Source organism: Rhopalosiphum padi, chromosome 3 (genome assembly GCF_020882245.1).
Source record: "Rhopalosiphum padi isolate XX-2018 chromosome 3, ASM2088224v1, whole genome shotgun sequence".
Lineage (NCBI taxonomy): Eukaryota > Metazoa > Arthropoda > Insecta > Hemiptera > Aphididae > Rhopalosiphum > Rhopalosiphum padi.
The window spans coordinates 11,710,275-11,845,680 of NC_083599.1; the positions used below are offsets into that span (position 1 = coordinate 11,710,275).

General features: G+C 26.1%; 6 protein-coding genes across 15 annotated transcripts in view; 2 read left to right on the top strand and 4 right to left on the bottom strand.

Moving 5' to 3' along the window:
• The window catches only part of LOC132924369 (tau-tubulin kinase homolog Asator), a 15,050-nt gene extending 2,709 nt beyond the window's left edge, over positions 1-12,341 (bottom strand). Inside the window, exons 1-18 of one of the 3 annotated variants that reach the window (XM_060988643.1) lie at positions 11,522-12,341; positions 8,040-8,170; positions 6,758-6,905; positions 5,479-5,693; positions 5,232-5,402; positions 4,324-4,509; positions 3,684-3,971; positions 3,466-3,619; positions 3,190-3,405; positions 2,907-3,125; positions 2,584-2,705; positions 2,337-2,506; positions 2,122-2,260; positions 1,870-2,041; positions 1,195-1,341; positions 788-932; positions 405-512; positions 62-319 (exon numbers count right to left, since the gene is read on the bottom strand). In XM_060988643.1, the coding sequence (XP_060844626.1) occupies positions 62-319; positions 405-512; positions 788-932; positions 1,195-1,341; positions 1,870-2,041; positions 2,122-2,260; positions 2,337-2,506; positions 2,584-2,705; positions 2,907-3,125; positions 3,190-3,405; positions 3,466-3,619; positions 3,684-3,971; positions 4,324-4,509; positions 5,232-5,402; positions 5,479-5,693; positions 6,758-6,905; positions 8,040-8,096 (2,915 nt within the window). In that variant the 5' untranslated portion in view covers positions 8,097-8,170; positions 11,522-12,341. The remainder of the gene's footprint in view (positions 1-61; positions 320-404; positions 513-787; positions 933-1,194; positions 1,342-1,869; positions 2,042-2,121; positions 2,261-2,336; positions 2,507-2,583; positions 2,706-2,906; positions 3,126-3,189; positions 3,406-3,465; positions 3,620-3,683; positions 3,972-4,323; positions 4,510-5,231; positions 5,403-5,478; positions 5,694-6,757; positions 6,906-8,039; positions 8,171-11,521) is intronic. The other 2 variants (XM_060988642.1, XM_060988644.1) reach the window with 2 other exon arrangements.
• Positions 12,342-30,059: 17,718 nt separating this feature from the next.
• Positions 30,060-34,767, top strand: LOC132927602 (cell division control protein 45 homolog). The gene is made up of 13 exons (XM_060992162.1): positions 30,060-30,377; positions 31,545-31,697; positions 31,789-31,926; positions 31,993-32,064; positions 32,138-32,329; positions 32,402-32,463; positions 32,593-32,790; positions 32,862-32,993; positions 33,138-33,342; positions 33,413-33,468; positions 33,546-33,684; positions 33,780-33,979; positions 34,397-34,767. The coding sequence occupies exons 1-13, from the start codon at positions 30,327-30,329 to the stop codon at positions 34,536-34,538; spliced, it is 1,740 nt and encodes a 579-aa protein (XP_060848145.1). The 5' UTR covers positions 30,060-30,326; the 3' UTR covers positions 34,539-34,767.
• A 5,938-nt stretch (positions 34,768-40,705) lies between these two features.
• On the bottom strand, positions 40,706-48,145 carry LOC132924074 (membrane-associated progesterone receptor component 2-like). The gene is made up of 3 exons (XM_060988156.1): positions 47,343-48,145; positions 47,115-47,261; positions 40,706-41,174 (listed from the first exon to the last, which is right to left on the bottom strand). The coding sequence occupies exons 1-3, from the start codon at positions 47,662-47,664 to the stop codon at positions 40,858-40,860; spliced, it is 786 nt and encodes a 261-aa protein (XP_060844139.1). The 5' UTR covers positions 47,665-48,145; the 3' UTR covers positions 40,706-40,857.
• An 830-nt stretch (positions 48,146-48,975) lies between these two features.
• Positions 48,976-60,376, top strand: LOC132924073 (probable inactive serine/threonine-protein kinase bub1). Its single transcript, XM_060988155.1, is given in 21 exon segments — positions 48,976-49,226; positions 51,277-51,431; positions 52,520-52,724; positions 52,828-53,024; positions 53,086-53,299; positions 53,359-53,518; positions 54,514-54,671; positions 55,012-55,090; positions 55,171-55,280; positions 55,491-55,602; positions 55,660-56,555; positions 57,352-57,482; positions 57,573-57,733; positions 58,021-58,161; positions 58,352-58,386; positions 58,388-58,531; positions 58,621-58,743; positions 58,897-59,024; positions 59,104-59,260; positions 59,345-59,451; positions 60,039-60,376. Coding segments are annotated over 21 exon segments (3,630 nt in total). The 5' UTR covers positions 48,976-49,190; the 3' UTR covers positions 60,220-60,376.
• Positions 60,377-67,074: 6,698 nt separating this feature from the next.
• Positions 67,075-121,123, bottom strand: LOC132926870 (uncharacterized). Of its 7 annotated transcripts, none has more exons than XM_060991284.1 (5): positions 120,505-121,120; positions 114,331-114,443; positions 113,984-114,088; positions 74,086-75,109; positions 67,075-67,492 (listed from the first exon to the last, which is right to left on the bottom strand). In XM_060991284.1, the coding sequence occupies exons 2-5, from the start codon at positions 114,360-114,362 to the stop codon at positions 67,343-67,345; spliced, it is 1,311 nt and encodes a 436-aa protein (XP_060847267.1). In that variant the 5' UTR covers positions 114,363-114,443; positions 120,505-121,120; the 3' UTR covers positions 67,075-67,342. The 7 variants fall into 7 exon arrangements, with proteins under 7 accessions (XP_060847267.1, XP_060847268.1, XP_060847269.1 ...); XM_060991285.1 differs by lacking the exon at positions 120,505-121,120 and adding an exon at positions 116,539-116,557; XM_060991286.1 differs by lacking the exon at positions 114,331-114,443.
• A 13,066-nt stretch (positions 121,124-134,189) lies between these two features.
• LOC132927004 (uncharacterized) overlaps positions 134,190-135,406 on the bottom strand; it is a 9,823-nt gene continuing 8,606 nt past the window's right edge. For both annotated transcript variants that reach the window (XM_060991447.1, XM_060991446.1), the window contains exon 8: positions 134,190-134,961. In XM_060991447.1, the coding sequence (XP_060847430.1) occupies positions 134,793-134,961 (169 nt within the window). In that variant the 3' untranslated portion in view covers positions 134,190-134,792. The remainder of the gene's footprint in view (positions 134,962-135,406) is intronic.

Sequence of the window (135,406 nt, forward strand, 5' to 3'; positions counted from 1 at the left end):
TTAAAAAATAATTTTTTACACAGTGAATATTTAAAATTATGTAAAATAAAGACATATTTACCTAGATCTATAATATGATTCTCTTGACTTTCGCATTTGAGGTCTTTGAAATCGTAAATTTAATTGAGATGGGTCAGTTACATATTTATCTTGAAGTTGTCGCCGTCTTCGAAGACCTGGAGTGTACTGATCATCAATTTCTTCAGAAGTCGGTGGCTTACTACGCACTTCTGTGGATAAATTTTGACCACGACATTTTAAAAGTGCTTCTGGTAGTTGTTTTCCACTATTACTAGTCGCACTTGATTTTGATTCATCACTAGAAAAAAAAGAAACAATTTTTCAATAAAAAAATTAATTATGTGTACTCAACATTAATTAAAAAAAATATATTTATTATATACCTGAACATTGCCAAATTTATTTCATTTGATTCTGATAATTTTTGGTTGACGGGTAGTGGAATTTTACTGTTTTTGTTAAGAATTATGGGTTGAGGTGGTTTTTTACTTCTAGAATGATACATTTTTGGATGAGTTTTATAATTATTTCATAAATAAAGAAAGATAAATGAAAGGTGTTTACATTTTTAATTGATTATTTAAATAATTATAGTAAGAATACAAAATAAAATGATTTATAAAAAAATAAGTATTAATTGATAAATGGAAAATAAATCAAATATAAAAAATTGTTAACACTAATATTAATACAATTAAAACATAACTACTCAAAGTCAACTCCATATTTGATATTTTTTTTTTAGTTAATTTGGATAGACATATACCTGCTATGATCTGAGATTTTGTTATTTTGATCGGAAGAGGAATAAGATTTTACACTAATGTTAGATAATTCGTTTTCATCAAAATGTTTCCCATTTATGTTCATAATATCACTACTATTTCTGTTTCTAGCCCATTTTCGGTGAGCTGTAAACAAACAAAAAAGTTTTATTTTTTTAGTTTGGTATAGTTGTTGCATAAGTTAAACTAAATTAAAACTAAAAACTGTTAATTATGGCATAAAAACAATTTTAATGGTCAAACATATTATGGTGTTAAATTTGTTAGAAAAAAATAATTTCATAACAATATTAATAAAACATTAGACTAAGATAAACTGCTGCATATTAAAATAAAATATAAAATGCTGTTAAGTATTTGTTAATGATTTTCAATTGTTAGAACGGACCTTCATCATCTTTCTCGATACAATCAATCGGTTTTGAACTTGTCGTGTCACAGTAATTATCATTATCATTCAGATGTCGATCAACGACTCTTATTTCCAATTTTCCAGATACCGTTTCCATTGGGCAATTTTCAGATACATCATTCCCTATTTATGCCGTAATTTATACACATGATTTTAAATTGACCGAAGGATGTATTATATAAATAAAATTATATTTTTATGCCAAGAGAATAATGTTTTTTACATAACAACATTTGTATTCCAAATATCATGTAGGAATTCTATAAATTAGAAATACTAAAATAGTTTGGATATTTCAGAAAGTAAAAGAAATCAAAAGAAATTGTAAAAATTATACTAAAAAATGATTTGGTAAATAATAAACTTTTATTTAACAAACAAAAACATTTAATTTTAGTTAATTTATGTCATTATTCTTATTTAAATTAGTTTAAGAGAATTTTAAAAAAATAGATAAAAATGTATTTTCATTTTAATTCAATTTTAATAATTTTTCTTTTCTTTTTAATTCAATTATTAAGCCTAATATTAAATTAAAAGTAAAATATTATAATATATAATATTTAAAATGTATTTATTTTTTATTAAAAAGTAAATTTTTTAAAACTGAACATTTCCTAAAATAGGGAAGAACATTTATGTAACACTCACCATTTTTTAGTGATTCATCGGCAAATAATTTTCCCGATAATTCATCACCATCATTGGAAGATCTGGTTGTGTTAGTGGTAACTTGTAGAGAAGGAACTTTTAATTTCATTTTTGTTTGTTGTATGAATTGAGTTTGAAATTCTTTTTTAGGAATAATGCTCAAACTAATGTTCTATAAACCACAAACAAATACAAACTTTATTTTTTGCCACTATAACATCAAGCTTGGCACATGCTACTGAGTAAACTTACATCTAGACTAACAGATCTTTGTAATTTCTTTGTAATACTTTTTTCAGAGTTCCTTACAGCTATATTTCTACTTGTATCAAGTTCATACACAATATCATCAAAGACGGCTTCTTGTAACCAGGGTGGTTCAAGGTTTGTTCTAGTTAGACATATGCATTTTAATAAAAAATATATTCAAAGTTAAGACAGTTTAAAAATTGTTTATGTTAATTTACCTTATTTTTGTAGCAATTTGTATTTCACTCCAAGCTCGTGATAAGACTGAATTATTTATCAGATTATCAGTGCATTTTGAAAAACATTGTGCTAACTGATCTTTACCAGATATCTTATCTGGTGTCTTACAATTGTTAGGGTATTGAGAACAAATGTTATCTTTTCCACTCTGTGTATAAAAACAATTTAAAATTTTTTAATTAATATAAAAACAGTGCCTACCAAAGAACACAAAAAAACACATACCAAAGAGACACCATGTAAACTTAATCTATGTTCAGGGCTTTGAAGATTTTCTGCTTTCCATTCATTATCAGTTTCTTCAGAGTCGTCAAATTGTGATTTCCATTGTGACATAAGAGTTAACCCTATATAAAAGTATTACAAGTATAATATGTCATGTTGCATAACAATCATTTAACATGAAATAAATATTGAGTTTAAGATTTTTTAAACATGATTTAGTGGCCCATAACCATTCAATCACATTTCATAGAGCTATTAAATAGTTTTATTTTTGATGTAACTTGACATAAATAATTTAAACAATATAGTAAAGTTAAATGTACCTCCTCCACCACGTGTCACTTGTTGCATTGCAGATAAGTTATCATCATCAATTACTGCAAATTGAGTATATGTGATGTCTCTGGCAGTAGTGGCAGAAGATTTTAAGATTTGCCTATTAGGAGTAGCTTGTCGCCTAGCAAAATGTAAGCTGCGTTGTTCTTTTTTAATTTGATTTACAATACTATCTGCTTCAACCAGAGGAGAGCTAGCTGTTGTAACTAAAATAAAATTAAAATATAAAATGTTGTTATAGTAGTTCTTTTTTCCAAATTTAAATTATACCTTTATTAGCTTCTTGTGTTGCTGTAACTGAAGTGTTTAAATTACCCAGATCTGAATTAGGAACACCTTCAGTATTTAATGGTGTTGGTGGGAAACCAGAATCAACTGTACAGTTAGTTTGGGAAGAATTACGCTTAGAAGCTTCCAACATTTCTGTTTCTCTTTCCAAACCAGGCATAGAAACAGCTCTTCGTTGAACTACTTTCTTAGGAGAACCTATAATAAATAAAAATTATAGTTACATAAATTTATTATTTATAATAAAAAAAATATTACTTTTTGGGATAGGTAAATGATCTAGTGGTGTGCTGGATGTAGCATTACAATTTTTATCAGTAGAAATAATTTTATTAGAACCTGAATTATTTGCATCAGATTCAAGTTTTTGGGCACGTCGGTATATTATATTATTATCACATTGTATTTGCTCCTGTAAACAGAAAAAGTTCAAAACAGTTAAAATTTATATTACTAATTTAATAATAAATATTTACCTCTGGAGCAATTTTTTTATTGTCTGGTTCTTCCTCTTGCCCGTTATCTACAGTAGATGTGACTAGTTGATTGTTAATGTCTGCACCGTAGGATGTGCAAGTGATTGGCCTGGAGATAACTGGTGTGGTATTATTTGTAATAACACTAACTGTAACTGCTGGTTGAACAGTTTCAGTAGTTTTCTCCCAGTCAAATTGGTCACATTCTTTAACACCACGCCTTTTCATACATCGTTCAAAAAGACCCGTTAACATATTATAATCTGGTTTGTCTGCATATTCAAGAGACTAATAAAGAAAAAAAATAAGTTAAAATGTTTTCAACTTTGAATAGTTTGTGACGGGACTTTTCTTTATTAAATACATATGTTCCAAGGATTTGTTTAACTATCAAGTGTACATTTGTTCAAAGAATTAAGTTTAAATTTTATAAATGTGAAAATGATTTCAAATTTATAATACCTTCTACTTTAAAATAATTCTACAAATATTTTATCAATGAAATTTCAGTAAAGCTTAAAAATTAATTAGCAAACAGAATTCATACTTAAAAATTAAACAGCATTAAATCAATTATCTCTATTTAAAATTTTTTTTATTACTAAATTAAAATAATTAAGACAATGATCAAAGTTTTTACCTGAATATGCTCAAGAAACTGACGCAGATCTGATGGAAGATGTTTAAGAAGTGAGCGATGATCATAATTTTCTTTCATAACACCGACTTGCTCTTTATCTTTAATCTTCCGCCAAGGTAACTGACCATTTACAAACTCCGCCAGCATATAAAATAATGACCATAAGTCATCATGTCTTCCCATTTCCTAAACAAAACCAGTGCTAGGAGTTTAAAATTATAATTTTTTATGTAAAATATCCTATAATAAACATAATTATTTGTAATATATGTAAATAATGTACAAAAAATAAAATAATTGTTTTAATTATGAGATTATAATAAATTAACAGTCAAATACATATATTATAATTTGTAATAAATGTTAATAAAGATTACACTATGGCTGGAATTATTGATATATCAACTATCTACATCAATATATCGTTATTACGATAAATACTATTTTTTTTAATATTTTCGACACTTCTATATTCTGTCTAAACAAAAGTAATCTCAGGCAGTAATTGGTTTTTGTCTAGTTTTATCACAACCATCAATTAAATATTTGTTATCGTCATCAGCTTTTGTTTCCAATGATTGGCTGTGGCCAAAAATTGTACTTATACTCTGTCCAGTAAGAGAATGCACAACAAAAATCGGTTTTTTAGTGCATCACTACCATCAAGACTAGTCTGATTATGGTGGGATGTTGCATAGGGATGCATAGAATTTTCACATTTTCTCGCTAGACAGATTATGCCTATTTTTTGGTATACCAAAATGCCAGTATCCAAAAACCTGACATATTGAAACACTAGTCTTCAATTATAGTAAATAATAGTGTATACAGCATACATTTTTTTTGACAAATATTTTATTTTATGCATGCGATTTTGAAATTTATTTAAACAGATAAAAACAACTTACTTTATTTTTGTGGGCATTCAATGAGGCATATCTTACAGTACCACGGAAACCAGCTGCAGTTCTAGGAGTTCGTACATCCCCATTAGCTGTTGTGAATTGTCTAGCTAGACCATAATCCAACATAAAAACACAACGGGAATTTTGATAGAGTCTTCCAATAGCAAAATTTGACTATATAAATGAATAAACATCAACAATACATTAAATAAAAAAAAATATCTTTTAATAGTTTCTAAAGTAATTTTACAGGTTTTATATCTCTGTGTAAAAATCCAACTTCATGAATACTTTCTATGGCTTTTAAAATCTGTACACCTAATCTTAAAGTGGTAGATAATGAAAAAGCCCCTCTTGGCTGTGCTCTTCTTAGCTCAGCTAAATTTTTTCCTTGTAACTGCATTACAACATAATTAAATCGTTCATTTCTTCCACAGCCAATAAAACGACAAACGTGTTCTTTACCTAAAACATAAAAAATATATTAATAAAAACGTAATAGATAACCTTGCTCACATAAAATCATATTTTTTTTCGCTTAATATTATAACAAAATTAGAAAAACAGGGATTGCTACTATCTGACTCAAATCAAATAATTGAGGTTGTTGTAAAAATATTTTTTCTTAAAGATACATTTAGAATACGATCAAACTTAAAAACAATTTTGGTAAAAAAATTAGTAATTAGTCATTGTTTCTGAAGGAAATCTATAATATCTTATCTAATAATGGAGACAGTGAAAATTTTAAAGGCTATACAGAAAAGCTATCTAGTAAAGATATCATTAATTAAGTACACTTTCATCACATTTGTTAACATAGACTGTTCATTTACTAAACATTAATAGTAATAATAAAAGATCATTCAAATATTTAAAAATATTTTCAAACTTATAATTTATATAGTGCAATTATGGAGATATAAATAATTAACTCATTAAATTACAAATATGATATAATTCATAAAATTAATTTGATTATATTTTTCAGTGACAAAATCTACTACTTACAAAAATTCTTAAAAATTTCTAAATTTCACATTTTTACTATAATTTTTCATATTAAAATCTTTTAGAAAAAAAGATTTTTTTTTAACTTTTATTGCATATGATAGTACATATTTAGTTTTTTATGCTGTTATAATTTGAAAGACCCCCCACAAATTATTGTTATTAGCTACTACTATAGATAACTATAAAAACATCATTATAACAAAAATAACATAAAAATTTATCACCATTATTATTATAATGTTAGTTGTTTATTAATTTAAAATATATAATATAAATTTTATATATATAAAATGTATAATATATATATTTATATCATATACATAGCAAAATTGATAGTTACAAATAATTGTTGGTCAATACTTGCGGATACAGTAGATGATAAAATGATTTTTTTTCATTTATAAAATGTATAAAATTGATATGTGCAATATTCACTAATACTTATCCAACTTATTTGCTCACAAATATATGATAATTTTTTTATTTTATGTATATGTAAATAAGTTATTATTTACCTTGTAATTTTTTTAACACAGCTACTTCCATTTTTAAGACTTGTTTAGGTTGACGAGCCGATTCTACTTTCAAAGCTATAAGTTCTTTTGTGATAAGATCTTGACCTTCATATATTTCTCCAAATCCACCACCGCCAATTTTTCTGGCCTAAAAATGTATAGTTTATTGGTATTTTATTCAACAAGCAGTTACATTTCAACAAGAAATATTTTATTAAAAGTTCTTAAAAAAGTGTAAACTAAAAAATTGTAAGTTATTTACCTAATTTAAATAAGATGTAATAAATTATACTATAAATTGTCAAATTTCTTATGGATATTTTATATAACATTGAAATAAATGATTATTAATTAGGATACTTAATTATTGCAATGATTATTATTTATTTAACAAGATAAACATTTTAAAAATAAACATTAAAATGATATATAGAATATAGATTATTATAAAATAAGTGTTGTTGACATAAACAGACTATTATACTATCTTCGTATAAATGTTTTCTATAATGAAGGAGAAGCTGTAGAAATAATTTGGACTTTGTCCAAAATTGAAATACATCAGTATTGGTTAAATGTTTAAATGATAATCATTTTATCAACAATTCTATACAATTCTAAGTAAAAACTATATGCATTTTTTATATTTGTAATTTATTACTTTAATTAACTTTTTAAGTATATTCAATCTATATAATGTATTTTAAATAACATTTAAATATAGTTTAGTTTAATACTTTTATTTTTTTTAGATTTTACTGCAGTAGTTATTATTTTGATATAATTATAAATGCATTATATAAACCGTAATAAATGTTAACAATTTAGTTAACCATAAATTTAAAATTAAATTTATTTATTCAAACAACAAAGAAATTAGAAAATTAATCAAGTTATTAAAATAGTAGTTATTTTGTACATAATAACTGTTTTTTGTTTTTAATTACTTATGAAAAAATAGAAAAAATATGCATCTCTAAAATTCTAAATTATTTGGCTGTTGTATATTTTAGTATAACAAAAAAATTCAATACACATTCTGTACATTCCTAAACATTTATTATGATAAAATTAACCATTGTACAATAGTTTCTTAGAGGCAATTTATATTTTAAGCTTGTTTTATATAACTATGTTAAAATACATTTTTAGTTTGAATTATAAAAAAAAATAATACCAACAATATTTAGAATAAAAAAATCATAGAGTAGTGTTGACAAGATGGACAATGAAAATTATAAATAGAGACAGAAAATAAGTGGGAGACAAAATGTTTACTTACAACTTTCCACCTTTCTTTTACTATATGTCCTGGTTGTAACAGATCTTCAGAAGACATCTTTACTTATATATGCTCAAGTTACACTATGATTTGTTATTCACTGTTTTTTTACCAATGATATTTGGTCATTACTGAAAGAGATAAAAATATAATAATTACACAAGGTTAAAAAATGGTATCAAGTTACATTTGTTTAAAAATACAAATAATTTGTGTATGATTCCACAAATAATGTACAAAATATACCATACCATTAATTACAATTATAATTGACTTTAAGAATAGTATATAAGATTTTAAATATTCAAACATAATTTTTATTTTTATTTAAAATAGTATGCAACATTAAATGTTGATCTTAAAATTAATTTATTAAATAACATTAGTAATACATTTTTAAATATCCTAAAGCTTTAGAAAATATTACTTGTAATTTATATGAATACAATAACTCTAAAATATATTCTTCTTCCTTCTCATAAAATATATTTATGATTTTTTTATTCTTAACAATTTAATTTAAGTAATTTAAAATTATTATAAATGCATTACTAATACACAATTAATTCTGTACACGACACTGTCCACAACTAAAAAAAAAGTACTAAACATTTATATGTAGGGATGAAAAAGTTTGTAGCACCATTTTTATTTGCCTAAAATATAATAGAATGTATTGTTTGTATTGTTTTAAACTTCAAGTTAAATTATTTAAGAAAATAAAAATAATCAATCAAATAAACTTGAAACCCAATAGAAGGAAGAAAGATAATTGTTTATTAAGATCATTTAATACCCCATTAATATTAACTTTTTACTATGACGCTATAACCTTGTTAGAATAAAAGTAAATTTTTTAGGTAATTAATGAGAAATGAAATAGTAAAATTTTTTATTATTAATATATATATATATATAGGTATAACAAATAACTGCAGTAAGAAAAAATATAAATGTCTAAGGTAATTTACACCATTATATTATACTTAAATGTTAATATTTAATATACTTACAAGTATCCCATAAAAGTAACCTCTTCAAAAATAGAACATCCAAAAATAAGAATGGAGAAAATAATTAGATATACAAAACATGTTCATATTGCAGAGATATTTTTAAGTTAATATAGTAGTTAATTTATAATTGATATTTAATGTGTTATTGTAATTTGTAACACATTGCATTTGTAAGTTAATCACATTATTAGATTATAACTCAATAAGAGTAAAAATATTATAATGTACATTTGATTATTTATTACATAATAGTAAGTAATTTAAGAATACTGGTATAACTGATATTAATGTACATTAATACGGGATTCATCTCACAAATATTTTTAATCCTGTGAAATATAAGATGTCTATAATAATATGATAAATAAAAATGATATTTGATAACTATAAAAAGATAAATATTGCAAAAAGTTCTTATTTCTTAAGATTGGTTTCATAAAATTTCTAGGATTTCTATGATATTGAGCTTAAATAAATAGGATAATTTATTGTTATACTATTTGAAGTATAACTAAAGAACTTAACTAAACTTCTTAACTAAAGAATGTCATAAAAAAAAGAATAAGTACCTACAGGAGTCGATTGGCGACATTGTGGGGTCAATAGGGCAAATGTATTGAATTTTAGTTCAACCAAAAATAAAACTAAATCATTTAAAAATATACACAACACATTTAAAATAGATTAAAATAGTTGAACAAATTCATAAAGTACTAAATACTTATTTTCGACACAAATTTTATGTTTAAATTAATAATTTGTTTGTAAATACTCAATACATAGATACCTAAAATATAATATTTATCTTAACTCTCAAAAATAATTTTTTGCAAACTAAAATGTATTGTCATTGATTACCCAAGTAAGTAATTTAATAAAGATGCAAATTTATTCAGCATAAACTAAAAATTATTTTTCGGAAGTAATACATATGTTTTGATAAAAATAAAAATTTAACAGTTGGAATTAAAATAAATTAAATATTAGAAAATGTATTAATCTGTCATCAAATTTAAACCCAATGAATTATTTAAATTATTTATACATAGATACATGTATGTGTTTTATTTCCACATAAATGATAAATATTATACATTTAACAGTAACACAGAATATGTAAGAAAATGGTTTAGTATTGAAGAAATTAATTTCATGATTATTTTAAATTATTACTTAGAATAACAATATTTTTTAAATTGTATCTTATAACAATATAATAATGTAATATGTATTTACTGTAAAATGTATACATATCAAATATACATTATATAGGCACCGAAATAAATTAAATGTTTTCTTAGAAAAAATCACATTAGTTAAAATTGTTCTCTATATTAATAATATACGTATATAACTTAAATTAAGTATTATTAGTACTGACAAAGTTTACCTGCCTATTTTTTAGAGCCTTCATCCTAACACTTATTATTTATGTAGATTCTTAAGATTTGTGGTTTCATTTATCTGGATCAAAACCTGCTACTATTGGACTTTGAATGTTTATGTTATTTAATATATATACCATATAATTACTAGATTAGAGTTACCAGTCAATGTCCTAAAAAATCTCATTGTGCACAACAAGTATTATGATTCAGCCTTATTCTAGATTAAAATATATAGTACTACTATATGTGTTGGTATGGAAATTTAGAAAAAAAAAACAATAATTACGTAGGTACAAGTATTAAACAAATTAGTTAGCTCAAAACTGATATTAATGTTAATTAATTGTTATCTTTCAATCTGGCCTAATACAACTAAACATAACAAAATATATATATACATATTAAATGGGTATATATGGGTAGACTAAATAGACAGATAATCATTAATTATGTCATGCAATTATTTAAAAAAGCTAAACAAATAAAATGTTTGAACTTTTAAAAGTGATTAAAAAGTTGCATTTATAAATTCTTAAGTGCCAACAAATTGTTGACATAATAACTAAATACATATTAAATAAAATACAAAAGTACATGACTATTTAAAAACGTCCCTAGAAATACCTATCTTATATCATAAATCTACATGACTGTCAAAACAAGCATAACGGCCTTTTGTTTACCGACTACGACGGTAACAACAACAATCCTCTGGAACCCATACCTGTAGAACAGGGTATTGCTCGGCGATCGTGGATGGGTGGAACGGGGCATAACTACTCGCGAGAAGCTTTCCAAGGGTTCCACTACCAGACTACTAATAATTAATCTAACTACTCGGCACATAACTTCGATAGCGGTGTGCACACGACCAGTCGAACTATTCTGAAATCCAAATCGTGTGATATTATAGATCGGACTGTGGTCGTCGGAGTGCAACACTGACGGCGAAACGATCGTTGTCGGGCATATATAAGTCATAAATCGAAGGGCTCCCGACTGCAGGTAGGGCGGGTGACACGAAGGCAGAACGGGGCGGGCTCGGTAAAAATGTTTACCTTATTGTATTGATACTTACAGCCGAGCCGCGGGCAGCTGGTCGGTCTGTGGGTCCGACCGGCACACGGAGACACGTTCAGCGAGACGGCCGTTGGGCAGTCACGACCGACGTATGACCGACGTCGTTGGTAATGATGACAACAATGACGGTATCGAGACGGCAGCTGCGTAACGTCGTCGCAGACGTACAGCAGTCATGATAAGACGCGGAAGAGATACGGCGGTGGGCCGGCGGAACACCCTCGGCGGCGGCGGCGGAACGAATATAATATTATCGATAATATTATTACTATTACTATTATTATTATTATTATTATTACTATTATTACTATTATTATTATTATTATTACTATTACTATTATTATATATTATATAGTCGCGAGCGGCGTTGGGGAGTTGCTATGAGAGGGCGGAGCAGGTCAGCGGACACGGCGATACGCTACGCGACGAAAAACAACGGACGACTACGAAGACCGCGGTTATTGTGGTGTACGAGACGCGACGCTATAGGCGCCCGGTGTTATTGATCGGCCCGTCCGTCCGTATCGTCGCGTCGTTAGTTACTGGCGTTACTGCGTGATCGGAGCGCGCGACGTGACGACGTGCGTCTACTACGGTCGCGTACTCGGTAAGGCGGCGGCGGTGGCTTTGGCTGGCGGACACGCGCGCGCGGGTGTCGGATTGCACTCGCCGGGTGGATTATGATATTATTATTAAAATCGTTTCGCACGCCGACTGATTACCACCGCACCTGACCGGCAGCACTACGTTGGCACGGTGTGAATGCAAAAAAAACAGAAAGCGAGCGTATAGCGCGACGGCCGGTCTGGAAGACGGCAGATGTGACGATCATTGATTGCGATTTTTTTTCCACTCTTTTCCCTATTTCCTCCCAGCCGGGGACGGGTTATCAGGCACGGACACGCAGGCGCGATCCCTAACCCTTGAGCGCTTGCGCGCCGAATCCACGCGAATAAAATCCGATCAGCTGTTGCCCTAATTTCGCTATAGGTACACCTCATCGACACTAGTTGTATTAAACGGGTGTAGTGTTATATACATATATATATATATATATAATTAATTAAACAGCATAACACGAGTGTGGGTGCGTGTGTGTGGGCCAGCAGTCGCGGGCGGTAAATCGATTGTCCGAAAATCCGTTCAACTATAAAACTTTTTCCATTCCTTTCCGGTTCGCAAATTATAGCCTATATATGTATATGAACTTGATGAATCTGTAGGCTTAATTATATAATAATATACCGCTTTATGTCAATATTGTAGCAAGTACCAACACTTTTTCCTTTTGTTTTCAATATTCTCTTTTATATTTATTTTTACCAAATTTTGCAATCAATTTATTCGCCTTGTCTAGTATTGTCTATATCATTCTTATTTTATTTTTGATGCGAAATTGTTTATTGGACGTGTTATATTTCTGGTATTTGTATAGAAGTGTTGATGCACGCCTGTTTCATACACGAATAAATAAAACAACCCAGATCGTAATAATCGTCTCGATCGTCCCGGCGGACGACATCACATGCAGTGGCCCATCTGAAGTACAGCCAATGGTGGAGACCGGAGGGGATGATTTATAGTTTTTAATACAACTCCTACACATCATTACGTAAGAGGAGCGCTCCACGCCCAACATAAATCAACTTTTTTGAAATTTTTTTTATTCAACTTTTATATTAATTTTTATTTTATTTTTAATGCGGATCTGACAATTTTATACTGTTATAGATAGAATAAATATACAATGATAAAATATTAGTATAGGTATACTAATAAGAAAATAGTAAAGAATAGTATAGAAAATAGATAAGAAAATCAAAGCTCGTTTTCAAATGGCGAGAGGAAAAGGGTGATCCATTCATCTTCGCCGATAAGTACGCCACTGCCCACTGAATGCACGTCTGCACATACTGTATGATGTATACATGGGTTTGGCGTTGCATTGGCTTCGTTATTTTATAATTATAACTTATAAAAGATTTTATAATATCACTGATATCGAATTTTTAAATAGCGTAACTTAAAAATGTATACCATTATTTAATACTTATAACTTTATAAGTTACAACTATAGTCATTATTAGTCAATCGTGTTTTAAGAATTAAAACATTTCTACGTAATTTTAACAGGTAGGTAGATAAGTGACTAGTACTGACTTTATAAAATGAATATTTTGAAATGTTAAAAATTCACTTCTTGTGGAACTACGGGAGAACTAATATAACGACAGGAATCCAGTCAAATATCCCGGCAATACAACATCACGGAATTCTACGAAAATGTATTTTCTAAATATTATATATTATATTATTGAAATTAGCGTTCACCGTTACACGATGGAAGAAAAAAAAACAGTGCTTCAATCAAATGCTGCTCGTTTTTGACGGCACTCTGAGGCATTTTCTAAAGATAGGATGGTCATCATTAAGTTTGATAATAGGTAAATTGACTCTAATATTAAAGCTAATAGCATTTAATTGAATCAGCTGAACGCAAGTTTGCTATGTCTTATGTTCGTAAGACAGAGACAACACATATGGGTATGACGTCCTCTTAATAAGATTATCTGATTATGTATATGATTTTTTAATGCATACGATAAGCATTTTAATTTTAATAATAAGCCGAATAGTTACATTTTAATAAATGTAGGTAAATCGTACCGTTATTACATTAATTTGTTTGCCTATAGGTACCATCGTTGATTATAAATACTAGTATGTACCATGTACGGTGTGGTTAAAATTGTCGTATACCCGCATCATGATGTATATTGCATGTCTAAACTAACTTAAAAACAAAATAATATATTTTACATCATTGTTTTTATTTTTAATATTAGAGTAATTTGACCTATTATAAATTAGTTAAAAATATTATTTAGAGGGACCCGTGTATAGTATTTTTAATATTTTAATCTTAAGATAATATTATGAATTGTATGAGGATTTTAAAATTGTAAAGTACTTAAACAATGCTTCGAAATATTAAAATACGTAGAGTAATAGGTCAATTTTATTATTTTGACTGATATATTAAAAAAAAAGCAAGAGAAAAATGGATAATTCTAAACATAATGCATTAGTCATAATGCAAGTTACCTAACTAAGTATATGCGTGTTAGGTGTAATAAGACGGATACAATAGATACAATAGATACATATATTATATTTTATAATAAGCACTATTTAATATTGCACTTATATGCTGCAAATACCGAGTTTGGGCTTTTAATTGTTGTTTCCCCCTCCCTATAAATGGGTGTAAGGATGCTCCCCTCCCCCTGGCACAGTCACGATATCGTTGGCGCGCCGTCACCATAGTGCCTTCAGAGTTCAGACTGACTATACGGTCCCGCAGGCCATTTGGCATCGTCGTCCGCGGTGAAGGGATGACCGTTGTCCGTTAGCCATGCAGTCCCGTATGTGTGTGTCATTGGCACACGGCACACAAGCGGCATACAGAGGGAGCGAGAGGTCTATACGTCGTTGGTCGGTTGGCGCGCGTGCCGGCGGTATATTATTTCGAGAGAGTGTATAAAAATAATAATATACAAATACGAAACACCGTTTTCGCTCGGACGACCAATGCGTATAATAATAATACGCGTGTAAGGAGAATTTTTTTTCGTCGCTAGCAGCGTTATATATTACAGCGCGGTCATACGCGCACTTATAAATAACCCTACCGGCGGTACCGTTTGTGTACAGTTTATTGCCGTCTCTTTAATATAATATTAAATTATATAAAAAAAAAACCGCATTGCTACCTCTTTGTCGTTATTATATTATCGTTGTAACATTATAGTAGGTATCTATTATGAAGTCAATTACGAATTTGACCGTTTTAAATTGTTGCGTTCACTGCGATTTATATAGGTACCTACGTAATATATTAAACATAATATATTAAATTCGCTGCAAAAATAATCAAAAGCATTTGCATTTGCCTATTATAATATTATTCTATAGCATTATTGTTATAGCGAGTAGCGACAACAATAATAACGACTGCGTCTCGACACATCGATATACAGACCGCGACATCGCGTATATTAGGTATATAGGCACGATGATATGCATAGCGATGAGATTAAGTCTCTTTTCCGCTCGACCTGAATATTATTATGAGTTACAACCAGAGCGTATGTAACAGCAGGAGATGAAGAGATATATCTACCACCGTGAACATTTTTTTTTTGTTATGGGCTTCTGCCTTGTTTCTCATGTACATTCTTGGTAAGGTGATTTACTATTTAGTGACTAAAATAAATTGTGATGTAGCCGGTCCTCCTAAAAATGATATACGATATACATATGCCATACAAAAATGTTTTCATATTTCTTGTTGTATGATGTATTCATGTACATAATATATTTAAATAGACTATATAATATAGCTTACTATCACTAAATCAACATAAATTTATTTATATAATTATATGCGTATTCAATCATATTATATATAATGTATAAAAATAAATAATCCAAAATTCAAGAAATGCTTGAAAATATTTTTTTTATATATCTCACATGAAACAATTCGGAATACTTATGCCACTAGCCACATAGGCTTATAACTTTTTGTTGTAAATTGTAAATCAATACACGTTTACGTGATAACACAAAATTATAATAAATTACTCTCCAATGCCTAGTCTCAATATTATTATGAAAGTACCTATTTGAGTCCTTGCTCATTATAGGGATTAAATAATAAATACTAAATAGTATATATACTACATATAGTTACTACTTAATACTTTACAAGTATACCTATTGTAATTAATTAACTTATACTCACAGAGATTACTCATCTAAGATCCTATATTTTAGCATAGTAATTGAAATTTTCCCTTTAAAACTGAAAAATATAAATATTGGATAAATTATTATATTAGGTAAATATTATTGTTTTTGTAATAACAAAATTTGAGGTTACGTCGGAGGCATAATTATATTCGTTTATAACACTATATTAAACATTTATACTATATTACTATAATGTACTAAATGTCTATATTATATTATGCGTTTATACTATATCTTTCTCTATATATATGTTACGGTCTAAATCGAAAATTGGACATTGTAAACACTGACCGGGCAATGTATACAATGCACGTAATATTTGGGAAATGTAAATTATAAATATTTATTTCCCATATAGACTAGTCATTGTATAAAATGCTAAAACTGGTGTGGTCATTGTGTATAACACGTAGATGCTAAAAAGTAAAAGTATAAGTTTATTTCAGTAACTTATCATAAGAAACAATTTTTATCGATTTGAACTGAGAGAAGTATAATTTAATCATCAGGTTAAATCTTAAATATTTGTGAACTTACGCGCCCTTTAACTCATAAACATGCTGAGGAAGTAGCTTATATGTTATTGGATATTTTTACCACTTTTGGTTTGGTTTGTTTGGTTTGCAGTGTAGAAACCGGATACTACAAATTAGGTACAACCAAAAGTAAACTACAACATTATTACAGTAGAAAATAGAAATCAGTTAACAATTTGCAAGAAACAGTTGTTTAGTATTGATGATGAACTCAACATTCAATTGTCACTTAAGGAACTAGTCAGGCTGTTTTTCAACATAGGAGGTCGAGGCTATAACCACTACATTTATGGTAAAAATAAATACAAAACAAGGAGATGCAAGTGTAAAGCTACTAGAATTTTATGCATCTCCAAATGCAATAATGACAATACAATACGTGTGTGTCAAAATAAATAAGTTAAAATGAATATTAATAAATAAATAAAAAAATGTTCCAATGTTAATCAATAATAAGTGTAAAATAAAATAAGTATTACATTTAAACTTAATATTTTTTATTATTATTAAATTAGGCTCATTATTAATTTTTTCCACTTGGCATAATCAGTCTGCAGGCTATTGTATACAATGTTTGGTCTGTGTATAGAATTATCCACATGGCTTGAAAAACTCGGGTATTGTGTATAATTCCTGGTCTGCAGTGTTTACAGTGACCATTTATCCACCAGGATCGTAACATATACATTAATACTAATATAAAATTAAAAATTAAATCGTAGTCAAATAATTTACATTATTGTTCAAAACCTTGCAACTTTGTCTTGATACTTGATTGTTAGTGAAATTAAATTATTATGTCTATAAGTATAGTTTTGTGTGTGTGTACTTATACGCAATAAGTATAAGTATTAAGTTAACAAAAAAATGATTCAATTTTCAATTTTGAGAGAAGTTTCTGAAAGAAAGTTGGATCTAAAGGTCAAGATAAAAAGTTTTCAGTATTTTTTAAAGTAATCGGGAGTGTCAAACAACAAATTAAGGAAAAACGGAAATTTTACACAAAACCAGTTTTCGACAAAATTGATTTTGTTTTTTTTTTATGTAAATTAAAAACGAATAACCTTAAACATTTGAAATTTTCACAGAATATTTGTATATTTGTATTTCCTTCACTTATTAACAATTTTCATAACATTTTAATTCTTTTTAAGCTATTTAATATTTATAGATATAATACATTTTTTATTATTTTTTTTAATACATGTCCATAAAATATATTATTTGTTGGGTAAAAATGCATACAAATTGAATAGATTCCAATAAAAAAATATCAACAATTTATTATCACAATATTAGTTATATTATAAGCGTTTAAATTGGAAATTTCAACTAAATTCGTAAAATCATGACAATTTTCAAATTATTTTTATAATTGAGATTTGTAAATTTAATAGGAGTTACTTTATTAAAAAAAATGTCTACGAGAAAATCAAATTAATTATGAGCATTTGAGTTTTACATTTTTATTCAACCGTAGAATAATTATTTCTTCTTAAGTTTTTTTTTATATTTTGTTGTAATTTAAGAACGGATAACCGTAGATACTTATTATGAACATTTTCAAACTATTTTGCAGTTACAATTTTTAAACGTGCAATTTTTATAACTAAAGTTTTAAAATTTAATACGAAATTTCTATTATATGTTGTTGATATTGAAATTAAAAATTATATAAGTATAATATTTTTAATTTTTAAACATTTTAAGTTCAAATTTATAATTAATTATATATTAAACTATATGAATAACGATATTCATTCTTTTGTTAAAATTATTATTAAAAAACATTATTCGTGGCGATGACATAAAACTTTTACGTACATAATTATATTTTAATTAATTTACAATTTTACACACAATGACATCATCAAATCTAATATTTTCAACAACAATTAATTTGACTTACTAGCTGTATTATGATTAGTAAAATAAATTAATTTAATAGTAATATCAAAAAATATAACATATATTATGCAAATATATACTTAATGGTATTATAGATTGTCTCCACTCGGAATCGTTTTTCGTATACAACAATGCATAATTTAAATAAAATGTGATATATCCATCACAGTTAAGCACCCATTCAACACCTATTGTACAGCAGAGCGATAACCACTTGACAACTTTTTTTTAAATATATACATATATCTTAACATTTTGTTTCCTATGTGACTAATGGCTATATTTAAAATATCTGAAATTAAATTTAAACTATTAATTGCTTTCTCGTGTTAGATTTTTACTAAAATTTACTATAACTAAATGAGTATTAATAATAAAAAAAAAATGTATTAAGATACTATTACTTATAAGTTATAATTTACTATATATTATTATTAAAAAAAAAAAGCTATGGGAGGTATATATTAAATTATAATATTTAATATATATTGTATTTTTTTTTTTTTTTTTAAATAATAAGTATTTAGATATTATATTTAAATTGAAATAATTTTAATAATATATGTTATAAATAGCCAAATAAGTATTATAATTTATAGGTGTACTTATAATACACTGTCTTTATTGCAGTCTTAAGAATTTATTATAATTTGTAATTGTAAGTCAATCTTGCATGCAGTACAATTGTGTAATATGATATAGATATATTATATATTATTTATATATACCTAGTGCGATAGTACTTATATCTACTGAGTACTGGCTACCTTTCATAATATACAAATTAATATTTTGTACTTGTAAACTTAATAATATATGTATATTAAATTATTAAATTATATTGTATTAATAATAATTGTCATTTGTGTCAGTTGTGAAGCTATATAATATATTTAATATTATAATATATGTATGTATATTTCTTCTAAATACCATGTGGTTAAATGTCACTTACACGGCTATACGTACACCTGCGGCCTGTGGGCTGCGGGTTATGATAATAATATAATAATATATTATAGATTGTAACTTATTATTCACTTTTACATATTAATAATAGGTAACCTATTTTATCATTTTTTTATTATTACAATGTTGTTTATATGTTAGTAATAATACACATGTTTGAATATTTTACCCTTTTTTACTTATTTTAACCTAACGAGATAGTATTAATATTTCTATAGGTTAATAATTATTCTAATTTATAATTCTGTTTGGTTTTCAATACCAATTTATTTTCTTTTAAGAGGACGTAGAACAAGTTATGATCATTTTAAAATGTATAGTTTCAAATAGATCATAACTTACTTAAAAATAATAATACCAATAAAAGGCTACGTGGGACGATAATAATCTTACCTTTAAATTTTATAATATGTCAGTTCACTCTAATATCAAAACTAACATTGCAGCACAATATTGAAACTGGTTAACGAAAATTTGCAATGTCACACGTGTGTAAGACGGAGACAACTCGTGTGGGTTCTACGTCCTCTTAATGTGTTTTACAATAAATTACACTTTTGTACTATCTTTTCATTATTTCATAGTTTTAAAATAATCGTATGTAGTAAAAAATTTGTGAATAAATATCATAAGGGCTTATGGAACTTGGAACTATTTTTAACAAAGCATTGACTTCATATTATATAAAAAAATATTTAACTTCTTAAAGTTAATTTTGGAATACAAATATGTATGTGATAATTGTATGGGAAATTATTTTAAATAATCAAATTTTGCGTCAAATTGTAAACAAAGCAAATCGACTTTACTTATAAGAATTATTTATGTCAAAATTTTTTTTTTGGATTTCTGAACTTGTGAAAAATTTCTTATTATAATATTATGCCATGTTAACAAAATGTTGAGGATTTTTTATTTTTAATTAATATAAAACTCACAAAAGGATAAATAAGGCTTATATTATATTTATCTTATTTTCTCTATCTATATTTTTCTTATGTCTGTAAACTACTCCACTTATTATTAGCCTATCCCCCCTACAATTTTTTTTAAATAGGTAAGTACGTCAAACACACACACACACACACACATGTAAAGTAGGTATAAGTATCTATATATACATATATTTAAACTCAATTTAATAAGCACATATTGATTCAGAAAAGTAAGGACTAAGCAGGGTGCTTAAACTCTTTTTATGTAAATATGAAATGTATAAAGTAATAAAGCCTTTGATTATTACATTATTTACATTTAATTGAAAACTCGTATTATCAAGTGACAAGTATCAACACATATTTTATGCGTGTATTTCTATCATACATATTTAAATTTCATAACACAATTTTTGCAAATTATTGCTCATTACTTATAATTATAAATCTAATGCAATTTTGTAGGCATGAATTTTTAAAGAAATTATTATGTTTTCTTATATTGTTTTATAAGATAGCCTAGGTGCTCAATTTTATAGATTTTCAAATTTTCTCTTTATTGACAGAGACAAATTGAGGGACATGCCGTAGACCTTTAGTAAATAGGTAGTAGGTACCTACAAATTCAATGTTTAATACTTTAATTACCTATTTAAATTTATTTTTTTGATTATTGCATTAAAGTTACAAGAACATAGTAATAGATCATTACCTATTATAAACTATGGTGTATATTATATGGTCACGTCTTTATTAGGACCTCTAAAGAAATATAGAACATTAAAATATGTACCTATACGTATATTACAGTTATAAATATTAGATATAATAATAATATTTAATGTTATCATTCAATAACAGTAATGACTAGCCAAATACTTAGATAGGAAGATTAAGTAAACAATATTATGTAAAATCTGATTTCCTATTTATCATATTTCTTATTTGGTAGAGCAATTATATAGTGATTAGTGATTACTGATTAGTGACATATTATACATAACTTTTATATGGGTGGATTCAAATCTATAGGGAAACCTAACCTATTATAATTTACAAAAAAAGCATTACATAATGCCTTAAAAAAAAAGTTTTAGGCGAAACTCAAGCCTCCAAATTAAAATTACTTATCTATTAGACAATTAATAGCTACGTCTTGCATCTGCATAAGTTGATGTAACATATAAGTGTAACTACTTACTACAATAATAATAAGTTAATCGTAGATTGTTGAATAGGTAGTTGAATTTAAATACTAAACTTGTATATTACCTACTTCCTCAGAAGTCAGATGTAATATAGGAATGTTTCTATTAAAGATTTAAAGATCATTAAAGCAAGATCATTAATAATAATCAGTATCACTAATGGTTAAATCTTAAATTGTGTTGTCTCCGTCTTACAAATGGACAACATAGCAAATTTGTGTTCATCTGTTTTAATTTTTTTATTGTAATAAGCTTTTTTGGTAGATCTATAAAAAAAAATCAAATATGATGGATCAAATCCATATCACATATTATCCTTGTCGTTGTCATTATTCACTTTAGTATTTATTGACTCGTAAGTTATAGGTCACAAATCAATATTTTCGTAACCAACTTATTTATATTAATTTGTCATAATTACACAACGGAAAATAATACAAGTTAATGAAAAGTGTTTCCTATAAATGAGTAGAAAAACAATTCGCAATAAAAGCTTATTAGAATGAAATAAAAGAAATATAAATTACAATCACTTATAAGTTAGATTGAGTTACATAACTGTACTAATAATTAAAAATAGCACACACTATAGACAGAAAAAAACAATAAACCAAGTAACAATTGGGTTATGTCTGGTATTATTAGTTCAATAACAACTACATCATTTAATAAATTAGACAACATATAGTCAATAGTCATTCAACACAACACTAATCAATAAAAATTGTAAAGTATGTATATAATATTAAAGACGCTTATTATTTAAGTTTATAACATACGTATTGTATAATATAGGTATATAACATAAACAAACTACCCCAAATAATGTCAGTAAACAATAAATAAAACAATAAAAATACCTAGTATAAGCAACGACGCAACGTTATATAATATTATTAATTAATTTAATATTTATTGTACGGAAATAATTAAAAATACTATAGTATAAACAATAAACAATAAGAAGCTTAGAATTTTGTTGTATATATAAAAAACAATTATTATTTATTAACAACCTTAAATAAATTAATAGTGATCAATTTTATAAAATAATAAAGTTATATGTTCTATGAACTATATTAAAGAGTACCTATGTAATTTAAAAATATCTGTAATAATGAATAATACATTGATAGATAAGTAGGTAATAGATAATATAATAAATGATATTATTTATTCTTCACTATATGTACATAATATTATACTTTTACTGTAAAAGTAGTTTTATTTTATAATCCTATTTGTTTATTGATACTTAACAAATAATATATATCTATATTCTATAACCTATATTATAGCCTATAGTTATCTCATCTACTGGCTCCTGGAATAGGTATTTTATTATTTTTTCATAAATGTCGTACCGCAGAACAATTAATTGTTATCCATTTAAACTTATTACTTATACCTAAGAAGCTGAGTAATAAATAATAATTATTGAATTATATTTCAAATAAAAAAAAAATACCGTAAGTTTTTGGGATAATTTATATCGAGATTTATATTTTCACTTTTCTCATATATTTGGAAGTAGTCGAGTAGGTATTCTAATAAATCAACTGCCTTAATTATATATACCTACCTACATAGATATTTTTAATGTTAGTTTAAGTTAATTAGGTTTTTTAAAAATGTTAAACATAAAAATAAGTTTTACTATTATTATTATTATTATTTATTATTAGTTTTCTACAAAATTTACTAAAATTATTATTTTTGTACATATTTTTCTATGTAATTTGAGTGAACTAATAAAAACATCTTTTAATACAGTTATGATTTGTATGAAATTGTATTTTTTAACGTTCCAAGGCTCCAAACTCCAACCATAGTCTTTTTAAAATCTACATGGACTCTGAAAGGATCCAGATAAATTTCCGTCTCATTACATTTTTCTAATACAATTTTAATTAATTGTTTATAAAATATAATGACGTGTTAATAAATAATAACAAATTATTATTTCATTTTATAATAAGTTTTAATTTATGTGATTACTTTTGATTATAGGGAAAAATAGATATATACGTATAGTATTTGTATTTTGATCATTGTTTCTTTTTAGCATTCGTTTTACCGTGTCTTTAAGAGAATTCTAACTTAAGTTTTTGTTTTTATTTTTGATGTATTTTCATTTTTTAGTAAAATTTCTACAAAATTTATTATATTAGAAGAAGTTGCTTGATCCTTAATTTTCTATATACATTTAGTAACATTTATTTCTTCTGTATCGGGTAAATAATTATATGGAATTTTTTTACAGGATTTTTATGTTGCAATTCAGCATACATTGTCCTGATGCATTTGCGAGAACTCACTTTCATACAAAGTCATGTTATTTTATTTTTCCCAAAATACTTAACAACGTACCTACGTATGATCATTAAAATAAATTTTATTAATTTATAATCTCTTGATAATTTTATACTTCCCATCATTAAAAATTGATTTTACAATATAATATATAAGCGACAATATAAACACACAAATGTTTTCAGAGACTGTGTAGCATAAAAGATAATCTTTTATAAATTTCCTAATATTATTTTTCTGCCAACCTATGCTAATATTGAAATTTAATGATTTTAGGTACAATATATTCGATTGCGATCGAATCATTTTCGTTAACCTAACCAAATTGTTGTTCACATAATCACATAACAAACAAAAATAATTAGGTAATACTAAGATACAGCAACAACTGACAAGAGTAGGTAGTCCAATTAGTGAAAATTATAGTCAGACGATTTAGTTTATCATAGTCTACTAATAATATTTTGAGAATTTAAAATGTGTAATATTTTTGTATTTTGATTTATTTAATTATCTGTAGGGAAAAAGAATTTTTATAAAAAGTAGATTTGGAAAAAATTCTTATTAATAATTAAGATTTATAAGGATATAATAATAATATATATATAAAGAACGAGGGTAATAAACTATTAAGAAATGTATTTTTACTTTTATCGTCTAAAGTACAAATTAGATCAAATTCACTTCCTGAAATTTCCCTCAAGATTGAAAATCTGATCATTTTTCTTCTATTAAAAGTATCCGTCTATAAACAGTTTTTTTCTAAACTAGAAAATCACTCCAACCCACTAATAAAAGAATTACATACCTTCACAATTCCAGAAAATCCACAATGCAGATTCAAAAGGAAATGGTGTCGTGACCATTTATATTAAAAATATCTCTCAACAATTTAAATAATCGCCAAGCTAAGCTAAGTGTCACTAATGGGTGGTTTCTTATTCAAGTAGTTATGTATAGACTTTTATCCTAAATACTTATTGTGCATTAATTTGTATAGATTGTGTTTTTACTTGTGAAAAATTAATAAACAGATAATTACTAATTACTCGTATAAAACCAAATACATACATCGCTCAGCTAAAAATTTAAAAATATTTATGTTTAACAGTAGTTTTATATTTTAATAAATGTAATTAAAATTAATACAATACGCGTTTAATTTATTATAAAAAAAAAATTCACCGTGGTACTACTATATGACAGCAATACTACAGCAGATAGAGAAGAAAGAAGAAAATAATGGTGTTGTGATGTGTGTTATTTATTCCTAAAGTATGGCGTAATACAACGACGATAGCGTTATTTATTTCGACTTTGGAGCATTAACATTTTAATGCTCGGGAATAAAGACGAATGTTTCCTATTAATGTTGACGACAACAGAAATGTATGTAAGCAACAAGCACCGTCAACCGCCATCAACACAACGGGCACCGCTATCCGACGGTACAATGAACGGTTATGCGTTGTTCTTTATATATATTACGGGAAAACATCGAAACCGTCACAAACGAGAAGAAGACACCACCTGTACTGTGTATAGTAATTATTATTCATGTATGTATTATTCGGAAAGCGAAGTTCCGAGCGTTTGCCGTAGATGGCGTTACCACATACGTCAGCTTTCATAATATTATATTATGCGCCTATTTGGATGTTTGGGACCATTCTCATTTCACTTAATTTTTCCTTCACGCAAGCAAGCAAGCACTGCATAATGCGTATTATAGGAGGACATATGGAAATCATATTATAAATATAGTTATTGAATTATTTCAATAATAATCTTTACTAAGGCTCAACACTTAAATCAATTATTAAAAAAAATAACTATCAACTAAATAGATTTACTTTTATACAAAAATATTTACTTACCTATAGGCTATAGTCTATAGATTATTAGATAATATAATACAATAATGAATAATAAAATGATATGTACATAGGTACCTAAGTATTATACATTTATACGTGGTGTAATAAAATTTATGTCGGAGTTTCAAAGAGCTTTGTTGTCAAAACTATTATTCCAAAAATTATTTTTATTAATTGTACATTATCTTGAGTGATTCAATATTTCAATGTGTCCCCGAGAGTTATACTCAAAATTAATATTATATAAAATTTATAAGTTTTATATTATCCAATCGATATTTTTGTTTATTTAAAATTTTCTCAGACTCTAATATATCTCGGAAATGACAATTTAAAATACAGCGCATGCCCCTAGCCCCCCTCCCCCGCGGCACGGTTCTGATGATGACCTTTATTGTTTTCTAACTTCTAACACTCAAATCCTTATAAAATATACATATTATGATTATTGTGACTTTCCTACTCAGTACTCACATTAAATAAATGCTCTTTATCGGCTTATCGATGTTGAATGAAATAGAATATAGATTAATAAAGTAAATAAACAAGTTTAATTTAAATTAATAAACAAATTATAATACTGATTGATAATAATAAAATAAATGATACAACGGACTAACGTAAAAGTATCAATGGGTCATGTAATGGCCTAACCAAAACACTATATATCTAACATAATATTATGGCTATGATAAGGACTGCCATAGTGCCATATCTGAGATTGAAATATGTCAAATCAGCATTAATTGTTAAATATACTCTACTAATAACTTAATTACAATTTAATATTTTAATATTACTGTAAATCTGTAATGTTTGTTCTATGATATCATGATTTATTCGTAACATTTAAAAACATTAGAATATGTGCTTATGTCTCGAGCACAATACACATTATTAATGTATTAATTCGAGTATGTATCTAAAAAATAACCGTGTCTACTTAAATTAATTATATTACTTAATCAGCGACCTACGGTGCATAAATGCATAATGTATCATGTATTCATCAGTTCATGTATGATAGAAATATAGCAACATTAGCAACTCCCTCATACATTTGAATTCAGTTATACAATTAACAATTATTATTCAGTATATTTAGCTTTTCTCTGAGATAGGTACTTAAATTGTTCTCTTATGATTGGTGTTGTCATATTTAAACAAAAACATAATAATGTCTCATCAGTTTTTTTTTCAAGGGGTGTATACTAGCAACTTCAGTGACATTTTAAAGAAGATTAAGATAAAGAAACTTGAAATATATTACAATACCTATTTAAAGGATTAAAGTAATATAATTTTTAAAATTATTAATTACAATTCTGAAATATTATTTTTTATTAAATAAATCCAAACAATCTATAGCTGGTGAAAATAAATCATATTTGTTTTTATTAATGTTAGGAGCCTCGCGAGTCGCAATTAAATTCTAAGGAACATTTTAAAGGCAACTTCTTTGTTATTATCTTACGTTTTTAACTGTCGACCATGCCGGTGTGTTAGTCGTAAACGTTATCATTACCAAATAATATAAGCGTTGACGAGACTTTTATGCAACCTTATGTGATATGTAAATTGTACGTGCAAAAAATTATTGTTACCATAAAAATATTTTCTTTTTCTTTCAAGGCTCAAATAGACAATTCCAATTCCAACGGTATATCACAATTCTTATTCAGTTATTCTAATTTTCATACTGAAAAAATATTAGAATTATTCATAATAATATATTAATATAATATACATAAGTTATACGTATTAACAGTATTAACAATATAAATGAATAACGACTGACGGATCTAAGCACATTTTAAATTTTGAGCGGAGCGATGAATATATTGACTACAATAATGCGGTTTGTGTGTGTGTGTGTTACACGATAAATAGTCGAACAATAATGTTTCGATTTTCAACTGTGAGAGTGGTTTCAGATAGAAAATTTGATCTAGTTAGTAGTGTTTGTACTGTAGAAAAGTCAAAATATTTCTAGTATTTTTGAAATTATAACTTGGAAAAACAAACCAAAAAATCAAGGAAAAACTGGATTTTTATGCAGGTCTAATTTTTTTTTTTATATAATTTGAACCGTATATGCTTGACATTTACTCTAAATGTGTAAATGATCAATTTTTATACATACTTTAATTTTTAAATATTTTGACTCTTAAATTATTTAAAGATATTTGACATTTTTGAAATAATAATAAATACAAGATTACATATAAATTGTTTTAAAAATGTATAAAAGTATTAAAAATACATTTTGATTTTTTTTATAAATATTTGTTATAAAAAATTAAATAAGTTAAAATTTGAAAATTATTGTTTAGCAGTTGAAAATGTTTAAAATATGTAATTTTTATAATCTAGTCTTAAGTATTAATTTTAAAGTTTATCATCAGAAGTTGCTGATTAAGTGTACTAAAATCAAAAAATTTAAAGAAATATAGGTATAAACATAATTTTTGTTTATAGACTTAATTATGATAAATTTTATTACAAATCTAGTTTAGCGCTCACGCTAATTTTTGAATTTTTTTTTAGAAACCTAGGTAAATCAACATTTTAAGAATGATGAGGCAAAAAAAAAATTCGGAAATCAATAGTTTTTAAGTTACAGCTGATCAAAATTTTCGGTTTACATTATAATCCTTAATACCCAGTATGTTTAATATCGAGATATTTCAAGTGTGTTGTACCTTACGATTCTTGATGAGCAGGGTCGATTATCTTTTACAAAAATTGATTTTCTGCACTTTTTTTTATAATCTAGCAATTACGCGAATTTTTCATTTTTTTTTTTTTGCACTCGCTCGTACATTTAGAAACGAAAATATCCCTCAAATTGCTATGCAACAACATCTCAAGTTAGCCATAGGGAAAATAAAATGCATTTTTGTTGTACCGAGTCACCGAGGGAGGCACTCTCTCGATTGGACTATTAATAACGAAAATATCCCTCGATTTGGTATGCAACACCACCCCAAGTAAGTCTGCTAGTCAACTTTTTAAGAATTATGGTCCAAAAACAAATTGGCGAAAATCATTTGTTTTTAAACTACTGCCTCATGAAGTTCGCGATTATACGTGTTTTACGCATTCGCACATTGCTTTATAGTTTATTTACTTATTATACACGGAATATATAATATCTAAAAATTAAAAAATAATAATAAATATAAATATACGATAATGTACTGATAACTGATAACAGTGCCCTATTGAGTTATTTAACATATTTACAACATCAAAGTGTTATGACTCTAAAACTAAATTTTACCGCTTAATTCTGATTGCACAATCGTATTCAGCGTAAAAAACCCCATCAATGTGGTAGAAAAAAAATTTAGAAAACTTCGTGGACACTAAACTAGATTTATACCTAAATTTTAAATTTGGACAAAATTACATGCTATACAAACTATGAATAAATTCATCGTCTAAGATATTTTATATTCGTTAAAATCGTATGCTGCACGGTGTAATAATTGTGTAGCACTTTCATCAATGTCATCATTACTAATTAGTAATTAGGTACCTACTTACTATTATATATTTATATATTAAATATATCCATTTATTGTACTTGAGAGATCGTGGTGTGGTGATTTATTCGATAGATACCATCATTGATTATTGAATAGTATCTATATCATAGGTACCTATAGGCTATAATTACTATTATATTTCGTCACACTATTAGGTACTACTTATTATGGAGTAAATCGTAGACGGAGTATAGGTACGGGTTACGTCGTTTATTTGTTTGAATATCGTACAGTTTTTGTATTTCACCCGCTGTTCATTTTTCGCGCCCAACTTTATGATGTAAGCAACATCGAACACGGTAATGTTCGTTAAAATCCAGATTTGGTTCAAGCTCATGCAAACGTCACGTTAGGAAAGATCTGACCGCCAAAAAGTTACACGATCATAATATACCGTGTTGTTTACGATATGACGAACCCGCGGGTTTATCTATTCGTACTATAAGTAATAAATATTTAATTTAGGTTAGGTAGCTTTTCGGTATTACATCTATTACTTTTGAAGGAATAAAATCGTACGTGCGATATCGTGTGAACGTTGCAAACATTACCTACCTACCTATTTTATTAATACCTAACTGTTAATTAGTCGCGAATTCGCAATCGCGATAGCTACGTCGTTGTTAATCGTTATTAATATTATTTTTTGAATTTTAAGCGTGATGTGGACTTGTCGAGCAACTCAGTGATAATGTTTGTCGACGATCTGGTAAAAGAGTTTTACGACGTTGTCTCAAAAAATGTAAGTAGTTCCGGCGTAAATAGTTCGTTTAATCTTGCTCAGGAAGTCAGGAGTATCATAGTACTCGCGCACGACCGTGTTTTTAATTTTGAAACGCAATGTTTTAGTTCACTTACTCACTGATATTCATATAGTGCTCATAGTTTTATTATGACAAATCAAAAGCATTTTGTATTGGATCCACAAGCATAAGGATCATCCAAGGCCGCATTAAAGTTTTGTTGTCTTTTGGGCACTATAAAGAAAATTCTAACATTTTGTTAGGCAGTAATCTACCTACCTGATCAATATAAATATAATATAAGACAATAAACAATAATTATGATGTATAAAATCTGTCTGTATTTGCCTTGTTACAACAACATTAGTACCTTATATTTTAAGAATTAAAAGAAAAGTTGATCTATACCATGTGGTTTTGAATAGGTAATGATTACACATTTTAATATATTATAGATGAATAATATAACTATTTAAGTATACTTATTATGATATTATGTTTAAAATGTAGCATTACCTATTTGATTATGTAACAATAACTATACTCTTCACATTATATATATTACATAATATTGTGTGTGTGGAAGCAGGAAACACTCAAATATTCATTTTTGATTTTGATTTGGTTTGCAATGTATGAAACTAGATTACTGGACTGTCAATTACTCTAATTTATAATTTGTTTTATCTTATACATTCTGCACATGCAAACTGTAAATCAGTTTCAAAAATATGTATTCATTAGGTACTAAGTTGTAGAATGTTTTTTTTATTTTCGTAGACACACTGTACATTAATAACTATTATTGGTAATAAGTTTTAAAATTATTAATTACTATAATTTATTATTTATATAGATACATTTCTTTGAAGAATCAATATACATTTATAATATATACATTTTAAATATACCTAAAATACATTGATTTAATAAACACAGAAGTTTTCATTAGTCTTATTAGTCATATAAATACAATTAGGTATCCTTAAATTACAGCTAAATAACATATTTTGTAAATTTAATTATATGAAAGTATATTATCTAATATTACAAAACAAATTAAGAATATAACATCAAAAGCTCCTTAAATGTCTTGTAATTTTAATATGTCAATTTTCAAAATTATGTTTTATTATTGTTTAATTGTTTTTATTTATTATGTTTAGAAAATTTTAATTTTAGTAAATTATGACGTGGATGCAATTTGTGCTGCAAAAATATTTCAATATATATTACGTTTTGATAATGTAGTTTATGTACTTGTGCCTGTCAAAACTACTACTGAATTAAAAAAAACTTACGAGGAACAAAAAGCAGAAGTAAATGATTTTAATTGATTTTACTTCATTAGCTTAATTTGTTGGAAATAAAAACTATTAACCTGCTAAAAAAATATTTTCTAATTTATAGATAAAGCATATAGTGTTAATTAACTGCGGTGGTTCATTAGATATAGTAGACATTTTAGAACCAGAGGAAGATATAATTTTTTTTATTACTGATAGTCATAGACCTACAGATATCTGCAATGTATACAGTAGTTCACAAGTAAATATTACTACTTTCTATATACTTGTAGTATAATAGTTTAAAATTTATATTTTTATATTTCAGATAAGAATTCTCGCTACTCCTGAGGGAGATGAAAAAATACCCGAGTTTGATGATATATTTATTGATGAAGAGGTAAAATAAAAACTTATTCTTGGAAACTTAAAACGTGTAAATAATATGTATTTTTTTATATATATAATTCTAGTCATCTGAAGAAGATTCTAATTCTGATGATCTAAACAATGACTCAAATAATGATTCTATTGAGAAACGTCAAAACAAAAGGAGAACGCTTCAACAAAATGCATTCATAAAAAGAAAAGAAAGAAGAAATTGGGAAGAAAAAAGAAAAAAACTTTTATTTGATTACACTCAATTTTCATATTATGGAAGATCGGTTTGTTTATTTTTTTTTTTTAAGAAAAGTTTAACTAATATTCTATATATTAATTAATTTTTGTTTTTTTAGAGTGCTATATTAATGTATGATCTTGCTTGGAAATTACATAGAGAATCTATTGATATATTGTGGTAAGCTTAATTTTTTTATAGTGATGGTAGAGCGGGAAGAAATAATTTTATTTTACTATTCTTTAATTTACAATTATTAAATTATAGTTATTTGTCTAATTATTATTCTTAATATCAATATATTTTTAGGTGGGGTATTATTGGTATAACTGAGCAATACATTTTTGGTAAAACTGAAAATATGCGTTATTTAAAAGAAGTTGAGTTGATTGGTGATCATATTGGTCGTATTTGTGAACCTATTATTAATTATAGTGATTTAAATTCTATATCACAAACTGTACCTTCAAACGATACTTCAAATTTAAGAATTGAATCTGAAAAAGAGTGAGTAATACTTCCTGAACTATACATATACTCAAATATAGAAATTAAAATATTAATAATATACTTTTCAGTTTGTTATTAGCCTTATACAGGCATTGGACAATTGAATCTAGCCTTCGATACTCTATGTTTACAGCTGTATCTTTAAAACTTTGGACTGTAAAAGGAGAGAAAAGATTAAAACAAATTTTAGCTGAGATGGGGTAATTATAATTAGTACCTCAAGTTAGATTAGGTTAATAGAAATAATTTTAATTAAGTCTACTGTTGTAGGTTTTTTTTAATAAATCATTAGTTTTATTAATTATAGTTTTCCGTTTAAAAAAAAAAAATCTATTTTGTTAAAGGTTACCTTTATCGGAAAGTCGTCAAATGTACCATTCTATGGATTTAAATTTGCGAAAACAATTTTTTGGGATGATGGAAAAAATGTCTAACACTCATAATTTGTTACACTTGACTTATCCTTCATTTATATTACATCAAGGTTTTAAAACCCGGTATCAAAGTTCTGATTATGTTTATTCAATGATTGCTACTTTGGAAAGTAATGTAAGTTGTGAAAAAATATTATCAATATGTGTGTATATGTAATATATACAATAGAATTAAAACATTTTAGATTCATGGAAATTCATCTACAGAGTGTTTTTATAATACAATGGATTCATTGTCTCGGTAAGTATTTGCAATAAATATAATTATGAATTTTATATTATATTAAACTAATATTTAACTGTGAAAAATTATTATAGATCCAAAAAAAATTTATTAGATGAAGGAATAGAAAGAGCCAAATGGATATTAACTAATATGTTTAGACACATACAGGCAGCATTGGATATGAGACAAGTGATATTAGCGGGTCCATTTTATTATTTAATTATCCAAGAGGTAACAAATTAGCTGTAATTTCAGTAATATATCTACCTCCCAAGCTCAAATTTTTTATAACAATTTTAAATAAAATAATTTTAATAATTTTGCAGGGTACATTAAATTCACAGCATTATTCCAATCCACAACTATTAATTATGTTAGCTACATTTGCATTGCGGGCTCAAGTTGCATCATCACATAAAAATAAAAACACTCGTTTACCATTAATTGCTTCAGCAGTTCTTGATTCAGACAAAGATACTTGTATTATAGTTGGTATTCCTCCTATAACAGAATCATTACCTAGAAGGTAAAATTTTTAAATTTTATATATTAGTTTTGAATTACGATTAGTAATAAGTGACAAGTGATAACTAATATTAATTGATATTGTAACTTAAAATTATTCTAACATTAAAATAAGTATAAACCAGTTAAAAATATAAAATTTTGTAAGAAGTTAGTTTTCACTGAAATTATTACTAATAGAATTAATGATACTTTCATATATTAAGTAGTGAACATTTTTATTTATTTATCAAAAAATATACGTATAGTTTCATGAACAGTAAATTTAAATTAAAACATTCAATTATTTCTTGAAAAATTGAATATGAATGTAATTTCTATTTAATGTATTTATAAATATTTTAAGTTCCAATATTATGAATCACTTATAATTTTTAATTTTAAAGTTGTACTTTTATAATTATTTTTAATGTTTCAGTTTTTTTGGAAAAGCATTTGAGCAAGTAGCCAATAAAACTAATATAGATATTTCATTAGATTACTTTGATTCATCTATTGCTTCAATGCAAATTAAAGATCGGCCAACATTTTTTGATGCATTAACAGCATTACTTAGTTGACAGTTTATATTTATAAAATTATAATTGAATTATCAATAGCAAGTATCATAATAAATATTGGCCATTTTTCTTTTTTTTTCTTATAGAATTTTTGGATTTTAGTTAATCAAATTTTAATAAAGATGTATGAATATATTGTTTTGAAATAGCTAATTATAAAAAATACTATAATGTTTTAAAAAATTGATTTTTAAGTGTCATGTATGTATTTATTATTATGATAGAAAGAATTGCCATAAATTGAAAAATTTTAAATAAATTTCTAATTGATAAATTTTTACTAGTACTATATATTTATTTTATTTATTTAAATATTTTTATTTTAATAATTAAATACTAGATGTTAAAGATTTTTAAAATCTTATTTTAATGTTATATTTCTAATAAGTAATAAGCTACATCAAAAACATAATTATAAAACACTTAGAGAATCAGTTTTATTTAACTTAAAATAAATATCTAGAATATTTTTTCAAAAATAATTCATTTCTTAGCTTAAAAAGAATCATATTGTACAGCTTAGTATTGTAAAATAATATCCTACTCAAGTCTTATATATTTAATTGACAAATCCATAATGTTCCCTATATTTTCTATAAATAAATATACCATTTAAAATTATTCATGATGTTTATACTATTATATTTCCTATCAAATAAATTATGCTTAAGATACAAACAAATAATGTGCAGTTTTCTATTAGTAGTGATTTTTATTTGGTGAAATATAAGTAAGCTATAGAACTTGGATTTAGTAGTAAGCATTATTCATTTAAATTCTTTAAATATGTTAAAGGTAATGTACAAATGTATTTCGTCGGCATGCAAGATGCAATATATTTTCACAAGGAGTTGAGAATATATGTTATTCATAAAATATTCTATAATTTAATGATTTTTTTAAAAAATGTAAGAAATGTAATGAGAGTTTTATTTAGATGTGGAATAAACAATAGTACTGTTATAAACTATTTGGATTCAATGATTTTAAGTAAATTCTCAAATTTAGTATGAATAGGTATTATAATAAGTATGAGGTTTTTATTTGTAAATGATGATTATTCAAATTTGTATTTACTTCAAAAATATTTAATTTGCTTCTTAAAAATGTAATTAAGATAATATGTTCATAATTTTATATTAAAGTTACTCCAATAATTCAGAAAATTAAGCAATTTTTCTTCAAAGTGTCTTTTTTTTCTTCTTTTATTTTATAGATTGAAGACCATCAATGACAAAATTAAATTTAACATATTATCACTTGGGTTAGGTTCTATTTATTGCTTTTAAATTACACTGTATATTTTATGTTTAATTTGATTTATAACTATATAATATATTCTTTTATTCTTTATTTCTTATTAAATTTTGTTTTTTACCATTACGGATGTTCCAAGCAAGTAACATTTTAGTACTAACATAATGTTACATATTGCATACTGGTCATATCATAGTCAACTACATGTATTATAACTTTAAAAGAGAGTTCATGTCAAGTTTATTAGTTCTATACCAATAATATCTAGCATAGAAAATAATCAGATGATCCTATATTTTAATATGCAAGTCTCAAAACATTGTACCTATATTATTATATATGTATAATAAATCTGGTATCTGATAACACTTTGTTATGCCTGATGTGATTACCTCTTAGGGTCGTCAACGTAAACCCAAACAATAATAACTAATAATAAATAGATTGACAAGACCAAATACAAACTATATTTCTTGAAGATTCTTACCTATGATTAAAATTATAACTTAAAGAGCATTGATAACACTGACTAAATTATATTATAACAGAAATACTATTTATTCTGTTACATATTGGCAGAGGCACTATATCTATTAAAAAAGATGTATTATAATACCTGCAATTCAAATATTAGGTTAATGTTGATTTCAATTTATTACATCATATTAAATAATTTTAGATAAATGATAATTGATAATGTATTATATACCTATACATAATACATATTATATTATATATTACTTTCTTTTCAAAAATAAAATCGTTGATTTGCTTAGTATAAATTATAAAAATATTGTATGTACTTAATTTTGAATAAGTTTTTTATACAAAAATTAGTATGTAATTAATTAGGGTTTGGATTCTGCTTTATATGGACACGTTGGAACTAAATTCATTTACCCATTTGGCCATATAAACCAAAATAAGTTTTAAAAAAAAAACTTGAAAAACTTGTGCAACAAATCATTGCATATTTTTAGCCTCTCTAGCTGTAACTAATGGATTAGCATCTAGGACATTATTTTTTTCTTCTCCATTGATTCCAACTTCCTTGTTAAGAATATTTTGTACTACAAATTCACAAATGTCTTCATTATCATCAAAGCAAGGAGCATCTTTATCAATATTTTCAAACTACTTATAGTTTTGAATAAGTCAAAATTGTTCATTCAATTCTGAAGTCAACTTGACAGTGGATTAACAAAATTAGAAAATTCATAACGAGCAAAACAATTCATCACAATTGTGCAGCTAACTTCTCGCTAGCTCTCAGATATGTTACTTAAAAGCTGAAGTACACTGCAAGTACTAGCATACTCGGTGCTCCAATAATTATAGCAATGATTGACCTACCTATCTCCAATTTAATAATTTCTGAATTTTTTCCAATTGTTCAATCAAACTTTGTTACAACTAGCACTTTACACTTTAAATAACCAGTCAAAATATAGACATTGATTTAGTGTAGAATACACCAAAAATACATTCCTGTATCATTATTATTCATTACAATTGTTTTTTATTTAATTATTATAGTTATTATTTATTTACCATCATCATTTCAGATATAAATAATGAATAATATTTGAATTATGAATGCATTTTCAATTTTATAAACATAGATAGTAACTAGCAAGTATATTGCTTCTTTAAATTTAAATAGATTTAGGGAGTGTGATAGAAATAAATAATTTATCACATGTTATGAAAAAATTTAAGTACATAGTTATAAAACTCTTTGGGTCCACGCAATTTCGTGTGGGGTCCTAGTAATTTAGATGAGCGAATTAATCATAAATTCAGATCTTTGGTCCTTAAATATTATGTTATATATTAAAATATTTTAACTAAATCCATAGCTTACATAATCAGGGCCAGATTGGTCTGGCGAGCTACCGAGTAATAACTCGGTGGGCCGGTATTGAGTGTTTGGTCATATTTTAGATTCTGAACGGAGTAATGAATGTATTGATTTTACAATGATGTGTGTTTTTTTTATTTTTGTGTCTGTCATCACTTTTGGAGTAGTAATAATGCTTCGATTTTTGACTTCAGCCCCTCTTTGAAAAGGAAAATTCATCTAGTTGGTACTTTGGGGGGGGGGGGGGGGGTCGAAAGTAAAAAATTTTCAATAGTTTTCAAAAGCGTCGGGAAAAACCCTAAAAAAAATTACGGAAAAAACGGGAATTTTTACGCAGAACCACTTTTTGACAAAATCGATTTTTTGATTTTGCTGTAACTCAAAACAAATCATTGTAAATACTTGAAATTTTCACCAAATGTTTATATTATGATTTATGGTTATCTATTTGCGATTAAATTTTCAAAATATTTTGACTTTTTTTAAGCTACTTATAGACAATTGAAATTTTTTTTTTTTGAAGTTTTTTTTCTTAAAATGTCGATAAAAAAAATTTGGCTATCCAAAAAATCTTTAAAATTTAATACAAGGTTTATTATAAGTTGTACTTATCGTAGTAAAAAAAAATCAAAAATCGTTAGTCACAATTTTTGTTTATAAGCATTTAAAGTTCAAATGTTTACAAAATATATGAAAATCACAAAAATTTGCAAAGAATTTTGAAGTTGAAAATTCATAAAATTTTTGTGATTTATACTTAAGGTTCAAAAACTCAATACAAGGTTATCCATAAGTTTTCCTACAAGTAACTATAAAAAAAAAATCCAGCGTCAATATAGAACATTTTATGAGCGTATGAAATTTAATTTTTTACGTAATCGCGTAAAATAACGATATATTACAAATTAAATATAGGTAATAATATAATATATCCTATTAATTATCATTGACTGACAAATCATCTCCAGTGACCTTCCTACTCTCCATCACTACTATACAGCAGAGCGATACCCACTTGCCCACTTTTTTATTTTATTTTTGTGATAAATTAGTACACACTGGTAGAAAATATAATTGATTCGAATTATTTAAACTGTACAGTACAGCTGTAGCTGTAATCAAGCATTAGAAATTCTAAAACTCGGTAGACTGATATCTTACCAATCCGGCGCTGTACATTATTCAAAGAACTGAAAAAGTTAGGAATAATTTGTTACAAATATACAGGCTAAATAATTAAGCACTAATAGATTAATCCAATTTAAAATAAAAATTACCTCACTAATAAGTACTATACTTTCCTAAGAAATAAAAACATAAATTGGATAATATTTTCCATTAGCTGTAGTAGGAAATCTCAATATCCATAGTTTAATGATTTTGAATTGACCGCTTTAATTATGACTGTTTTTACAAAGCAAAAACTTAATAGGCAACTAAATAAATCAGTACCTATTAGGATTAGGATGTTTAATGTATAGACTATACACTACTTTGTATTACTATCTCTTAATGTAAGAAGTAATATTAGTATGACACTTTTTTACTTTCTATAATATCAAAAATGTTGGAATGTTGAATCAATTTATACTGTTGTTTTCACAATAATCAATGTGTAACCAGCATTGTTTTATTCAATATTTGCAAGAAAAATGTGTTATCATTCAAATTTTGAGAACAACACTTAGGTATATCAAATAGAATGTAAACAAACAAAATTCATATTTTTAAAGAAGTTGAATGGGTATGAAGTCGTTTAAATGAAATTCCTTTACCTATAATGTTATTATCATGTAATTGTAACATTTTATCAACAATTGATATAGCGAAATCAACAAATTCATATTATTATGTAAAATTAAAATTTTTTTTACATATTTATACCCAACCCATATGTTAGAATATTGAAAATTCCCATATGGAATGTACAGTAAAACTTATAAATAATAAATGATCATAGACATTTGTAGTATTCTGAGTATAGCGATGATTGTATTAAGGTTTTCCAACTTTTTTTTATATATATTTTCACTAAAACCAAATTTTGTTTTGTCTATCAAATACCAATACAACTAGAATGATAATATTGCTAATAAAACAAAAATTGAGTTATTTAATTTTAATTTTATTGAATATGTTAATATTTGTGTGAAAATTATGTATAATTGTGGTTTAAGTGTTTGTTCAATTATATGTATTGATAATTTGTAATGGATCTTATGATTTTGGAAATTTACATAAATAATTAAATAAGTACATAAAAAATAATTTAATTCTTTATTTGTAAGAAACCTTTATGTAACAAACAATATTTTTAACATTGCAGTAGTGTTGACTTATTAGGAAAATAGTAAAAAAACATATATATATATATACAATATATTTATATATGTATATATATAAATATAATTATAATTTTATCAAATAAAACACACCAAAAACATAAGAATGCATACATGAAAATTTCATTATGATTAACATAATTTTTATAAAATAAACAAAAATTATGTAGTTATCTACTTTTATCAACAGTGTTTCAAGGAATGGTTACTTATATAATATATTAAAATATTATTACACCCTTATGGGCAGTAATTTTTTTTTTTTTTTGATATAAGCTATATTAGTAAGACAAAATATATGTGCAGGCTGTACAATTATACCATGTGTAATTTAGCAAAATTTAAAAATTTTTACTATCAAAATAATTTTGGTAGTTAACTTAGTTTCTAACTTCTTAGAAAAAAATATTTTGTGTTCCCTGTAACTTAATGGTACATTTTAATAAAATAATTGAATTATTTAGATAAGACTAAAAGACAAAATCAACTACTACATTACTTATACTTATTATATAGTTATAAAAAATAAAAATGTAATTCCTTCAATTATATTCAACAAAAACTGAATAAAGGAACAAAACCAGATAATTCTTCATTCATAATTTTTAAACACTAACACTGAATATTTTGAACTTAAATAGATATTTTTATCTTCATTTTTGTTCGTATAATGAAGAAACAGAAAAAAAAGAATTAAAATTCAATAATAATTGTTGATTTCAGTCATATTATTAAGTACAAAACAAAAAACTTTAACACCCTTACAGTATATAATGAATCCCATCACCGTAACAGACGTAACCGTTCATAGTCCCCCATAGTTGAAAATAAATACCGATGTTAATTTAAATAATTTGTACTATTTTTCCAAGGTATGAATTTCATCTTGCTTGGTTGGGATATCCAATAATTTAGTGGCCTCAGGTTTCTCGTCATTACTATTTGAAGATAGACCACTGTTGTTGTCTATAATTTCCTCATTATTATCTTTGGTTCCAGTTTTTGATAATTCGTTAATATTTTCAGAATCTCCTACAGCATAGTTTTTAGGTTTGTCAGTTTCACATTGTTTTGGATTTTCCAGATGAAGTTTATTGGTAGGAGTTTCTTCTTCATCAGTATAATAACTGTGAGATTCTCCTGGTTTCAGTAGACGCCCAACATAATCATATTTTTCTAAATAAAATAAAAATATATAAAAAAATAAATAGAATATTATAATAAATAAATACAAAATATACAAAAATACAATATAGAAAGTTCTTTTTAAAGATGGATTAGTTCAAGCTAAAGTTTTAGACATTAAATATTAACTAGTACAAATTCTAATCTATGGTTTTTAAAATTAGTTAGATTAAGGTTCATCAAATCAAAAATAAAAGCAAATTATTTACATTGAATATTGTTAATTATTTTTGAAAAGGTAAAATATAATATCGACGTTAGGTACCTTCACAAAAACAAAATCTATGAATTATGAAATATTTGTTTGACAACAGTTTTAAAATATAGTATTAAGTATTTAATATAAAGCATTATTATTGTTAATGAGAATTGGAAATAGGTATTTATTTCCAGTGTGTTTTGTACAAGTATAAATAGTGAATATGTTATTCTATGTGCCAAACAATTTTTTTTCAGAAAACAAAAAATATTAGAACATTAAAATTATGAACACATAGAACATACTAACTACGGTTGAATTTTTGGAATAGATGTAAATCGATTTGGCACCCAGAACACGTTCGCTTTCTTGGACACATAAATATAAATTAACGCTCTTTAATATTAAATTTTATTTATTTATTTTATTTAAAACACTGGAAGATAAATAACCATATTTTTAAAAATTAAGAATTGTAAAAATAACTTTGGAGAAATACTTAACTATATATGAATCATGCAGTATATTAATTTTAAATTAAATTTGTACCTAGTATAAATAACAAGTTAATGAAAAAATATAAAAAACATTCGACAATTTATTTTTTCTAAACCTAGTAAATAAATATATGATATTATATGTATTTTCTTTTTCAATAATATATATAAAATATTTGTAATAAGTGTTTATTTTATAGTTATGTAACTACTGTCATGGATTAAATATACTTTATAAAGGCAACAATAATTTATTGTTCCTTATATTATTTCAGGTTCAATTCATTAGTAATTCATAATACAATTTATAGCCTGTTATGGCAGGAGGTGAGAAATAAATATTTAATTGTCATTTGCCTCTATATATTACTAGTGACCCAAATCCAAATTTAAATAATGAGTGATAAATGATTGCATAGTTAAAGTGTATTTATTCTATGCTTAAGTCTATCAAAGTTACTTATCAACAAACTAAAAAAACCATTTAAATTCATAAAAAAACTTAGTTTATTTTCAAATTCATTTTTTGAAAATTGAATAATGCGTTCATATCAAGTTCACAAAATATAAAAATAAAAATATGGCTAAGTGGGTACCACTCTACCATACAGCAGGAATTGAGTAGGTCATTGTGATAGATGTGTTAAATTTTCATTCAATGATAAATTATTGATACAGAAAACCAATTTTAACATTTAAAAATGCCATTAAGTCATTGTTTGTATATAATACAATAATATGTTTAAAATTTTTAACTTTTAAGTCTCAAAAAAAAAATGTTTTTGAAATATAACAAAATAATAAAATATTATTATTCATAATTTAAATAAATATGTTATTTTGTCCAAATTTTAAATTAAAATGCCTACAAAAAGTTTTGCTTATATACATTTTAAAGTATCTATAAACTATGTATTAGAAATTTTATTTTAAAATTGTATATCTTAGTTATAAATTGTGAACAGTTTAAAAATTTTCAATTTTCTTAAAATTTAAACTTCATATGCTTATAAAAAACGTATTTGACTTTTTGGTTAACTTTTTATTTTTGTTAAAATGTTAAAAGTAAAAAAAAATAATCTAGGAACCTTGATAAAAGTTCCTAAACAATTTCCAAATCCAAAATAAAACGTATTATTTATAACTATAAAATTCATAATTATTAGGATTTTGAAGTATCTGTCAAAATTCAAACTTTGAACATTTATGAATATTCAATATTTTTTAATTGGTAAATTAAAATTTATGGGAAACCTTGTATTAAATTGTCAAGCATATTTAGTATTTACTTGCCAAAACATTTTTATTAGGATTTATAGAAAAAAATTTTAATTTAAATTTTCAATAAATAACTTAAATATAATCCAAATATTTTGTTAATTATACTATGTATGGTATTAATAATATAAACATTTAGAAAATTTTTTAAGTTTTTACAATAAATTATTCATTTTTGAACTATAACAAAATAAAGAAATCAATTTTGTCAAAAAATAGTTTTGAGTAGAAATTTTTGTTTTTTCTTAGTAATTAATAAAAAAAAAAAAAATGGAGAAAAACACAAATAACCTTATATAATTTAAATTTTTACCAAATATTTATGTTCAAATTTTTTTTGTATAGTGTAATTTAAAATCTTTTACTCATTCTGAAGTATTTATGGATATTTGAAATTATCTGTTTTTTTTTTTATAAATGTCAAGAAAAATGTCAAAATTAACATTTTAAAATTATTTTATTTAAAAAAATGTATAACATTTTTATAGCTAAGGCTTGAAAATTTGGTATAACGTTTCTCGTATGAAATTTTTGCTGAAATCTAAAAAATATACTTGTATAAGCATTAATCATAAGTAAAAACTAGATTCACATGCAATTGCATCTTTTTATGGTGTGTTCTAAATCCTATAGAAACAAGCTACAAATCCAAATCAAGAGATGTAGATTAATTTAAAGAAAGTTTCATTTTTTTGCATCTTTCAGGTTTTTTTTATAAAATTGTACTACCTAATTAGTACTTTTGTACAATTTTTTTTGTTCCATAATCTATTATAACACCTATTATTATATATTTGATGTTGTTTTTTACTTTATTATTGCTATGTTATATTGTTACATTGTATTGGACTTTATAACTAATAATATTATCAATAATATATTATATTATATTAGATATATTTTTAAATTCCCCTGCTAATCTCCTGATGGTAGCTGGTAACACCTACCCCTTTGATTTTATATCACTTTTCTATTATCTTTATTATATACCTTAACACACTTTATAATTTTCTTATTATATTTATTTAAAAACTAATAGTTTTATATACAATTTTTTGTTATATTGTTCTTTTACTGTTTACTACTTTGTTAATATTTTATGTTCACATGTTTGAAATTGTAATAGGACTTACATCCGTATAATTTAATAAATAAATAACTATTTTCAGTTGCCAAATTTAATTATAAAACTTGAAAAACAAAATTCTACTAATTATCAAATAGATGAAGTTGAAATAGTAAGAGGTGGACTAAGAAAATTGAGAAGGGACAAATACTCTATGGAAAATTCAAATCAGTATTTCATAAAAATCACAGAGACAATATTTGAATTTATACAATGATTTAATAAATGGAAATGAAGTAGATTTAAAAGAAGATCCTGCTATACACAATGCCCGATAACAAATGTTGATGTAGATTGTGTGTTTTCATAATTAAAACACATATTAAGTGACAGAAAAAAACTTAGATATGTATATGATAATAGTGATAATACATTTTAATATTTTAATAAAATATTGTAAATCAGTTTAAATTTTATATTTTTATATATTACTTAATAGTTAATGCCAACTTATAAATAATTTCAAAAATAAATAGCAATAAGTACCTATAGTGAAAAACTTGTTATGTAATTCTTAAGTGGATGCCAGCGTAGTATTAGTTATCTTTCTCTAACCCACGCGCAACATAGCACATTTTACATTCACAAAAATGACTATAATCATATTAATTTCTCAAATTAGACTGAAATGACCTATTATAGAATTTTAACTCGCTTTAAAATAAAAATATAATAAAAAACTTATGAGATGCCCTAGATAATGTTCTTAACTTTAAATTCTATAATAGGTCATTTCACTCTAATTTGAGAAATTAATATGATTATATTAATTTTTGTGAACGTAAAATTTGCTATGTTGCGCATGGGTTAGAGAGAAATAATAAATACTACACTGGCATCTTCTTAATAACAATTAGTTTTCGCACAATTTTGCACATATCAGAATTTTAATCGCACATATTTTAGGTGTAAGCTACACAAAAGTCTGGTTTTTAATCATAAGTTATTATTTAAATAGTAAAATTATTCATTTACTAAATAAAAAAAAAATTGATGGTACCTACACATTTTATTACCTTAACATAATTTAGTTTATGATGGTTTTAGAAAATAGTGACAATAATAATAATCATAAATAAAACCTGATTAATTTGCTAGATAAAGATTTGTGACATGAAATAGTGATAAATTATAAATATGGTTGTATGAGCAATTATATAAGATGACATGTAAAAAATAAAAATAAAATTTATTATAGATATCGCTTATAAAAAGCTTTTACTATACACAATATAAATAATAAAAATGAATTTCTCTATTATTAATTTTAATATTTTGACATAAGAAATTTATTAATAAATTATAATATCAAATAAAAAGGAAAGAGTTCAATACATAAATTAGTTACCGGATGTTACCAGGTACATTAATAATTATTGTCTTAGCGTTTAAGCAGGCCAATTAAGTTAACATATTTTTTGTAAGCTAATACATAAGATATAATATACTAACTGTATAATAAAATATATAAATGTGTATTATATTACATCAAACATTAACATAATAACACTGAATAGGAGTTGTCTTTAAAGAATATATACATGTATATTAATATTATAAATGTAAATAATATTTACACTTGTACACACACACACTAATTAATCTGTATTTATTTTATTTTATATATAAAATTATCATAAAATGAATAAGTTATCAGTATGAACTATGATGACCTATGTTTTTTAACTTGTGCATTTTCAATATGTCAATAGAAAAAAGTTTTACAGAATAACAAATGGTTAATTGAATTGAAGAGAAATAATTCTACAATATATACCTATATGTATATATAACTAAAAAATAGTGATATTTATATAATATAGGATATAGGTACATATTATGCTTATTTCATTTATCTAGGTATAACATTTATTTTTAATTCTTACAACTTAGGTAATCAACTTGATGGAGATTTTAATTAGGTAATAAAATGTTTAAATAATAAATAAATACTAAACTAAACTTTAAATTACAAATGTTATGTTAATAATTTTTATGGTAATATTTTGTTTATTCATTGGTTTACTAAAATAAAATGTACGGTATTTTGGAGACACACGACTAGGATTTGGGTAGGTTCATAGTTTTTATCAGTCTAAATCAGAATGAATGCAAATAGATTTTAGCCTTTGTAGGAAACAAACAAAATAATTATATTTAAACAAAGAAATTATGGAATTTATATTATTATATGCAGCAGTTTTGAGTATATATATATATATATATATATATATATATATGTTTTTCTAGAAAAAAATTACTTTAGGTATGTGGTTTAAAAATTACAGAATTAGAAATATTCTTTTAAGTAGGTTTATAAATTCAATCAGTGCCATTGATCGAAAGGCAAGGAATGTGTACAATTTAAAATTAGTATTGCACTAATACATTATATAAACATAATTGCATATAATTATTTAATACTACAGTTATAACTTACAGTTTAATACTTCAATAGATTTTATAGTATAAGTAAACACTTTAAAAACTAAACCATAAGAATATTACTTAATGTAGGTAACTTATGCAAGTATGCAACAGTGACCTATTTATTTTTGTACCTTCTTTATATAGATAAGTTATAACAAAAAAAATTGCATGAAGTTAATAAAATTTACTTAATATGAATAGAATCATGATCATTTTATTTTAACTTTTAATCAAATGTATCCCCAGCCAAGTGAAAACAGTTTTTTGTTATTTTTTAAAATATCTACAATTATTGTATTATGATTATTTAAGATATTATAATATTATAATTATCATAATTATGATATAATTTACCCTCAAAATTATGTAAAATGGTAGCGATTATAAAATGTTATATTTACCCATAAATTGAGTTTCCCATTCCAACATAGACTCAATCTCTAAAGAATTCAGGTCACTTAGGTCATCGTATTCATCTTTACCACTAACTGAAAATGTAGCTAATCCACGAGAAGCATCATGTCCACCAAATGTTGAGTAAACACCACCTGTGATAGAGTAGATAAGTATTTAATTGTCTGTTATAAATGAACTGAATTTAAGACCGTGTAACACAAGAACAATCATACCAGGTCCATAGAAGTGTTTTCCTTTAGTGACGTCAAACACTTTGCCATTGATCGCTACCAAAATGCGTCCGTCACCTTTGGTGCCGTCAAATTCGCGTAGCTCTTGGATGGTAAAATCTCTCTTTTTCATTTTTGGTAGCGTCACATCTTCTTGTTCTTCGACTTCAGGCTCGTTGCGTTTCATGAATATTTTCATTAATAGAAACGTGATAATCGCTACCAGACTGCCGTTCAACAACACTTTAAGCCAAAAGCTCACGCTGTAAACATCATAAAGTCCATCTACGGCATCCGGCACTCCATCGCCGACGTTAGATGACATTATAGCGGTAAAATAGGAAAAACCGGTAAAACTAAACTACCCTATTTTCCAAAAGCGTAAAAACAGAATACGAAAAAAAACTAAATGAATTCGACGCAATAGCCGCTATGATAAATTTTTAGTGAACGTCTGCACTGCGCTACACTATGGGTAGAAAAAAACGATAGGCCGGCTATCGCAACACGACGACGAGAATAGTGAGTAACAACTGTGCGAGTGAATAATAATTACGTCGAACGGTTCCCACTGGTTTTGTCGTTTCGTACGAATAGTGAACGCCGTTTTGCTGATGAAAGTCAATATTATAATAGGTGCCTAGGTAGGTATATTTCAATAGTTTGAAGAGTGACGGCTATAATATTGCTGACTGCTGTTTACTTTAAACGAGATAACAACGTTTCGAACATGGATTATCGCGGATTTTATTTTTTTTTCCTACAACGGAATAGAATAGAATATTGTGAAACAGAATGTATAATGTCGTGGCTTGTGGAGGTGGAAATTATCGCATAATAATAATAATAATAATCATCATAGTAATAATAACCATGACGTCATGACGATATTATTTTTTAATGATATCGATATTTTAATCGTAATGCCGGACAAATAGGTGTACCTTTTTTTATAATTATTAGTATTAGTTATTACTATAGTATTATGTATGAATTAAAAATCATAATACGTAACGTCGGCCGAGTGGGATACACTCGGTAGTCGGTTGTCGCCGGAACAATAATTATAATAATTATTATGCGACTAATTAACAATTCATAATCGGTGAATAGAGAGAAAACGATCGCCTAAACCATGACTAAATTATTTACTTAATAATTATTTAAATTTTAGTCTTGGCCTATATCATCGATTGACGAGTTTAGTGATGGTCTTTCTTTGAAAACAGTTGAAGTTTTTTAGGCTTTTTCCGAATGTTTCCGAATTGCCTTAAGATCGTAAACATTGTAATACCTACTATTATACTAATATTTATTATATATATATTATTTTGTTTCAATTATGATTTTACTGAGGACTTTCCATAAACCATATTAGGTAATAGTGTAATAATAATAATGTGTCGCTGCTGGCGGCAACATGGACATGGCCCAATGGGCGATGAGTAGACCAAATTAATTATTATATCATCATTATTATCGTACGCGATGGCCTCGGCGTATATACGTCGTTGGATTCACTATTCACGCCTCCAAACCGGTGGGACGAAACGGTAAGCATCAGTGGGTCGCAACGCCGAATACAGGAAAATACGTTACGCTGCCGCGGTTCGAACGTCGTCCGTAGCCGGCGCCGCCGTCGTATCGTCCGCCAACCGGTACTAACGCAGGCACGTAGGACGCAGCGCTCTCGTCGGCGGCTGTTGGAAATTCGGCGTTCGCCGTTATCCGTTTTGTTTGAATAATATTGTATATTATCCATTATCCGGTCATATTCGGCCATATCGCGTTTCGCGTATTTTACTGTCTTCGTTGACAGGAAGCTCGTGCGTCGCCGGCGACATTTTGACGATGATCACTGACACGGAAATTCTTTCCGTTACTGAGGTAAGATCTATGCACACACACACACACGGTCTATACGTCGCGCTATAAATTGTTTTTGGACTAGTTAAATCGTCTGCTACTTGAGGCACTTTACAGACTCGGATTTATAGTAACTGATACTCTATAGCACGATTTGAGTAACCAAATAAGGTTATTATTGATATTACAACAACATGTATGAATGTAATAATTGAAATCGCTATTAATTTTTAGAATTTTATTCAAAGTTGTTTATCGAAATAGAAATAATAAAATTATCTTTGCAAACTCTGGACGACCTATCTGATGTAACAATACTCATAGCAGTGTTTGTCCATACATATCTGAGAAAGTTGTATGACAATCCACCAGGCCACCTGTATTAAAATTGTGTTCGGTTAAAACTTGTACTTGTAACTGTTGTTGACCTTCACTTAAATCGCTCATATTTTGCTAAAAACTTGGCATTCATATGTGGGTTGTTAAGTTTGCTATTTTAAGTTATCAAAAAGTATTCACCCCCTGAAGATTTAGATTGTTCTAATTTATTTTTAAAATAGGTGTTTTTTTTCTGAAATTATTTGAATAATTATTTTTTAAATATTAAACATGTTTTTTTTTAAATGTCTGCAGGTTTAGCATAGTAAATACTTTGTTCAATTATATGTAAACAATACAAATATTTTGAGTCTTATTTTACTCTATTCAAACAATTACTTTATAGTTTAAGATTATTCTTATAGAATTGTTATTCTTGATTTATTAATTAAAGGATTATATTAATGGTTTATACAAGCCATTTGGTAGGCATAGACTAACTCACTACATTTTAATTGATGTGAATTGAAAGATGGTTATTAAAAAGTAAGAAAACTCCATTTGGATGTTTTATATAAAATGCTATTCATATATCAATATTAATAATTGTCATTTTTTTTTTAAATTATTGATTCTTTTTGGTATTTCTGTGTTATATCTCGACTACCTTGGGTGCATAACCATGTTATCTCAACTACTGGAATATTACCAAGACTACCTATTGATATAATCATCCGTGGTATTTCGACTACCTAAATTTATTGAATATTAATAAAAATATATATTTGTATTATATTATTGATGTTTAAATTAACATTTAGTTAATAACAGTAATAATTCCAAATTTAAATCAATTTTGAAACACGATAAAATATAATCTAATAAACATTTAGATAACATCTAAAATTTTGTATAGAAAAAAATGTATAATTATAGTATACAACATTTAGTTAATTATTTTTTTGATGAAGAAAGCAGATTTTAAGATCCATTAAAATCTATTAAATGGTGAATCATTTGCAAGGTTTTGTCACCAAACAAATTCAGTCAGGTATGAACATAGTAAATTGTACATTACGATGATACAGATTATAACACAGGCATTTACATTTATAAATAGATTCCTATACGGAGGTAGTCGCGATATCCCAGTTGATTCTAACAGGTAGTCTTAGAAATATTTGGGTAGTTGAGATAATACGGAAGTACCATCCTTTTAATTTTATAAAATAAGTCAACGAAAAAGAAATATATATACATGAGTAAAGGTATATTTATAAAGTAAAATCAACATTTTTTTGACTATTTTATGCTTAGCATTATTTAATATTTTTTTTTGTATTACTATAGGTAAAAGATGTTAATAAGTTTATTATTATACTTTTAATATCTTTAAATATTTGTTAATGGATGATAATAATTAAATACTTTTACATTTCCTAAAATTGTGTATGTTTAACTCATATTGTTATTTATTTAACCCATAGATATATTAATTACTAATTTATTTGAAATTAAAATCTGTAGATCGTTTGGGAATGAATATGGTTTTTTTTAATTAAATTTAATTACTAGTTATACAAAGAGTAATACTCATAGAATTTTCATTATTGAAAATTCAAAACCAAAGGATGATGGGGAAAAGGGATATTAGACAACTTTAGTTTTATCATTATAATATATTTAATGCATTTAACAGTATTTGTTATTAATAACTGTATGACTGTCATTTAATCCTATTTAATGTTTATAGAAAACAATGAATACTGTAGATACATCTGATGCACTGGATTTGACTAAAGAAAATATTAGACCACTAAGACAAGGTAGAAAACCTATTCAATTAGAAACTGCTTTACAAGCACAATCTAATATGGAAATTCAACAAAAGTTAAATAAGGAGAAAGAGTAAGTTTAATAAACTTTATTTTTCAAATAGGTACTTAAAAATATTGATTGTATTCCATATTTATTTTAGTATCCTTTCTATTTTAATTATTTTTAATAAATTTAAAATTATTTATTTAGCATTACAGATGTTAAAAAAAATTTAATATATCTTGTTTATAAAGATCAGTACATACAGTAGAAACTCAATTAATTTATAAACTAATTTATGTATACCAATTTTGTTATTTGGAATCCAGTACACTTATCTTATGCTTACTGTACCTTGTCTATTAGAATATTATTGTAACAAAGATTCAAAGGTTCACTCAAAAAATAATTTCTAATTTTGTTATTAATAAATAGGTAATTAATTTAAATTAATTTACCCCTTCTTTCAATACCTATTTTTACATCCTCTATTGTGTATATTTTATTTTTTTAAATTTTATTTTGCTACAATTTTTTGTCAGAACTGCTAATTAAAGATGATTGATTCATTTAACTTTAGCTTGAGTACCTTTGAAAAACCTCTTGTAATTTGGACGTCACTTGGTCTGAATTTATCCGAGCTATTGAGGTTCTACTATGTATTTTTAAAAGAAAGTTATGCCACATATGTTGTCTTACAAAAATGAAACTTAGCAAAAACTGTTTTGTGCAGGATAGAACCATTTAGGTTATAGTGATAGTTAAGGTGTCAAATTGATATACCATATAGTTGAGAACATCATCAGTGAAATATTGTTTTTATTTTCTTGATATTTATACAAAAAAAGTTTTTATTGTTTTAAAATCCATTATTTTTGTGTTTTCTTAACTTAAATAATTTTTTTTGTAGTTCCAATGTTGAAAAACTAAGAGTGATATTTCACAGTTACAAATTCTGCTTTTTATGTGGTAAAAATTTGGTTTTTTTGTTATGACTGTAGCTTTCTCGTTCTTTATCACGCAAAATAGGTTATACTATGTTTTATATTTATAAGACATGTAGGACATAGGTATAGTGTCCTCTTAAACATAAAAATTATCAATGTTTTGTTTGTTTGATTTATTCAAAAAAATTAAGTATAAAATAAAGTTTTCATTACAATTTATTTTATTACTAGAAAATATGAACATGCTATTCGTACATATGAAGGTGATGATCCTTTAGCTCCACATTTTGAGTATATGAAATGGTTGGAACAAATATATTTAAAACACGGACCAGAAAGTAATTTGATGCCTCTAATTGAAGAAACTGTACAGAAATTCAAAGATGATTCAAAATACAAACAAGATCCCAGATTTATTACAATTTTAATTAATTTTGTAAATATCCAATTTATTTCATAACATATTGTTATATAGCATTCTTAATAAAACTATATATTTAAAAAAATTGAGATAATAAAAATTGTTTTAAATATTTTAGATTGAAAACCAATCAAATGCTATTGAGTTATATCAAACTGTTTACAACCAAGGTATTGGTACAATGTGTGCTTTGTTTTATCGTGCGTGGGCAGAATTATTGGATAGATACAATGATTTTAAACGTGTGGATCAAATATTTTTGTTGGGAATTAAAGCTAAGGCTGAGCCTGTTGAAGAACTTGAACAAGCTCATCTGTAAGCTACAGTTATTTTATTAAAATTATAAATTATTATATATTTTAAAATTATTTTATAGCCAATTCCAATTAAGCGTTGCTAGGCGAATGCTTAATGGACAGATAACAAATGATGACGATAAGAACCAAGAACCTGAAAAAAGACATGCATTCAATGTTTTAAAAAAGTCTGAAACGCATAGTGGTGTCAGGCATGGTTTTGGCGGAGTTATTGGAAAAGTACCTCAAATGAATAATGTCAATGGAAAAAATACTGTTCTTCGAATTTTTGAGGTAGTTTTTGAATAAAATTCAATAGTAACAAATTTATGATTATGTATAATTAAATATAGGATAACGATGAGAAGGGATTGCTTGGAACCGCAACTAATAATTGTGATCTCGCTCAAAAAGGCATAAATAAAGAAAATACAGTTAAAGCTGGACCATGGACCAAACCTAAAAAGACACGATCAAAAGTTCTTAAACCTGTATCGACTATTGACTTTGAAGGTTGGTTATATCAAATATTAAATCAAAAGACAGGTTTTTTACTAGGTCATTGCTTAGAGATAAACTAATGACGATGAATTTAATTAAAATATTAAAAACTTGGGTATGTATAATACCTACTAGTTTTATATAATATTATCTATATAATTTGACTTTGAAATTTGTCAACAATTTGATTGAAAATTCCTAAAATTTTCAATATTTATACGTAAGATTTGAAAATTTTCATACAAGGTTCTTCATGAGTTGTTATTACTGGATTAAAAAGTAAAGTTAAGATGTTGAGAATAATGAACAAATATTATTTATGAGCGCTGAAATTTAAATTTTTATAAAATTCCTGAGTTAATTAACAATTTATCATCAAATGATTCTTTTTAGTAGTTATAATTCAAAAATTAATAATCATAGGAACTTGAAATATTTACAAAATATTTATATTATCAATTGCTACTTATGAACCATGGTATAATTTTGAAAATATTTTAACTATTTTTTAGACATCTGACTATATAAATATTGATTAAAAAAATATTAAAATACATTGACAGGTTTTTTTTATAAGTATTTGAAGTCCAAATATTAACAACATTTGTCAAAATCATAAAAAATTGCAATTAGATTTGTAGTAAATATTTATAAAATGTTCAATTTCTATAGCTAAGAATTGGAAATGCAATATAGAGTTTTTATAAGTAGCTAATAATGTAACTAAAAAATGTACAAGTACTTTTTTTTAAAGTATTCCTGAAAAAGTGTTGATACCTTTTATAATACTTAAAGTAAAATAAATGATATAGGCTGATTGATCGTTTCCGATTAGAATCTTTTTCCCTATACAATGATATATAATCAATTTTAACACACCTATAATAGTGACCCACTTGACACATAATGTATAGCAGAGCGGTCTTCACTTACCTACTTTTTTTGTTTTTAAGGTTACTATGAAAATAAATAAATAATTTTGATTTGTCTAAAATTTTTAATTTTAGTACACCAGGATAATAATTTGGAATGTGTGACAAAATTACCTGGTATTACAGTTCCAAATGCTTTACGTAGTATAAAAGGAAATACTAATCTTTCCTGTCCAGTTGCTGTGTTTGAACCTCCAGATCCTACTAAAAGACCTATGTATTGTAAAGAGAAAGTGAGTTAAATCAAGAGTATTATATTTAAATGTTTATTTTATCTACTACATAATATGGGGAAGTTTTTTTTATGAAATCGACAAAAATCTATTAAAAATTATTTTATAGTAATTTTATGCTAAATTACTAATAATACTGTGAACATATTTTGCATATATACATTGTAGCTTTCTTATTAAATATTTATTATTTTAAAACTTACTACTTATCATTTATCTGGTTGAATATGTATTAATTATTAAATTCTCAGTAAAATATGATAATCTTTAAGATTAGGAATTAAAAAAATATGATTTTATATTTGTGTTACATTTTATTCAATATTATTATGTATATTAGGTGTATGCGGCTGGTAGAGATGTGCAACTTGAAGAAATTAGGTACGAGATCTACTTAAAACAAGAAAAAGAAAAAAAGCGTTAGTATTTAAAATTTATTCAATATTCTAATACTAATAGAGACTAATTAATTATTTGAAATTGTCATTAAATAATTTAGATTTAAAAGAAAAATCACATTCATTAAGTTCAACAAAATCCCAACCAAAGGAAAAAATAGTAAAACCTTTAAAAAAAGTTATTTTGCCAGAAGATAATAATGAATTTAAGGTAATGAATAAAATTACTATATTTTGTTATTTCTACATAATAGTTTAAATTTTCATTTATCTATATTATCTAATTATACAATACTGTTAGCGTACATATATTATCTATAAATGTAATATATAAAATATTTAATGTTTAATTTGGCCTTAGCTACTGTGGCTTTTGAATGTTTTTTTTTTTATAATTAAATCTGAATTACTTAATATTTAGGTTCCACTTCCACTGCGTAATAATGAGCCTGATCCTTTAAGTCAATCTGTCACTGTCAACACAAGAGTTGCAATTGATTTAGTTCAACAAATGTGGAATAGTCCATGTGCAGGTAACATATTTAAGTTACAATTGAAAAGCCATTTTTAAACTAACTTTTTTTATTTAGATAAAGAAGAAGAGTCAGAATTAATTTCAAGGGATAGAAAACCAATTGCGTTTGATGCATTTGAAGAAGTTGATAATAATATAAAGTCTTGTCCTTCAGATTTTATGGTTTATGAAGATAACAAAACACCGATTGCCAACAATGTTTTTAATATACAAGAAAAAGAAGTGGTTAGAAATCAAAGAGATTTCTATGTATACACAGATGATAATGATCAAGGAACACTTCATAAAGAACCTACTGTATTTGTTGATTACAATGATGAAAATCAAGTGTACATAGATAAAAATGATGAAAATAATGGAAAAGGTTTTAAAGTACCAGATGTATATGTCGATAATGATGAAAATGTGTTCCGCAAAAAAAGTTCTAAAATAAATCAGTTAATGGGTCAAAAAGGAAGTAGTAGTATTAAAAATGGTTCAAAAATAGAAGAGAAAATACCACAAAATCAAGTTAAAAATCCAAGTGATTTCTATGTTTACACAGATGAGGATGATCAAGGAATTCATAAAGAACATGTACTCATTGACCAAAATGATAAAAATCATGTAGAAAATGAAATTCAAGTATACATAGATGAAAATGATGAAAATAATGGAAACGGTTTTAAAGTACCAGACGTATATGTTGATAATGATGAAAATGTGTTCAGCAAAAAAAGTTCTAAAATGAATCAATTTATGGGTCAAAAAGCAAGTAGTAGTATCAAAAACAGTTCAAAAATAGAATTAAAGAATGATAAAAACTGTAAACAACCTAGTGTTCAAAATTATGAAGTCTATAAGGATGACTCTTATGAAACCAAAAATACTGAAAAACAAGTTGACAAAACTAAAGATAATTCTATTAATCCAAGTAATGAAGGCAAGTCTCCTATCAAAAAAATGCAAAATGTAAGTTAGTTTTTTTTACATATTTATTGGTTATAATTATGTGATTAAGCCTTGTCAGTAACAATTTTTCTAAATATCATTTAAGAAAAATGAATTTTAAAGTTATTATCAGGGCTCAAGACTTGTAATTATTAGTTCATTGGTTTGTAAAACAGTTAATGTTAAAAGAAATTCAATATCCAATGTGTTTTTATATTGTTGTATTTCTTATAACTATTTTACTATTTATTTAAAAACTAATGTATAAATTACTTTTACAAGTGATTTAATTAAAATATCCAATTTTTTATTGGTGATTGATGAATTTGAGTAAATTATACATACTGTGTAAGCATTCTCAACTTTTAATGAAAATAATTTAGATTACATGCATCAGTAAATGAATATTGAATGTTATTACTACAATCTTTTTAGTTCTACAATTTTTCAATAAATTAAAATGTATACTAATTCATACATTTTAAGTGTTATGAGTCAAGATTTATAGTATAAATAGTTTAAATTTATTCTAAATATTTTGGAAATATTATTTTGTACAAAAATTATCATAGCAAAAATGTTTAAGTCTACAATTAACATTTTTTAAATTACAACAAAATATCTAAAAATTTGTTGTAGAAAATTGTTTATTACAATTCGGAACATCCAATCAAATTAACGATAAATAGAAATATGTATTCATAATATGTAATAATTAATAAATTTATTTTTATCAATGAAATTTCAATATCTGATGAATAGATCTTAGATATTCTCATTTATATGTTTTCAAGTACCTATTGTATTTATTTTTCAGATTGAAGTAAATGATGATGACATAACCTGCTCAACAAAAGCATTTGCTTTTCTTTTGTCTAGTTCAACACCATTGGCCCCAGGAAGAACCAAAACAAATTTTGTCATTGAAAATCAACAACAACCACAAACGTATGTAAAATTAATTTAGTAAAATGTTAAAAATCACATAATACATTATTTACAAAACTGAATTTTCACTTTTGTCCTTATACTAAATAGTCGAATTGAACCAAATAAAAACAAAGAAACTGAAGAATTTCAATTGGGAAAAAATTTGAGTATGATACTGGAAGCGTCTAAAGAACGTAATAGTAGTACTTCATCTGGAATTATTTCTTCATCGGTTACAAAAGCAGAACAACAATCTTCAATTGATTTTGGTATGATAATTTGTGTATAATTTATAAATTGTATCTCCGTTTATGTTTATTTAAACTATAAACATAACATGTACAGTTAATAGCTTTTAAAAAAATGTATAGCTAAGAATAAGATAAAAATAAAATATTATTTTATTTCAATGTTAAGTTAAATTTTTAATAATAATATATAATGCTTACCATGTATTTGGTCTTAAAATTTTAATGTTTGAAATTAAATTTTTGTTTTCTTAATATTCTCAAATAATAATTTGATTAATATATAGCTGATTGTTTTTTTTATCTAGGTGATGCAATTAATCCTTTTGATGATGAATTAATAACCAAATTATTACAAAGAGTAATTAAATTTCCTAATGAACATCACAAATCTGGTTATGTAGAGCAAGAATCAGAGTTACCATTTATGCGATCTGAGTTCAAATTGGGTATGTATAATTTGTATTTTAAATTTGCATAGCCTATGAGTGGCTATTTCCATTATACTAATTATATTATTCTTTTTTTTTCTTTCTCTTATTGTATTTAATAAATTAATAAATTGTGTATTACTTGTAAAGTTAAAAGAAATATATATATAAGAAACCAATATTAAAATTAATGTTTTATTTCATCTAGGTCAAAATAAAATGACACTGCTCAATGAAATTGGTAAAGGGATCATATGCACGTGTGATGAAAGTTAGATCAGATGGTGAAAATGCTGTAGAAAGAGCACTTAAAATTCAAAAACCAGCATGTGCTTGGGAATGGTATATAAGTAAAGAAATCAAGTATCGTCTTAAAGATTCTGAGAAAGTAAATGAGTGATATTTTTTTATATACATATTTTATGTACAGTTATGTTGTTCTTTTAACGATACTAACATTTTTTTTTTGTGTTTAAGGCACTATCTTATTTCATTAACATGGATCAGATGTTTGTTTTCAAAAATGGATCAATTATCTCTATGGAATTTGCTACTCATGGAACACTATTATCTGTAATTTTAGCGTATAAAGTGGCGATGGTTAGTTTAAAAAGGAATTATATACACCATAATCTAAATATTCTAAATGATTTATTTTGTTGATCTTTAGCTTTTTTAATGTCAAATATTCAACACTTGTTTATAATTATTGATAATGCTATAAAATACCAAAAACATTTTTATGATTTATAGAACCGTTCCATCCCTATAACCGTTGGTGCATTGCTCATTTTACAAGTGACATCAGCACTCAAATACCTTCATCAATGTCAAATCATTCATGGAGATTTAAAACCAGATAATGTTATTATTAAAACATTGTAAGTTTCATCAATGATCAATGTATTTTATATTTTTATAGAATTGTTTTAATTTATTGAAAAAAAAACTATTTTTTAGACCTAATCAATGTGATCAACCTTGTGTGCAGTTAATCGATTTTGGTCGTAGTATTGATATGACTTTATTCCCTCCTGATACTACTTTTACACACACAGTGAAAACTGCTGATTTTATTTGTCATGAAATGAGAGAAAAATTGCCTTGGACATACCAGGTTATCATTTATTTAAATTTTTTTTTTTTGTAATAAATTAAAATATATTTATTTTATTATGTATATATGTTTATTCTATTATAGACTGATTATTTTGGATTGGCTGGAATTATGTACATGGTTCTCATGTCAGACTACATGAAAACTCAAAAAATACGTAAATTATGGGTGCCATTGAAACCATTTCCAAGGTAAAAATAATATATTGTCTTTTAAGTTTGTTTCTCAATAATTTGTTATTTAAAATGTTAATGTATTAAGAGGACGTTATCCCCGCATGTATTGTCTCTGTCTTACATACATACAATATGAAATTATTTGTTCAGCAAAATTCATTTTGTGATGTTAAATTTAATATTAGAGTAAATTTACCTATTATCAAATTTAAAGGTAAAAATAATGTTTGGAAAATGTTGTATGCTTTTATTGATATTATGATTTTAAAGTGAGTTATAGCTATGTAAAATATTACAACTTTAAAATGTTCATAACTCACTTTAAAATATTAATATCAATAAAAGCATAAGACATTTCCTAAATAATATTCTTACCTTTAACTTTGATAACGGATAAATTTACTGTAATAATAAAACCAACATCACAAAATGTGTTTTGTTGAATGAAAATTTACTATGATGTAATAAGACAGAAACAACACATGCGGACATAATGTCCTAATAACGATTTTATATAATATCTCATCACATTGTGTATTACATCTTTTAAATAAAAATATCATCCATTTACATTTAATTAAATTGTTATTTTAATTGTATAGATACATAGACAAAGAACTTTGGGGCACTATGCTGAGCATGTTGTTGAATATAGAATCATGCAAGAAGCTACCTAACTTGGATGAAATTATAAGGAAATTGAACAAATATTTATCAATTCAACAAAAAGTGGTATTGAAACATAATTTTACTAGCTTAAAAAATGCATTAAAAAAAAATTAATGTTTTGAAGTTTTACATTTATTCTAATGAATTTTTTTATATATTTAGTTTATTTACTGTACTTTTTTTTAAGAACCTTTTAATTGTACTAATTTTTGTGTAGTATGATTTTTATATTCTTTCGAGTATTCTTTTCATTATACTTCATTTTTTTAAATTTTTATTTATTCATTTATTATCATAACAGAAAAATACTAATTAATGGTAAGATACAATGAAAAAAAACAAAAAAGGGTTATCATAAAAGGTTCTCTTTATTGTGGCCTACTTATGAACACGAGTGCACATAGCAATCAACTTAAAGTAATTGTGACAAAATGTATGTATTATTATTACAATAAGGGGAAGATGTAATAACAAAGGGGATAGAAGAGTACATAAAGGGGACTGAAACTATTAAGAGATAATACGTGAGCGTAGGGAAGTCAACTTTACATGGAAGATTTAACCAACTGAAAAATAGATAGGACCTATGTGTCTGTGATCATCCTAAGTAGAAAACCTGATACTATGTTATATACACATTAAATATTATATAGGTACTTGTTATATTTTTTGAACTTTGTTAGTTATATTGTGCTTTGATAGTTTTATTATTTTTTTTCTACTCAAATTATGGTCAATGGTTTTAGAATATATGAATCTGATTATCAGTCCCCCTTAGTGAGTACAGCTTTTAGGGTATTGACCATTAAAGATATTATTAGTTTGAAAAAGTCGGTGTAGTGAAGTATATATTACTAGTATTTCTAGTAGATTAACACAAGTGAAAAATGAAATACAACTAAAATCATGGCAGCTTCCAAAAGAAAACTATAGCCTAATTAGATTGGGAATTGCTATTATAAAAATAATATGATGATCAACATTATTGTTAATTTGTGTTTAGCACTAAATAAATTTCAATAAGACAGTTTTGTAAACGACATATCTATACATTTTTAATTAAAAATATTACAGTTATTAAAAAATTTTATAAATCAAAAAATTTGTTATTAAATTATAACATAAGGAATGTACGAGATATGGCAACTAATGGCATGAAATATCTTGAACGTAATAAAACTACTTCAGGCAATAGGCATTGAAAATTATTTTTAAACGATCTATTAGTGCTTTATTAGTGAAGGTATATAAATTGATAATGAATTTGCAAAACATGATTATAGACATAAATTATAAATTATATATTATCATATTATCACATATTATAAGTTCATAATAAATCGTAATCGCCAGGCGTTGTAGATAGGCAACTAAAGATACACCTTCATTATGGTGTGTATATAATAGAAGAAATGTGTTTTAAAAATTAATTAATTCTTAAATTATAATTTATGACGTTCAGTATTATCTACCTAATTAAATTACGATAAATATGAGATTAACGCAAATCGGGATATCGCTGGCAGAGATATTATGTGTTTCCATCCTATAAATAGCTTAAACCAAGTTAAGCTATATATAAGAATTACACTAAAATTTCGCAAATTCTGCCAAAATTGTCCACTTTAAGTTGGATAAATACAGAATATTCTATTAAAAAAATTAATTAGAATAACTATTAGGAACCGGTATGATCAGGACACCTATTGTAGGTTTTTTAACTCGATATATGCTAAATTATTTTAATCTTTGTATAATTAATTGAATTAAAATTAGCATATACCTATTTAATTTTTACTCCTTTTCCGACTGCGCCAATGTAGGTGTCAGGTGGTTCGGAAGCTACTAGGCATATCTAGGTACTATAATATGAACTTATAATCCAGAGGTTCCCAACCTTTTTTGACTCACGGCACTCTTAGTCATTTTCTAAAAATCCGGAGGCACCCTATGCATTATGGTCCTATAGACTAAAAATATATTTCAAATAATTTCACGGCACCCTAGTTGAGAATCTCTGTTATAATCTCTATATTATAGGACAATTTATGCATTTTTTTTAAGTCTTAGTTGGCTTATACTTTTTATTCATTTATATTTATTGTTGATCTGAAAGCATTTGCTTTAGTCCGTATAATTATAACATGGGAAACTTAATTATGCAATTCAAAGTAGATTAATTAATATTGTACTGCAGTTTATACCTACAAATTTATATTATTGATAACACATTTAATTACAGTGGATACTGGATATTCAATTTTATAAACATAAAACTATATATTATATGTACTATAACTTATAAGGCTATAAAAATAAAATAATAAAGGTAACAATAATAAATAATTAAAATTTAATAAGGTTAAGGCCACTTTTTTAGATGGGTTATGTAACGGAAACAGGTATGATATTATCGTATATTAAATAATATTAAAAAATATTATTAGCAGCAGTTATTAGGCCGAGGCTCAGCATTTTTAGTTTTTATTATATCGGTTATTCGTTCGCCAAAATGCAAGCTCATTGTCATTTTTCGTTACGAAAAATCATATCTGTCATCTATACAGGTACTCCAATAAACAAATAAAAAAATGTATTTTAAATTCAACGGTCAAATTCACGAGTTTTATATAGTTTCAGTAGTTATGTATTTTATTTTAAAATACATTATTTAGGACTTAGGTATGCAAAATTGTATGTACATACAAATGTAAATTTCATGTTTCGTTATTCATAACTTATTTTAATAAAAATTGTATGATTGTATAATATGGTTAGGTTAATACTGTAAATAATTAATTAATTATATTTTTTATAATTGACTTGATTATGTTAGTGAACTAATGAAAATTTTTCAACTTTGTAGTTAGAAACAAAATTTACAAATAATTTTTTATAATATAATACTTCAAATACACCTAGCTTTTGAAGGTCTTTCTGTTAGAACTTATTGTTCCGGACTTCTGGTTTATGTCTCACCTATAAACGAATATCTGAACAGTTAGGCAAATTGATGAGTAGGACATGAGTAGCAGAACTATTAGGTATCATTTTTCGAACAAAAAATAAACTGTTAATGTCGACATATTTGACAAATATGTCTGTTTGTTTTACATTTTTTTTACGGCTTTACAGCGATTTTAAATTCATTGGAGCAAAAATATAAAACTATGGACCGGCGACATTCCAAGGATTCTGAAGGTCGTAAAACTTTTCAGACTGAACACCAGTTACTCCAAAACCTTCTGAAAATAAATGAACAAACCTGGATCGCTTTCTAATTTCAACCATCCTTATATGAGCCTATGTAAATACACTGACTAAATTAACATATACACAATATTTGAATTTACGAGTAGAATTTCACAAAACTTAATATTATCAAGTGCACAGATCTTGATAACGAATAAATTATTCCATGAAATTTTAATGTATATTATGGTTTAAATATTTTAAGTTCATAATTTGATAAGAAATAAAATTATCCTTAAAAAAATTGTATTCATGTAGGACAAGGCGTTGCACCTAAATTTACAATGATTTATCTATTTTGTATTTATTGTGTTTGTCATCGCATTTTGAAGCAGCGCGAATGCTTAGTTTTTCATATTGGAGGATGGTTATTGGTAACAAATTGGATACAGAAGGTAATTTTACATTAATATTAATAAAAAAAGTCCAGCACTTTTGAAAAACAATCAGAAGAATAAAGATTATAGATAATATATATACGCAATAATAATATATAAGATAATTTATATTTTTCCACAAAACCAGTTTTCCATAAAAACAACTTTTTTGTTTTGTTGTGATTCAAAAATGAATATCCGTAGATACTTAAAATTAGTATTTTCTACATGAAATTGTAAAACAAGTATAAATTGAAGGTAAAGGCAATTCTAAAAATATTTCGAGCCTTAACTATATGCGCTATTTATAAACATTTTAAATTTGAAAATTTAATCAATAAATGTAGATAAAAAAATGTTTCATTTCGTCAAAAAGTTTAAAAATAATATTGGGTATAGGTTTCTCAGGTTATTATTACTGGATTTAAAATTGAGCTTGAATCAACAAATATTGTTTATGAGCCCCTGAGTATTAAATCTTAATAAAATTGGATATTCAGGCGTAATACAATAATTTATTATCAAACAATTTTTAGTTTTTTTGTAGTTATTCAACAAATATTAATATAGTAACTTGAAACATTTCACTCTTTTTACTTAAATATTTTTATAAATAATTATTTTACTATTTTCAATGAAATTTTAAAAATATTTACTTGATCAACAATTTTTAAAGGCATTTTAAATTTTCGAATCTTTAAATTTTTTTTTTTTAAAGGAATCAATACAAATTGATATAGTCTTGGAAAAAAATCTATTTTGAATCGTTTTTTAGAATAATTTTAAATATTTAATTTTGTTTTTTTTATTATGGATCTTTAGTTGTTCCTATATAAAGATTAATTTATTATATATTGTATCAATGGTTAATGTACTACTTTAATTTTCTTATGTTCTGAGATACCTACTATACATCATATAGCTACTTATGAACGACTAAACTATATAGTTAAATATTTTTTTTTAAACATTAGGTAGGTACATATTTTTTTACATTTTACATGCCTCTAGTCGAATAAAATAGCTGCCCTTCGTGATCTAAATATGTTCCTTTTGCATTATACTAAATACTATAGTCACTTATCTATTAAATGCATTACCTGTGCGTATGTTACAAGGTGGAAATAATCATAATTGGTAGGTTATTAATTTATTATCACTTTTAATATACTTAGATATAGCATATTATGGTTTTTTTTTTTTACTGTTTTACGGGTCTACGTTAATGGAATTAATGGAAATTAAAAAGAAACCCTTCGTGTGACCACAAGTTGTAATGTTGTATATGATTTTACGAAAAATAATATGTATATCTATTATAAATTATAATGTTTTGGGTTTGTTTGGAGTTATTCTATATAATATTTCATAATATTGTACCTATGTTTTATAAAATATTAACAGGATCAGTTCATCGCCAAGACGTAGGCACCTAGGTATAATATTTGTAATAGGTAAATATATAATATAGCTCAGCTAGGCTAAACACTTGACAATGTTGGAAAATAAAATGTATGATTTTTAGATCATTAAATAGATTTATAAATTAGAATAGAATCTTAATAAAAAAAAATTAATTATATTTAACATAATTTGACAGTATTATGTACTAAGATAATGTAGTTGTAACTTGTAGACGTTGAAGTATTTAAGTATATACCTACTACCTAGTTGGTATTTGATATTTAAATAAATACAATATTTAACTATGAAGAAACTAAATAATTAGTTACTTACGACTTACCTATATATATCATGCTTATTTTAAACTACCAGTATAATATCTCAAATTTTATAAATTTTGAGTTTGTGGTGGCCTTGTTCTGGATGCGTGCGTTTATTCTATTCGATGTACTTCTTTGAAACAGATTAAATTTCAAAGTGTTTTTATGAGTTTAAACAACTATAAGCTACAATATAAACCGATTTTTAATATTGCAATAATACAATATGATTTATTAACATAATATATCTTATATAACTATTTGTTGAAACTTTACCATAAAATAATCCCATACATATAATATCTAAATGGGTATACTATCATTAGGGCATATAGAGATATAAATGCCTTTAAAAATACCGAAAAATACCCTGCCAAAAAATGCATTTATTATGACCTAAAAACTCTAAAAATGCATTATTTATTAAATAAATTCAAATTATTATGTAAAAAAGATATAATACAAAAAAAATTAGTAAAAATTTAAAGTAAATTTGGCTGATTGGATGGTGTGACAGTGACATAGATATATAGGTACATTCAATAAAGATAAATTGAAATTTATTATCTAATTTAAAACCGGATTATTTGATGAAAAATTCAAAATGAAAATAATTTATATTACGCACCTAGTACTATGTAGTACTTATATTTCAATGAAGTAAAATTTTTTAGGTCATAAAACGAGAAATAAGTCAAAAATGTCTTAAAATTTTTTTAAAAATGCATTAAAATTAAACGTCAAAAAATGCCCCCCAAAAATATTTATGATTAGAACATAAAGTATTTGAAACACCTTTGTAGCTTGGATAGCAGCGTGTAAGACTTTTCAAAAAAAAAAGATACAAATGCATTGAAATCCGAGCCTTAATTATCATTATGTTTTTAATAATGTACATAATAAATTTGGGCTTGTAATAATATAAAGAATAAAATATTAAACATAGTTTTCGCAGCATAAGATTTAAATTTAGTTCCGATTAAGCTCATTGATTTCTTTTGTTAATTATTATAATTCATAGGTAGATAATATTATAATATTATAATTTATTTAAAGTGAAGTTTTGTGTGCAATGGAAACTACGACTGTGTCATCAATATTGGTAAGACATATAATAGTACATTATAGTAAGTATAATTACTCATCTACATATAGTCTATACAGTAGCGCAGTGAACTTTTTTCCAGAGGCTAATTTAATATTTCTACCATTTACCTGCTACCTGTTCACATAAAGCCAAGGCATTCACTGTTTAACTGTTATATTTGTTACTATAATATGTCTATAGTAAATATACTAAAAAAAACAATTCAAACTGAATTATTTTATATTGGTCATAACCTCAAGACGACAAAGACGATCAATGATTATAGCCATTTGATTATAGCATTTATACCCCTTTCGTTACGCCATTGATTCTATAATGCTTTATACAAATATATTTATGGTATACATATATATTATACAGCGAAAAGGAGTTCAGGATAAGACGAAGATGAATCGATAAATAAATAAAAATGTTAATAGTATACTATACTATTAAACATTTACTTACTTGTAAACATGAGTGATAATATGACGTTTCATTTCACGTCACTTAAAAAAAAAAAAAAGAATAATATTAATACTATATTATATATTTATATTGTTTAAACATTTTACTGCACACATATTATCATTTATAGTAGATACATTTTATACCTATATATATATAAATATATTATATGCGCATAAAATATCGGATGATATATTTCTAAAACTGTATATAATAGGCAGATACACCTACTTATATATAATGTATATTGTAGTAATAAAATATATTTATATATATATATATATATTATGTTTGTATAATATTGTTGGACGTCTTCTGCTGCAGACGGTTCATCGGAAAACAGAGATGAAGTCGAACCACCTCAACAACAATAAAAAAAATATGACAACTATGAGCAATGACACTAGATACAGGATTTGAGTGGACACAGGATTTTCGACGTTGATGACCACTGGTTTGCAGTACGACTGGAGCCCCATCTGAAACGAATTCAAGACCATGACTCGTTATCACGTTATTATTTGTGTATTATAAAAGCACACACTTATTGTACTCAATGCATGATGTGATTGTGAAAAATAGTTAACGTGGGAGGAGGGGGGCATAGCAAAATACATCGGTAAAATATAAGTATATTATAATATACTTTGTTTATTACATCTTGGTCATAAGTCATTCCTATAGTTTAATTCTTGACCTTGACTATAAACGTATACCTATTTGAATTATACTTTAGGTTCGCACTTAAAGTATATTTTGTTTACATTTATAGAACTTTAAAAATAATAATTAAACTATGGTGGCCATTCAATTATTTAAAAAATGTTTCTACTTATATATTTTTCACAACTAAATTTAAACTATTTGAAAATATTTAAAAACGCAGTTTCTCAGTGAGGGATATTATTAAAAAAAAAAAATGTTGATTATACTATCGGAAACGTTATTTTTCATGTGTGCACAGGACGTAGGTGCATAAATCTTGATTGTTCCAATGTATTCCATTTCCGTCATTAAGTCGTTCGGAAAAACATCGACAGTACCGAACGTAGATATAATGTTGTGAATAACCTGGCGTGCTTAGTTGTGGGCAGTAGTAGTAAAGGGTCCATTTTTTTAAATTCAAATTGTCAATTTTTTAGATATAATTTTATATGGTATCTGATGAATGTCGATCGACAGTGATTATATTATTTTGAGTTTTGACGTTTTGTTATAATCGTATGTCATATAAATATTTTGATATGCTATCGCTTATGAGTTTATGGCCATGGACGGATATGTGTAGATGATGTGATATAAAAAGGCCACAGTTACAGACACAGGCATACAGTTTGTGGTTAAAAGTTATATGAGTTTATGACTAACAGCTTATCGGCAGATAATTAATAATGAATATTGAATTGAAATAGAAATAAAAATATACGAGGACGGGTCTACCCACGATATTCGTCTCCATCTTACAAGCACGTAACATTACATTATTGCAAGTATATGTTCAGCAGTTCATGTTTAGTTTCGTTAGTATTAATACAGAAGTAATCTGTGTTAGTGTTACATCAGTCTTTTTAATTTTTTTTTAAACATTTTAATTTTAAAGCAAATATGAACATATTGTTACTTTAATATTTTTTAATAAGTTGATTTACTCTAACATTAATACTAATGAATGTATTCACCAATTAATGCTGAACGTAAATTTATTATGTCAAGCTTAAGAGGACGCCAAACTTGCATTTTGTTGTCACCGTCTTTTGAGTATCTACGTAACATATTATAGCAAATTTGCGATCAGCATGCTTACGTTTAGTTTCATTAGCTTTAATATTAGTGAATTAACCTACTATAAAACTTAATGGTAAGATCTTTATTTTTGTCACCTATATGGCTATATATGAAATGATTTTCATATATTATAATAAACATTTTGTGTTTCGATGGTCATCATCATGACCATATAGACGTGCGCAGCCTCCGGGTTCACGGGCAGTAAGAGATTAATTCGGCCCATTCTTAAAATTCACCATTAAAACCGGCCAATAGTTTTACTTTTTTTACTATTGGGTATCAAAATTAAAATTGTATTGGTATTATTTGGTTTTTTGGATAAAAAAGTTGTACAGTAAGATACTAAGCCACTAAAGGTGTACTTTTCCACAAGTCAATAGTTAATATTTATTATATATAATATTAAAAAAAAATCATTTGTAGAAATATAATTTTACCGAGGTCCATTATTTAATATTTGCCGGTCCCAGTAGCCACGAAGAAAGTCCAGAGGCAGCAGGAAGCATATGCTGCCTCTAGCTGTTGCCCCCCGTGCGCACGTCTATGATCATGACTATTATTAGAGTTATTACTTCCTTTTTTTGTACAGTCGAATAGGGTGCCCACCCGTGCTTAATACTTTAGGGAGACATTAATATTATAATTATGTCGACAATATTCTGAAGGTTTTTGAGTGTTTGAAAATTGCCATTAAAGAATTGCGGTTTTTTCCTATAAAAATAGTAATAATATAAACTGCCTTTAAAAATAAATCCTAGTTTTGGTATTATAACTACCTACCCATTGGATAGATAATATAAATTATGTACATTATAAGCTATACAGTGAAACCTCTAAATACCGGATACTTTGTTGTTGAAATATTTTCCGGTATTCAGAGAGGTTTCGTTGTAAAAGTATCGATATAAATTTAATCAATTAATAAATAATAATTCGAACTTTTAAAATGAAAAGAATATATGTATAATTATAGGTAGGTAATATAGCTTATAATTGTCGGTTTTCTTAAGTCTAAACTTTTAACGTATTTATTATACGATAAGTAGGATAAGTATTGAAGATATAGCTTTAACAGAAATATGCTATTTTAGATAGGTTGACGATTAAATTATTTTCAAATGATATTAATATGTATAATGAAAATTTATCAAAAATTCCAAAAAAAAAAATAATATATATCATTTGAAAATAAGCATAAGTGAAACAATTTATTTTGATACATCTATAAATTATTCTAACATATTAATATTAACAAGTCTGATATAGGTATGCAAAATATAATAGTTTTAGTTTTAGGTGCAGCTAGGCTTATACGACCTATGAATCACGGTTGGAAAACGTATCGGGCGACAGGTGTACCAAGTTGCAATTTTGTATGTAGGTACCTAAAAAATAACTCTAAAAGCAAGACTACAACAGACAATATAATATTATGTGTATGTAACAAAATATTTATTATAATTAATAGATACGATTAACAGTTGCAGCGAGTACCTGTGTAGCGAAATACAATAAACATCATAATCATCGGCAATAATAATTAATAATGGTAATAAAGAATAGTAATAATAATAAAGAGATCAGTATCATTATTCAGTGGTTTTAGAGGTAGTTAGTGTACCTATATAATCTATACATAGTTAGTACATACCTATTACCTATACATATATGGCACGGGTGGTACACTCATGTACTGTGCAGTCGATTAATTTTCTCCCGGAAGTAGGTACAAGCGCTTATGAATATAATAATATTATAAATTGTATACTTGTACGGGTACTTAAATTATAATTATTGTTTTTGTACAAGTGCGAATTAATATGTTATTAATATCTATGTGCCTATATATAGTATAGAGTTATTGCGAATTGGGCATGATGATGTTACAGAGCAAGTTGAAAATATATTGTAACAATTATTTAGGTATTAATATTCGGATTGAAAAAAGTTTTAACAACCATGTGTAATGTCGCACTTTATACAAAATGTGTACGCAGCTAATACCCACAGGATATAATGCTATTTTAATAGTTATGTACGGCTTATAAGTGAGGACTTCCGACTGTTATATTTATATACTTAGGACTTAAGTATATTATATATAACTCAGTTATAATGCATCCAATGTTCGAACGTCAAAGATTTTTCATTCGAGTATTTTATAAAAGTATTAGGTACTTATTATAGTTATTACGGTTGTAATGACAATATAGATGGTATGATTAATGGATATAATGTAGTTGATACTGTAATGAGTTCGATCAGGGCCACACATGGGATTATAAGATAACATGATGAGACTCATTCGTGAAAAGCAATAATCCCATGGTGGTTTTTGCGATTTTCGTGCAAATCTAGTAAGAAATCCGCTCATGGTAGCCGTCATGATAAACGAACCTATACTGCGTGCAGATTGCAGATACATCGGGAATGTATTTGTACCTATATGGCTTATGGCTATTGATTAATTAATTACTGATTGTCATAAACCTACAGGTGGTTTTTGCGACCATATGTGGATCGAAAATAAATAATGACTTTAAATATTGCATTATATAGACGATTGAACGAATGGTCACACGAGTTCCGATGGATACTTAATGCGAGAAAGAGTGAGACTCGAAGACTGACGTGCACGTGTACAACATGCAATACTAAAATATAAGTTAAGTATACTGTCGTCCACTCTCCAAATTGTACGCAGAAGAAATGAATACAATATACAGAATGTCATACAATCTTTACGAAGCTTTGGATCTCTTTTAGGTCTTAGGTGACGAATAAAAAATGTTTGCATGAAAAGAATTGAAATGAATAGTTAATATAATGTCAAACTTAATGGTAACTGCCAGACTAATGATCGAGTATATAAAATGATAAAAGATAAAACCAAAAAAAACCGATTGTGTTGTTGTACAATTATATGATGGGCCGATGGGGGGTCTGACTCAAAACCGTCTTTTGGCTTTTAATTCTTCTGCAGTGGTCAATGACGTAAATAGTGCGGTAAATTATAATTGGTTTGTGTACTTTATTTGAGTATAGGTTATATGGAGTAAATGAATTATGACCAATGACCAAAATATATATTTCTTACAACATTTAAAGCATGTATAATATTTAATGATTAGGTACCTTATAGTTGATAGTTTGATATCTATATAATTGTATTTTTAAAAATATACTTCATCTTAGAAAGTTAGAAAGTTTTTATTTAGATTTCGATAAATTGAATAAATAGTAAGATATTATAACTTACAATTTCGTTTAAAATATTATACTTTTCAACAGGGTGATTTGTTGTTCTCATAATTAATATGAATATTAAATGTATGTATAGGTACTGATTGAAAGTATTTTGTTATATTATCTTGTTCAAATCTTTTAAATCCAACTATTTTTATTGCAGATATATATTGACATAGTATGTAATATTATTATATTTTTTTATGGAATTTCTGTTGTAATATATTTTTCAAAAAGTGTTTACGATTAAAAACAAATTCATGTTATAAAATATAATATAGCTAATTAATAGTTATTAATTATATTAGTTTACAACAATATACACAATTTATAATACTTTTAGTGGATAACTAAACCAATTATTGATATTTTTGTAAATTAGGAATATGTGAAACGAGAAAAGGACTACACTTTTTTTATTTGTTACTTATTATTGATATAATAAATATAATACATTAAAAAAAAAAAACAATGAACTTTTAATAATTTTTCCAGGAGCTTAGTAACGATTTGATGCAAAACGTTTGTACTTATAAAAATATGTGCTGTTTGAATCTTATTATCTTTATAATCTTATTTTTTTAAACTTATACTCTTTAGCATAATTCAATGATGAATCGATGATTGTATGATGAGGTTTATGGAAAACAATTTGCATAGAATTACGTAAAATATTTATTTTTTGTTATACTGCAAAAGTAATATCCTTTAAATCCATGTTATGTAAATTGCAGAAAACAAAAATAGTCTGTATATTTTTAATGGGTTAGCCACGATATAAGTATCTGGTACCTACGTGCTATTTTTTGAAAACATGTGTAATAATGACAATAGTGCAATACCTACATACATATTGCGTTGCAGGTACAACAACATTGTACACGTATATGAATTTTTTAGAGAGTATAATAACGTTTATATTTCAACTCGAGCTAGTCCATACACATCTTGCCATTTTGAAAAAATTAACCACGAACATCATAAGTCATAACTATTGAAATTCCGTTTCAACATATATAGGCAATGGTTCAAACAACAAGAAAAATCTTAAATATTGGCCCATTTTAAAACGATACGCTTAGCGAGTAATTGTATGCCGAACTGCTAAATATTAACTATCTGCAGTGCAATATACCTACGAAGGTTAGGCCACCGGCGGCGTTGATCTCAATGAGTATACGTACAATAATGTCTCGAAAACAAATCGCCGGTGACATATTTTTTGTTATTCACGGTTTGTGGAAAACACTATATTTATTATTTATTGTATTCTATACGTATACAGTCTACCTAGCTACTCCAAACAGCGAAACGGGACGTCGGTGTCGAAAATAAAACTTCTGCATGACGTGTGTAATAATAATAAATTAATAATATATTAATATATCTTTTTAAATATCATCGATCATCACCGTTGATGCACCCAGATTCAAGTATTTTTAAATTGTAATATGTTATACATACTCGTAACTAAGTCAAACCTAATTTTATAAAAATTGAAATATCGTAATAAAGCTAACGCATAAGCATAAACGCAGATAATGTTTTTAACTCTAAGTCTGATGATACACCAATTCGTTCTCATACCAAAAGCTACTGGCACAAAAACGTGTCATGTTGCAGATATAGATCAGAGAGAGAAAACAAATAGTGTGCTGAAATCTAGCACTTATCTAACTATTTAAAATTGTAGGTACTTTCTATCTTCTATGGTACACATTTTTAAAGTGTATATATCATATGTAATTATATGTAGTAAATATAGAGAATAGATCAAGTTATAATAAACTATAGGTTTAATGCGATATTTAAAATTATATTATGGCTAATAATAACATGTTAGATGTACGCTAATATTATTATGAAAATTATTCAAGTTCCTGAAATAGGACCGACCCGGGAATTCGCAGGGAAAACTGCAATAATTATATCTTTGAGAAATCGTGGAATCATTCCCAGAGGGTTGCATCACTATAACTACTATTAGACGCGGCTCTGGTACTCGATGAACTTTTACGGACACGTATATTTTACTAACCCATCCGCCGTTGTAGTGTATCCAAGCGGCCAGATCGTCCTCGATCACTTCGCCGACGGCTTCGATCAGGTCGGGCAGTTGATCGGCACGGCCGCGGCGCGCGCAGTCGACCGCCAGCCCGGCGGCCACGCACATGAGCGACACGACTTTGGCCCACGTGACCTGGGCGCCGGCCCGGAACAGTTCCCGGGACACGGACACCAGGACGACCGAAGCGGTGGCCACGTTTCTCCTGTACGAGGGCCGGTGGTGCCGCTGGAACAGGCGCTGAGGCGACACGGCCGAGTCGGCGGTCGGCGCGGTCGCCGACGGGTTGCCCGCAGCGCCGGCCGTGGACGCGGCTGTAGCGGCCGCGGTCTCGGCGGCTACCGCTCCGGCCGCGTACAGTTTCGGGTCGAGCCGCTCCAACTGGAGTCCGACCCGGAGCACGGCGGGGAACACGTCGCGGCGCACGCCGTCGTTGTGGTCGGCCCCCCCGGCCGCCGCCATCGCCTGTAGCGGCGGTATGAAGTAGCCGCCGCCACTTCCGCCGGCGGCGCCGCCACTGCCGTCCACCGAAGCCGCCGGGCTGGCGGCCGCGCTGGCCGTGCGCAACGCTCCGGCGCACTTTTTCGTGTACGCGCCGGCCCGCTTCAGCTTCCACCGGATGTACTGCACGCACAGCGCCTTGCCGTGTCGCGCGATCTGTTCCGTCGGCACGGCCGTCCGCCAGCCGATGGTGTGCGACAGTTTCCGGGACACGACGTCGCTGACGTTGCTGAACCGCCGGCGGGCCGTGGCCACGGTGAGCGACGGCCCGCCGCCGAAGTCGACGCCGCCCAGTTCGGATTGCAGGCTGTGCGACTGCAACACCGCCGGGAAGCTGAACTTGCGCCTGGGCACGGTGGACGTCGTCGTCCTGCCGACGCCGTTGTGGCTGCTGCTGTTGTTGTTGTTGTTTGTGGTGTTGTTGTTGTTGAAGTTGGCAGCCGCGCATGAAGACATGACGAGACCACCTTCGGACATACGCCGCGCTTCATTACACCTGTGTGCGACACGTAAAAACAATTTATTTAATTTTATTATTATATCATTATAATAATAACGCGTATTATATTTGCAACTCTTTTTTTTTTTATAAAAAGGTTAATCTCCGTCGAACGTGTAAGTAGATTAAAATGTTAACCATTTAGTTATAAATTAACATGAACATTTTTTTTCTCGATATTGTCGAGAAAAATACATTTTTGAAAACTAGTTTTGTATGTATTGCGTGAAATAATTGAACGTCTCGATTGTATAATAAAAATTAAATGCTCTAATTTTAATATATTATATTATCATGTTATGTAGTTACCTCCATTTTTTTTTTAATTTTAAATGGATACTCTAAACTACAACTCTATTAAGCGTTTTATGAAAACAAATTTGCTGCCAGGAGCAGTCGTTACTTTTATTATTATAGCCCAATCTAAACTGCATAACGCCACTAAAAGCTATCCACATGCACACATTTCATAACTATAATATAACAGTTGCAAACCCAACATATATAATAAATTGGTGTCAACCGCATTACGTATAATATGCCGTTAATGGCCGATCAACAAATAAATTCGATCGATATAATTTCGTCGTTTATTAGTTATATGGACTTGACGCGAATGACTCGGTTATACTACCTACATATATATTGTGTTATTTTGTGCAGACACTATATAGAATATACGCTTGCCGTTTGTACTAATAAAAACGAATAAACTCAATTATTTCGATTGTGTGTAACGACGACACCATCAGCGGCGGGTCTGAAAAATAAATATTATATTTTTTTTCCCCATCTATTATTGTCTACATAATATTCACTAATGGCTAATGCGTTGAACGTTTTTATAACAGAAATCGGTAATATTGATTTTGGATTTACTTTGTTGAAAAATATAAATATTTTGAACCATCTCTGATGGTAAATATATAATAATGTATTTCTGTAAACATAATATTATACTATGCTTTTATAGATTCAATTCCGAGTTTCTAAATGTTTTGTCGCTTTGAACCAAAATAATAAAAACATTATTTTTTATGCCATTCACGTTCAGTTGAAAATGTTTGGTTTAATGTCATGCTCTCATGCTAATAGCAATTATTAAATCACTGTACAACGCGTGTAACATGCACCAAGACGACGATACGCTCCAAATTTATGTAAGTATTTAGCTCATATAATTTATAATTTTTTCGAATAATATTGAAGTTCCGGCAATACAGTTTATAGGTGCATAGTTTATTTTCAGTTCTTTGTTACGTCTTTTATAATAATATAATATATTATACGCATGTCGATATCATGTATTTTAAGATATTATAAAATACAATTATAACGTCTTTATATAAGTCAAGGAATAATAATAACGAATTGTAAACGATACGGTTGAGACGTAAACTATTTGGAAAACATTATTTTTTTTAAATTTATAACATTTTATTAACGACATATTATTACGATTAGAATAAAAACATATTTTTTTATGCTCGGACATATCCGTAGCCGAAAATGTCACATGTGTGTATCTACTATTATATTATGTAGAATATTATCCACCGTGAGTCTGCGACTGACAACCGTTAGTATAATGCGGTTAAAAATTTCATTATTTTACGTAATCTATATAATATAGTTTTGTGTCGTAGTTGAATTTCGTTGTGTTCTTGCATGATTAGTGCAAACATTTTAATTTACCTTATTAACATTTATTACGGTTGGTAGTTTGCTCTGTGCGACTACGCCTAATAGTATTTAAATACTTTTTTTGTATTTTAAATACTTTTCAAATACTTTCGACCTGTGTATTTTTAAATACTTATTAATACTTTTTTTTGTATTTTTATTCGAGAATACTAAATACTTTTATTGTTCAACTCGAAATTCCAATTACCAATTTTTCGTAATATATTAATTTAGATTTTGTTTCTAAAATATTATTCTATAATAATAATAGTTGTGACTTATGAGAATTTATAAATAAAGTTTCCCCAAAACACAAGCAGATAACAGAATGACTGAAATCCCCATCTGCTCCTCATTACCATGGCATACGGGACACGGTCCACCACTGGTTATATTGGTTTTGATCTTGAATCTATTATTAGTTTTAATTTCAAGTTGTAATAACAATAATATAATATTGTAATATAAGTATAAATATAAGATTGGTATTAATGCTATTACTTATTATATTATTATAAGAGCTGATAATAAACTATTATAGGCTTTTCTCATCGATCGTAATATTTAATTTACAAATACTATTTTCTAATAATGACATTTTGTATGCAACTTGCAAGCAGACAATAGCTAGCTAGCGTTCTACGTTAATTTTTGTTATTAAGTAATAGTATTATTTAACATATTATAGTGTTAATTATATATTATATATTAATTATTAATAAAAATAATATTATAATATGCAATTTATTGAACTAAAAAAAAAGTATTTGTTAAGTATTTTGAGTACTTTTAAAAAGTATTTGTATTTATACTCAAATACTTTTATAATGAATTTTTTGAATACGTATTTTAAATACAAATGACACCAAGTATTTAAATATGTATTCTGAATACATCTGAAAAGTATTCTTAACAAGACTATTAGTAGGTAATGTAGAATTAAAATATTATTATTATTAATAAGACGTTAACAAATAACAATATTTCCCGTGATAGGCACAGATCATACGAAAATATGAACATTTGAACTATTTTATAATATTTTCATAGTTCAAACTACGTGCCGTAGACAGTTCAACTCTATGGACGAATACCAACGCCCGTCGGTTGTAAGATGACCAATCGTTATTGACAGGAAAAATATGCAAACTTAAAGTATTAAAACTATTAAAAAATAATAATAAATATTTTAGTCGAATGATTATAGATTTTTCTTATAAAAGTATATGAGCTATGATACATAAACAAAGCAATAAAAGTCTAGTTGTAATAATCGATAAAAAAAAAAAAAAAATCTACAGTAAAAATGCAAAATCCTAATGAAACATAAAAGCAATTATTTTAACATTTCAATTTAAATTATGGCATTATGGTTTATATGATGTATCCACCTAATTAAAAGCACACCTATTGTGAATAATAAAATTTGTTTAAGATAGCAAAATCTGAATCATTGAATTATATTATTATACATACAACTATTAATAAACATATTTATGGATTTGTATTCATACTTTATAATTTTTAATAAATGAACTAAATCAAGACTATAACATATTAACTGTTGAACAATTTTATGTTCAATTTTACTTCTTCGAGTAGCGAATAAAACATTAATTAATTCGTATGTTGCAATTTTCGTGTTCTGCAATAACGATAAATAGATGTCTGCAATAAAGACATCCTGCATAAAGTAATAAAATGTCCATGATGATGAAAAATATCTTTCCATTTCGTGAAAAAAACAAAAATTATCATTCATATTGTTTAAAACTGTAAAATATATATTATTCACGATATGGATACTTTTCATGAAGTGGACATCCAGCAAAATTCACGAATGATTTCATTTATTTCAGCGGGCGCACCATTTATAAATGTTCTAGCTGTATATTACCTGATTTCGACCAGGAAAAAATGGTGTATGAAAGTTCACGGGCATTACGATGTAAGTTTATTACTTCATTTTATGAAAAAAATTCGACCTAGGTGGACAATTAGCCTATAGATTTGATATTATCAAGTATCTGCAGTGGCGTGGCGCGGAGTCGTCACTCGTCAGTGGTGTAAGCGCAATTACTAAAAAATATACTTACGTCTTTCGCACAACGTATGAATCTATATGCAGAAGCTAAATGTAATATTGTTCTGTTTTGTTTATCACACTCACTAATGGTAAAATTAACATCTTTATCGTGATCATCACTCATTATAAAAGAATTAGAAACATAAATATTATACACAATTATCTAAATAATTGATTGTAATCACTAAATAAAGAACAATATGGACCATTGACTAATAATAGTTCGAACTTGCAGGAAGTCAAAGAGTGGCGGACGCCGATGATAGTTCCCGTGTTCTATCAACGCAATGGAGTAGGTAAATATAACGATGCCTGATCATGTAACACATTTGAAAATTGCTTAGAATATATGTTTGTGCCACCACCTCTTATACTTTCCATGTACATACTAATTCAAATACAATTACTTTTATACTACCTGTAAACTGTAATAGTGTCATATACAAAATAGGAAAGGGAATTTGAATCGTTTACACACACGACATATTTTTCATATTTATAGAAAAGAAAATTCATTGTTGATCTAAACGTTCGTGTATTGAAGGTTCGGTGGACATTTTACCGAGTACCTATTATCGGTTTGTTATTTTTCCGACAGCCAAAACACCGAAAACTAAATATTATAAGTATATAAAAATATATAATAGTCAAATACCATCAACAAAATGTAATAATACATAATTTTACATAGTTAGAACTTAATCATGGCTTAAATTAAATTTTAATTTAGTAATTTAAAAATATACCAATAACGTTTTACAGCTAACATTGTAAGCAATGATTACAGTGCAGCTTACGAGTATATGCACGTCACGCCACTGGATACTATGCTTGGTATATTTCGGTATAATACTATAAAAACTTCTCGGGCTAATCGGTTTTGGTGTTCCTCGCGAAAATGAATGATTTTAAACTACAGAACTTGTTATTATTGTTATAATATAGTCCCTTATGGCATGTAGATATTAACAACAGAAAAAAAAAAATATGTTTCTCAGTGCCACTTATTGAATGTACTTCAAGCTAGGTACTCATTAAACTTTTCTAGTGTTTCTAAAACAAATTTTTAAATTTTTGTTAGAATCGGTCAAGTATTTTTATATTGTGTACATATAATACACATATTACCTTTTATATAATAATTTATATTATGTAGGTATGTGTTTGAGTGTCGTGGTGTATTTAATTTATATATAAATATATTATGTACCTTTAACTTATAAAAAGTTATAATAAAGTTTTACCGGATGTGCAATTGATACAAGTTGAGTAATTTTATCAATTTACTTTTACCTAGTAAATATTTTATGAAGTGGTTTTTTATTTTAATGATATGCAATATTTAAACTGTTGCAATAATATTTTATCTAGCAATGACGCAATAAAAATAAAATAAAAAAAATAATAACAATAATTAATGTATTATGATCGTTAAAATATATTTTTGAAGATTTTGTTTATAATTAAATTGTGAGTGAATGTGAGTGTCGAAGATGGGCAGGCACGTTGAAAAACTATAGTTCTAGTTAAACTGTTAGATGAGAAATACATCGATATTTTATAGAGTACCGTTCGTGATTATTATAGCTGATTCTTATAATAACTCAATAATAACTAATAATCAAGAGTTCCGATGAATCTTAAATATATATAACACTTATAATTTGTTCATACATATTTTATAAAAGTGTCGTTTATAATGTTAAGTTGACATTAGTATTATATTATAATGTCCAAATAATATAACCATAAGCTATAGGTGTATCGTATATGCAAATAGTATAAATTAACATTTCATACATAATTGGGTAAAACCGTACTGTTATGCCCTACTTAGCACGACAGTGAATAATAATTGGCTTACTATCGAAAAATATGTAAAGACGCAAAGACATCATAATATCATATGATGTAACTATGCATATTAAGAATTAAGATAGTATTACTATACTGTGTTATCTGCCATCGGTTTTTTTCAAACATTATTTTCAAGCGATAATGCGAGGGGAGATTATAAAGCAAGCGACAAATTAGTGCTTTTAAAGATAGGTAATACCATATAATTAAAACAAGAATAAAGGACGAAGAAAAAATAAACCATTGTCAATAACAAAGTTAAAAATTAAAAATAATCAAACTATACAAATTTCAAATACCATATATATATCAATATTATAGCTATAGGTAATACTTTATTCTGTGGTAATACAATATTAGGTATAGATAAAAAAAAGTCTATGGGAAATCATTTAAAAAATGTTATGTATATTATGCATAGTATATATTTACTAATAATTGATTATTTGTGCATTATTTAAAAATTAATTGCCTATAAAATGTATAAATATTATATAACAATGAAATTAAAAAAAGTCCCTATAGCTACATCTTACATGGGAGCATTTTAATTTAAGAACTAAATCGACCTATCGACTATAGTTACCTATAATATCGGCTTTTTTTTTTTTAAATTGGAAATTGATACTATAAATTATAACCTTATAGCAAGTATTAATTACATTTCGTTTAATTTTAATCATTATTCATATTGATCCGATAACTTTTATTACTTCATGATAAATGAAATTATACATACAAACGTCGTTAATTATTTTATAATGTTAATATAGTAAAAGGTCAAAAATATTTTAAGTTTAGAATATTGGTAAATTGTAATATTTTAAGTAGTTGGCTAACATGGTCCCTAGTCACCTAGACCAACTACTTAACATTTACTCATATAATATTCTCTGCCCATTTTTTGCTCGGGTCACGAAGATATTTTTGTTATGTAACTCAACTACTTAACATATTTTTAATACAGTGCCGAATAAGATGGGACATTATGAAAAAACTATAATAATAATAAAACAATTAAAACTAAATTTATAATTAAATAATATTTAATGATTTATTGAAAAATATTTATGTGAGTGTGATTTTAGATTTAGATGTTGAGATTTTTTTAGCTACATACGATATACCTACATAAAAAACTTAGCAATTTAATTACTGGTGGTTTTATATACAATATTGTTAACTGTAAATTGTAATTAAATGTTTTTGGTATACACGTGTACATATTATTTTTTATTCAAATATACCATAAAAATATTAACCATTTGTGTATAGGTACAGCTGCTATGTAATATATACTATATATTATATACGAGTACGAAAATTGAAAATTAATATTACTATTAACTGTTAAAGTTAATGTATAATGTATTATATCTATGTTTGTTTAATTGGCCACTCAACCTTGAATAATTCGCAAAAATTTACTAATATTTTAAAAATAAATAACAAATTTGTTTTTAAAATTTCAAAATATTATTAAAAAAAAAACTTATAATTGATGTGTAAATTCAATTGAAAAATATTGGCAAATTTTTGAAATTTATTAAACTAAGTCGGGGGGCTATAAGAAATTAGCCGATGATATATACGTCTATAGACTATAGTAGACACTGACGACACTAAACATTTGAATAAAAAAATAATTTACTATAGTTACTACATAATTTTTACGAGTATGCCTGTTTGTTTTTGATGTATTTCTTATCAAATCCTTTTCTCAATTAATAAAAATTATTTGGGTAAAATAAGATTCTGATTTAAGTATCCCGTCGAACGATGTCACTATGTCAGCAATACCTATTGAATTAGATAAACACTTTGCCCACATCTTTTATGGAAATTACTGTCATTTCAAATTTGGGAAATAATTTAATTAACTATAGTCATTATTCAATTAATCAGTAATTTTTATCGGGAACCAATTCATACACTTTATTTTAATCTAGATACTAATCTCATATTTTTCATAGTAGCCTACCAGTTATATAGCGTAATAACAATTTTGTGAGCTGAATTTAGATTAATGTAGAAATATAATGTGTATACGAATAAAAGATATCAAATTTTACTACTTATAGTTACTAAAAATATCAGTTTTAAATAAAATATCAAAACTTACATTTATAATATATGAGTTATGAAATTAGCTATTATAATTTATTTTTGACAGTTCTAAAGTATCTGTAACTAATTAGAGCAAAACGATATTTAACGCACGAGCATAACAATTTTAATTTATTCATTTTTAATAATGCATAGTCGAAAATATAATAGATATTGGTACCTAAATTTTTGGAGTCAAGGTCATAAATTTATTCAAATGTTATGCTTTATTACAATAAACTTTTTAAGGTAAATTAAAAAAAAAATAATAATAAGGTTTCTCTTAGAAATCCATGCAATTATTATTGTTATTTTGAAATTCAATGATATACAATTCACTTTGAACTTTCAAATATACTTCAGAATTGTGTAAGACAAATCATAGTGCAATTATTTGGTTCATACTACATGAAAATTGAAACCGTGTAAAAACCATGTTATAAATGTTAATTAAAAAATTTAAAAACAAATTCTATTTTTTCTTTGTATACAAAAAATTTTCAGAGCATTATTTTAAATAAAGTAATATAATTATTTAAATCGATTAAATTATATATTTTTATTTTTATTTAAACCATGTTAACCGTTAAGATGTTAAAAACTTATGTAAATATAACTAATGTAACTTTTGTAAAAAATTTCAAATTTCTATGAATAATATTTTTTTAATTACAATAAAAAAACTTAAGAAATAAATTCGTTACTTTTCATACAATTCCCATACAAAATATTATTGGTTTTAAATACCCATTTTTGTTGAAAATTGAACTTCACATGTCTAAATTGCTATTTGCTATTAAAAATAAATTTGAACAGTTTTAAATTTCTCAGGTTTTTATCAAGATATATTTATAAAAATGTTTTTAAAAAATATTCGAAAATTAAAAATGTGTTTTTGTTTATTAAGTTCGAGAACATTTTACTTTTTTGACTCCTAAAAGTACCAACTGCATTCAATTCGCTATCAGAAACCACTATCAAAATTTAATATCGAAGCAATTTTTTTTACTATGAAAAGATTAAAAAGTATATCTTCAGACATATAAAATTATTATTATAAAAATAAAACATACATCCATTATTAAATTAATATAGGTACCTACATTTATTGTGCATTCACAATTGGAAATTTTAATGTTAAAAAAAAAATACTCAAATACATATATTGCACACCTCATAAAATTATATCTGATTTTAATTGAGCTTATACGTAAACATATAAATAATATTATACATATAATATAGGTAAACTCGTATAGCAGGGGTGGTCAGCGAGAAGAGATTCGCGAGCCGCCAAATATAATATTAATAAACATAAAAGAGCCAAAATGTAAAAAAAAAATAAATGGTATAATTATGTCGATAATAAAATTAATAAGCTTTTTAAAAACATCACATACACCATACACGACAATGCAATGGTAAAATAATTGTTTTACGGACACCGTAATATAATATACAGTCGTACATTATAAACGTGTACAAAATGGTTATCAAGTTTTAGTTGACTAAGCGTGTTTGAATAGAAAATAAATTAAATCATGTAGAGGCGTGTATAATGTCTACAGCTTCATTTATAGGAAAATCGCGTGATTAATATTATACGTTGATAAATTTCCTCGTAAAAATTCTGCTCCACTCAGTGTCCACAAATGTGAACATTCATTACAACGTATACGTATATAAGTAGGTATTATACCTACCTATACAGAGTACAACGACGCGGAGCTATAATAATAAAGTGTGAAAAAATTGAAACCCGATCTCGTGTAAAAACTCGGTCTGTGCCTTAGGTTTTCTTATGCACCGATAAGTAATGGTTAAATCGTGTGTTATACGCCCGTGTAATAATATTACAACATTTCTATACATTACTATATTATAATACGAATACCTACCGACTGTATTATACCAACTAGAAATTAGAATACACCAATGGCCACCTATAGATGTCCTATATATAGCACCTGCTATCACGGATAATATACTTATATAGCGATATTTATGGACGCCAAATATATACGTATATAGTTATATTTCTGTACATATGTCAACTATATTATAAACGCGCGAGCTTACCCGCAGTAGGTACCCAATCAAGTTCAATCGAGTTCAGGACGATCGAAAAGATGTAGAGGTACAACATAATAATAATATATAAACAATAATTTAAAATCGTCCAAAGCGGTTTGTCAAGATTCTTAAAGTTTAAAAACAGTTTATAATATTATAAATATGTTCGAAATAATTAAAAATCAAGAACTAAAATTGTCTTAATTATGGATATAATACTTCTTTCAATTATCGACCGCACAACGGTATATATTATATTTCATAATAGAGTAAATTGCCTTATTAGTTTAATAATAGGTACGCCAATATAATTTTGTGAGTGTGTGCACGCGCGTGGTGTGTATATACACACGTTATAATTATTGTAGTAGGTAATATACATTACACGATTTTAGGGCATCTCAATATATTATAGTAGCACCCCCTGCGGGTAACATGGAAAAATAAAATTTTCCAATTATAAAATACAAGCAAAGCGTAATATTCTTGTAATATGTATGAATAAATATATATTATTCATATTTTAGGGGCTTCTATGGAGTTGCATTTTCTAGGAGCGTGTTTGACCGAAAACGAATAGTATGTTCCGTATAATGTGATAATATATATACATACGTTTCAGCTACGGTGGTCTTCGACGCGTGTTATTTTTAAATAATTTTTTCAAACTTTTGGGGAAAGTAACAGAGATATACCTATATATATTATTATTATTATTATTATTATAATTTATCACTAACGCAGTTGGGTACATTATAGCGAATAGCGATGTTTTATTGCGAAGTCGTGTGCGTCGGACATACTTACGATACCTATTACACGCAACAAAATGCGAGTTGTACGAATCGATCATCCGCCGAGTACCTATTATATGTATATAACATATTACAATAACTGCTGATGCGAAAACGGCAAACAAATAAGTACATTATTACACATTACAATATAATATGTAAAATAACGTTTGAACGTGGGCCGAATTATTATAGAGGTACCTATATAATGTGTGTGCGTGTGTAACTTACAGTCTTGTGAATATATGAGTAAATGTATACCTGTCTATTTAAATAGGTACTTTTAAATATTGTCTTGAACGTATTTTTATTTGTAAATCAAATACTTTTATGTAAACAAAATTCAAAAGAATTATTCGTCACATTTCAGATTGTTTTTTTTATAATCATTATTTATAATTAAAATCAAACTATTAAATATTTATTATTTAATTAATATTATTAATTGGGTAGATATACTTATTTCAGAATTAAAATACAACATTTTTTTCTTTTCATTTTCCAGTTTAAAATGAAATAATAGTTAGCATAAAGTATTAATTTATAGTTTTTTTTTTTTTAATTTGCTATTACAGTTTTAATTAGTAATAATTACTAAATACAAAATTAATCTTATTTTTACCTGTTTGTACTATTGACTAAGTAAAACTAAAAAAGTATTTAAAATTTTATTTAAACAATATCTAAATATACGCCAAGTATTTGAAATGTAATTTAAATACTTTTTGAATGGATGTACCTACTAGTACTTGTATCAGAATTTAAATTATTTTTTACAAGACCGGTGTGTCGGAGGCCTGTGGGAAATGACGTATTGCAGTATTTATATGTTTGAACATGCATTGTACCTATGTATATATCTTATCTAACTAAAATACCTAGCCTATAAAAATAAAAATCTAATTCGAAAACCAACTATATATTGCAATAAGCACTCGTGCATATATTTCAATCAATAAAAATGCTACTCGATTAGCAACCGTACAGCGAAAATAAATAATGGTATCAAGAATTTATTCAACACCACTGCGCGCTTGTGTTCAACGATTAATCATGGGCTTAAAACGGAACGGACGAGGGATTCTATCGCTTGATGTTTCGAATCCGTTAGTTTGAGAATTTTCTTAGGAGGTAACATTTAAATTTAAATTTAGAACTGTACTTACCCAGTCACTAAGCTAATAATACTATTCATAGGTGGATCTAGAAATGAAAAAGGGAGGTTGGGTAGACGCAGAAATACAAAATACGTATGTACCTTTATATAGGCTATGTACAAACATATGAATTAAGTACTAGTTGTTTTAAAAATCAATAACTATAGACTATAAACTATAAACTACAAAATACTGGTACCTAAATACTGTGGACTAATAAACTTACTTAACCTATATTGGCTTTATAATAAATTAATATAAAATATTATGTACTATTATAAATGAGAAAAGATATCTTTGAAATTGTATCTATCTTCTGCCTTCTCTCTTTTTATCTTATATTGAAAATTGAAATACTGGAAAAAATAAAAATCAACAACAAAAATGTATAACAGTCGAGAATGAGTATGGAATTTTATCAAATGTAACCATTTTCAATCTTATATCAGTTATACCTAACATAATGTCACCTTCAATGTTTTTATATTATATTTTATAACAACCCTTTTTTTACAGTATACTTTATTTTTTTAAGTAAGTACCCACAAAAAATGTGGGTATCGAACACAGCGTTAGTCTATCTAAATCAATTCATAAAATAGTGGTGGCGGGAAGATGGGTAATTTATACAGAGCTTGGAATTAGTACCGTAAACATAGGTAAACTTGAGCTAGGCCGATTGGGACAGTAAAAACATATTTTATTAACGTTATCTTTATTCAAATATTTTCTCCACAAAATTCTGAACAAAATAAAAGTTCTTTTATTTCAAGTGAGTACCTATGACCTAGGTATAATAGGTACCTACATTAAGTGGCCGCTACACCAGCATTTGTTTTCTCTGTCTATCTCCCACATAATATAGGAACAAAGTTGCTCCGTATTTCCACGATTACAACTCTCTGGTTCAGTTTAGGGCAAAAGCACTTATTATAAATTTTATAAAAAAAGAGTATTTCCTGTGCATTGACCGGATAGATTTTAATTATTTATAATTTTGAATAAATTATTAATGGTTAAAAATAATCGAAATTATTTTAAATTAAAACATGCTCATATTTATAAAAAATGTTGTAATAGAAGAGAGTTGTAATCGTGGAAATAGGAGAATCTTTGTTCCTATATTATGTGGGAGATAGACAGAGAAAACAAATGCTGATGTGTAGCGGCCCCTTAAACGTGAAACGTATTTTTCACATTATAAAAACCTTAATTTTTGCCCCGCAGTAGGCTATACAATAGTGGGAAATTCGATTTTATATAATATAATATTATCACCACCCAAAACGCGTGACGTTCCACTTATAGTGTGTGACTTGGGGCAGTAATGAAAAAAAGTACTAAGGACTTGTGGCGTACCTACGTTTGATTTTAATATTATATTCTTATATAGAACTAATTGAGACCAATGTTTCTCTTGTAACTCAGCATAAGAGATTGCACACGTACTATATAGGAAGCAACTATAATAACATTATACTAGTTTTTTCCATAATTTCTAATTAAATTTTAAAACCGCCCCGAGCTGTCGCGTTTGACCGCACCACCCATGATTTATTAATATAAATAGCAGCAGTTTATATAATATTATAATTTGTGTAGCGATACGCGCGTGTATTATATATATATTATATTATAATATATTATTATATATTATAGTGATGAACATAATATTATACTTACCGGCCGGAAGAACTGTCGGCGATTTTCACCGCCGGCGAACACCGACCGTTGCGTTCAGTCATCGGTAATATCATAACGCGCGCGCGCTCCCGACGATGGTAAATCAACCGACTCGTGCGCCATAATACCCATACGACCGCTCGCCACGTTTTGTGACGACGACGACGACGACGACGACGACTTGACGCCGACGCCGCCGCCGCAGTCCGCACTGCGGTAGTGACTGTGCAGGCGTTGGGGACTGGTATACTTTACGCGGTTCCGACAAAAATATTATTGAGAATATCAACGCGCGATAACTGTAGCTATATCGTGTATACATTATAGGTGATGTATAATAAATTGATGTCTTATAAAGTTGTAACTATAATAATGTGGTCTATGATGACCGCGTACTTCGTGTTCAGAACATCGTCGCAACACACTCCGTCGCACGCGTCCCCATAACTTGACGTGTTGTTTTATTTGACATTTTCATAGATATTTTTAGCACTTGGTTAGAGGTGGTTAGCTAATAGCTAGTATGTTATATGACCTTTCATATTCTATCTAAACATTTTATCAGTAGTATAATTTAAAAGTATTTGACCACTGCAGTTGTTGTAGTCGCACGAGACAATAAGTTAAATATCTTTCAACTCTAATAAGGCGGCTTTCCACTATTATAGGTACACGTGCGTGTGTACATGCAATTATAACGACCTATATAGCCCGTTCGTTGCGATCGGTCTCCAAATAACGTTTCACTTTAGTTTCATACTATACATAGGTAACCGTGGTTAACATAAAATTTAATCATCTCCGTATTACAAACAAAATTGACTTCGGCGCCATTTGGTCGTATCAAAATAAGATATATAAAATTTATATCGCAATATACTCGCGTATTTCATTAAAAAATTAAAGTCTGTATCCCAAACTATATAATTAACATTTATAATAGGTACACTTTGTCAGGATATTTTATGAATACGCCTCGTACATAGTATAGGTATAATACGCTACGATAGGCGTTCAATTGAACCGTAGGTACGTGTTAAGATGATAGTATTTTTATTTTGATTGATGTATTTTTAACAGGCCCGATATACGAAACAAAAGTTTAATCATTAAATATTATTTACCCGCCATAATTTATTATTTTTCTAGTATGAACATTAAACATTAGAGAAAAGACGCCAAGTTGTGCTGATTATAAAGTGGTCTAAATTAGTCATTTTGTCATTCATAAATCATAAGGTTTACTATTTAGATTTTAATAATACATAACCAATAATAGGATATGTTTATGTTGTACTTACATATAAAAATCATCATTATAATGATTATAATTATAATTGTCGGAGCACATTCCAAGAGTTACGATAAATACTAAATTAATTTGGCCTGGTGGTTTAAATGACGTACGATCGCGACAGCGATCTGCAGCAGTATCGACCTATAAGAAATTCGAGACTACGTAGATGATAGACGACGAAGTAATAATAATATTTACCGCGTGAAGACGATCAGAAACGAAGAGATCGAAAACTCGATATAATATTGTATGTATTACGATAATATTTGTGACCGATTTCTTATAAATATGTATACATGTTTATTGCAGCAGAATATTTCTAATTTAATATGATCGGACTATCAGAGTTAAGGTGGTAAAGAACAACTGCCCGAGGTAATTTTTTTTTTACATTTTTGTGCCATGTAACACGTTTGTTGTTTTTTTCAAAATCGTTTTCGATAATTTTATATCTGTATATCTTATATTTCGAGAACACGTCATGTAAAAAAGTAAATAAACGATTTTCTTTAAAAATGATCACCAGTACAAATTGTTTTTATACTTTTATGATTTTGATACTGGAAATAATATGCTTTAGTCATGCGGAATACCAAAATATCACGAATACATTTTTTATAAAAACACGAAAGTGGAAACCACTCGGCTGTACAGTAGGTATCGAGTGGTTCACTATACTCATTGAAATAGATGTGTTAAATTTGATTGCAAAGATATATCATTGTACACGAAAAACTATTCCGAGTGAAAACTCTATATATCACTAAGTATATATTTCATATTATGTTTTTTTTATATTGCTATTAAAATAATTTATGATTCGCGATACAGTAGTTAAATTTAATTTTTATCAAAAACTTTGCATTTAAAAAAAAGGGTTAAACTGTAATCCACATGAATAATATTTTTGAATTATAACAAAGTAATACATATTATTATTCATAGGTAATTTAAAAATATAATTTTGTCCAAATTTGAACTTAAAATGTCTATAAATAGCTCAAAAAGAGTTAATATATTTTGAAATTATTTATTATTGAGGTATTAAATCTAAGAAATTCTAGAAATATTATGAATTCTATGAGAACTTAAATTTGTTATTTATAGATTTCAGACAAGTTTAGATATGACAGCATAAGTAAAAATTAACTATGGAATGGTTTATAAATATTCGGAATATCGAAGAAGTACTTAAATCCAATAAAAATGTGTAATGAGAAAACAATTTATAAAATATGATTTTTACAAAATTACTCTGAACAATTCGATATACAATTATTTCCCTAACATTATTCAATCTAGCACTGGAAAAAAATATTAAGAGATATAAACAAATAACGGAAAATGGAAATAATAGAATTGAAATTTCGGTGATTTCGGTATACGGCATACGCCGATGTATCATACATTATTATATTATTAAATTATCTTACAACTTATAAGTTATAACAAAAGTTTAAACATTTTAGTATGAAGGTTGAAAAGGTGATAATGCAAATAAAATATAATAAAGACAATTTTTAAGATCTAAGATCTTAAGAATTTACAAATTTAATAAATTATAACATTATTTTTTTTTCACTTTAGGAAAACAACGAAAATTATTAATAAATAATCTAAGTATTATAATAATAGAAAATGATCATAGTTTAACCGTATTATCAATTTTTCAAATTAAATTCAATAAAATAGTGTTAGTACAAATTTAAAACAAAATGTTTGGAACTAGTTGGCTGATATGATGACGAAATTAAATTAAGTTGGAAAACTATGGCATCCCCCAAGCACTCCCGTTCGTAGTTAGCATTACTAACTGCCCTCGATTGAATAGATAATTAAAAGGTCATATCCTTATTATTGTGCTTGTATTTAATTTCGGAAGCCAACTATAGCAGCAATAGCGCTATATTATCGTTTCATTATGAAAATTCGTTTATGGGTGATTATGCAAAGGATACACAATATAGCCCATGTATGTATCTTTGTAACAATATTAATATTTTACAGAGAGTGAGTGAGAGAGAGACAGAGAATAATAAAAACAGACGTACCACCGATTGTCAACAACATAGATGATTAACGAATTACAGTATTTGCCAACACACATTCGACACATGCGATTACCAACAATCGTCGTTATTGTTGTAAGGTAAAAAAAAAAAAAACAAAAAAAAAAACGTGTTAAATGAAAACGAGTCACGACACGATAGGTAAGGCAATATACTACACTCGGATTTACTGACTATACATATATGCTATTGCGTTCTCACCACACGAACTCACGTACTTTGGAAAGAGTTGAATATATTATTAATATGATATACTTTGCAGAATTTTTGTGAGAAATATTTTATTTATAGTTAAATACGTAAATAAGTGTGTAGCGTGTTGAATATAAATATACATTATACACGTATTAAGTATAATATATAAAATTCGTGTCCTAATAGAAGCTTTATTTTTATGTATTTCTAACGATAACTGATAAGTCAATGGATAAAGTGTTAATCGCGATCTATGACCATCTGTTGCAATAATCGTAAACGTAAACATTAATAATATTATATATACGATATACCCATTGTACATTCGTGCTCGTATAGTAATACAGTCGAATCTCGATAACTCAAATTTCAAAATGAGGTAAACATAAATTCAACTTGTGTATTTCTAAAATTATATGAAAAGAATTTTTTTTTAAAATACGAACTAATTTGAGTTAGTTAATTTATGGGGTCAATGGATAAATGTGTTAACTGACATTAATATTTTGTTCTAAGGAGTAACATAGGTACACTACCACTTATTTTATCTACTACAACTAATAATAAATTCTTCTTAAACACCAGTTTTTTTTATTTCGGTAACCACTAAATAAAATCTTATCAAATTTTGATGTAATGTTTATAACATTATAATACCTCTAATTATGCAATAAAATGCATTTTTGTAAAAATGTCAGTTAACACCTTTATCCATTGACCCCTTCTAATTATGTAAGTATATATTTATTAACTACAATAATTATAATTATAAGATTATATTTTAAGACTCATTTCCTATATATTATAATTTAGTAGTATTCCTACATTTTGTATTTTACTAATCAGTCACTACATATTGATTTTCATCTGAAGCGTTTTGAGCACATATTTTACAAAAACGACGTTTTTTTTACTTTTTCAGTTGTTTAACCAACTTTGACCAGCATTAAACTGTTTTTAGCCAAGTTAAGTGGCAAAAATTCAGAATTCTTCTTAAAAATTAGTTTATTTATTGGAATGTTTAAATCACTACATTGAATAAACTAATTAAGTAAACTAACCTCTATATCAAGATACCTACTCAGAGATCTTCATTCTTTTCATAGTTCCTTTATTAGTTTCGTACTCTCATAAAACACCGTCTTTATTTTTCGGTATATGATTGAAAGTATACTAGGTGGAGTATTAAATTGTTTGACAATTTCTTTTTAGGTTTACCACTTTTAATCACCTTAATTATTATGTTGAATTTTTCAGAAACTGATAATGTAACCAATTTATGTTTAAAAGAGATAACGAATAATGCAAAATTATATTTTTCGATTACGTAAAATAAACTACAATTTTTGTTTAAACTACACAACGAAGATACACGCGGCAACTGTCGATTAATTTACAGCATAATAGTAAATGAGTGATAGTTTCATTTGTACATTTAGGATTGTAAATTGGTTCTAATGATAAAATTTGTGAAAAATAATCGCGACAAATACTGCATTGAGTGTACAGGAATTTTCTAAGGAAATTGCAAGAAAAAAATTCGAGTAACCGAGACTTGACTTTATATACTTTTAAACAAATATTACATTCATTGAAATACTTTTAATATTTTCCAGCAAATTGGTTAACTTGCCTTGATCAATCTCCGACACACGTGTAATAGATTTGCAGGTATAGCCACTCCCATTGTAACTTGTAACGTTAATAATAAACTATATATGTTTAATATAAATTATCAATACTATAGATTTTATATCATCTTATTAAAAAAAAAATTAAAAAACTATAAGGAGGGTTTAATTAAAATTAGAAATGTATGTATTTTTAAGTAGTACGAATTCCTAAAAACAACTCAATGTATATATCATAATAAAATTATATATAACAGGTAGTGCATGATATTATAAAAAAATATAGGTATAAAAATAAATATATTATTTCTATTAAACTACATTTGAACTAAATATTTAATGATAAAATAAAGTTTGAAATCGTTCAGTGTGTTTAAACGCATAATTAAGTGTAAATATTTATTAGTATTATTAATAATTAACCAACAACACGGTTTTTATAAGTACAGATTTTACTAGGTTTTGTATAAGATTATACCTGTACATTAAAATTCCATAGTTTAACATGAAAATTAGGTTTTAAAACAAAAGCTAAAAACGTTTGGGTAATACTAATGTGTAGTATTTGTATTATAAATGTGAAAAAAGTTATAAATCATCGAATTCGAAAAACGATTATAAGCTTTATCGCGTGGCTGAACGCGTGGCGTTGACTTACAACTGAGTAGTTCTATCATCAATCCCAAAGAGTATTCAACCTCGACCTTATGGGCTATGGTTATTACATATTACTAATTTCAGTTGTATTTTTTTTTTAATTTGAATTACATTTTATTCAACTACATAATATATACAATATACATAATATGATAATATTATTATACAGCTATATTATAAGTTTAGATCATTATAAATTATCATATGATAGTAGAATATAATTGGTATAATTTTGATTTCAATTTCTGGAGAAAAAAATACTGATTATTGATGGTTAGTATTGATGCTCTAGAAAAAAGAAACATAAAATTAAAGATAATTAATTTTTTTTATCGATTTTTTAATTTAAAAATAATGTTTAGTGTTTAATTATACAACATGCTTTCTCATTTTTAATAATCGTATAATTATAGACAATAATTATTCAAAATATTATTATACATTATTATTGATTATAGGTGATATTACTACAGATACCAGCTTTATAATATTTACAATTTAATTCTAAATTTGCATTGGAGTTATAATTTTGCCTAATTCAATACGCCGTTAAAATTCATTGAAATGTTTCATTTGAATTCACGACCAATAAAATCTAAAACTTTATACATTAAATAACTTGTTTGGCTGATGTGTTAACCACTAGTTTTATAATGGTTATACAACTCTATTTTAAAATTAAACAAATTATATTAAATATATGTATTTATGTCAAGATAATTGTTTAGAGATTTGTTTAAAAATAATAATTAAATCACTTTGAAGAATTTAAATAATACTACATTTAACATATTATTATGTATAATATATTGAGTTTTGATTAAGTTTTCCAGAATTTTTTTTTAAATTTATTAGAAAATATCCAAGTACAATCTGTAATAACAGTTTAAATTAAGTGATAAAAAAAGAATATACAGAGACAGGGCATGAAAGCTTGAGATGATACAGCAGCTGTAACACTCAGATTTCCAGAAAAATTAATAACAATTATATTAGAAGTAAAGAATAATAATTTAATTACACAAATACATAATTTAAGGTTCTATTAATAATTAGCCTCTCTCAGTGTATATAAATGTATTTATTTTGTAATTATCAGCCATCAAATTTACACGCTGTTAAAGGAATTGTCAATATTGTCAATATTAATTTAAACAATACTTTGACACTAATAATGACAGGTTCATGATAAATGTATTATGTATACAATATAGATTAAACAATTTCATTAATGACTTGAAAAAATATATTTATTTTTAGATATTGAATAAAAAAAGAAATAAGCTTTCAATAAATAAACCTGTGAATTATTATATTGATTTACATATTTAATTTAGATTGTACATTGAATTTCCAGTCAAAAAAAGTTTCTAATATGATCAAACCAAATATCAAATTACTTATGAATTCCATAAAAATATATTCATATTAAAAAATACAAAACATTCTATAATATCATCTCAACAAATTAATATTAACTAACATATATTCCCTAGTTCAGAGGGTTTCCACACTGGTGGGTTTCCCTCACATTACTTTATGTTGTTGTTATCTATATTCAGGTTACCAAATATATTTATTGTATATAATAATATTACAGATTGTAAATATATATTGTTTAAATAATAATAATAAAAAAAATATTTGAACTGAAAGAAATATCTTAACAGTGATTGATTATACAAAGTATTTTAGATTCTAATATGAAGGCAATCATTGGTTTTTCGAAAAATTAAGAAAAAAAAAATTATAGCAAAACATCCGTTTTTAAAAAATTCTAATCCAGATTCTAGAAAATTTTAGAGAAACCCAAGCTTTTCAAAATCAGTTACGAAATGAGAATATTTGTCTAAATCTCTAAATTGTCTAAATTTAAAAGAGCAATATGTGTAGTTACATAACTATTTTGTACTGATAAGTAATTAATTTTAAATGGCAAATGGAAAAAATAATTATCATTGATATATTTTGTTTTGACAATACATTATTTCATAGCAGGTACAATTGTTTAGACTGGTACCACATGGCACATAGGTACATTATTTTTTATGCGATTCCAACAAAAGATGTTTGTTATAATGTCATTATATTTAATAATTTACATTGGAATATATTTTGTAATGCAAAATACTAAAATCTGATCGTGCGGTCGAGTTTAAAGAGTTTAAGACCCGTATAATTACTATGTAATATACTATGTGTATATTTATTTTATTTATTGAATGCAAATATGCCAATAACATCGTAAATAAAAATTTTAATGTTAAGACTCAAAATACAATTAAAAATGTATAAAATAAAAATTCAAACTTTTATCTTCAATCCTGTAAAAGTAATTATATATTATACCTGCATACATGCAGACGCTGTGTATAAGTATGCCTTTCAGAAATTTATGAAGGTCGTAACCGAAAACTACAAATGATAGTATATAGTATAGTATAGTTTTATACGTGCGAGTATGCCTGTTTAGTCGTATGGTCGTAAATTTTATAATATATATATATTTGATGTATACAGTAATTGATTTTGATTGAGTTACTAGACGTTTATAAATATACAATTTATAATAATTTTCCCAGATTATATATATATATATATATGGAGAGAGGAATAAGTTCAAAATATACAATTATATTTCAAATATGGCATATAAATTTTATATATTATTAAATTATTTATGATAAAGTATTCTCAGTATAATCATAAAAGTATACAATATATAATACATATAATATAATATGTATTATACAGTACCTTATTATTAGGTATGTTGCGAATAAACGTACCAACCATAAATATATCTTAAATTATGGTTTAAATCACTAAAATACGGCTAATAAAATTTCAATCGTAAAATATATTCTTATAATTACATACTTATATATATATAAAAGTAATATATATAATATATATTATATTGGGCGTCTACCAGAATACTACGAAAAAGTATTCAGGAATTTGTATAAAAATATTAAATAGTAATATAAATTTAATAAAATTTATTTATTAATAATAAATAATAGAGCTACTGCAGCGGACTATTTTAAATAACTAATAACTATTAACTGATATTTAAATTATTTAACATTAATAAATAATAATCACTTTAAATGTTTAAAATAATTACATCCTTGGGTTAAAACAAATTGTATAGCTAAGTTAGATGCTAATGACATACGTTTTCAAACTTCAATACAGTGAAAAAATCAAACATTATTTTGTAACTTTTTTATAATTTTTTTTAAGAGTTCTCAGAGTCTACATAATTTATCATTAGACAACTAGAAATGTATTATACTGATAATTGATATAATATAATTTGAATAGTAATAATAAAATAAACTACCCAATCTATATGCAGCTTTCTTCTAAGAAGTGCTTGAGTGTAATTTAAAAAACTGAAATAATTTAGTTGATAATGTTTTGACATTTTTTAAATTTTAAATTACATCGATTAATTAAAAAAGTTTCACTGGGCAAGATATTTAAAAAAAATATATCTAAATTATATTTATATCAATATTTACTCATATAGATATAAGAAAAATGCAACATTTTTCGAAAATATGTTAAATAGATACTGAATCAAAGATACATTTTAGAAAACAATAATTTTATAATATAAGTAAAATTGATAAAATGCGAAATACTCCGATTTAATTTATTTTATTTCAAATATTTGTAAGTGATATTCTAATATATTATATGTATATAATATATACTTACTTAAGTATAAGTTATAAAAATGATATTACACATTAGTATATAATCGTCAAAATTTCAGATAGTAAAAACAATTACCCAAAAACTTCTTACACATACCTACATATTGTATGTTATCAATCTATCATAAACCATTATCTACGTTCAATATAGTAATATTTTTCAATTTGAACGAAGTGGTAATGAATGTATTTATTTTACAATGATGCGTGTTTTTTTCTGTCTGTCATCACCTGCTGCGGCAATAAAAAAGTGGCGTGGTTTCTGGTAGCCTATAACCTAACCTTGGATTTCGTTTTTACTTTTGGGGGTCAAAATTAAACAACTTGTCAACTTCTAAGAGTGCATTTTTAATCGGGAAACAAATTAGGAAAAACGGGAATTTTTATATGAATCCAACTTATGACTAAGTCGTTTTTTACTTTAACTTGGAAACTATCTGTAGATAATTGAAATTTTCACCAAATGTTTATGATACACTTTTAAAAAACATTTTGTGTCTTTTTTTAACTATATGTATATATAGACATGAAAAATTACGATTTTTTTTAGTTTTTTTTCTATAAATATCAATAAAAATTCAATGAGTCAAAATCCTTAAAAATTTAAAACAAAATCTCACATAAATTATTCTTATATATACGTATAAAAATTATAAAAAAACATAGGCACAATATTTTTTTATATGCACTTGAAAATAGAATTTTGACGAACTTTGTAAAAATCTCAAAACATTGAAATTATACATTATAGTTAGAAATTCATAAAAACTTATTTTTTTATATCTAAGTTATGAAAATTGAATACAAGATTTTTCAAGTAATTCATACTAAAAAATCTAAAAAATATATATAAAAATTATTTTTTATAAACATTTTAAGTTCCAACTTGAATGAAATAACGTATATTTTTTTTGTAATTAACAAATGCCATAAGACACAAGATACTTCGCATCTATGTACCTACGGCTTAATATATATGTAGATTGTAGGCATGTATAGCATGGGATTGCAAACATATGATATGCGTGCGAAACTGCTGAAGGCAACCTGATGGCCAAATATTAACAACTACCTGAATTACCTAAGTATTTTTATTTTGAAAGTTCAGTCATGCATTATTTATTAAAAAAATTCTTCATCATTTTTAAGTAATAAAATTCAAAGTTTGAAACTCATTTCAATTATAATATTCTGTAGGTACCTTGAAAAAAGTGGCTCATTCTTCATTTTTCCGATATTCGTAATATACATTTGTGAACTTGTAAAAGTTTATTTTCCACAACGTATTCGATCAAATCGAAAAATAGAAATAATACATTGATCCAAATGAAACTAATTCTAAACTTCTGATTCGTTAACATTTGAAACCTAGCCTATGAATAATATATTATTATTAAGATTAAAAATGATCACACGTAGTAAATTTATCGTGTTTATCGTATTTTATCTATTCCTTATGTTATCGATGTACAAAATACACATCTTATCTATAGTTATTATAATTTTGCAGGCGGAAGGATAATAATTATTTATGTATGTAAAAACACTTCAAAAATATATTATTATCGTATTTTTATCATTCAGTGTTGTAGGTACTAAATGTTTTGATTTTTAAAATTAACATTATACTTAATTGTTATGTTTTTATTATTGTTTATGCGTTATTTAATCATATTTAATTACATATTAATAATAATATTTATTTTTATAATTTTTTATGTTTAATATTAGAGTATTTAAGAAGCTAAGGCCCAAATAAGGTTGGTTTTACAACTAGGTTTACCTGGCAAAAACTGAAAAATTACATTTTTCCCGAGTATCATGGTTGATCCGTGTTTTGCCCGTATAATATATTTACTGTTAATAATTTATACATACATATAGTTGAATAACGTATAATTGATATAGAAACTATATGACTAATTCATAATTATGTGTATGATTTTAATACATTTTGGGGGGTGTTGGGAGCAAACTCCCCTACAGCTAGAAATGTAAAGTTTATTATAAATTGTATAGTAAGAAAAAAAATATATTTTAGTCTCTACCCTAGCTACATACAACGCATATATCTGTACGACTTTGTTTCCTACGTCCGGCTGTCAGTTAAATTTTTAGTGGTACGGTAATTATAATAACAATAACAATATAATGTATATACCATAACCTATAATATAATATATATATATTCCATATTTTTTTTTTTTTATTAGCTTTCAATATCTAAATTATTCAGTTTAATAATTAGGTACAACTATACATATGAATATGAATAAAAAAATAAAACATTCGTTACAAACAACACATATATATTCCATTATATTTGATCGAAATAAACAACGATAAATAATGTGATCGATACAATCTGTACGAAGAAAGCTACGGGTAGTTTTATGTTATCTGACAGTATGCTAATATTGGATTCCATCAGAAAACATTGACGTCAACCCGATTTCGTTGCTGGAGAAATCTGTGTTTGATGTTTCTGCAGCGCCGAATATAGGAGATACACCGCCACACCTTCGCCGATAAATCTTTACAAAATAATTACGATGATCTCCATTTTGTGCTAGCGTAGATCGTATCGTCACATACAAATATACAATTATTGTCTTACAAATTACAATATTATATAATACCTTTTCATACACCTACTACATGCTACTTAGTGAAATCGTATTCACTTGCTATGAAATTGAAAAAAAATGTTCGTTGCATTTCATGAAATACAAAAATGAATGGACACAGAATGTGTTATTATTTCATAATTTGTAAATGTTTATGTAATAGTGTAACACCAACCAATTATGTATTTTTCATGATAATTTTTATTCATTATCATTTATTATGTAGGTATATCTATTATGGAGTATAATGTGAAATATATTATTTTACATACGAAACGAATTAATATAATTTACAAAGTTAAAATTAATGAAATAGGTTATAATGTGTAAAAAATAAATATTTTGAATTATGTGAAATGACAACTGTGATTCGTCAAATATACAATTTTAGTAAGTGACATAAATGGTATTGACAAGTACGAATAGTATTAAACGTTAAAAATTGAAAACACCAGTTAATAATCGAATTTATCATTAAAGATTTATAGGTGTAGTCGGGATGTATTATATGTAACATTGATTACACGATGTTATGGAATTATATACACATACATATTGATATTTACATGTTTTATATTCAATGACTTTACAGGGAATTCACCGAGCATACTCACCCATTTTTATTTAATAATGCAGTAATTCCAATTCTAATTTATAACATTTTTAAATATTAAATAGGTATAATTAAAGACCATGTTTTCAGATTGTTGAAATTGTTTGGACTTCTTAAGGACTGTTATGTCTTATGTGGACATACAAACTTCTATTTTTAAAACCCTCTTTTTAGCTGTTAATTATTTAATGAAAATCTTTTCTGAATATTTAGTCGAATCGAAATCAAAATTTTAATAATTATTTTTTGAGTTGTTTAACTTTGTATATTAACTCAATCGAAGATTTAGAGGCTATGATGATGATTTAAAATGTTTTTTTAATAAATTAATATTGATCTATCAAAGTTTATAATTTGTGAAAATGGACCAAGTATAATTAAAATTAAATCCAATATTATATCTATTTTACATTTTAATTAGGTACCTATATATCAAACATTTCAATAAAATTATCCACTCAATAATTTACAGTAAAAAGGAGGAGGGGTACTCATTTAAAAAATAAACAGAAATTTGTATCACCACAAGATACCTTTTAAGTAATATAAAAAATCTAAGTAATTTGAAAATATGGTTTTTCAGTGAGTATTAATAAATGAAAAAAATGAAGATGAATATTTCACATAGTGAATGACCCCTGTATAATTAACACCACGAGGTCGAACTACCGGTTAGAAGACGAACGTCGAACGTATACAAAAGTCAAAAATACCATCGTTATATTTGGATGAAAAAAGTTAGAAATAACGACATGATGACGAATGTCTCGAGTAATAAAATTATTCGTATGTATCGCGTATATACCTCGCCAGCAATAACTTATTGAGATATTATGTACAATAATTTGGAATATTATTTTTCACGTATTATTTCGCGTAAATAGGTACCTACAAATGATTCATGGACAGCCATCAGATAAACGAATTTGTTCCACGAATATGACTTTGCGTGTTTCAATAGTTATCCCGCAGAAAAAGTGTGCATGTTTTTAACGTTCTCTTCGTAAGAAATCGTGTGTTTAATCGCATATTTTGTGTTGTGTTCGTGAGACGTACCTGTGATATACCTACCAGCTGTATAATATATACCTACTTACCATAGGTAGTCACAGTGCACTGGCCGATGATGATGGTAAACGCGTGCCGAGAACACATTTAACAGAAATAATGATATTACGTATAATATACCTATACTGAAAAATAAAACCTAACCGAATCATACGCGACTGTACATAACATTATTATTTAAAATAATTAATATTCATATACCGTGACGGCCGACGAATATAAGTAACCAGAATATATATATATATATATCAATTATTTCATCGAATCGAATGATGCACATTTCATAAATTCTATAGTCTCCTATACAAAATATGACCCAATTATAACGCGGCAATAAGTAAAACATTAAAAAATATCAATAACAACAAAGATGCGGCGGAAAATCGTGTATGTTAATTCGGCGCGCGCGCTCGTCCGGTCCAAGCACGATCCACGATATTATTATTATTATTATATTACAGATTAAATTAATATATAATATTATATATACAATGTATATACGCTCGTATATGTACATTATAAAATCGTTTTAATATCAATTTGCGCAGAGAGCAACTGCAGCCGGCGACTACACGGATGCTGTGACTACGATGATGATTAAACAATGATAAATTAATTGATGTGAATTGATTGGCTATCAGCCGCGGCGGCGGCAGACTTTTTTTATTATCGGAAGGAACGCGGCACCGCCGGCGAACAACCGTGTATAATATGTGTATGTGTTAAGTTTGAGTATATAACGAACTAACACACACACACACACACACACACACACAATAATAATAATAATAATAATATATTATAGTCAAACGAGTAATAATAATATAATGTAGAGCACTCGTACGTGTGTGTTCATGTTGTTATAATTATTACTTGCGCGACGTGCTTAAAATAACATATATTATTATAATAATGTATAGTTACCAAAAAAATTATATTATTATTTATTATTTTATGCATTTTTGTTTTATAGTTTTGTGATACAGAAATCGCGTGCGTGCGTGTGTATTTACGTAGAACGATATTAGGTATTTATAGGTATACCTACGATTATACTACTTATATATGAACTTATACAAGGTGATCCATTTAGGTATCTACACTCAATTTTGACTTTTTGAAAACATTTTTTTTTTTACATAATTTGATGTCACTGGACAACAACATTTTTCAAGTTAGCTAACTTTTTTGAGTTGCAACATACACTTTTTTAATTTCGTATTCCGAAACAGAATATTTATGTGGAATGTTTTTGATACATACAAATCGAATTTCAAACGGGATAGTTGTAATTAATTAGAACTTAAAGTATTTAAGGTTTAGGAGAGTGGAGTCATTAGCATTGGGTACGTTGTAAAATGTTTGGTCCGTTACTTCGCTCATCTAAACTTAGAATACTCACAAGTTATAAGTTTATAACTAATTAACCTGCACTCGTAGAATCGTAGATCACCTTGTATAATTTATAGTTTTCGTCTTCGCCGCTAATGACGAAATATATAGTATACTAACGACTACCGGGACGAGCGTAACCGGTTTTCTATACCTACAGTATATTTTTTAATAATATTAATATTCTCTACGACGATATATATTACCCGGCTGGTCATTTTTTCGTTTACGAATAACGAGATTTACGCGGCGCTTCGGTTTCGAAAGATCGTCTATAAGTATGTTATATTATTATTCTGTTACTAGCTGCGATGTGTAAGCTGCAGGCCGCTAAGGCAGATTAATAACAATAATATGATGCATAGGTATATTATGCCTTATATGTAATATATTATACATATTATACATTCAGACAACATTAATAGTTATCATCTCGTCTGACCCCTGTGCGTCATAACACTCATAACATTGCACTTGTTACGTTACTACAATATTATATTGTTACAAACTACGAATTGCGAGAAGAAATTCTGTGATTTATCGTAATAACAAATAATCGTACATATTATTACAGGTGTACGCGTTTACACGATTATTATTTCCGCGAGGCAGTTCGGGTTCAACGATGGCTACGCCGAAGGAAAAAAACAATAAAACTTCGTCGATTTTACGATCGAAAAAATAATAGGTAATATTAGGTGTCTATATAATACCCGCGTTTGTGTATTATTATACGTTTACAATTTTTTATAACGCACAGTGATTAACCAAGCAAGTTCAACCTCATTAATTCCTTTAAAATAATACATTTATTAAATTACCATCTTCAAGTATACTTATTTAAGGACATATAGATATTTTAAAATACTTAGATTTTTTATACCATTCACACGGTGTAGTCTTTTAGCGATACCAATTTTTTATTTCATATGAATTCCCTAGTTGACATACAATTTTTTGTTTTTATTATAAAATATTTATTCATTTATTTATTATAAAAATATTTTTTTAATAAAGTATTTATATTTATGAAAACATTATAGTGTATATAATTTTATATTGCGAGTAATAAAAAAATAAGTACGTATTTTTGAAGCATATTTGTACTATATTATAAATGCATAAGCGCTTGAACTTATACCTATTTAGTACTTTTTAAGTGCCTTAAATTCCGAGCCCTACATGATAAAGTACTCATCATTTTTTTAGATTTTTTTTAGATTATATTATACTTTGGCCAGTTTTTAAATCGAATTTAGCTTCGCACACTAAAATTATAATTTACAAATCTCTACTGAGATCTATTTGGACCTGTACAATTAAAATTTGTGGATGTACCAAGACATTATTGTTGTATTCTTTATTTGTGTGTATGTTTCTAAATGCCTATTATGTCTTGAAGCATAGGTTGTTAATATTTTTTTAATAATAGTATTAAAAAAATAGTAGAGGATTTTTTCGAAAATGTATCTGAATCAAAATTTGAACGATTAGTTATTGAGTTAACTTGTGTGTAATAATAGGTGCATAATAAATTATAATGGATTTGGAAATTGGAAGATATGGGACTAACGACAATAATATACAAATCTAAATAATTGAAAATAATATGGGCTTTACATGAAATTAACCGAAAAAAATGAATTGTTGAACAAGAAAATTGAGACTTGGTGAATCATTTTATAGTCTGTAGTATATTGTAACCATCATAATATACATCGTGTAATCCGCATACAGACTAATAATAGTATTACTGTAGGTATATTATTATAATAGAGTGTGGTAGATATATTGTGAGCGCGTACCTATAATAATACCAATGTAATACGTGTATATATATATATATATATATATATATATATATATATATATATACATTTATTTATATGTAGGTATATTACGTACAATATATTATTATTTAGCACCGACATTAATAATATAATGCAATAACTCGCGGTTGTGCAAGCTCGCAGTGTTTTTTCGTCGTAATAACGTAGTTGTGTGCATCGCGTTTTCGTGTATCTGTTTTCTGCTTACGCGGTCTTGTTAGGGTTGAGTGTGTGGTGAGGGTGGTGGTTTATGACGGTAAAGTACTACGGCAGGACTTACGTAGTACGGAAGACTCGCGCATAATGTAGGACCACCGTCGCCACTGACCCGCAATAATAGTGATATATAAGTACATATGAACGTCCTGCGGTCATGGTGCCGTCTCGTTCGTCTGTGTATAATAGTAAACTAGTATGAAGTAATATACTAATATCACATACCTATTTGTATATTATATCCGTACGTTATTTTCGAGGATATTTTTCTTAACAAAACAACATTGTGTATACATATTGTGTGTACTTTTATAATATATGCATACAATTGGAGATTGATTTTACATTTGTATGGTAGGGCCGGTTATATTTTATCAATTTATCATAAGATTTAATATTTAAATGAATAAAATATAACTTCTATAAAAAATTGGAGTTAATAGAAAGATTGACTATAATTCCACGTATACGGTATGTACGAGTACATAGAGCCAATGATTTATCGAGCATGCTCTTGCTCACCACTATTTACTATTAATAAACTGATTTATGCAAATTTTAATCTTATTACAATGTCTGAAAGAATAAGGATTTTAACATTATCAAACATAAACTTTTTTTTCTAATGATTTAAGTCACTTTTATATCAACATTGTTAATGGGATTAATTTTCGATAATATTGACACTGGTTTCTACATAAATCAAAATCCAAACGAATACTTATACGTATAATTTTAGAATTCAGTTAATTAATTTTTTGTACTAAGGATAAAAATGCATGTTAATATAAGTTCGAATTAAAAAGATATGTGGGCTATGATTATTATGAAATTATTAAAATGTTATAATTTCTATGGTTTCTTATTTTCCCGTTATAGAAATTATGGTTAGATTTAATTATTAATAAATAATAGATATATTTTATGACAATTTTATAAATATATTACAAATTACAAATGTCTATATTTATAATAAAAATACATTTTTTTCTGAATGTGGGGGGGGGTAATTGTATACTCGAAAAGCTTAGTCCTTCTAAGCATTTCCTTAACACCACTAACGATATCCGGTACAGCTTATCGTTACCTAACCCATATTGATGGTCTAAGTAAAATTAGCGAAACCATTTAAACGATGGTTAATATAGTAACGCTAAAATAGCGATAATAAATAGAGTTATAAATAGGTTATAATAGCGATTACAATTTTTGCGATAAATATATATATATATATATTAGTATTTTATTTCCATAGGCTTTATAAAATTGTTTTGTGTATGGCCTATTTTATGTAATATTAAATTAGTGTAGTGTATTTTCTGTGTGAGTGCCATATTAACTTAAAATACAATACATAAAAAGTGATAAAAAATAGAATTTTATAGTACACAACAGTTATCTACATAATATACTTATACATGTATAGAGTGGATAGTAAGACAGACGAAACAGAATACTTAAAGATGTATAGTTAAAAATTGTAAAGATAGGATTATTATATAACAGGTACCTAAGTCAATTTCAAAAGGTCCCTTAGATCATATATGCATGTTCCCAATATATTAATATAATTAAAGCTAAACAAATAGTTGAAAAAATGAAAAAAACATATTCGTCTAATGATAATAATGAAATTATTGCCATTTTTCTCAAATAACGCCAGGTGTAGCCGAAAATATTCCCTTTATTCATCTTTTAAAATCTACTTTACGAAGAGCGCGTTAGAAAAAAACAGAATATCCCTCAATTTTTTTTTTTTTAATGAAACTTGAAATTCCTGAGATCTAAAATACTACAATTAAAAATGGACATTAATTATTATATAATATGTATGTATAAAAATATTTTTAATATTTGACAGTGGTTAGGTTGAAAATCGTATACTAATAAATTCTACTGAAGAATAAAACATGAAACCAAGAGAAAAATCTAAACATTAATTTGCAGATGGAACTTTTAAAAGTTACCCAGTCATATTTTTTTCAAATGTATACAATACACGAGTTAATAAATAACAATACAACAATTCCCACTGTTTATACATTACTACCGAATAAAATACAAGTTATTTATGCATTGCTGCTTTTAAAAATAAAAGAAATTAACCCCGCTTTGAATTCAGAGACTTTTATTATGATAGATTTCTAGGTTAGCAGTTTAATCGCTTTTAAAAACATAATATTTCCAAACATCAAACAATATGGATTTTTTTTAATTTCATTCAATGTTTGTGGAAAACAATTTAAAAAATACTTGGTCTAATTAAAAAATATAATATATAAGATCTAAATTGTTTTTTACACATTAAAATGTTTCCAGCCATAAGCCCATAGCCTATATTCCAAAATCGTATATAGAGATGTAATAGTAATAGAATTTGAAGAATTATTGAATTCACTGTTTACTTATATTGATAACGATTATCTATTAAAACCATTAATGACTACTTCGAAGATAATTAAATTGTGTGATTCGTTGGCCGTATAGAAAAATAACCTGTAGGAATTGTAGGATATTAACATTTAGTGACATTCGGGTTTTGGAATTGTTATAATTTGGCAAAAAAAGGATTGCTGAGAATAAATAATAACATAAAATTATGCACAGAGAGTTCATTACAATATTAGGTATGACAATTTAATTATTAATATTTTTTTTCTATATTGTAGGTTCACACCATGCTACGTTCTAGAAATTTATAAACGGCTTAAAGAATGAAAAAAATATTCAAGAACTAAGATACGAATTTGTAGAGAATTCTAATAATAAGAAAAAAAATATAAAAACAAAGAAGATATATCTATATGACTATATATATGGTAAATGTATTTAACATAATAAACTTTTTAACTTTTGTTTGCATATTGTTTTAATTTGCAAATGTAAATGTTATACTTTTATTTTTGATTTACATACCAATTTTTTGTATTTATTATTTGATTATACATTTTGAACTTTAAAAAAAATATAATTGCCTAAATTAAAATAAAATAAAATGTTCAATATTTTTGTAAATAAAATTGTATTCTAATGATGCTCAACTCTGACGTATAGTACAAAATATATTCAATCTATTTAGAATCTTAAAATGATATTTAAAAAAGTGGTTTAATTTTTTTAATTTTAATGTGTGATTAAGGATGTAGCTAAAATAGCAATGATGAATTTTTACATAACATTAATTTATAATGTGTACTTATAAAGTATACATTAAATATAGATACATATATACAGCTACCTATATTAATTAGTAATTAAAATTTAATATTTACAGTTGAATATATAGTGTATAGATGTAGCTATTTCAATTATAAAATAATTAAATTTATGTAAGGACTACACAACGTACCAACTGTGTTAATACGTCATACGTAATTTTCACGATAAATAGATATAACTAGAATTATATACAATTGAAATACTTCGAATGAATTTTCAAATAAATTTGTCCAGATGATTTTCGAATAGCTTAAAAGTCGAATACGGTCGTTTCTTGCGACGTGTGACCAGACTAAACGCCAAGCGACGAATTCATACAGGCATAACGCCAAAACCTATTATTTCGGTACGTGACCAGACATAATATCTATATACATCCGGTTGCGTTTAACAAACGCGGAAATCATAGTTTTTATTACGAGAAACTAAAAATTATTGCAACAAATGTATTTATTATACGAGCATAATGTAGGCAGATCAAAGTATTACTTTTACTTCAACTTTTGCCTGTAATAAATACACGCATTATAAGAATAAAATATACCTATGTATAACATCTAGTTATAGTTACTCTTACTCTGTATAGGCTATTTTTGAATTTGAATATTACAATATATATAATATATATATAACAAATACCTTCGATCTACATACATAAAATACATATTTTCTTTATTCTTAGTTTTTGTTTTTCAAAAGTACTTTCTAAACAAAATGGTTACAATAAGATATCACAAATGTGAGGATAACTAATTATGATCAACTCAAAATCCAAGAAATATGTTTAATAATTTTCTTCAAACAGTTCATCTCGGTGTTTTGTTCGAAAGATTCAACACATTTACGGAAATCGTGTAAAATATGCTAATCACCATTTATATACTTACACGATTCTACACTTTTACAGGCATGTAAAACCAGTTTTGAAAATGTTACTATAGGTACCGAAAATTTAAAAAACATGTATTAATATATATGACTAATATACGAGTACTATTGTAACGTGCATGCTGTTTTGTATAATAGAGTTGACCATTTCGCCGTTATACAAAAAGCATAATAACTCCAATATAATCAAAACTTTTAGAAAAATATATTAGTCTTAAGGTTCGTGATGCTGGCACCCGCATGTTTGAAATTGAGTTTAAAAGCCATACCAGTAATTGTTACATAATATTTATTGTATTAAATATTCTGATTTTGAATTTTGATTTGTTCCTCTTGATTAGATATATTTTAGAACTATTATTGTACCTAACTTTATATGTATATGCAATTTCGTAAGCTTTGATTTGATACCAACAAATGTATTTTTCGTATAATGGAAGCATTATAAAATGTTAAAAGCTTATGTATTTTTTTTTGTAGATAAAGTTTTTTATAAATGTTCAATAGAACATACATAGGTAATATACGTACTTTTAAAGTTATAAGTAATGAGTTATAACTAAAAATATTATAAATTATATGCTAATGTACTATTATGTATGATACATTTTTTCACAACAATATTTACAGGTGAAATGTATTTAGTCAGTGATAATATATAGCCTATAGTCTACAGGTAAAGCTTGTCCTAGTAGCAGCATTATAAGTTCTTTAAAAAAAAAATAATCGGTTACTGCGTTTACCCACAATTAATTAGATAATAATATATTGTATACATATTAATAATTTTTAATAATGAGAGTAAACGAATGTTATGGTGACAATGCAATTAAAAATGATGCTAATCGTGTATTCGTGTACCGTGTACCTATCTACTCATATGAACATAAATGGTTATTAAAATCTATACGATTTTGCGAATTTGAGGAATCATTCTCTGCCAAACAAAACACTATATAAGATTGACTATTTAACGATCATAGACAAATTTCTCGGATTTTGAGTAAGCCATATTTTGGATGTTTGAATGTATAATACCTTATAAACTTTAATTGATTTGAAAATCATAAAATATAAATATATAGTACTTTTGTATTTTAAAAATACGATGACTACGATCGAAGTTTAGTCTATATTTTAAACTATAGCTATAGTGTATATATATGTAGCAAATTGTATACCAGTAATTTATTGGATGTAAACATTTTGAATTTTAAAAAAATATTCTCATTTATTTTTAGCTATGCATTGACAAAACATTATGAATTCTGGAAAAAAATTTACAAAAAATAACATAATTTCCTAAGAATTTATACTTATTGTTTGACAATCAATAAATTCATAGAAATGATATAAACCTTTTGTGAACTATTTTTTGTGGGTTTGAGGAATGTGCGTTTAGTTTCTGAATGATATGTAATAAATAATAATATATGATAACTGAGTTATTAGTAATTATATTATTATTGGGCATTAAGCACGTATAAATTTAATAAATAAACAATATTTTTAATTAAAAATATGTTCTGGCTATATAAATATAAAATACATTTTTGCTTGAATTCCTTATTATGCGTTTGTATTCCTTATGATGTATATAATAATATATAGATAGAATATATTTTACGAAAACATTTTTTTTTTTGAAATTAGAAGAAATTATTACTGTTTTTAGTATGAATATTATGACGTATATGCATTATGTACATAATAGATCCGGTTAATATTCATGGAGTTCAATAAACATATCAATGTTTAATTTAAGTAATATAGTTAAACGTATTGTGTAAGTGTACATAAAACTATATGTAAATTTCTAGGCTAGTTTTATGTCACAACGAAAATAATGGAGCTATTAAATTTGCGAAACGGTGGGAAAAGTGCTCTATTTTAATGATACAAAAAATTTAAATACGATAACAACAAACAGCTATTTAGAATAAAATATGTTCAAACAATATTTATTATTATCCTCCGGATGTATTCTCACAAAGCATTTTTTATCGTAATCTATTATATATTAATAAAGTAGTTGATTTGTTGGCATTTAATATCTATTTACACATGCCAATCCTACATATATTATTACCTACTTGCATTGTTCATCGCAGTTTTTCATAGTACCTGTTTATTGAGATTTTGAATAGAATAATGGAGATAAAATACTTTAAAAAAATCGTTGTGGTATTATTTAATTTTGAAACCACGAACAGCAGTAAAGATAATCATCAATACATTTTACAAATATCATTAATAATATACCTAGATGGTAAAACAATTTTTTGCATGATCAATGGACCAATAAAGCTACATTATTTATTTTATTTAAATATTATTGAGTAATTTTTACTGTATGTACTAGATCGAATGTACAGATATTAACTTTATATTATTCAAAAGCAAATTAATGTTTATTTCAATTTTTATCTAGATCGAGACAATCTGATTGTAAATAAAATATTAATTTTATTATAGTATAATATTAAAATACATTATATACAACTATACAAGGTATACGTCATCATATATTTTAACGTCTGTTATTTGTTATAATACTATGCCAGCTATAAATTGGTATTCAATAAATAATAATATAGTAAATAAAACAAATTATCAACTGAACAAATGATAATAAATTGTAATTGTATCGTGAAAAATAATAGCTTAACCCTAATCAAATAATGGATAATATTCTATAATTCTTAAAATAAACAATTAATATTACAATTTTCGAAAATATGTGATTACTGATTACCAAACTGAAACAATAACTTGTTAGGGATATATAATTTATTATGTAAACATATTTGGTTTACGTATGATGGTAATACGCTTTAATACAAAAAGGTGTGTGATTATTGCAGTTTCGTAATATGTTCTTTGAGTTAACTGCTGCAATGCATCCATAATATTCATCACGATACTAAGTTAAATTATAGCTTACAGCTGAGTACCAAATTTAAGAAGATTTACACTTTAGAGACATGTTAAAATACGCATACCCAATACATATTTATAAGTATTTTATATATTTTTTTACCAAAGTTAGCTTTAAATATATTCACCATTTTACACAGCAATCGTGTTTTGCTTCAAGCAGGAAGTATATATAATATAAAAAAACATTAAGAAAAAATATCATAAAGCAATGATCAGAATGATTATAATATATGCATGAGTTGTGACTCGGGTAAGGGAGTATAGGTATAAATATAATATCTATATATTTTATACACATGTATATTATACGTATACATACGAACCTAAACATAAATAAATATACATAAATTAATGTTTATAAATATCACATTTAATTCACGTGTTTCTGGAATATATTAACATTAACTGCTGTGTAAATGTACCTAACTGATATCTGGCATCAGTAAAAATCTAATAAAAAAATAAATTAAATAATCCAAAATGCGATGAATGTTTAATAACTACCAACTAGAGATTTACTCAAAATTAAGTTTATAATTGTTGAAAGTGCATAGGTATGACCTATACACGTATAGTAATGAGCTCATTATATACATTTTTAAACTTATATTTCATAATGTGAAATTTAAATGATTTATAAAATATGTAATAATTTTTAATAATAAGTTCAAATTTATGGGTAAATAATTGGTAAACATTAAACAAAAACACGTCCTAAAATTAAAAAGTTTTAATATGGTTAAAAGTAAAGAATTAGTATTATATTATATACAACTGTATATGATTTTGTTGTCATATATTTTTTTTTAATTAAGCGGTTAAAAATAAATATCTCAATCATTGCATTGTTTTAATTTAGTAATTGGATCAATTTAAATACCATGCACGCTGTGTTAAAAAGCATTATTCAGATTTGACTTTTCGGGTATTTAAAATTTAAGTTCGAAAAATGATTAAACTTTGTATTCGATTTCAAGCATTAGCAAGAATAAATATTATCTGAACACAGAAATATTATTTTCCATAAACAATGAAGTGTAGACAAAAATTGAAAAAAAAATACCTTTTTGAGGAAGTATGAGAACTCTTGATGCGTCCAATTTCTGGTTTATTGACACTGAAAAGGCATACGGGCCACACAGAGAGTTGTCCGGGCATATTAAATTTTCTACACATAAAATAAAGAATTAGTTTGAAAAATTTAAGTGGTCGTAGCTTCTTTTTCAATTGTTTTCTAAATATTAAATTCTTCGAATATTAATCACGAAATAAGTATTATTTTACTATAGACTGTATTGGACACGGTTAACGGTTCTAATTACAACTCAGATCCATAATATAATGTAGTTTCGATATAAGAAATTGGATATATATAAAAATAAAATACGTATAAGTTATAGATATGCCTACTTCAAAATTTTTTTCAAACACTGTTTGACCATGGTTCGTATCTGTATTTTTTATAATGAATATTTATACATATTTTGCATTTCCCAAATTAGTAACTCATTCCAAACGTATACCTATATTGAATAAAAAAAATTGAGTTAGTAAATTATTTATTTTGACTGAATTCAAAAGGAACATTATGGTTTTTAAATTATTACTAATGTCTTAGGTCATCTTTATATAGTTATTCGTATTTATAATTGGGTAGTATTATATATACACCAATTCAAGGACTGATAGCAAGCTCATAAGTCATATTACTCGCGTTATCGTTTAGAAATTATATTTGTGTGATAATCAGTATACATTTAAACGATTTTTATAATAAATTTTTAACACTTATTAGTTATAAACAATACTGTAGTTACCAACAACATTAATTAGCAATACATTTATCAATTGTGTACAAATAGATGTTTCAACAAAAAATATTCTTGAAATGTTGTAATGACAAACATATTTTCATTTTATTTTATTTGTTGTATGAAATTAAATTAAAAATAATGATGTTAATATTCAACTACATTTGTGGTGAAATAATTAATCAATAGGTATAAGCTCATTTTATTAACACAGTACCACAGTATATTATAGATATTACAATAATATAATATCTTACATGCTTATAAATTTATAATATTAGTTAAGGAGGTTAAAATAAAAATAAAGAGCGGATAATAATCGTTTAGTGAAAATAAGATGTTAGACGTTAAGTTTAAGAATGTAACCACAAAATAAGACTAAACACAGGTTTTAGTACCTAATAAAGAGTATAAAATATAAATATTAAAACATAACATTTTAGAATTAAATAGGGTGAACATTTTTTCTTCTTCGTATATAACAAATTATATTATAATATATTAAAATATTAAATTATAAAATATATTATATGATTTACATTTGTGTGTAATTAAATGTTACACTAGGCCATATTTGTTATTAATTATTTTAATGTTTGTAAAAATCAGGCGTGTTTCAATTTATTTTATTGGTTTTTAACTGCAAAAGTGGAAATGTCATCCAGCTAATATTTTTAAGTATTAAATAACCTTTAAATTTCAATAACTCATATTCTGAGGAAATACTACAACTAACAACTATAGAACAATTTTGAAGGAATCTCAATAATAAACTAATAAATATAGTTTAAAAAATGATAATTTTTCATTATTTCGAAATCAACAATAATTATACACTGCTATATTTTTCTAAAATCAAAAAGAACTTAAAGACTATAGAATGTCATACATTTTATTCTTGTATTTTTTTTGACATGTTGGAGTTGTGAATAAAACTTAAATGTATGTTTAATCACAGTTTATTACTCATCATCCATGCATTTTTTTGACATTTTTGTACAACTCACAACTATTTTAGTTTTATCAATCAAACCTAAAATAAATGAAGAAAATCGGGAACTTAAATCAAGTATTTGTTAGAGACTTATTGAGATTCATAAAATGAGTCGTATCGTAAAAAACTTAAAGTTGAACTAGTAAAATTAAATCATATTTTTAATAATTTTATTTATCATAAAAATATAATTTTCAAGATCTCTAAACATGCTTAGTGTAAACATACATAAATATTATTATAGTGTCAAACAACGTAAGTCCTATAATCCCCTTATGTTATATATGTGCGATTAAAAATAAATCCATGAAAAGTTTTTACGTATTGCGCAAGAAATCTTATTTTATGATAGTTGTTTAAATATAATATGTATTATATTTAAATCTCAATATTTTATTATATGTATTATATAATTGTATATATCAATTCCATGATACCTATCGCCCATAGAACAATAAATTATTACGAGTATATGTAAAATATTATGCTAATTGCTAATCAAACTGTTTCAAATACAGTAGGTACAATTAATTATGCTGTACCAAAAGTTTTTATCATACAAAACATAATATACCTACGTAACAATGTACAAAAACATAATAAATTAATTAAACGTGTGGTGATCTGAACCTTGGAGATTTTATTTGATATTTTATAATATAATCTAACCACGATAACCAAGTTAGCGAATCACGTAATACAAATTTCAAAAAGATTTAGCTACCTAGAATTAAATACATAAATATTAATTATACATTGTACTAATAAAATATACTAAATACATATACAATTTTAAAGTGTTTGTATACATACCAATTTAATAATACTCTTCCTTGCGTCTATTGTTTAAAAATAATATCACGAATGTATTTAATTAATTATAAAAAATATTAAGTTCAGAAAGTTAACACATTTTCCATTAGGATTATCACCTACATGATTAAATAAAATATATGTAAGCACTTATTTTAATTTTAATTGTGACAAATCTAGAAAATTATACTCTATAAACTATACAGTAAATAGGTACATCGTGCATGAAAGAATAGTAAAATGATTTTTAGACTGAATTTTTTTTTTAACTTTAATATTCGGTTTTTAGTTTAAATAATATGGCATTCCTAAATCGTAATGAACTAATGCGATTATATTATATAATTAGACGATTTAAATCAATAATATTTCAAGTGGAATATAATAATTTCAAATTTATTTTTAAATAATATTACTTTAATACTTTATAAGCATAAAATATACAACGCTCAATTTATGTTATCGTAAATGTATTTGTTTCGTACAATGTGAAACTAAGTTATGCTCAAATCTCATAAACCTACATCTATAGAGTACAGTTGTATTTAACTCGATATCATAATACGGGTTTTGGGTCCACTTTAGTAATTATTATATTAATGTGCATTTATGATAACACGAAAATTACAGCGACAGAAAAAAAAGAGTAGGTACTATTTAAACTTAAAAGATATAAAAATCTTACCATTTGACAGTTAACAATGTTCAGATTATATCTATGAAATATTATGTGGTTACTTTGATAAATGAACAATATCCTAAAAAAATAACAATTGAAGTAGAGATGCAAAAAAGACAAACGAAATATTATACAATTAATAATTAAATATAATACAATTTTACTTATAGATTTTTCAAACATGTTTTTAAATTTAACGAATCTATAAAACGGACTGAGAGCATAATTATTTGGCGGAAAATAAAAATTGTAAAATTAAATTATAACTCATTTAAAATCTATCTGTATTGTCATCTCATTAATTTTGTCGTGATACATTATTATAATATTATATTGTACTGCACATTTATTGTTTTCCACAATAACATTTTGAGATTGTGAGTGAAATATTAATATCCCGATAATTAACTATTTATAATCCGGAAGACTATGACAACAATTGATATGGTATACCTACGTTAAATTAGTATTCCAAGTACCCAATGCTATATTTTGTAAGGTATGACAAGGCTAAAGTATTTCTAAAACGACATCGTCATTATTATTTACTTCTATAGTTCCATCATCAAAGTATAAAATAATTTAATTATTATACTTATATATATATATATTATTATGTAGTTTGCATGTAGTGGTTACAACAATAAGTTATAGCGATTATTGTTTTTATAAAACTATTTATTAAAAAGTATTGAAGTGTAGAAAGATCGTGTCAAAATTAATATTTTCTACCTACTGAACTATATTTTGCATTAGTATAAAACCTAAAAAAATGTATACATTAGTTAAAAATCTATTGAAAAGTATAATTAATCATACTAGAATATAATAGGTGTAACGAGTCCGTTATCAAATGGAATCATTATAGGTATATTTAAATGGTACCTATAAAGGTATATGTTTTTTTATTGCATATTTTCTATGTATAAACAAGTGGTGTTCGTCGTGTGCGTGTTGGGTTGGTTACTAACAAAAATTCATTAATCGCTGAATGAAAACATGAGTAAATATATGGGTACACCCAGTTAGAAGATTTCATTATAAACTCTCAATTTAAGTATCTATTGATTTCATTTGGAAATTATAACTTATATTAAATAGTTATCACTTAGATACTACTCATAGTAATATAGTATTTTCACAAGTTTATAAAAATATTGGAAATTAATTAATTTTTAATTTTATTTATTTAAACGCCAGTGATATATAAGAATACATTTAATAATTCGGTTAGTAAGTAGTAAAATAGTATTAATTGACTTAATTATGTATTAACATATCAATAGAAATAAATTGGGTACATGATAAGAGAAAGAAAAAAATAAAGAAAAAATTAGAGAAAGAAATTTCATTATAAAAATGTATTGGATACTACTGATACTAGAGATATATATATTTATTAATTACATTTTTATTATAAGATATTCAATATCGAATTCTTCATTAAGGATACTATACAACTTCTTAACAAATAATAAATTCTTACAGGTATTCTCGAATCTCGGGATATAATATTAAATATTATTCCGCTACGCGATCTGATAATATATAATACAGTAATTTATCAAAATAAATAGTCTTGATAATTGGTTCATAGTAATTTAATTTATAATAATTTTTACATGATGATAATATTCAAATTAATAATAAAACGAATAAAATACGAATCGTTTATAGAGGTACATGACAATATTGTGTAATATGTATTGGAAAAGTATTAAACATATTACATAGGTAGTTAAGACTTGTAAGTTGTAATAAATGTTCACTTTTATTTTGTTTACATGCAATGTATCAATTGATACCAATTTTTTTTTAAAAACGACCTACTACAATCTACAAATATAATGAACCACGATAAAAAAAGTATAATTTAACCAAAATTGAATTATTTTCAAATAATCTAGCTATAATCAATGTTCATTTTACGTAATTTTTAGTAATAATAGTTTAGTATTACATTAATCGAAATAATTAAATGGTATTATTAAAGCGGATAACGTGTTTATAGTTCCTTTTTTCTTCAGATAACGTTAGTTAATAGTTTTTATTATAAGATATTGGCTATTGAGGCTAATATTTTTGTTGCAAAATTAAATTAAATTTATATGTTATTATTAATTCATTGCAATAGCCTCAATATAGAGACAGTTACAAATTACAGACGCGAGACGCTTAAGTAATGTGATACGTATTGATAGCAAATATTTTTTCATTCTATGAATTCGAATAGACTATGCACAAGTGCACAAGTACAATATGATGTATAAGTGTATACTCATATAAGTATGATCAAGCTGAACATAATATTATTATTTTCAATTTTCATTAAATAACTCAGTGGTGGTTTAAATAGCCAATAGGTATAAGTAAAACACCACTTGGTTTGATAGTTCACAATAGTATCATGATTATTTATATAAACTATAATATTAATAAATAATATCATCGCGATTAAATTCCATGGTTTTTATAAAACGAGTTTGTCGAAAAAACTCTTGTACAACAATTGATATATAGCTAGATACATATAATAAGTACAGTGCACGAACTTTTCGCGTAAAGAGGTATACCCGCCAACAACCGGATATAAAAAGTTACTCACGATAATAATATCAAATAAATCGTATACTTTGATAACTGCGACGCTTGTCTGCATGTATACGTTATTAGATTTATAACCACATTATTTAGCGAATAAAATAATAAATACGCCAAGAATAATACACGCCGTGAATATTTTTCTGCGGAAAGCTTCTAACTGCGAATCAAACTGAACCTATATATGTATATAATAATATTATACATTCATACCTTTAATGTAGGTACACTTAAAAGATATATATATTGCACTACTCGAGGACTAAATAAACACTGATCGTGAACGATTATAACGTCATAACATAATAATATTATGTAAGTTTAAGATCGCACGACTGAGGCTCCACTTTGATTTCCTACCGGTTTGAAAAATAAAAAAAATCATAAATTTACGGTTAACAGTGGGTATTATATAGGTGTATATAATTTATATTTTATAGTGCCTACTTACTACGCCAGCAAACGTCGTAAAATTTAATCGGAGCAAGGAAAAATAAAAAACACAAAAACTCGTTTTCTGACATACCATCGCATTATACGAGCCCCGACCGTCGTCGGCCACTCGTTATCGTAATCCATTTCGGACTTTCGTATAGAGGTAAAGCTTATATAGGACCTACCTAATATTTTCGACCGCTTACATCAAAATTGTTGGTTTTTTTTTTTTTTTTTACATTTTCGCTTACCATATATGACGTGACGGGGGATGCCTCGAGAACGCGTTGTCGCCGCCGCCGTCGGTTCCCTGCTGAAGGTTCTCCTGTTTACGCGCAGTCTTCTCCCGAAGAAACTCCTCCGATTTTTTCGATAGTTAAGTTTTATATAATGCGATCGTCCCCACGTTCGTAGCGATTGCCGATTGCCGAAGTAACGCTGCTTACCTAGCGGCTTGCTCGCTTTGGACCACGGTCTATATGCCGAAGAATTTATGTGCCAAAATCGCGGGTCACGTCTAGCGGTGATAGCGGTTTGATAATAATATTATGATATTATTACGATAACTGTAACGATGCGTTTTCCACTATAGTGCGAGCGCAAAACAGTTATACCTGTGACCTGTCCAAATCGCGTAATATTTGCGAGTGACTTAACATCGTCAACGACAAACGAATACGACGTTGTGTAATTATAATATTATTATAACAATAATATCAATAATAATAATAATATTAATAATAATAATAATATAATAATAATAATAAAATAAAATATATAGGTACACTCACTATCGCGCTCGCGCACATGCACAGACAGCCAGTGGCCCGAACGCGTTGCGTACCTGTGGACTACTGGCAGCAGCTGCACGCGACGCGCCGCCGACGAAATAATAATAATAATAATAATTAAACAAAATAAAAAGTCCGCCGAAGCCCTTCTTCTTTTCACCGCTGACGTGCTGCGCGTCGATACGGGCGAGCGACGTATGTTATGAACACGTACAACACTTGTAGTATATTATTTTGTATAATTATTGTAAACACACGTACGGTATTACTTATTATTGTTATTATTATTATTATTATTATTATTACTATTATTATTATTGTCTATAACAATTAATTAGACCCGAGAAAAGTTAACAGCTGTGCGTGTGCGTGCGTGAGCCGCGGGACGTCGCTCCCCGCGCATCTGCGACACAACCGTATTTTTGCACGATTTTTTTTGTTATTTTTTTTTTTTTTTGTATATCCTCTTCGTCCGCAGTTCCAACGTCAAAAATTAATACACACACATATCGGTAAGTATCGAACGTTGTTGCGTTGGTCGCTTTCAGAATTTTTGTACAGAGGGAGATATTATTATGATATAGTATTATTTAAATACCTACAGGAACAAACGTAAAATCCAATGTTCAAGTTTAGCTCGAAACTAGAACCGTCTATCTATAATCTATATGATAAATTATATTATTATAAGAGCTTTTTTTTCATATTTAACCGACAGCAGAGGAGGCTCTGTTTGGAGTTTGCACAATACTATTCTCTGCATTATTAAGAGCTTAAACAATTTTAACTCGCCTGCAAATACATGTTAACATTTTATAAACGAGTTATATTATATTAATTTGCTAAACACGCGTATTTTGTGATATTTGCAATTTATAAAACTTTAGTAACTAACTATATATACCTATACAGATATACAGTAAATTCCCGTTACAACGAATACCAATACAACGAAAAATCCCGTTATAACGAAAGTCATATAGAAGTCCCTTGCCAGAAAGCAGGGCTTATAAAGAGCTTAATCGAATTTTCGTTACAACAAAATTTCCATTATAACGAAAAAAAAAATTCGGTCCCCTGGAGTTCGTTGTAACGGGATTTTACTGTATATGGCTTCCTTAATTTAGATTTTGAATATATTTTTTCTAAAAAGTTTTTTTTTCAATTACCAACATCATACAATTATTTCATTTTTTAGGAGAGTTAATAACTTACGATTTACAGAAAATTCCTTGTTTGATTTGATTTAAAATGTCGTTCGTTTTAGTTTTAAAGCACGACAAGTGAAGACTATAATCCAATTATTGTTGTCTGTTGAATCTGCCGATGTCTTGTATATGGCTGGATCAGCACACGTGCATACGATGACATGGTAAAACACGACTGTTACAATGATTGTGACAGCTGATTAGTATTATATGTTAGAATATATTATTATAACAACATTAACACCAACGTTTATTTGTGAATATATCATAATATTTTAAGTTTATTGCCACTGATCGGGATTGCTTAATATAGCTGTAAAAATAGTCTGAATTATACTATAACAGAATAGTTACAATTTTATAACACCTACAACTATATTATTAAAAATACTAATTATTTATTTAAATAATTCAACTGTTTATTAAAATATTTATATAGTAAATAATAAATATGTACGACATACAAATACTTTTATCTATGTACCAGGTACGTAATCGAAATAACTATATCATTTTAATCATTATTTATGTATAATAGTACTATACAGTAGTATAGGTATAGTAGATAACAGATATTCTTACTATATTTTAATGAACTATATAATATTTAATTTATTTATTTTTCCATGATGATATCGTCCAGCTATAAGTTTATAACCGATCGCGGTATCGGGTCCCGTGGATAATATAGGTATCTATACCTATTATCAGCTGTGTTTTTGAGTGCATGTTTTTAATCCTTTCTATACGGCTATTATCATAATACCGGTTTTTAAACTTTTTAAATGACTCTCATTACATACAGATGTCTTCACAAAACTGTAGAAATTGAATTATATAGAAATCCGGAGATCGTGCTTCTGCATATTTGTAATTATTTTACCGTCTCGTTTTAAATTGCCTTCCAGCAATGCTACATTTACTATTTTTCTATTGAAATAAAAATTATTTTGTAACCTCCCCTTCTTAATTTTTTAAAACTCAATCTTATTTTGTAATACATTTTTTTCTTAGAAATTAAAAGGGATAAAGTCGTAGGAACTTCAAACTTTTTGCTGCAACAAACTTTATTATTTATTTTACACAATGTAATTTTAAAAATTTTTAGTTTAATTTTGAGTTTTTTATATGACATACCGACTGTTTCACGTTACCTGCAGTGTCTGTAGTATTGACTCTTATTTAAATATTTTAATAACAGCTAGTACTGTATTATAAATTATTACATAAAACAATATATTATATTAATATATATTTTACATGATATATTTTTTCAAAAAAATTAGTTACCATGACAAAAATGTTAAAATATTATGAAAATTATACCATGTACCTATTAAAGAAAATGCTTATGTAAATATTTGGAAAATATATCTGTAAGTATTTATACATAAGGTTATTTGCAGTAATTAAAATAAAGCAAAATAATAAAATCGAAAATTAGGTTTCATTTTTTTGTAAACCTCTCCCTAAAATTATCAACAAGATTTGTTTTCCTACCACAAACTATTTCAAGATATTGAAGTTATTGAAGGCTGATGCCATTTTCTTACGTTGAAAATGGAGTCAAACATTGTAAAATAATTGTTATATGGGTATATAGCTATTAAGTTGTTATTACGGTTCATCTAGTTGGCTGAACAGTTGAATGTTTTTCGCTATTGTAATGTATTTTAATACTAGCATACTAGATTAAATTGTACTATTATCATAACTACTAATATTGCTATATTAGTTTAAAATACGAGTATCTTTGTTTAACTCTATAGTAATAATAACTTAACTATTTTAATTTAGGACATCTATGAAATGTTAGTGGTTATGATATGTAAACTATTGAAAGATTTAGGATTTATTTTTCGTAAAATTTTACCTCTGACAATATTATCATGTTAAGAATATTTTTGTCGTATCCCTAATTAATAATAATTATTTACATAATTATTTATATGGTATATCGTTTAGAAATTTATATTTTTTTTTACAACAAAAATGCGTAGAACTATATTTCAAAACTCTAATACTTAATAAGTTATACTTATGTCTAGTATAAGATTGAAAATACTTAAAATTGTTTTTGATTTTTAATAATATATAAAACTATAAACATTTAACCATAAAAATAATCAAATATGCAGTTACATTGGTACCAAACAGTCTTGTTAAAAATACTTTTTAGAAAATGATTAAAATATTAATACTAGTATTCAAATAAAAAGGTATGAAAAATATTTTTAAAATACTATTACAAAACTATTATAATGTATTTTACAAATACTTACAAAGTATTTGAATACAAATACAAGTATTTTTTTAAATGTTACACATTATATAGTATATACGTATATTATAGGTATTACCATAGATTTTAACAGTTTTACAAATACTATAACATGTCTAACTATTTAGAGGTAAATACATATGCCCACGTATTTTATTCACATATATATTTTAACTGATATTGATAAAATTATTACATTTTCGTTTACTTTAAAAATTCTAATACAGAACCCTTATAAAATGGGGTGTGGCATTTTTTTAATTTTAAATATTTTTGTCAAATTGTTGTGAAAAATAATTAATAAAACAGACTATGGTTTTTTCATATTATCAAATACTTTGCAAGACTGGTACTAATAATTATTATATTGAAGTTCCGGATTATAGTGTTTGGCTATAAATTAAAAATTTAATTTTCGATTTTAATGGCAAATGGTCGTTGTACAGATTTTAAAATAATCGTTAATATATACTAATAAAAGTAACTTATTGAATTATGGCACGGACAAGATTATAAAAATAAAAGTTGTTGCAATGACCAATAGGTATAATGCATTTAAAATAATAACGTCACTACTTATACTTTACGACTGCATGGTACACCCACGATATGTTACCAATATTGACTAAACCAATTATACGCTCATTCAAATCGTGAAAATATGTTATTATTTATTATACTTATAAATTATAAGTATGAATTAGTAATTACCTAAATACTGAATTTTAGTTTAGAATTGTTAAAATATTTTTAAATGAGTGGGTATGAGGTAATAACGAAGTTAATTAACTCGCGGTTGTATGTATAAATCTACAAATTGTTTATTATATATATATTATGGTAAAATTGGTATGAGCTAATAAAAAACGAACCAGAGCAATATATTAATATTATAGTTATGATTCCTACTAATTAAAATGTTAAATATTTAACTTGGTTGACAGGCCACTTACTGATGTCAGTGTTGTATTTCACATTGATATATAAAAAGATTTAAATTGATGTAAATTTTTTTTAAACAATTTTAAATAGAAATATATTGATTGCTCTAAATTACTCATACGAATCAGTTTAAATGTACTACCATTATAAAAATATTCGATTTCATCGTAGGTTTTAATTTTATGTTACGCCTCGCACTAAACATTTCTTTCCTAATACCCAATTAATCGTGTAACAAATTATTGCACTAAATATATTTTTAAATATTAGTTTGATTTATTCTTGGGTAAAAATAAGTCAAAACGTGTTGTTCTAAATTACTATTATAATTGTATATTATACATTATGTAATATTTTCCCTGTGGGTGTTTGAATATGGAATAAATAAACGAATAATAAATTATATAATATTTACCTAGATAATATATGCTACGTATGTGTAATGGATACTAAAACGAGTAAAACTTAATTAATATGGTAATTAAAAAAAAAATAGTTTAAATAATTTTGATGTCTTTCAAATTTAAAAATCAATTTTTTTCAAGGGATTATGATTAACATCTAGCATACCTGCATACCTATTGTGCTGTTCCATCTTCCATTCATGTAATTAGGCAATTAACCTCCAAATTATAAAATAATTATCGTGTTAATACCTTAGCAATTTAAATCTAATTAATAGAACATTATAATACTAGATAGTTGGTATCTACATTATAAATAAACATCGTATATATTTTAATACCTAATCGTATATGTAGGACCTACCACCTACATTGTAGGTGCCTAGTGCCTAGTGGCTAGTTTATTGTTTCATTTTAGAGACAATTTCGTGGTCTGATTAATATTATATGATACCACCTGCAGGTATCAATACAGTATAACTATGATACGTTTAATTAAAACGTGGTTATTTAGAAACATTTTATCGAATGACAAATGGATAAGATAATGGTTAGTACGTAAGTATCTCCTGGTATATCAGAAGATTAAAAGACTTAAGTAAACAGAGAATATCATATTATATCGGCATGATTTTCGTCCTTCTTAAGTATAACATAAGTAATTTTACTTTTAGAATAATCCATTTTATATTTTTATTTTATTAGAATGAATTTATAGTCAAATTGAATGGTAATATAATAATTATTTAAATTCAATTTAAAATGTACAAAAAAATATTTTAAGATTTTAAATGTTTATAGACAATACAGGTACCTTGCATTAAAAATAAAATTATATATATATACGTGGTGCCTTAGATAATATTATTAACTTTAGATAATATGATATAATAATAGATGGATTCACTCTAATATTAAAAATAACAGAATTAAATGGATTATTCTGAAAGTAAAATGTTGCTACATTGGTTAGACAGAGACAACACATCCTGGTATAATGTCTTCCCAAGAGATGACTATATAGAGTTTATTAATTGTACTATTGTACCAATAGTCAGTATTTATAAATAAATAATTATAGTTGGAATTTTTTATTTCGAAGATCTAAGACAGGTTTTTAGTGTTTTTACACTTTGTCGATCGATTTAATTGATAATACTACACTTCATATGTAGAGAGCGCCTTATACGCGATTATATAAAATATTATGTAAATTATTAATATAGCATAATATTATAATTATTAAATTTATTCACCATATCTATATAAAATGCATTATATATTTGTTTAAAACAAATTATGTATATTAAACAAAAATTATTTATTCATTATAATATAGTATGTGTATAATATTGGTGTTTATTATAATACTCGTTTTGACGCTAATATATAGATTTGATATAATACATAATATTATATCTATATGGCATGTGCGAAAAGTGTTGAAAATCAATGCCTTTGTGGATTGTGTATATTTTAAAATTGTATATTATAATTATAAGCAATAAATTATTTTTTCTAGCTATACTAATAACTATGTACTTACCAGTGGCGTCGACCACTATTTATAAATATTGCGGATGCAATATCTAATTTAGGTAGGTGATGCCGTATAGAACGATGTGATAGTTGATAGGATATAGATATTTAAGTTATAGATATTTATTGGATATAACTATATAAGTATATCACACAATCAGCGCCATCGCTGGTATATCTACTAACAAAATGACGTATAATAATAAGTGATCATTTTAAGTTTAAATATTCAATAATATTATGATATTTATAATATTAGCGCAATTAGCGCATGTATAATGTATAGGTATCTTAAACATAATATAATAGAAACAGTCAGTAACATTAAGGTTGGATGAGGTTTCTTTTCTGACGATTACAATTACATTGTCTAAACAACAATCGGCTTTAGATACTATAGGCAGATTACACTTAGGTAGTTACCAGTTAGGTACACTTATGTGGTGTCCTACGACTCCTACGTGAATGCGTCGTTCACTGTGATTCCTATAAATTGTAATGACTGTTTCACTGCACTACAATTATGCGTCGGATGTAATAAAATACAACACTACTAAGTTTCATCTTATACCTATTTTTCCTGCTAATGCATATTTAAAAATTTTTCATAATTTTTAGACTTAACTAAAAAAATTAAAAATAACTCTAATTTATGAGTTTTATTTTAAAGTATACAGACTTTACATAAGCTTATAGAGAAAAACCATTTACGATATTTGTTTTTATTTTTTTAAATAATTAATAACTTAGATTTTTTTTACTAATTTTGTTATTATTAGTTTTTTTTACATAATATTATAATATTATAATATTATGTACCATTACCTAGATTGTGAATATATTTTTTTAAATATGATTTTACGAATAGGTACAACATATTTTTTAGAAATCCAATCAAAATGATATTAGTTCATATAGTTCGTATTTGATTGATATTAAATTATCAGAAATAATTTAAATGGTTCTTCTTTTTACAACATATTATAAGATACGTATCTATTCTATTCTAATAATTTTAAATTGAAATATTTATCATATTACCAAAAATGAAAACAATATAACTTATACAAGTTACAACAAAAGTACTAACCATTAATCATTCTTGTTATATCCAAGTTTGGTATCTTTTTGTAGAAGTAGGTTTTTATAAGGAGAGAGTCATAAGGGTCAGATTTTATTCATATAATTAACTTATCACCTCAATGACTCCAAGACAATTTATGCCTTGTGTTGATATTATGTTTATTAAATTTTTATATTATAATGGTCAGTATGCAACATATATACAATATTCTGTTCTTATATGTACCTACCTAGTTAATAGTATCATTGCTATTGTATTATTTAACATATATGTATATACCTCTATACTAATAACGTCCATTGTAAAACAAATTTAATCAATAGAAAATCATTGTTCTTTTTTGATGTATTATAAAATAAATCAATAAAAATAACAAACTAAAGTAATAATTTAATAATTTAGTATAAAGTTAAATATTATATTATTATATAAATCTCCAAATACTAAATGTCATTACAACATTTTACAATGCCATAATTAAACATCGTTTAAATACTTAAAAATGTGATAGTGTAAACGCATAATATCTTAGTTGGCAATGAAGGCCAATATATGTCTTCACTATTAATTAATAAATATTTATGACAGTCAAAACTTGTTATATATTGAAGTTTTAATAAAACTGTAATTTCTGATACAAACGTATTTACTGAAGAGGGATACTTTTTTTGGTTGGAAAAAAAAGATTAAAACGAGTATAAGTAAGAATAATATTAATAACAAATAATACGAGTATTTTAAAACGATTCCGAATGGAACTTAAATTGTTATAGTGCGGAACATTAAGCAAACATTTTTTTATTGTTTTATCTCTGAACCACACGTAACGTTGCAAATTTGATTTCAACAGAACCAACGTGTTGTTAGCTTTAATTTTAGAATTGATTAAACTATTATTAAGCATACAGCTAAGATCACTATGTTTGTAATATTTTTATGCAAGTTATAAGTAAAATATTACAATTTAAAAATCGTTATTATACCACAGAAATATCGAAATATCATGAAAAAACTGAAGTATAAATATAAAATATACAGATAGCTTAAATAATAACAACAGGTTAGTTTATTGTGTCTGTATGTTAAACTTGCTACGTCATACAATATATTTTATTACCCATATTTTACTGGCATACGTAGGTACTTTATATTTTTCTTGTACCATGGTAAAAATTGAATGGCATTAATTTTATTAAATAAATATAGATATAAAAGTATACACTATAATATATAATGTATATTGTATATATAATATATTATAATTTATAATGTATTCAATATACAATTTATATATTTTAGAACTTGGTTGTGTACATAATATTTTCCAATTTTCTATGTATTCTCATTCAAGAACTGATCGTTAATTCCACATTTTCCTTTCTAATTAATAATTACAAGTTGTTAAATGTTAATATTAAAGTGTATATTCTATAAGGAAAACGCTGGTAAACTACTTTACTCGAAAGCGGGGCACGTGTGATAAGGCGTTGTATATATACTAGTAATAAACAATAATAAAACCTAAACAATAGGCAACAGTTAAAACGATAATACCATCAGTCCATCACTGTATGTGCCTGCCGACTGGCATATCATAACTTAGCATTAATCTTTTGAGACATTAAAAATAGGAATAATAATAATAATATTAGGTCCGTTGAAAAAAAGAAAAATGTCAACAAACAATTTTTAATCAAGCCAAAAATGATAATTTGTTGTCAATTTTAAATGTTTGTAAATACATACTCGCGTTAAATCGATATGGTAAAAAAATAATAATATTGTACTCTGTTTGCAATCTAGTAATTACTTTATTCGATAAGCACGAAAATTTGTACTTATCCAGTTTCATAGATTAGACACCTCACCTACCTATCATGCAATTTGAACTGATATGGTCTATCTATACGGAACTCGTTGAACGACTAAAAGTAATATGAAATTGTTTTTTAATTAATAATTACTGGTATTTTTTGTTGGTGACTAATTAGTAATTTGTTCATGTGTATGCTTTTATTTCAAAGTAAATTTAAATAATGTTACTAATTTTAAATTATGACTAAATCAGGTTCAGATTATAGATTGTTTTAACATAAATATATTTGGAGCCCACGTATAAAAAAGTTTATAGAATTTTATTTTGGCATGGATAAAATCAAAGACAAATAAATTACTATTGTGAAGCCAAAGGACAAGGAGTGTTAATCAAAGTTTAAAAACGTATAACTGAAAAATTGCAGGTTGGGTCAGTAAATAACGTGTTTGCAATATTTATAATATTTATTTTTACTATTTTGATGACTGGATATTTTTCTTTTTGGCTAAAAATCAATAATTTACTCATAGACAAATAAGTATTATTTTTTCTTCTAATAAAATTAGATACAACTATTATAGGCGTAATCTGGAGGAGAATTGGGTGTTTAATTCTATATAATACCTATGGGTAATTATTAGTAGTTTTTATAGTAAAAAATGTATGTAGGTATAAATTATAGCACAAAGCCATTTTAATATTTTTACGGTTATTTAAAATGTAATGTAGGGGCGAAGTTACTCGTTGAATAATCATTTATGATCATAAAATTAAACAAAATAAGGGTGGGCAAATGGGTAGAGCTCTGCTGTATTGTAGAGATGGACACTGGAGAGTAGGATGGACACTGAAGTCACTATAATGGATGTGTTAAATTTGAATGCAATGACAGGCATCATTGACCAATGTATACGAAAAACGATTCTGAACGGAGATGATTTGTCAATCTAGGATAGATAATTAGTAGAATATAATATTATATTTATATTATATATTTAAATTTTAATATATCGTAATTTTAAGCGATTTCGTAAAAGATTAAATTTTCATTCGCTCATAAAACTATTTCTATATTGACGCTAGACATTTTTTTTTTACAGTTACTAGAAGGAAAACATATGAAGAACCTTGTATCGGGTTTTTCAACCTTCAATATAAATCACAAACATTTTATGAATTTTCAACTTCAAAATTCTTTGCAAATTTTCGTGATTTTGACATATTTTGTAAACATTTGAACTTTTAATGCTTATAAACAAAAATTGTGACTAACGATTTTTGATTATTTTTTACTACGATAAATACAATTTATAATAAACCTTCTATTAAATTTTAAAGATTTTTTGGAATGCCAAATTTTTTTATTGGTATTTGAAAAACTAAAACTTAAAAAAAAAATCAAAAATTTGAATTGTCTATAAATAGCTTAAAAAAAGTCAAAATATTTTGAAAATTTTTGAAAATTTAATCGTAAATAGATAACGCTAACATAAACATTTTGTGAAAATTTCAAGTATTTAAAATTATTCGTTTTTGAGTTACAGCAAAATAAAAAATCAATTTTGTCGAAAACTGATTTTGCGTAAAACTCTTCGTTTTTCCATTACTTTTTTAGGGTTTTTCCTGACGCTTTTACAAACTACTGAAATTGTTTTACTTTTGATCTCCCCGAACTACCTACTAGATTCAATTACCTTTTCAAAGAGGGGCTGAAGTCAGAAATCAAAGCACTATTACTACTCCAAAACGTGATGACAGACACAAAAAAAAAAAAAAAAAACACACACATCATTGTAAAGTCAATACATTCATAACTCCGTTCAGAATCTAAAATAGGCAATCCAAAAGTGAGGTAGAACGTTAAAATCTTAAGTAATTTCCTAATCATCATCTTTGACTCATAAAAGCACATACATATTATATTATACATAGAAATTCGATGTATTTTATTTTGAACAGACGTATGATGGTTATTCTAATTTATAATGTTATTGTTATGATAAAAATAACTATGTTAGAGGCATATGATATAAATTACCTGGGATACATATGCTATAGGCAAACTAATATACATGATGGTACGAATGTCGCTCTGACGATATCATGAGCGGATAAGTTGGTTTTCATAACCGTGAAAGTGAAATAGTTTAAAAAAAACCAGACCTTTTCAAATATAGGTACTTGTTTTTTCAATACAATAATATAAATGTATTTAACAACGTCTATATTTTTTATAAGATAACCGAAAAAATAATTTTGAATTTAATATTATGGCTTTTATATCATTTTAATCTGTGAATCGTGGATTAACAAGTTATGATACCAGATTTATAAAAGTTTAATGTTGTATGTATAAAGAGATTTTTTTGTTTCTAACGTTTGTATGTAATAATAAATCTCTCTTCGACACATTTTTAGAAGAATGTAATTTAAAAAGGTAGACAAATGAGTATCGCTCTGCTGTCGTTTAGATTACTATTACGGATGAGTTAAATTTGAATTCAATGATATATTAATGTACTTATACGAAAAACGATTCTGAGAAAAAATTGCCTATCAGCATATATTTCCAAGTGACATGTTATTTTGATATAACTTACTATTAATGCAATTTATTTTACTTTAAGTAGGTAATACCTAACTAATAAGTATTACAGTAAGTTGATATAATTTTTTCCCAAAATATTTCATTTATTTTATTATATTTTTATAGTATTTAATTATTATAATACTATGTATAAATACCATATTACATCAACTTATATAACACAAAATAACATCTCTCTGTACTATCTAAGTATCTCTCAATGGTCGTTAACATTGTAAAACTTGTAAGTTTGTAACATTCAAGCGAGCACGAACTCTACTACTACATTTAGTACATATTAGTACACCTAAATGCTCCGGTGTGTACCCAGAAGACAACAAAATGTTTCAACTCAGAAAATAGTTCAAATTTGCAGTTTAGGTAGTCAACAAACAATTATTAATTTTTATACAACTTTAAGAAAACAATTTTTAATAATTTCACTTATCAAATAATAGTAAAGTTAATAATAGTTAATTGACAAAATAACTTTTTTTCGTGAGTAGGCTATAATTAAAAGTTCTTAATTCCGGAATGAAGAGATGAAATGATTTAATTATTTACCATAATTATACAAAATACATACATAACTATGCATTAATGGCAAAAGATGTTTTAATAACCCTCCAAATATGCAATTATATATTATACTAAATACAATTTGTTCTATGTCCTTAGTACGATTTGAAATAAGGACATTTTAAATACTCGATAAAGTGCGTACACTCAGTATGAATATACAAATGAATAATATAATTCCGGTCTCTAGTTATTACTAATGAAATGCGTATAATTTTATTTGGTGTGTACCTATTATAATTTATTTATTTTATACTTAATATTTAAACTTTATATTACATAATGTTTATTGTACAAGCGTCCGGTGATTTCAAGGCTACTTATTTTATAACTATAATACCTATACAACTGTATAGGTATATCATTTTATATTTTGAATAAGTTTAAATAATTTACAATGTCCCTTGTTTATTTTCTCAGAATCAACATTGGGCATTTAAATATTAATTATTATTGAATTAATGGTCGTCAAAACATTTGAACGCTTATTGCTACTACCGATGCGTGTATTTTCTACATTTTTATTATAAAAATAGTGAATATACAGTTAGGATCAAGCAACAATTTCCGTGAAATATGAATCAAAAACTGACAGAAGTCCTGAGTTACATTTTGATTCACAAGACACTTGATCATATTATGAAGTATTTGTTGACACCGGGAACAAGGATTTGTAAAAATAAAATAAATTAAAACAACAAAATATACAAATAAAACAAAGGTATAATTACGACACACAAGCGACAGTAAATATAAGTAATATAATTTATACTATAGGTGCTACTTTAGTTTTTCAACTTAAGTCATTCTTTTATATACCTATAATGCTATAACCCAATACGATAATGATAAAACCTTAATATTTATATAATTAAACTTATCCAATTGGTACAAATTAAGCTTAAGATGGTCAGTTGAAACTGATTATGAAGGCGACTCACTAATCACTATTATAATGAAGTGAATGGTAATGATAGCTGCCATCAACAACTTAGATGATAGGCTTATAACTAAATTATATTGTACTAATTTTTAAAACTTATAAAATATAATTTTAAGGATAATTAATATAATATTAATGTATAAAACTGTTTATAATTTCCTTAATAAAGTCTTTTATAAGTCTCTGAATTTAAATTAATTTACTTACACTTACACTATATTAACTTTGTTTAAATTACGATACATTTATACAATAATAGATATAGGTAACCAAAAATATTTTAAAGAAAACATTTTGAGTACAAAAACAAACTTAATCTAGTATATAATACAAAATATTATAATAAATATATATACATTTTTCTTTTAACTATAAGTACTTTCATCATAGTCAATATAGTACACATAATATGGATGAATTAAGGATTGAAAGTCGATTAATTCAGCAAGAGCTGTTAACATAGCTGCAATACCACTTGTAAGTCCAATAACAATAACCATATTCATGTAAATTTTAGATTTCCACGATAGACTCCTGTAAAAAAAAATAATAATAATAAATATAATAAATTGTACTAATTAGTAAAAAAAAATTTACTAAACCCAAGTTATCGGGCGTACCTATACTTATTAAATAAGTACCTAATAAATGCAAATTGTTAGTAAAATGTTCTTATTGGATTTAAATAAATTAACAAGATGATGTTCTTAAATTTTTTATAGATACATGTTTCAATTTCAATTACTTTTTTATTTAAAAACCTTTACATCTTATATAAGGTTCATCATCGTTGGCTATTCTTAAAACAACAACGATAACAACTAATGCTCATAGAATGCTCTAGGTGTATTTTTTCAAAAACGTTGTTTTTATTCACGTGTTTAAAAATACTTAAAATATTAAATAATAGTCGTGTAAGTCAATACATAACCAAATTTAGAGAAAATATATTTTATACTGATAGTTATTTAGTTCAGTA

Coding starts and splice junctions, on each gene's coding strand:
- LOC132926870 (XM_060991284.1), bottom strand. CDS start 114,362: ATGGTCAAACAGTGTTTGAAAAAAATTTTGAA. Junction 75,110..113,983: donor TCTCATACTTCCTCAAAAAG/GTATTTTTTTTT, acceptor TGTCGCACACAG/GTGTAATGAAGCGCGGCGTA. Junction 67,493..74,085: donor TACACTACAACGGCGGATGG/GTTAGTAAAATA, acceptor AATTCGTTTCAG/ATGGGGCTCCAGTCGTACTG.
- LOC132924074 (XM_060988156.1), bottom strand. CDS start 47,664: ATGTCATCTAACGTCGGCGATGGAGTGCCGGATGCCGTAGATGGACTT. Junction 47,262..47,342: donor AAAACACTTCTATGGACCTG/GTATGATTGTTC, acceptor ACTCTATCACAG/GTGGTGTTTACTCAACATTT. Junction 41,175..47,114: donor ATGGGAAACTCAATTTATGG/GTAAATATAACA, acceptor TATTTTATTTAG/AAAAATATGATTATGTTGGG.
- LOC132927602 (XM_060992162.1), top strand. CDS start 30,327: ATGTTTGTCGACGATCTGGTAAAAGAGTTTTACGACGTTGTCTCAAAA. Junction 31,927..31,992: donor ATGTATACAGTAGTTCACAA/GTAAATATTACT, acceptor TTTATATTTCAG/ATAAGAATTCTCGCTACTCC. Junction 32,065..32,137: donor ATATATTTATTGATGAAGAG/GTAAAATAAAAA, acceptor ATATAATTCTAG/TCATCTGAAGAAGATTCTAA.